This window comes from Hemitrygon akajei, chromosome 7, assembly GCF_048418815.1.
Source record: "Hemitrygon akajei chromosome 7, sHemAka1.3, whole genome shotgun sequence".
NCBI lineage: Eukaryota > Metazoa > Chordata > Chondrichthyes > Myliobatiformes > Dasyatidae > Hemitrygon > Hemitrygon akajei.
The window spans coordinates 84860436-84973629 of record NC_133130.1 but is presented as its reverse complement, the minus strand read 5'-3'; the positions used below and the strand labels follow the sequence as shown (position 1 = coordinate 84973629).

Genomic DNA, 113194 nt, shown 5'->3' with positions numbered 1-113194 from the left:
TAGAGCAAGGGGTTTAGATGGGGTGGAGTTTGTTAGGTGTGTTCAGGAGGGTTTATTGACACAATATGTGGATAAACCTACAAGAGGAGAAGCTATACTTGATCTGGTATTGGGAAATGAACCTGGTCAGTTGTCAGATCTCTCAGTGGGAGAGCATTTTGGAGATAGTGATCACAACTCTATCTCCTTTACCATAGCATTGGAGAGAGATAAGAACAGACAAGTTAGAAAAACATTTAATTGGAGTAAGGGGAATTATGAGGCTATCAGGCAGGAAATTGGAAGCTTAAATTGGAAACCGATGTTCTCAAGGAAAAGTACAGAAGAAATGTGGCAAATGTTCAGGGAATATTTGTGTGAAGTTCTGCATAGGTATATTCAAATGAGACAGGGAAGTTATGGTATGGAGCAGGAACCGTGGTGTAAAAGGCTGTAATAAATCTGGTCAAGAAGAAAAGAAAAGCTTACAAAAGGTTCAGAGAGCTAGGTAATATTAGAGATCTAGAAGATTATAAGGCAAACAGGAAGGAGCTTAAGAAGGAAATTAGAAGAGCCAGAAGGGTCCATGAGAAGGCCTTGGTGGACAGGATCAAGGAAAACCCCAAGGCATTCTACAAGTATGTGAAGAGCAGGATGATAAGACGTGAAAGAATAGGACCTATCAAATGTGACAGTGGGAAAGAGTGTACGGAACCGGAGGAAATAGCAGAGGTACCTAATGAATACTTTTCTTCAGTATTCACTATGGAAAAGGCTCTTGGTGATAATAGTGACGACTTGCAGCAGATTGAAAAGTTTGAGTATGTAGATATTAAGAAAGAGGATGAGCTGGAGCTTTTGGAAAGCATCAAGTTGGATAAGTCACCAGGACCGGATGAGATGTACCCCAGGCTACTGTGGGAGGCAAGGGACTAGATTGCTGAGCCTCTGGCGATGATCTTTGCATCATCAATAGGGATGGGAGAGGTCCCAGAGGATTGGAGGGTTGCGAATGTTGTTCCTTTATTCAAGATTTTGGACAGTCTCAGCCTGAGCACACACCCCTCAGCATCAGCGGCTCCACAGTGGAGAGAGTGGAAAACATCAAGTTCCTTGGGGTGCAGATCTCGGACAATCTCACCTGGTCCAGGAACACCACTGGGATTGTGAAATGAGCCCAGCAGAGATTGCACTTTCTGAGGAAGCTTAAACAAGCATCACTCCCCACTAACATCTTAACTACATTCTACAGAGGCGTGGTTGAGAGTGTGCTGACCTTTTGCATCACAACCTGGTACTCTAGCTGCAGTGCTGCCGACAAAAAAGCCTTGCAGAGGGTGGTTAGGGGAGCAGAGAAGGTTATTGGGGTCTCCCTACCTTCTGTCCAAGACCTCTTTCAGTCGATGCCTCCAGAAGACACGGTACATCATTAAAGACCCCTCACACCCTCTCCATAAACTGTTTGTTCTTCTGCGATCAGGCAAATGTTACAGGAGCATCAAACAAAAACCACAAGGCTACTAAACAGCTTCCTCCCACAGGCAGTCAGACTGCTAAATAGCTGCTCTTTCTGACTCTGCTTTGGACACTTATAACTTGTTTTTAACTGACATGTGGCTGTTGTGTTTTACTATTTATTTTATGTTTATTATTTAGTGTTGTGTTTGTTATGTTATGATTGCACTGCTCCGGGGAAACGCTGTCTCATTCTGCCCTGCAGAGCTGATGTACGGTTAGAATGACAATAAAGTTTTTAATCTTGCAACTTGAATCTTGAAAAGAAAGGGAGTAGAGATAGATGAGGAAATTAAAGACCAGTGAGTCTTAACTCAGTGGTTGGTAAGTTGATGGAGAAGATCCTGAGAGGCAGGATTTATGAACATTTGGAGAGGTATAATGTGATTAGGAATAGTCAACTCGGCTTTGTCAAGGGCAGGTTGTGCCTTATGACCCTGAAACTGTATTTTTTGAGGATGTGACTAAACGTATTGATGAAGCAAGAGCAGTAGATGTAGTGTATATGGATTTCAGCAAGGCATTTGATAAGTTACCCCATGCAAGGTTATTGAGAAAGTAAAGAGGCATGGGGTCCACGGGGACATTGCTTTGTGGATCGAGAACTGGCTTGCCCACAGAAGGCAAAGAGTGGTTGTAGACGGGTCATATTCTGCATGGAGGTCAGTGACCAGTGGTGTGCCTCAGGGATCTGTTCTGAGTCCCTTACTCTTTGTGATTTGTATAAATGACCTGGATGAGGAAGTGGAGGGATGTGTTAGTAAGTTTTCTGATGACACAAAGGTTGGGGGTGTTGTGGATAGTGTGGAGGGCTGTCAGAGGTTACAGCAGGACATTGATAGGATGCAAAACTGGGCAGAGAAGTGGCAGATGGAGTTCAACCCAGATGAGTGTGAAGTGGTTCATTTTGGTAGGTCAAATATGATGGCAGAATATAGTATTAATGGTAAGACTCTTGGCAGTGTGGAGGATCAGAGGGATCTTGGGGTCTGAATCCATAAGACGCTCAAAGCAGCTGCGCAGGTTGACTCAATTGTTAGGAAGGCATACAGTGTATTGGCCTTCATCAATCGTGGAATTGAATTTAAGAGCCGAGAGGTAATGTTGCAGCTATATAGGACCTTGGTCAGACCCCACTTATAGTACTGTGCTCAGTTTTGGTTGCCTCACTACAGGAAGGATGTAGAAGCCATAGAAAGGGTGTAGTGGAGATTTACAAGGATGTTTCCTGGATTGGGGAGCATGTCTTATGAGGATAGGTTGAGTGAACTTGGCCTTTTCTCCTTGGAGCGACGGAAGATGAGAGGTGACCTGATAGATGTATATAAGATGTTGAGAGGCGTTGATTGTGTAGATAGTCAGAGGCTTTTTCCCAGGGCTGAAATGGTTGCCACAAGAGGAGACAGGTTTAAGGTGCTGGGGAGTAGGTACAGAGATGTCAGGGGTAAGTCTTGATGTCAGAGGGTCACTCAGAGAGTGGTAAGTGTGTGGAATGTGCTGCCGGCAAAGGTGGTAGAGGTGGATACAACAGGGTTTTTTAAGAGACTTTTGGATAGATACATGGAGTTTAGAAAAATAGAGGGCTATAGGTAAACCTAGTAATTTCTGAGGTAGGGACATGTTCAGCAGAACCTTGTGGGCTGAAGGGCCTGTATTGTGCTGTAGGTTTTCTATGTTTCTATGTTTTTGAGCATTATAGTTGACAAACTAAACCTATTCAAACTCCTAATGAAATATAGCTTCCGTCTTGCCTTCTTTATAGCTGCATCAATATGTTGTGACCAGGTTAGGTCCTCAGAGATATTGACACCCAGGAATGTGAAATTGCTCATTCTCTCTACTTCTGATACCTCTTTGAGGATTGGTTTGTGTTCCCTCATTCTACCCTTTCGGAATTTGCAATGTTTGATTTCATAGGGAGAACTAACTTCGGGGAAACCTTTCCCATTCCCACTCACATCTTGCTTTGTGCTTAAAAACATATGTTGACTCCTAGTTCAACATATGCCCAAATTAAACAAACAGCTGAGAAACAGGCCTTTCAGCCCATCATTTCCATGTTAACCATCAAAAGCCTGTCAATGACAACCCTACTAAATGGAAAAAATAATGAATCTTCAGAAAAGCACTGTGCTTTCATCTGTTTACGTCCGAAATCCATAAACCTTGCCACCATTCTATAACAGTCTCACCTTACTTCCATAAAATCTGGCTCTTTGACCAAACTTCTGATCGATCTCTTCATAGTTCCTTCTATGACTTGTTCCCAAATTATGCTTGATTACATTTCACTGAGGTGCTTTTGAATATTAGATTGCATGAAGGAGGATGAATAAAATGCGGGTTGTTTATATAATTCCCTCAGGTGTGGGTGGAGAAACTGGTAGCTATAAAAACAACTTACACCTTAATGCAACCTCACAGGCTTCTTGGCTTTTCATATCAATATCTTGAGATTCTCCTTTGAACCAATTCTCTTTTTGGTGGTTCTTCCTGGGTACATAATGAAACGCAAGATTTTCTAATGTCCCTGCTGCTCTTTGTAATTTTGTTGTTAAAATATGAAATGTAAGTCTGTGCATTCCACTTTGGAATTCTAATAATGCCCTTAGAATCAGAATCAGAATCAGGTTAATTAACATTGACATATGTCATGACATGTGATGCTTTGCAGCAGCAATACAGTGCAAAACAAAAAAAATACTGTGTTATAAAATAACTAAATAGTGCAAAAGATGCACAAGAAGTGTTCATGGATTCATGGACCATTCATAATTCTGATGGCAAAGGGAAGAAGTGATGAGATAAATAAATAGCCTAAGACTGTGGCCACTAGAGAGAGCACTGATTTAAGATAATGGCAAAACCAATTAAAGATGGTTTGGGAAACTAAATTAAACTTTACACAAAAGGATAGAGGAATCTTACATTCGCAACCAGAACTCAGCTGTTAAACCATAGAGGCATGGAACAAACAGCTCAGAAAAGGCTCTTTGGCCCACTGTGTTTATATTGACTCTCAAATACCTATCTATAGTACTCTCACTTAATGAATTACTTTAAAAAAATAACGAGTGCTTGGAAAAGGAGAAATATAAGTTACAGTGAGCTGGAGGACATGAAAAGCTTTGAAAACTTGTGACAAAAAAGATGCTTTATGGGATCATAAAACATGTATCTGTGCTGCGACATTTCTTCAACTATTGATGGTTCCAGGACTTTTTTGTTCCTTGCCAAAGTAACTCAGATTAAAATTTAAATCTCTTTCAACTGAAGCCGCTCAGTATGCTTCAGAACGTCTCCACTCTCCATGTGGTTTGCCTTGGTAATCTTGTTAGCTTTACAAATGTCAGGCCCGATAAAATCTTTACTTCACAGTGCTGTTTGTTTTAATATTTGATAAACATAAATGTTTGCTGATGCAAACTTTGCTTAAGGACTCCTGTGAGAACACAGCAATAATACATGGTAATAAAAGTGGGTTTATAAGATACTGAACAAGCTCATACACAAAAATCATTAGCAGTCTTTGAAGACTTGTTTAGTTGATTTGCCATGTAATAAATGAAGTGAGATCTGTTGTTTTATATGATGCAACATTGATAAAAATGGACTAAATGTGTCCCTTAGCTGTGCACATTTTATAATATGAACTCTTATATAAGATTGCATTGTGCTTGATTATTCAGCACTATACAAGGAATTTGCTATTAGTGAGTATTACAGTACCTGATGATACAGATGGTGAAATTAGAATGGGCATGCATGTTCAGAATCCATCCTTCCATATCTGTCAAGAGTTGACCAAAATTATGTTTAACTGGCAAAATTTTCACAACATTTATGTGTTCCCTTCATTTATCTAATATGTAATCAACCTTTTCAGTTGATTGGGATTTTCCTATTAACATTCTGTTCACGACCCCACATCACTTTATGAATCCATTAAGAATAACTGGCATAAATATTTTATTCAGCCACTTAAGCCCTTTCCTATTAATTATACTGATTTTCTTTTATTTCTGTACAACTCTGGAATGCAACTGCATTGGAGTGTCAAACTGCTGAGTTTGAGTTAATGTAGAATGTCATCTGACACATTGACATGTAGAGAGAAGATGTTGCAGGTAACATTGACAAACTCTCTAATTCAGCACAGAAAGAAAACCAATGATGATATTGACCTAAAATGAAACATATACAGTACGTGAAGCAACAATTCACCTTCACTGACACTGATGGTAAGCAAAAGCTAGTTGGCAGGGCCTACAAGGATATTACTCTCTTATTTAAATACAGTTGTTAGTGCGTATGACAGGGAAATACACAATGGAATATGATATGTGTTATGATGCATAGAAATAAAGCAAATCAAAAGAAATTCAGAGTGTTGCAGGTAGAGTGTTTTTGGTTAAGATTTGTACCTGAAATACAGTAGTCAGAATCAGAATCAAGTTTAATATCACTGACATATGTCATGAAATGTGTTGCTTTGTGGCAGCAATTCATTTAAAAAACTATAAGTTACAACACAAATCTATATTTACAAATTGAATTGAATAAGTAGTGCAAAACAGAGTAAAATAGTGAGGTAGCGTTTATGGGTTGAGTCATTGTATGCTCAGAAATATGATGGCAGAGGGGAAGAAGCTGTTCATAAAGTGTTGAGTGTGTGTCTTCAGGCTCCTGTACCTCTTCTCTGAAGCCAGTAATAAGAAGAGAGCATGTCCTGGGTGACGGAGGTCCTTAATGATGGATGCTACCTTTTTGAGGTATCGCCATTTTGAAGATGTCCGTGATGCTAGTGAGGCGTGTGCTCATGATGGAGCTGGCTGAGTTTGCAACCCTCTGCAGCTTTTTCCGATCCTGTGCATTGGCCCCTCCATGCCAGTCAGTCATGCAGCCTGTCAGAACGTAGACATTTGCTGGAGTCTTTGGTGGCATGTTGCATTATTCACAAGTTTGTGAAGATATGAAAGTATACTACGGACTACTGCAGTGATGGTTGCCCTGGCTCCTTTTGATTGAATTGGTTCTACTGAAGCTTTAGTGGCTTTAATTACAAAATCTAAGCACATACGAGGGTGTGGTTAAGAGCCGCAAATGAACAGAAGCGTATTGTAAGTGAAACTGCAGTTATGCTTCTCTGTAGCAGGTCTCCTATTGATGGTCACTGCTGGGTAAATTTCAACTGCATTTCTGCCAATTGTCAAACATACTTCCATGGTTATTGGACTGAAGGAATATGGAGAAAAGAGGTTAGCTCTCCAGCTGTAAACCAGTTTTTTCAGTGAATTAAAATCAAAGATCAAAGTTCAAAATGAATTTATTATCAAATTGTCACCATATTCTACCTGGAGATTTGTTTACTTGCAGAAAATAAAGAAATACAATAGAACTTATGAAAAACTATAAATAACAAATAAGACCATAAGACATAGGAGCAGAATTAGGCCATCTGGCCCATCGAGTCTGCTCCACCATTCAATCATGGCTGATCTTTTTTTCTATCTCCTCCTCAGCACCAGTTCCCAGCCTTCTCCCCGTAACCTTTGATGCCATGTCCAATCAAGAACCTATCAATCTCTGCCTTAAATACATCCAACTACCTGGCCTCCACAGCTGCATGTGGCAACAAATTCCACAAATTCACCACCCTTTGGCTATAGAAATTTATCCACATTTCTGTTTTGAAAGGGTGCCCTTCTATCCTGAGGCTGTGCCCTCTTGTCCTAGCCTCTCTAACCATGGGAAATATCCTTACCACATCTACTCTGTCTAGGCCTTTCAACATTCAAAAGGTTTCAATGAGATACTGACAAAAAACCAATGAGCAAAAGAAGACAAATCATGCAAATAAAAAATATAATACTGAGTTGAGAGTCCTCACTCATAAGTCTATAGGATATGGAGTCATTTCAGTGGAGGTGAGTGAAGTTATCCATACAGGTTCAGGAGCTTGTTGTTTGTAATGTAATAACTGTTTCTAAAGGTGCCTACGAAGAACATTGTAACTGGCCACAATGACTAATCATCCAGTAGCACCGTGATGAAATGCTTTGAGAGGTTAGTGATGAAACATATCAACTGTTGCCTGAAAAATGACTTGGATCTGCTCCAGTTACCTACCAGCCCAATAGGTCCACAGCAGATGCCATTTCATTGGTTCTTCACTCAACCCTGGAACACCTGGACAACAAAGATGCATATATCAGGATGTTCTTTATTGCCTACAGCTTGGCATCACTACCATCATCTCCTCAAAATCAATAAATAAGCTCCAAGACTTTGGTCTCAACTATACAATTGCAACTCCTGTGCAATTGGACCCTCAAATTATTTATTTGGAGACCCCAATCTGTTCGGACTGGCAAACAACATCTCCTCCACAATCTCCATCAGCAAAAGAACACCAGATGACTGTGTGCTTAACCCCTCTATCTGCTTCATACTTATGTCTGTGAGACGAAGCAGAGCTCCAATGCCGTATTTATGTTTGCTGATGACACCACTGTTGTTGACCAAAGCTGGTGATGAATCAACATATAGTACAGAGATTGAAAGTTGGGCTGAGAGTTGCCATAACAACAACCTCTCACCCAATGTCAGCAAGACTAAGAAACTGATTATTGACTTCAAGAAGAGGAAACTGGAGGTCCGTGAAGCAGTCCTCATCAGGGTTTCAGAGGTGGAGAGGATCACCAACTTTAAATTCCTTGGTGTTTTCATTTCAGAGGACCTGTCCTGGGCCCAGCACATAAGTGCAATTATGAAGAAAGCAGGGCAGTGCCTCTACTTCCTTAAAAATTTCTGAAAATTTGGCACGACACCTAAAACTTTGACAAACTTCTATAGATCTATATTGGAGAGTACATTGATTGGTTGCATCATGGCCTGTTATGGAAACACCAATTATTCCCTTGAACAGAAAATCCTGTAAAAAGTAGTGGATATGGCCCAGTCCATCATGGGTAAAGCACTCTCCACTTCTTACCACATCTATATGGAGAACTGTCACAGGAAAGCAGCATCCATCTTCAGGGGCCCCCACCATTCAGGCCACGCTCTCTTCTCACTGCTGCCATCAGGAAGAAGGTACAGGAGCCGCAGGAACCACATGACTAGGTTCAGGAACAGTTAGTTCCCCTCAGCCATCAGGCTCTTGAACCAGTGGGGATAACTTCACTCAACTTCACTTGCCCCTGAACTGTTCCCACAACCTGTGGAGTCACTTTCAGAGACTCTCCATCTCATGTTCTTGATATCAATTGCTTATTTATTTATTTGTTTGTTTGTTTGTTTATTTATTTATTTATTATTTCCTTTTTTTCTTTTGTATTTGCACAGTTTGTTGTCTGTTGCACGTTGGTTGTTTGATCCTCCTTTCATTGATTCTACTGTGTTTCTTGGATTTACTATGAAGAAAATGAATCTCATGGTCATATATGGAGACATATATATATTTGATAATAAATTTACTTTGAACATTGAACTTTGAAACTGGTGGTAAGGGACCCAAGGCTAAGACAATCAGCAGTCAGTTAATGACTTCAATTTCAGAACATCAGTGGTACGATGAACAAAGGGGAAAACAATTTTGAAAAGCCAGTTGCTTTATCCAACTTTACAATAGAAATTTCCAAGCAAGTGTTTAATACTGGGTATGCAATTGCAGGATGAAATGTGAGATGAAGGGGAACATGCAAATGGTGGTGTCCCCATGCACTTACAGCCTGGGTCCTTCTTCGTGGTAGAGGGTGTGGATTTTTTGGAAAACTGGTAAAGAATCCCTGATAAGTGAAAGCAGCACACTGTTGAATAGAGCATACAACAGTCACTCTGGAGTGGTGGTAGAGAATATGGTAGATGAGGTGCTTAACTCACAGAATACTTTGTCCTCCTTGGTTTTGAGCTACATGAATACAAATGAAACTACATGCAATGAGGCAGGTGGAGCATTCATATCATATCCCTGATATACAACTCCTAAATGCCTTTGGAAAGTCGGGGTAGTGGGTGTAAACACAGTAGGAGAACCTCTTTATCCAAAGATAGTTAAGAACATGGGTTCACTAACAGGAAAATTACAGTTGCAGATGTTATGTAAATATATTTTCATAGAACTAGGTTAAGTAAAATGACCTGCTCTTATTGGCTATTCCAGTTTGGTTTTTGATTCATCATGATTTTTAAATTTGTGAATGGCGTTGGTGGGACATAATGTAACAATAATGTAACCTGATGCGGAACATGGAAGAGCTCCTGTTTCTCTTTCCCAATTAGTGCTACTAAAAAGGCAATTACCTCCCCCCAAACCTCTCTTCAGCTTGGAAACCCATCCATTTACAAAGCCAGCAAAGCAAGCTAAAGCAATGTAGGGATTGATTTCAATATTTAAGAGATGTTCAGATAAATGCTTGGATGGGAGGGTATGGAGGGCTTATAGCCCAGTTGCAGGGCAAAGGGACTTGGCAGAATAATCTTTTAGATGGGCCAAAGAGCCTGTTTCTGTGCTTTAGTGCTCTATGACTCTTATGGAGCTAACTAACAGTCTTGTTCAACTTAAGCTACTTTAGCTGGTGAGTATTTCAATAATTTTCAGTTTTTAATTAATGTAGTGGTTGTTTTTCTCATATTCAGATTCCCACCTGTCTCCTCCAAAGAAATTGGCTGCAGAACTCCTCTCCCATATCCCTCGGACTTAAAGGTGGATTTGAGCTTCTTCCCAGCAAGGATATTTTACCTTCCTCATTCCAACATCTACATCCAGCTGCATGTGCTCACCAATGTGACTTCTTCCCAGTTTATCAGCTTGTGGGTAAGACCAAAACCACCTGGAATAACAAATGAATGTCATTCGTAAATTGCAAAGTCAGGAGAACATCTTTTTCCCAACAACAGACACAAAATGCTGGTGGAACACAGCAGGCCAGGCAGCATTTTGTGTGTGTGGTTTGAATTTCCAGCATCTGCAGATTTCCTCATGTTTGATCTTTTTCCCAAAATGTGTTAAAACATGGAGTTCACCAACAGAAAAAAATTAGCCAAGGTGAATAGCATCATTGTAGGATGCTAAATAAATACATAGCAAAGAAAAGAATAGAAGAATATGTTCATAGAATTAGATTAAGTCAAATGGAAACACCTTGTGTGAGCTATAATTACAGGCATAAATTATTGGATCAAATTACTTATTTCAGTGTTGTAATAAGAACATAAGAAATAGAAACAGGAATCGGCTATTCAGTCCCCCAAGAGTGCACCCCCATTCAATAAACCATGGCTAATCTCTATTTCAGTGCTACTTTCCTGAACCTACCTCATATTCTTTGATTTATTTTACTGGGAAAAATTGGAGGAAAGGGGTTAATTATAACTTGCAAAGGCAGAGGTTAATCAGGGAGAACCAGCATGTCTTTGTCAAGAGCAGTTATTGTCAGATGAATTCTTAGAAGAGGTAACGAAGTGAATTGGTGTGGGCAAAGCACAGTGGCGTGGTGGTTAGTGTAGTTCTTCTCAACGTCAGTGATCGTGGATTGGGGTTCAATTCCTGCTGCTGCCTTTAAGGAGTCCTCCCTATGACCACATGGATTCCATCCAAGTGTGCAAGTTTCCTCCCACGTTCCAAAGTTATACAGTAAGGGCAGTAAGTTATACGGTAAGTTGTGGGCATGCTGGAAGCATGGCGATACCTACGGGTTACCCAGCACAACTCACACTCTTTTGATGCAAATGATGAATTTCATTCTATGTTTTGATGTTCATGTGACAAATAAATAAAGCTAAGGCTCACAAACATGAGAAAATCTGCAGATGCCGGAAATCCAAGCAACCACACAAAATGCTGGAGGAACTCAGCAGGCCAGGCAGAACCTATGGAAAAGAGTATGGTTGACATTTCGGGCAGAGACGCTTCAGCAGGACTAAGTCTACATGGGCTTTAGTAAAACCTTTGACAAGGTCTCACTTGGGAGATTGGTTCAAAATGATAGGATCCAGGCAAACTGGATCCCAAGTTGGCTTGACAGCAGGAGATGAAAAGTGCTGGTAGAGGGTTGTTTTTGCAATTGGATGCCTTTTACTAGTGGTATCCAACAATGATTGGTGGTGGAACCATTGTTGTGTGTAATATACATGTATGACATGGATATCAACGTGGGAGACAAGATCTAACTTGGTACAGTGGTAGACACAAAGGTCAATGGAGTTGTTGAGAGTGTGGAAGGCAGTCTTTGGCTGCAGAGAGATATTGATGTTTTAGTGAAATGGATTGAAAACAAGCAGAGTTTCTTCCAGACACATGTGAGATGGTGCAACTTGTGATCATTAAAGAGACAAAGATATACACCATGAATGGTAAAGCCTTAGTGAATATTGAGAAACAAAGGGATCTTGAAGTACATCCATGGATCCTTGAAAGTGGCAATGCAAGTATATGCCATAGTTAGCAAAGCATACTGGACTTCATTAATCGGGACACCGGATAGGGAAGTTATTCTTGATAAAATTTTATAAAACTTCGGTCCCACTTCAGCTGTGTGCAGTTCTATTCCCTGCTCACCAAGGTATAGGAATCAGAATCAGATCAGAAATAGATTTATTATAACTGACTTATTTGTCAATGAAAATTGTGGTTTTGCTGCAACAGTAGAGTGCAACATATATATAATTTTTTTAAAGTATTTGTGTTCATGGGTTCGTGCACCATTCAGAAATCTAATGCGGGGGCGAAAAAGCTAACACTCGTGGAAATTCTTATGAAGCACCGCTGCACAGAATTGGACCAGCTGCCTCACAGAGCCAGAGATCAGAGTTTGATCCTGACCTTCGATGTTGTCTGCATGGGGTTTGTGTGTTCTTCCTGCGACCCTGAGTGGGCTCATTTCCTCTTGCCATATAATTACATGTCCCCACCCCCATATAAGTGGGTGGCCAGAAGAATCGAGGTAAGTCAATCAGCATGTGCAGGAGAATAGGCTACAGGAAAAAGTGGAAGAAGGAGACTGATGGGAGTGTGCTGACACTCAATGAGCCTTCATCTCTGGTAAAAGGAAATGGAAGGAAAATACAAAGCCACCATTTTGTTTTTAAAGACACAGCTTGTTAACAAGCAGCCCTTTGGAAATAAAATCTACCTTCCGTTACTGGTCCAACTGATGTGCTTAAATTTGAACCTCTCCTGCAAGCTCTCCATTGCAGGTAAAAACTTCCAATAGTTCACGATGAAAGCACTCAACTTCCTTCTCGTGGCCACTTGGGATGGATAATAAATGCTTACGTTTCAAAAATAAAATTGAAAATGCTCACTCCTGATTACAATGGGGCTTTGGATGGCACCACAGGGGTGAAAAGAAGTGCTGTAATTGGAAATCTTACAAGCATCTATAAAGTTGTGTGTATTGAAATTACTTTCTCTAAACACTTGGGGTGTTCTGATTTTCTGCTCTCATTGTCCATGAGATTAAATCAGGACCAAATACTGAAAGCTTTGTGTTGTCTAACAGAAGTACAAATATAATCATATTACAGTAAGTGACATGAATCGTTTCATATCATTTATATATCTGGGTCTTATTAAGTTCCATCTGTTTGTAATCAGCACTTTTAACCACACAGTTGTCCTGAAAGTCTTCTGTAACTTGTCTTTATTGATTTGGATAGAATGGTTTGTGAAAGAAACCATTGCTCCCTGAAAGTGTGGCAGACAGCTACATAGCCTGCAGTGAAAGCAATCGAATTCTGTGCTGTGAAGGGAATCTTCTTGGGCATCAATGAAATGAGCCTGATATGAATCTTAATGACACTTACTTTACGTTACAGTGGAGACAACTAAATGTATAATTTAATTTACTGCCACATAAGCCTGATGTTTAAATGATTTATTATATAAATTGAGGAAAAGATTGGCTTTAACTTCATTACATTGTACCCTGATTCTAGGATGACCTGAGATGAGCAGACTAATCTGGCATTGAGAAACAGATTTTGCATTTTCAGGAAATATAGTCTGATTTATTAAATTCACTAATCAAGTCAGGACTGGCTGAAGCCAATTAATAAAATCCCTCTCATTAGACAACTTGAAACATTTTGTTTTTACTTCACTTGGTGCTCAGCATGAACACTGGGTTCAATCAATATGTCAAAAGGGCAAAACCAATGGGAAAACAACAGAGCAAATTAAAAATAATGATCTGGTTACACCTGTAGAGATTAATCAGTGTCTGGGAAAAGGCAAAATGGCCAGTGCTGTATCTCGGACCTTTGCCTTGCCAGGTATGGTCACTCCTGAAACATCTTTTTCTCTTTCCAACAAGAAATGGCCAGCACTTCTCAATCTGTTTCTTTTTTCAGTTTTTAACGGCTTACAAGGGCTGTCTCCTCAAGGTTTTTGTTTCGAAATGTGGAAGTATGTCATTACTCCCATCATTCCTGACATTTTGTGTATTGACATGACACATAAACAGTTCTAATCAGTTTGGGCAGGCGGCATATGTCCTGGTCAATATTCTTATTTATTCTTATAGTGATATCAGTAGTATTCAGTGTCTTATTCTTATTTAGTCTTGCAAGAATGAACCTCTGGTTGGTATTGTTTGTTATTTGTGCAAGCTTGTATGCAAATTAGCCATTGTGTTTCCTATAACCAAAGATTCAAACTATGTATATAGAGTACAACTCTGAGATTCATTCTCCCACAGGCAGCTATGAAACAAAGAAACGCAATGAAACCCATTCAAGAAAACATCAATGGCTAATAGTGACTTTTGTAGAATGATCTGAAAATGTGACAGATGGTATAAATTCAGGCCTTATTCCTTTCCTTATGCATTACTGTTGCATGCCTCCAACTATTTTGGAACATCTTCATACTCCGCCATTTGCATGGATTTGGAGGAAGGCTTTTTCAGTCACAAGGATGAATTCAGCTGGTTGAGTGATATATAAGGTATGTCACTCTCTGTATGATTATACAGTATATTTTAATATGGCAGGCCATAAAGTCTCATCCTGAAGCACATCTGCATTGATGTTACATAAAGAGGGGCCTGTCATAGCCCATTGTCGTTTAGGATGTTAAGGCATAAGAGGAATTGAAGCATTTATAATAATCGTGCCTTTTTTCCATTATGCAAGCTGCCATTGAGGGGACTGGAAGTTAGAGTACTAACCCTCTTGACTGTAGTCTTTCTGTTGTCAAGAGACACCAGAGAAGAATTTAGATTTTTAAAAATAAAGTGCAAACCTGTTTGAAAAAATCTGTACTCCTTAAAACAACAGTGGAAATCTCTCAACAATTCTTTCTATAATAACTAACTCCCCACGACCCTGTCATGGCTATTTCTAAATAACTGCTTTTCCACATTCTCAAATTCATAGAAGATTTCAACACTAGGATAGATTTTTGTAAACTGAAGATTCCACGGTTTTTAGAACAAATGTCATTGATGAATCAGCTAAGGCATAATTGATTGGTGGAAAAGGTCCTTTTCTTCTATTTATATATTGCTATAAGTTATCATAGTTGCAGCAAAACATCATATGCAGTATGAAATTAAAGACCATTTTACCCGTTCAATGCAGCAGTACAATTCTTGTCAATGCACAACTCTTCACCTTCTTCAAATAGGAAAAGATTGTATTTGAATATTGGAATGGGAGTCAACCATTCAGCCCATGGCCTTGAAGATATTGCAACCTCCCAAATTCAAGCCCCTCTTACTTAGAGTTCCTTGATTGAATCCCTTTGATCGGTTTTCTGCCTTTATATTGATACTGTGACAACTCTAACTGAAGTTTTTAAAAAGCTTCTGTGAAGTTGTGATGAAGTTAATTTATTTCCTCTTAAATTCCTGTATATGGACACACCATCCTCACCTGGATGAGTTTGCACTCAGCTACTATTCAGTTGACCATTTCAAATCAACACTTTAACTTTTCAAATAAACTCTTCTCAGGCTTCCATCCAGGTACAGGCATCAATTTTAACAAATTTTTTGATGACAAACTCTGCCATGTTCATCAGGGATGATGCCTCGGCACATCTAGTCCGGTGGTATATAGTTCCCTGTCGTCTGTCCTACCTGACTTGTTAGTCCTCAACCAATTATATTTCTGCTGTCCCACCTTGTTTACAATTGTATTCTAGTTCTTACTTAGAGTGAGACAATCATCTTATTTCAATGGCTTCCTTCACCAGGCAGTCCCAAAAGCCATTTGCACAGCACAGTACTTTTGTGCCAATGAAGTCAATCCTGTGACCATTGTGTATGCAGTGTTCTGCAACCACTGATTTCGCTGGGTAACCCAAATGGATACACCTCCTATGCTCCTTGATGCAGCTTTCCACCATGCACCCTGTCTGGCTAATATATGCTGCTACGCATTCACAGGAAATCCTGTAAATGCCAGCCATCCTGAGTCCCAAGTCATCTTTGACCCATGTAGTGGGGATTTGAGCTTCCTTACAGGTTTGTGGATAATAATAATCTGGTATTTCTTCAGGATCCTAGCAATCCTCCCAGAAACTGTAGAAATATAGGGAAGACATGCGGTAATAACAGGTTCTTCCTTGTTGTTAGGGTTCTTGGTTTTTCCATCTGCCCATTTAAAGGACTAATTAATTTCCTTTGCTTTGTAGCCATTCTGAAGCCACTTTTTACAGTAAATTTTGTTCTGCCCTGCATTTTCTTGATCCACATCTCCTTTAATTTCCTGATTTTGTAAAGGCAGAACACTTCTGTTACTTATTTCTGAAATACATCTTCTTAAACACATTTTAATTACCGCACATTTAAAAGGCCATGTCTTTTTTAATCTTGAAAGGTTCTCTTAGAGTCAAACAGAACAGAAACCAAGTCACTGCTGTCCATCAAGCACCAGATACACTAATCTCATTTCCCACCTACACTGTAGGGACAATTTACAATAGCCATTTAGTCCACCAACATGCACGTATTTGGGATGTGGGAGGAAGCTAGAGCACCTGGAGAAAACCCAGGAAGAATGTGCAAACTCCACACAGATAGCACTAGAGGTCAGCATTGAACTAGGTTACTGAAGCTGTGAGATATCACCTATAGTACTATGACACTTCCTTAAGGATCACCAGTTATTAAATTAATTTTACAAATTAATTCTGAAGCATGGATGTCACTTACGGGGACGACATTTATTCATCACCTTTATGTGTTCCAGGTGATTTTTACCCGTCCATTTAAGAGTCCGTTTGAAGTCACATTACAGAAACATGGCATGGAGAAGATGTCTTCCACAAAAGAATATGCTAGGTTGTTATGACAAATCAGTAGTTTCAAAATCATCATTATAGAAAAGAGCTTCTTCAAAATCCTGGATATACTTTATCACCTGAAGGCAAATTCCCAAGCTGCCGTGGTTGGTTATAATGCCCCGATCTCCGACACATTGAGCATCAGGATATTCCCTGACTCACAATAGGTAATTTAGACATTATTTTGTTGAATACCAGTCAGATCATATGACACTAAATCCTGTGCTAAGAATGTTTTGATCCAGACCTCAAATGCTGGCTGTATAGTGTTTACGGATTTTCCCTGCCACTGTGTGGATTTTCTCTGGGTCCTCCTTTTCCTCCTATTGTCCAAAACATGCAAGTTGATTGGTTAAAACTGATAAAAGTTGAATAAGCCATGTGTTGCGGTATCCAAGGACCTAAGAGGTGATTCATGGAAATGTGAGGAGCATAAAGTCGGTTAGGGTATGCTTTGTGTGAAAATGTGTGCTTGATGGACATCACAAATATTGTGAGCCAAAGGACTTGTTTCTGTGCTTTATCACTGTATTTCTAGGGCCTACGCATTACCACAAGGCATGCACAATGTACCATCAACTTGATGCGTTCAACTCAGAGGCCATTTTGTTTCGCTACACCTGTACACCTGCTCATTAATACAAATATCCAACCAGCCAATCATCTGACAGCAACTCAATGCATAAAGGCAGACATGGTCAAGAGGTTCACTTGTTGCTCAAACGAAACATTAGAATGGGGGAAGAAATAAGACCTAAATGACTTTGACTGTGGAATGATTGTTGGTGCCAGATGGAGTGGTTTGAGTATCTCAGAAACTGCTGATCTCCTGGGATTTTCATGCACAGCAGTCTCTAGCATTTATAGGGAATGGTGCAAAATACAAAGAAAAACATCTACTGAGCAGCAGTTCTGTGGGTGAAAATGACCAGAATTGTTCACGCTGACAGGAAGGCAGTAGTAACTAAAGTAACCATATGATAACAACAATGATGTACTTAGGAGTATCTCTGAATGCACAACATATCAAGTCCTGAAGTGGATCGGCTATAGCAGCAGAAGACAATGAACATACTGTACATTCAGTGGCCACTTTATTAAGTACAAGGGGTACCTAATAAAGTGGTCAGTGAGTGTATTTGTCATACCTATATACATAATTAAGATGAATGCAGAAGAGATAAACTAGGGCGTTGCCAAGAATTTGAGGGTGATAGTTATAAGCAAAATTGTATAACTGGGTTTATTTTCACTGGAACATAGAAGACTAATGAATTGAATTTATTTCTTACATCCTTCACATATGTGAGAAGTAAAAATCTTTACATTACGTCTCCATCTAAATGTGTAATGTGCAGTCATAGTAATTTATAATAAATAGAAGAGTCAATGAAACATAGAAATACACTCAAATCAACGTGAGTTAATCAGTCTGATGGCCTGGCGTAAGAAACTGTCCTGGAGCCTTTTGGCCCTGGCTTTTATGCTGTGGTGCCATTGCCCGGATGGCAGCAGCTGGAATAGATTGTGCTTGGGGTGACTCGGGTCCCCAATGATCCTATGGGCCCTTTTTCACACCTGTCCTTAAATATGTCCTGAATCATGCAAAGTTCACAACTACAGCTATGCTAGGCTGTCAACAACACTCTCTGCAGAATCCTGTGATTAAAGGAGGTGCAGTTCCCATACCAGGCAGTGATGCAGCCAGTCAGGATGCTCTCAGTTGTGCCCCTGGAGAAAGTCCTTAGGATTTGGGGGCCTATATCAAACTTACTCAACCGTCTGAAGTGAAAGAGGTGCTGTTTGTGTCTTTTTCACCACACAACTGGTGTGTACAGATCATGTGAGGTCCTCAATGATGTGGATGCCGAGGAACTTAAAGTTGTTTACCCTCTGAACCCCAGATCCATTGATGTCAATAGGGGTTGACCCGTCTCCATTCCTCCTGTAATCCACAACCAGCTCCTTTGTTTTTGCAACATTGAGGGAGAGGTTGTTTTCTTGACACCACTGTGTCAGAGACACAGCCTTCCCTGTAGGCTACCTTGCTATTATTTGAGATTAGGCCAATCAATGTAGTGTCGGCAAATTTAATTAGCAAATTAGAGCTGTGGGTGGCGACACAGTCATGGATATACAGTACAGGGAGCAAAGGACGGGACTTAGTACACAGCCCTGAGGGGCTCCTGTGTTGAGAGTCAGAGGTTTGGAGGTGAGGGAGGCCAAATAATTGCCTTTATAGGAGTTTATAAGATTATTTGGGCTATAGATCGGATAAATAGTAAGAATCTTTTTCCCGAAGACAGAGAAGGCTACAGTGGAATGAATGGGCACAAGTTGAAGGTCAGGGGGAAGAAATTTTAAGGAAATATGAAGGTAATAAATATTTCGAATGAGCTGCCAGAAATGTGGTGAAGGCTGATACAGTAAAAATATTTAAAAGGTAAATATTGACAAATACTTAGATAGGAAAAGCAGAGACAGATATTGGCCCAATGCAAGCAAATTAAATTAGCATAGAAATGTATCACAGTATCATCAGAATGGGAGAAAATGTAATCTAAGTGACTTTGGCCATGGAATGATTGTTGGTACTTGACTTGAGTATCTTATAAACTGCTAATCTCCTGGGATTTTCACACACAATAGTCTTTAGAGTTTACAGAGAGTGGTGTGAGAAACAAAAAGACATCCAGTGTGTGGCAAATCTTTTGGTGAAAATGCCTTGTTAATGAAAATGGCCAGAGGAGAATGTCCAGACTGGTTCAAGCTGACAGGAAGGCAATAGTAACTTAAATAACCATGCATTACAACAGTGGTATGCTGAAGAACATCTCTGAACTCACAACACATCAGACCTTGAAGAGGATGGGCTACAGCAGCAGAAAACCACACCGGGTTCCACTACTTCTGTACCTAATAAAGTTCCGCTGAGTGTGTTGTATCAAACATCAGATTGCCTTATGAGTCAATTGAAATTTAATAAAAATTCTTCCTTCTGAAATATACCACTTTCTTCACAGATTCATTAATTTTATGGTCCCTTTGGGCATATTTTACAGACAAGATAAAATTAATTTGAATTCTGATCCTGTAATGTTCTAATCCTCAAATGGCTGAGAAGAAAGTGTTTTAAAATCCCAGTTCAAATAAAGTAAACAATGGTACTGGAACAACACACACAAAATACTGGGCGAACTCAGCAGGTCAGGCAGCATCTATGGAAATGAATAAACAATCAATGTTTTGGGCCAAGATCAGGATGGGAAGGAAAGGGGGAAGGGGGCAGCAGGGGAAGATGCTAGGCAGGTGAGGAGAAGATAAGACGTAAGGAGGTTAGAGTGGGGAACTGAAGAAGAGAAAAAGGGGTGTGGCAAATTACAGCAAATTGAAGAACTTGATATTCATACCATCAGGTTGGAGGCTATCCAGATGGAATAGCATACAACCTGAGAGTGTAGTCCAACAGTCCTTGAAGATTTATTTTGTGACTAAGTATAATGACGTTGGCTGCAGCTCTTAATTCAAATGTATTGTACTGGAAAAATCTTCAGTCACTGTTTATAGCTTTACATAATTAACCACAAATGTTTCTTCTAGAGTTGGATCCATTTAAATATTACATGATCTTAATTGTATGTGTGAATTGAAACATAGCTTAAATTAAGGAAACTTTTAGGCTATTCTCATTAAAAATAAATTGGTAGACTAGCTTCTCTTTCATCCTCAGCTCAATTGCATCTGACCAACATAAATAAAATAACATACGAATATAAAAACATAGCGTTAAGCAGATAAAAAAGGCATTTAGTCTTCATCATTAACTTCAACACAGGTCAACAATGTGACAAGTGGAAAGAGGCTAAACTTTCAAGCAATTCTTGTAAAGGAAACTGGAAATTTTAAAAAAATCTAAGAACCCATTATTTTTATTGTAAGGTCTGATATTTAGGGAAAGTCGATTAATTATATTTCAAAAGTTCAAGCTTTGCAGTCAGAGTTGTTTCTCGGCTTGCTATTTTGTGGTAAAGAATATCTTTTGTTGAAGGGGTTTAATTGCCTGAAGAATTATACCACAAAGAGAAATAAATGGGAGAAGATTGGATTAAAATGGCAACAGAAGGTGTAATTTAATTTTCTCAGTATGTTCTGAGGCTGATATCGTCGCCCAATAACTGAAAAACTGCTACACAGAATTGATAAATCGAGAACGCTAAGGTGCGATTGAGCTAAACAAACGAGATAAAGCTTCACTCATCCAGCCCATCTGCATAATAAAAAATATTAAATAATAAATGGAAGTGAACAATTACGCAGAAACATTTTTTCACTGAAGCTTTTATGGAGCTTTGATGACGATAATGCTCGGGTGTGGAGTCTGCCTCCGCCTCCAAAACCAGCACAGTGATACATGCGCTGTACGGTCGCTTTAAATTGGGATCACTGGTCTCGGCTCCATCCGGAGACTGCAGAGAGGGGTTGGAAAGCACCCTCATACAACAAACTCCTCAGCGCGCACGGCTTCGACAAGACTATGCGTTTTTTTCTTCTCCTAACCTTGTTTTTTCTGTCTACCGTGGCAGGTAATGTTTGCTTTTGTTTATTTATTACAATTCGCATTCTTAATCCAGTTTCTCGGTTTCAGCACCTTGGATAGCGAATAGGTCCTGGTTGCTGATCCCGTCAGCCTGGCGAACCTTGCCCAAATCGGATTGGGCAGGCAGTTAGATGACATTTTTTCCCCCATGGTCTTGATGACATAACAAAAGCAACTAGATTTGTGATATCCCCACAGCTGTTTATTGTTAAATCTGTGTTCATGTAAAAGAATACAAACTAAATACAGTGATATTGACAGTGGAAATGAAAGCAATATGTCGGAACGTATTCAGGACAAGTTTTCGTGGGGCTTGTGGTTCTAATGGAAAGTTAATTATGTTTCACTCTCTTCAAGATTTCCCACACCCTCTTAGTATTTCCATAATTTCTTTCCCTCGTTCGTTTTCTCTCTTCTCAGTTTTGAAGGGATTTTGACTTGAAACCTTATTTCTGCTTCTCTTTCTACAGACGCTGTCCAACCTGTTGAGTATTTCCAATATTTTATGTTTTTATTTCTATCATTTCTTCCTTATTTTGCTTAAAAGTACGTATTGACAACCGCTGTCCAGAGTACCTGTCATTTATTGTCAAGATCAATTCCCGGTATCATGAAAGAAGAGTTGCAACCAGTTCCATTGACAGTCTACTGTGTACATTAGGTCATGGAACTAGGCATATTGTAAAGATATCGTCAAGGACTCACGCAGATACCCCAATATTTTTTCTTCAGTAACTTCATTATAAAATGAATAATACGCAAAATGTAAAGCAAACCAATAATGCTCTTTCTAATATTAAATTGAAACCTTTCACTGAAATAGTGCTCCACCAGAGAATGGGGGATGAGTTTTTTCCCCCAGCTTTTCTGTTTTAATTAAGGGTTTGGGTGAGCTGGTACGGAAGAGGAGATTAGACCATCATGGATCAAACATGATCATATCGACTAATGGGACAGACCCGAGGGCCGAGTGGCCCAATCTAGCTCCTGTTTTCTTGCGTTCTATCGACCCCGCCTAGACTGTCATCGTTTTATACACTTCTATCAAACATCCCTCGCCCTTTTCTTGGAGTAAACAGTCCCAACCTCTTCAACCTTCACAATTTCTTCATCCCAGGAAGCATGTATGGTATGTTTCTTCGTCGTCCATAACTTTATAAATTGCAAACAAGGTCAGAATCTCAGCTGCAATGTGGGTGAAAGAAAACTCGATTCTCCAGTCTTCAGTCTGTTTTCCCGTGGGACATCTTTTTGTTCCAGGATCAGTCATTGTGTTTATTTTTTTGTTTTGTTTTTGGCAGTGGTCAGAGCGCTGCCAGCGGAAAGGGCCGTACAGAAAGATGAGCTGGTAAGGTGCATGAATGTGTCTCCAAAACAGTATCTTAATTCTCTCTTTCTGATACTCAGGCAGAGGCGACAAGTGTTTGACCATGTCCGACGTTTCTCGTTTAGGTAACGCGGTGTATAATCGAAGCACTTTCCAGTGCTTTTTCAAAGCAAAACGCTTCTCCAGTGACCTCAGAATGCAAGGAAATCCTAAGAAGTAAGAGTATATTTTTTAAGTCAATACTATCAACCGCCCCGATATTTTGACGGTGATGCAATAGAATCAAAATCTGAATCAGAATTCGGTTTAATATCACCAGCATATGTCGTGATATATGTTGTTTTGCGTCAGCAGTACATTGCAATGCATCATTTAAAAATAAACTATAATTAGAATAAGAAATATGTGTATATGTATGTACATATATAAACTGAATTAAATAAGTAGTACAATAAGAGAGCAAAAGTAATGAAGTTGTGTACATAGGTTCACTGTCTATTCGGGAAATCTGATAGCAGAGGGGAATAAGCTGTTCCTGAAAAGTTGAGTGTGTGTCTTCGGGCTTCTTTACCTCCTTCATGACGGTAACAATGAGAAGTGGGCATGTCCTGGGTGATGGAGGTCTACAATAACGGATGTCACATTTGAGGCATGCTTTTAAAAGTGTCCTCGATGCTGGGGAGGCTTGTGCTCATGATGGATCTGGCAGAGTTTACAACCTTCTGCAGCTTTTCCCGATCCTGTGCAGTGAACCCTCCATACTTGTCCGTGATGCTACCAGTTAGATTGTTCTTCACAGTACACCTGCAGAAACTTGCACGAGTCTTTGGTGACATACGAAACCTCCTCAGACTCCAAATAAAATAGAGCCGCGGATGAGTCTTTATAATTAATTCAATATGATGAACCCGGGATAGCTCGTCAGAACCCACCCTTTCCACTGCTGATCCCTCAATGAGGACTGGTGTGTGTTCTATTGACTTCCCTTTTTTGAAGTCCCCAATCAGTTCCTTGGTCTTACTGACGTTGAGTGTAAGGTTGTTGTTGCGATATCAGTCAACCAGCTGATCTGTCTCGCTCCTGTATACCTTCTGGTCACCAATCTGAAATTCTGCCAACAAGAGTTGTGACATCAGCAAATTTATAGATGCCGTTTGAGCTGTGCCTAACAATAAAGTTGTCGGTGTAGAGAGTAGAGCAGTGGGCTAAACTCACATCCTTGAGGAGCACCAGTGTTGATTGCCAGTGAGGCGGAGATGTTATTTCTGATCCCCACTGACTATTGTCTCCCGATGAGGAAGTCAAGGATCCAGTTGCAGAGAGAGTTACAGGTCCCAGGTTTTTGAGTTTGTTGATTAGTACTGAGGGTACTATTGTGCTGAACCATGAGCTGCAGTCAATGAACAACAGCCTGATGTAGGTTGTCCAGGTGATCCAAGGCTGAGTGGAGAGCCAGTGTGTTTCATTCGCTATAGACCGATTGCGGTGATTGGCAAATTGCAACGGGTCTGGGTAATTGCTTAAGCACGAGTTGATTCTGGCCACAACCAACCTCTCAAAGCATTTCATCAGAGTAAATGTGTGCGCAACTGGGCATAAATTGAAGCAGCTCACATGCTCTTCTTGGGCATCCTTTAGAAGCAGGTGGGAACCTGCAACTGCAGCAGTGAGAGATTGAAGATGTCCTTGAACACTCCTGCCAGTTGGACGGCAAAGTTTGTCAGAGCTTTGTCACGTCTACTATCAGCCCGTGATGCCTTGCGAGGGTTCACCCTCTTGAAAGAGGGTTCTGACATTGGCCTCTGAGACAGAGACCACAGTGTTACAGGATGCTGCAGGGATCTGCACAGGTGTAGCTTTAATCTCCCTTTCAAAAAGTGCATAAAAGGCATTGAGTTCACCTGGGAGTGAAGCATCACTGCCATTCCTGATGTTTGATTTCACCTTGTACAAAATAATGGCCTGCAAACCCTGCTAGAGCAGACGTGCATCATTTCCATCTCCAACTTCAATTGGAATTGTTTTTTGGCTCTAAAATATAGCCTTCCATAGGTTGTACCTTGACTTCTTGAATAATTCTGGATCACCGGTCAGGAATGCCTCAGATTTAGTCCTCAGCAATCTATGAATCTCCTAGTTCATCCATAGCTTTTGGTTTGGATATGTCTGGTATATTCTCAAAGGCACACACTGATCCACATACATCTTGAAGAATTCGATGACAGCTACCAACTCAAAGCAGTTCTTCCCCATTGCTTGGCCATATTTTCTTGGTCCTCACCACTTTTGCAGAGATTTCACAGGCAGTAGAGATACAGCCAGGTGATCAGATTTTCACAAGTGGAGGTGTAGGATGGCACGATAAGCATTCTTGATGGTGGTATAACTGCGGTCAAGTACGCTGGCTGCTCTGGTTTCGTAGGTGATATATTGGTGGTAGATGTTCCGAGAATTCTTCAAGCCGACCTGGTTGAAGTCACCCACCATCACAGGGAAGACCTCAGTGTGTGCTGTTTTGTGTACCTGATGTGGATGTACACTGCTACTAGGATAATGACGGAGAACTCCCTCGGCAGATAAAATACTCACACTTGATCGCTAGAGGTTCCAGGTGGTGTGAGTGGGAGTAAGAGACGTTCGTCATATCTGTCCACCAAGATGAGTTAATCATGCAGCATACTCTCAGTCCACTTCCTTTAAGATACTCACCTGACCTGTCTTTGCGGAGAATAGTGAAGCCATCGGGCTACAGTGCTGCATGCAAAATGACCAGGGTGAGCCATGTTTCTGTGAAGCAAAGCACACTGCCATCCCTATTGTCCCTCGAGTACTGCAATCTTGCCTTAAGCTCTTCAATTTTATTTTCTGGGGACTGTACATTCACCAGCCAGATAGTTGGGAGTGGGGATCAACTCAATACCATGGTAAATTAAAATAATAATCAGATACAATTCACTTCAAATGAGGGACTGAAACAAACAACATCCATTAAAAGTGAATCTCGCTGCCTTTGATTGCTCCTATGTTTTAAGTACATTTTCTTAAACTGTGTACTTGCAATTTATTAAGAGTGCTGATTTGGGAAGGTTGCCGTCTTTTTCCAAGTCTGTTTGGAGAGGGACCAATACGAAGACCTGGTGAGCCGGCATTGAGATGAGCTTCAATAATCATCCCCAAATTTGGCACATTTGCTACACAATTTCTGTCATACCCAATGAAATGTGATGCGAATAGTTTCCAATTTGTGGTTTCAGGTTTCTTTTATGCTTACATACAAGTCTTAGAAATGTAAGTCACCCTTGCATTGAGAGCGAGTTGAGTAAAGTACAATTGAGTTTGCCCCGAGTCACCAAATTCCAAATTCACTTGTAAAGAAGAAATATTGACTTTTCTGTGTCCTTGCTTGACTACTTAATGTGAAGGAAAGCCAGTTGCTTGACTGGGGTTCCCGGGAAGGGCTGTGCTGAAACCCTTGCGGAGGTACAAGCCTTGGACTTCGAGCCCTAGGTCTTTCAAACACTGTTTACTTGCTTTCTTTAAGTGTTCACCAGGGTAGTTTTGTTTTATGGGAATTCTCTCTGCTGCTATATCCTTTTCTTCATGGCTCTCCCACTAGCGTGGGAGATTGGGGCTTTCAGTGGAAGAAGATAGAACACACAGCAGAGGAAAATGCTGTGGTTAATGTATGTTTGCATTAACCACAATTCCAATCTAACTTCTTCATATAGTCCATATTCCTCATTTCCCTGCCTGTTCATGTGCCTGTCTTTATACATTTTAAATGATGATATTGTTCCTATTTCTACCTCCTCCCCTGATCCATATAATAGGAACCTACTACACTCTGTGCAAAACTTATCTTGCATGTCTCCTTTAAACTTACCCACTCTCAACTTAAACTTGTTCCTGGTATTGTAAACTTGATTTGGACATCTCCATCCTGGGGGGGGGGGGGGGTGGGGGGTGGGGGGAGTGGGGATGGTGAAGGAAGACTCTGAGTTTCCACCTATCTATGCCTCTCATAATCTGAAAATACTTCTATCAAATCATTTCTTAGCCTTTGGTATTCCAGAGGGAATAATCCAAGTTTGTCCAGAATCTTCTTAAAGTTAATGGTCTTCAATCTATTCAATATCCCATTGAACTTGTTCTCTACCGAAGAGTGGAGGCTGAGGTATAACATAAAGGAGAAGAGAACTAAGAATAATGTGAGGAAAAAAACATGTTTGTAATTGTGCAAACACGAGGAAATCTGCAGATGCTGGAAATTCAAGCAACACACACAAAATGCTGGTAGAACGCAGCAGGCCAAGCAGCATCTATAGGGAGAAGCGCTGTCGATGTTTCGGGCTGAGACCCTTCATCAGGACTAACTGAAAGGAAAGGTAGTAAGAGATTTGAAAGTAGGAGGGGGAGGGGAAAATACGAAATGATAGGAGAATTGTAATTGTGCAGTTGGAACCAACAACTCTCACTGTGCCCTTCAAGAAGGAACTGGATAAATATATGATGAAGAAAATTTTGCAAAGCTGTAAAGAAAGGGACAATGAATGGAAGTGGAGGTTTGCTCTGGCAGAGAGGTAATACAGACTAAATGGACTGAACCTGAATGGTTTCATTCTGTGTCGTAGTATTTTGCTCAGTTACATATTCCATCATTGTGACTCACCTTATCTCTGATATTTGCTACAACAAACCTTTCTCCTACCTGCTCATCCACAAAATCATCAGTAATGGTGTAGTTCTTTAAGTGTTACACTAACAATGCTGTTTTCTTCTGTTAGTATCCAATTGTCTATAATTATTTATATGCTGATGCCCATTGATCTTTTGCATATATGGGGTCTGATGTGGTTAAATCAAATCTGCAATGGATAATAATTGGTGTCACCACTGTATAACCAGCTTTACATGCGTGGGATCACATGATCAAAATATTGCTGAAATTCTATGCATGTCTGTAACGCACTGATTGTCTTTAGCAGAATCAGAATCAGGCTTATTGTCACTGTCTTAAATAATGTAAAATTTATTGTTTGTTGTATCAGTTGTAGTACTACTAGACTTCGAGAATAATAAGAAGAATAAATGTTCAGTTTGCTTTCTACTAATAATGGTTGTTTAACGTTTTTTTGTTGCATCCTGGTCCAGGTGAGAAGCCTGAAACAACGGAAAAGAAATTTGAGGGAAGAAATAATTATTATGAAGATGACAAACACACTGAGGACTCTGGAAATCCTCACTATGAAGACAAAGGAAACCAGAGGGCTGTTGTGGAGTACCAGAGGACACGTTATGAGGAAGACGAACCAAGTGAAGATGAGAGTGAGGAAAAGCGACATTACAAGCAAGACGATGGGGAAGAAAATACTGAAGTGAATAACAGTGAGGAAGATAGTAGAAGTATAGAAGATTTCTATCCAGTAAAAAACATGTATCATGTCGGAAGCCATGGAGATCATCATTCTACTCAACAACATGAAGAAAGGAGATATGTAGGTAACATAAGTGAACAAGATAATGAAAGAAGATACAGGAAACACAGCGAGGAAGATACTACTCATGAGGGAAAAGGCTCAGAAAAAGCAGACAGTACTGAGAGTATGATCAATTTGTCTCATCATAAGCGACATGACTTTAGAAGTGAAGAAGAGTCTTCTAAGGAGGATAAGCAATTTGGCATTCATGAACATTCAAATGAAAGAAGATTTGGACATATTGACACAGGTGCAAAGGGATCCATTGAAGATCTCAATAATGAAGATAACAGGGATGGTCAATATGAGCACAAGAAATATGACTCTGAGGATTTGGAAGAGAAAAGTAGTGAAGAAGGAGAGAAATTACATAATGATCCCATACACTACCAAGTGGGAAAGAACTATGGTCATTCAGATGAGGATAGGAATGTCCACAATGATAAGGAGGACCTAGATATGTCTGATGAATCTAGTGAAGATCTAGAACACATCAAAAATATTCATAATTATCTTAAGAGAAATAAAAACCAGGTGGAGTTTGAGGATAAAGCAAACAGGCACTTGATGAGTAGCTCAGAGGAATCAAAGGAGGAAAAGCATCTCAACAAAAAGACAAAGAGTGAAGAAAAAAAGTATAGTGAAGAAGAAGAAAAGAGACATCATACTGACTACAAGAGACACCACAGTGGCGAGGAAGAAGAGAAGTATGAGAAGAGATATTATAGTGAGGAAAAACTACACAACAGTGAAGAAAAAATAAATAATCCTAATGATAATAAGCAAGGAGAAGAAAGCACAGAAGAAAGATACCCGAGCAATGGAAAAGATAAAGAGGAAGAAAGAAATACAGTCCAACAGTTTTGGTGGAAGAAAAGGCGTAATTTGGTTGATAGAAATCCAGGTAGTGAAGAGGAGATCAAGCGCAGTGAGCATAGTCACTTCTATCCGGAATACGAAGGACATGATGACAAGAAGCAGAGAACAAATTATGATAAAAGACACAAGGAGGAAGACCAAGGCCAGAATGAGGGAAGTATTGAAGAAAACCACATAAAGCAAAACCTTGACAATGATTTCAAAAACAGAAGGTTGTATGACAGAATGGACATGCTGGCACACTATCTGAAATCTAGGAAGTCATCCATGGAAAACCCAAAACTTTATGATTCTGAGGAGGAGAAGGGAAAGCAACATCATAACGAGGGAAAGAAGAAAATGAACCACAGAGTACTAACTGAAGAAGAGGTAGGCCTAATAATATTTCTAAATGAACAATAATAAAGGTATTACCTCAGTTATATTTCTTAGTTTTAGGAGTACATAACTAATGTTTGAGGAAATAACTGATAGGCTTTATTTTGCAAAATGACCATTTTTCCATTGTTATTCTAAGCCAATCTGATGAACCCTAAAATGATATTTCGTTATATCCACAGGTATGTCATAACCTTATTTATCCATTTAGTGAAATAGATAGAAGTCCCAGAAGGTCAGTGACGGTTAGCAAGAGGAGGGTGTGATTGCGAATAGGGTTGAGGAGGGCCAGAAATGATTGATTGGATTGCTTGGTGCATGTGGCTAGAAAGTAAATCAAGATTGGCATTTTTAAACATGTCTTTTTGGCATCAACTTCCAGTGGACTCTCTGAAGATCACAGGTCAGTCTAAATCTGTGTTGGCTATCACAAATTAAGCTATTATACCTGCTCTGTTTTCAGAAAGGATCTTGGAGCTAGTCTTAAGTTTCACATTTGCATATTTCTTCACCCATGGGTCCTGGATGCTTACTCTTTCTACTTTTTTCGACAGCTTGCCAATGTCGAGAGTAGTTTGCTTCCTCTCCAGTTTTGTATATTCTGATGCACACAATGAAGTCAATGTGGGAAGACTCTGCCACAAGTGGGATAGGAGATGTTTAATGGGACGTGGTTGGGTAGTATGGCCAGTGGTACTCTTTTTCCACTAATGCCATTGGGTTTCCATGTGGCTCCTAATGAAGAAACAGGAGCTTCTTAATGCTTTCTCCATTTCTGAGTGGTCGTAACCAGCCATTCCCAAGAGCCAATGTGGATATCACATCTTTCACAGAAGCTTCAAGAAAATCATTGCATCATTTCCTCTAACCTGCTGTTAAGTCAAGCTGAGTTTATCATCATGTGGACAGGTATGGTGAGGTATGGATAAAATGAAAAACTTCTTCCCAGCAGCATTCGGGTACGTACAGTAAATTCAGTCAGCATACTGGATACAACTTGTAAATAAGTTACGCGTCAATTGTGGAGCTTGGACTGAAATTGAATTGATAATTGAATTGACTTTTTTTCTTACATCCTTCACACACATGAGGAGTAAAGGTCTTCACAGTACATCTCCATCTAAATGTGCAATATGCAATCATGGTAATTTATAATAAATAGACAGTCAATGTAACACAGTAATACACTCAAATCAGCGTGATTTACTCAGTCTGATGGCCCGGTGCAAGAAGCTGTCCCAGAACCTTTTGGTCCTGGCTTTTATGCTGTGGTACCATTTCCCAGATTGTAGCAGCTGGAATAGATTGTGTTTGGGATGCTCTCAATTGTGCCCCTGTAGAAAGTCCTCAGGATTTGGGGGCCCATACCAAACTTCCTCAACCGTCTGAGGTGAAAGAGGTGTTGTTGTGCCTTTTTCACCACATAGCTGGTGTGTACAGACCATGTGAGGTCCTCGGTGATGTGGATGCTGAGGAACTTAAAGCTGTTTACCCTCTCAACCCTAGATCCATTGATGTCAATAGGGGTTAGCCCATCTCCATTCCTCCTGTAATCCACAACCAGCTCCTTTGTTTTTGCAACATTGAGGGAGAGGTTGTTTTCTTGACACCACTGTGTCAGAGATGACTTCTTCCCTGTAGGCCACTTCATTATTGTTTGAGATTAGGCCAATCAATGTAGTGTCATCGACAAATTTAATTAGCAGATTAGAGCTGTGGGTGGCGACACAGTCATGAGCTATACAGGGAGTAAAAGAAGGGACTTAGCACACAGCCCTAACGGGCTCCTGTGTTGAGGGGTGGAGGTGAGGGAGCCCACTCTTACCACCTGCCGGCGATCTGACAGGAAGTCCAGGATCCAGCTGCACAAGGCAGGGTCAAGGCCGAGGTTTCTGAGCTTCTTGTCGAGCCTGGATGGAATTATGGTGTTGAATGCTGAACTGTAGTCCAAGGACAGCATTCTCACATAAACATCCTTCTTCTCCAGATGTGTAAGGAAGGTATGTATATCAGCGGCTATTGCATCATCTGTCGATTGGTTGTACCAGTAGGTGAATTTTAGGGAGTCCAGTGTGGGTGGTGGCAAGCTGCGGATGTAATCCCTGACCAGCCTCTCATAACATTTGCTTATTATTGAGGTGAGTGCAACAGGAGGCCAGTCGTTCAGGCATGTTATCTTGGTCTTTTTTGGTAAAGGGACAATGATGGATAATTTGAAGCAGGAGGGCATTCTACACTGGAAGAGGGAGACTTTAAAAATGTCAGTAAACACACCTGCCAGTTGTGCCGCGCACATCCTGAGTACTTGCCCTGGGATGCCATCCAGTTCCGTAGCCTTGCGGCTGTCCACTTGTTAGAAACATCTGCGTACCTCCGAGATGACCAGGTTGCAGGTTGTAGTGGTGTCTTTCCTCGGAGGCTCAGAGTTAGCGACATCGAATCGAGCGCAAAAGCGATCGATCTCATCTGGGAGAGAGGCCACGATGTTGGCAGCACCACTATGTTTGGCTTTGAAGTCTGCGATGGTATGCAACCCTCGCCACAAGTCACGTGCGCTATTCGTTGTGAATCTTGACTCAATCTTGTCCCTGTATTGTTGTTTCGCAGCCTTGATAGCTTTGCGCAGATCATAGCTGCTTTTCTTGAGCTCCTGCTGATTGCCGGCAGCATAAACTCTGTGTCACATGGTAAGTTATGCTCGCACGGAACTATTGTTCCAGGGGGTCTGGTACTGGTTCAGTAACCGTGGAGCCCAGACTAAAATGTCTTTGAGGAGTCTGGTGTTGGACATGTCCATTAGACAGCTTGCTGAACAGAGCTGGATCATCTGTAGTTGGGAAAATGCTTGAAGCTATCATTAAAGAAGAAATAGCGAGGCATCTGAAAAGAAATGGATCCGTCATGCAGATGCAGCATGGATTCAGCAAAGGCAGGTCCTGTTTGACAAACTTACTGGAGTTCCTTGAGGATATACCAAGCACAGTGGATAAATGGGAACAGATGGACATTATTTACTTGGATTTCCAGAAGGCGTTTGATAAGGTGCCACATAAAAGATTTCTCCATAAGAGAAGGATGCATAGAGTTGGAGGTGATGTATTAGCATGGACAGAGGTTTGGTTAGCCAATAGAAATCAGAGAATTGGTGTTTCTCTGGTTGACAATCAGTGTTGAGTGGTGTTCTGCAGGGGTTGATGCTGGGCCTGCAACTGTTCACCATATACATTAACGACCTGGAAGAGGTGATTGAGTGTAATGTATCTAAGCTTATTGATGACACTAAATTGAGTAGAAAAGCAAATTGTGCAGAGGAAAAGGAGAGTCTGCAGAGAGATATAGATAGGTTAAGTAAGTGGGCAGATGGGGTACAATGTTGGCAAATATGAGGTCATCCACTTTGGAAGGAAAAATGGGAGATCAGATTATTATGTAAATGTTAAAAGATTGCAGCATGCTACTGTGTAGAAGGACTTGGGAATGTTTATGTATGAATTGAAAAAGGTTTTGGTTTGCAGGAGCAGCAGGGCATCAAGAGGCAAATGTTAGCCTTCATTGCTAGAGGGATTGAATTTAAGATTACTGGGTACTGGTGAGGCAGCATCCGGAGTATTGCGTGCATTTCTGGTCTTCTTACTTGAGGAAGGATATATTGGTTTTGGAAGCGGTGCAGAGGAGGTTCACCAGGTTGATTCCAGAGATGAGGGGGTTAGCCTATGAGGAGAAATTGAGTTGCCTGGGACTGTACTCACTGGAATTCAGAAGAATGACAGAAGATCTGATAGAAACATATAAAATTATGAAAGGGATAGATAAGATAGAGGCAGGAAAGTTGTTTCTACTGGTAGATGAGACTAGAACTTGGGGACATAGCCTCAAGATTCAGAGGAGTAATTTTAGGACAAAGCTGAGGAGGAACTGCTTTTCCCAAAGAGTGGTGAATCTGGGGAATTCTCTGCTCAATGAAACAATGGAGGCTATCTCAGTAAATATATTTAAGACGAGGTTGGATAGATTTTTGTATAGTAGGGGAATTAAGGGTTATGGGGAAAAGGCAGGTAGGTGGAGATGAGTCCATGGCCAGATCAGCCATGATCTTATTGAATGGTGGAGCAGGCTCAATGGGCCGGATGGCCTACTCCTGCTCCTATTTCTTATATTCAGTGCTGGGGATATTGACCTGGGAGAGGATGCTCATGTTTATTTGCTTATCCTACTAATTAAGTAGTTAGAATGTGCCGAGACAGCACTGGTAGTATCTCACCAGTACTTTGAAGTATGCAGGTGCGGCTAGTAGAACATAGCAGTGGTGCTGGATTTGAGGTCTTGGTCTTTGAACCCTGTTTTCCTCAGAATGCTGAAGACTGTGTTAGCATATCGGAGCAGTGTTGAATTTCATCTTCTATGTCTAGGTGGAGAGGTGGACATCAAGAAATGGAATGTGATCTTTTTCCTAGGATCAATTGTGGACCTTTATTGTAGGGGGCTCCTGCTGAAACTACTTCTTATGGATATGTTGGATTGTACTTTTCGGTGCAGAAGGAGCACACTTGCTTTGTCATCATATGAGACCATTTGGCATCTAGTTTCTGGCTGTAAGATGCTGGAGCATCTGATAATAACTGCAGTAGCATTATTTAATAGGATGAACCAAGCAAATTATGGTTAGTGGAAAGCCATTGAGTGGAAAAAGTTGGGAATATGGAAGTCAACTTCATCAACATCTAGGAAGTCTGAAAAACAAATTGGCAGTAATTGGCTATCGTCCGTCTATTCCACCATGATGCAAACTGTGAACCACTACAGACCCAACCCAATGCAGAGAGGCATCAAAGAAGTTTGTGGTATTGGAATCTGCTTCAACCCCTTCTTCAACTTTTGTATAAGTTGCTTCACTTTGTTTATAGGATGAATATAAAAACTATTCTGTTTCCTGAACCAAGATCATTAAGTTATAGTATTCAGATGAAGCTCGCTCTAAATCCGCTGAGCTCTAAATCATTGTGGATTTCTTCACAGAGCTGTTTGAGAGGATAAGTCTTATACTAAGCAGCTGGGAGAACAAAGGCTCTTTACAAGTCCTATTCCTTCAGACAATGCCAATCCGATTGTGGTCAACATGGCTCATTTCCCTAAATTTGTGAGCCACCTTTCAGCAAAGGCAGCCTTTGATGTTGGATTTCCAAGACAAAATTCAAAGTTCAAAGCAAATTTTATTATCAAAGTACATATATGTCACCATATACAACCCTGAGATTCATTTTCTTATGGGCATACTCAACAAATCTATAGATTGGTAATTATAACAGGATCACTAAAAGATCAACCAGAGTGCAAAAGACATCAAACTGTGTAAATGCAAATATAAATAAATAAGCAATAAATATCAAGAACATAAGATGAAGAGTGCTTGAAAGTGAATCCATTGGTTGTGGGAACTTTTAATGTGGGACAAGAGACTTTGCATGAAGTTATCCTCTGTTGTTCAAGAGCTAGATGGTTAGGGGGTAGTAACTGTTCCTGAACCTGATGGTGTGAGTCCTGAGGCTCTTGTACCTTGTTCCTGATGGCAGCACCAAGAAGTGGTCTTGGGTCTTGGGTGGTAAGAATCCTATGATGGATCCTGCTTTCCTACAGCAATGTTTCATGTAGATGTGCCCAATGTTTGGGAGGACTTTACCCCTCATGAACTGGGCTGAATCTATTACTTTTCATAGAATTTTCTGTTCAAGGGCATCGGCATTTCCATATCAGGCTGTGATGCAGCCATTCAATATATTCTCCATCACACATCTATAAAAATTTGTTGAGGTTTTGATTCCTTGAAGAAAATGTATCATTTTCATCAATTCAAGAGAAACCATGGCATAGGACTGGTGGAGAAGCAGAAAGGAAATATCCAAGAAGTATCTGAAGACCAACCACAAATAGTGGAGAGAGGGCACAAACCCAGCCATTGACCTCAGCATACTCAGTTTACCCTCTCTGTGGCACAGTTTGCAGATTCTGCAGAGATCTCTTTTGTCACTTTGAAAGTCACAGAACTGGAGTGGAAGCAAACACAGGAATATTACAATTGAGTGGAGATCCATTGTGCCATTCCGTAAGGCTCCAAATTCATCAGCCATTTCTTAATATGCACCTTAGTATATTTATTTAAATATTAGAAAAAATACAAGTATAAGTCAGCATTTGATGAGGATTAGCAGATAAATTCAAATGGGGCAAATATCCTACTTACTGCCTGCTACACTGCTGACATTTGGGGCAGCAATAAAGGTCCTCCATCTCTGCTGGTGTTCACAGCTTCCTTTATTGAGTCAGTAGCTCAGTTTTCACTACTGTCAGTCATACAAGTTCTGGGTACAGACTCAGGAACACTATTGCACTCAGATGTACAACGATTCTCCGTTGCTGTTACTGTAGCAATTTTGTTTTATCAAGTCAGGGTTGTTAACCCTGAGCTGAACCGCCAAACCTGGAGGACCACTCTTTATCCGCCCACTACCCTTTGACCTGTTTGGCATGGGTGACTCTACCAAGAGCCAAAGCATAAAGCCCTGACTCCAGCCAACATAGCGCTCAATAAGATTATTCTCCTAGACTTACAGATAAAAGCTCTCTTGATAGAAACTAGAATGGGATTTTTGTGCAATTGGTGCCAGTTGATTGTTTTGTTGCACAGATATGATTATCCTTTAATTTTAGGAATGGACTAAATTTATTTTCCCATACCCAGATCATTCCAAACAATAATTGAGATATTTGTGGTGCTAGTAAATAAAATGCTTATTAGTTAAGAAATGTAAGGGGTTTTTTTGTTCTTGTTAATCCATGTCAGCATTACTGCCCATTCTAGTCCCTTGATATGGTGATAGTGGTGCTTCACCTTCTTAAACCATTAAAGTCCCAGTGATGCGGGTACATCTATAGTACTCAAGTAGTTAGTAAACTTTTTCATTTGGGAGACTTAGATTCCTGTTCCATGCTGCCATCCTGTGGCCAAGACTTGAAATGATATTGTGAAATTTTAAAAAGCTATTTAATAGAGTATTTGAAAATTTGTTGATGCATCATATGTTAAAATTAATATTGAAAAGATTGAAAATAATTCATAATACAGAGGAAACATGCTGGAGATTTAGTAAGATAGAATTTAGTAAGATTACAAGTAATGCAGTAATTTAAACACATAAAATGAAATATACATTCAGTTCATTTATTTTGTTGCTGATGTTTATAATCATCTCCATTATCTCCATCTGAACAAATATTAATATCTTCACTTCCACTGCCCAACGATTTCTTGAAGGTTTTCTCAGAATTGCAACTAAAAGAAATAGAAGGTTACCTTGCTGAGCTGAAATAGTAAGATATCTGTTTTCAAGTTGTCCTTGATCCACCAGTTACTGCTGAAACTGTGGAACATCGAGGGGAAGATGACAGCAAAATCTGATCTAACCCAGATCAATCGTCCTCAATTTACTCACTCTATGCTGCTAATTTATGATGGGGGAATGGTTAGGTTTTTGTGACTAATATTACAGAGATATTAAGTAATAAAGGAAAATGATATAATTTCAAGAATAACTATATATATATTTTTAAGTATACTAGTAACAAAGTGCTGCCACTAGAAAACTAGCATTAGGCATTTGGTGATTATATGGTGCCTTGCAAAAGTATTCAGTCCCCACAATTATTTTCACATTTTATTGTCTCATAGTCTAAATATAAAATATATTGAAGTAGGGTTGTTTTAGCTTGTCAACAAAACATGGCATATCATGTCAAATCAAAAGAAAAGTTTGAAAACCTGTCAACAATTCACTAAAAATTAAAAACCAAAATTGTGAGGCTGAAAAAGTTTTCACCCTCATTGTAATTACTATGCAAACTTTCCTCAGGTGCCATATTGTATATTTCCTTACAATTCACCCAACTTGTAGAAAATTTGAGGATCACCTTTTTTCAATGAATTAATAACAATAAATCTCACCCCTCTCTGTAAGGTCCAATAGTATGGTAAATTTTCAACAGAGCAAACCAAAATGAAGACAAAAGGACATTCAAATCAAGTCAGGGAAATGATAATGGAGAAGCACAAATCTAGCGAAGGGCATAAGACCTTCTCAAAGGCACTGAACATACCTCCATTGTGAAAAAGCGGAAAAAATATGAAACCAGTGCCACTCTGCTTAGGTCAGCCTACCCTTCTAAACTTAGTCTCCAGAGAAGAATGGCACTTGTAAGAGAGGCTACTGTGACACAGTTACTCTGGCGGAGCTGCAGAAGTCAGCGGCTGCAACTGGAGATGAAGTTCAAGGCTCCATGATCTCTAAGGCCTTTCACAAAAAGGGTATTTATGGAAGAGTGGTAAAGAAGAAGTTCTGGCTAAAAAAAAAGCATATCCTTGCCTGTAAAGACTTTGCAAAGTGTCACTTAGAAGATGTGGAAGAAGGTCTTGTGGTCAATGAGACTGAAGTCAAACTTCTTGGTGTCAACACTAAGCAGTATGTGTGGCGCTATTCTAAACGGGCACTTCAGCCAAGGAAACACCATCCCTACTGTAAAGTGTGGTGGAGGTAGCATCAAGCTATGGAGATTTTTTTTTAGCAGCAGGGATTGTAAATCTGCTCAAGATTGATGGGAAGATGAATGCTACTAAATGCAGAGACATCCTGGATAAATACCTGCTTGCCTCTGCCAGAAAGCTTAAACTAGGGAAGAAGTTTGTCTTTCAGCAGGACAGTGACCCAAAGCACACTACCACAGCAACCATGTAGTAGCTTCAAATGAAAAAAAAACTGATGTACCTGAGTGGCCCAGTCAGAGACCTGACCTTAACCCTCCGGCAAGACCTCGAGATTGCTGTCCACCACTGCTCCCCAACTAACCAGGCACAGCTTGAGTAATTCTGCAAGGAGGAATGGGCAAATCTTGCTCCATCATATTGCACAAAGCGAACAGAGATTTATCCAAAAATACTAGCTGTAAAGCTGCAAGAGAGGGTTTAACCAAGTGTAGATCAAAGGGGGATGAATACTTTTGAACTGATGACATTTCAGTTTTTTATTTTTTTGCTCTTCATGCTTTACAACTTTCCATTTACTATGCTTTACTGTGAAAAAAGGGGCACGTGATTCTCAAATAAAAATTCTCAGTTAAATTGATCAAAATCCCTGGTTGTAATACTCAATTACGTGAACGAAGAGTTGGGGGCTGAATTCTTTTACAAGGCACTGTATTCAACATAACTTCATGTTTTTGAGTTCCTGCAGAATAAATGCTTTAAAACCATCCTTATTTTCCTTATCCAAACTCCAGATTTTTATTAGATTGTTGGCATTTTAGCCACATCCTTTATTGATACATTTATTTTGTTAAATATTATTAAATATACATCCAGTACTGTGCAAAAGTCTTAGGCACATATATATAGCTAGGGTGCCTAAGACTTTTGCACAATACTGTATTCGTCAACGTGGAGCGGAGAGTGAGTTTGTAAATCTGGTGGGAGCAAAGGATGTAGGGAATGGTGAGAATGGAGCTCCATGGGGCAATGTGCGGCAGGTGGCAGAGGAGTGGCAGGGATGGGGTGGGGGTCGTTGTTGTTGCAGACACAGCCAGTCCTGAGACACCAGACAAAGTCATTTGATTCCAAATAATTGATTCATTGATCATTACAGAATGTCTCTCTGGTGCCTCTTGCTCCCTCTCCTCTCCCTTCCCCTTTCCCCAACCATGATTCCCCTCTCCCTGCCCCCTTCCCACTCTCAGTCCACAATACAGACCCATATCAGAGTCAGGTTTATCATCACTCACATACTATACATCATAAAATTTGTGTTTTTTTTTGGCAGCAGTACAATGCAATACATAAAATTACTACAAAATTGTGCAGAAGTCTTAGGCAGCCTTGTTATTATATATATGTGCCTAAGACTTTTGCACAGTAATATATATAATTATATGTGCTCACCTTTACATACTGAGTTTGGTCATCCTATATCTGATTGACCCATTTTCAAACCCCACCTGAAGCATTGTAAAAAGGTCTGGGCATTTCATGCCTGAGAAAACACATTAATGCCTTAGTGAGGTACAGAATCAGAGTGAAGGGGTTTCAATTATATAGAATGAATTGAGAAACTGGATTTCATCTCCTCAAACCAAGAAAAACAATTTGATAGAAGTATCCAAAACTATGATGATTGCTGATGCAAGCAGAAACGTAAATAATAACAGAAACAATGGTGGAGCAGTGGATGTGGTGTATATGGTTTTAGTAAGGCGTATGCTAAGGTTCCCCCATGGCAGGCTCATTCAAAAAGTTAGGAGGCATGGAATCTGGGAAAACCTGGCTGTATGGATTCAGAATTGGCTTGCCCATGAGGATAGTTGTAGATAGAGTGTATTCTGTAGGCATTTATTCTGGAAACTCTGCTCTTTGTGATTTTTTTTTTAAAAAATGATTTGTATGAAGAAGTGCAAAGGCGGGTTATTAAGTTTGCAGATCACATAAAGGTTGGTGGAGTTGTGGAGTGTAAAAAGTCGTTGTAGGTTCCAATAGATTGACATGATGCAGAGGGGGGCTGAGAAGTGTTTGCAGGAGTAAAAGTGTGAAGTGGTTCACTTTGGAAGGTTGAGTTTGGAGACAGAATATAAGGTTAATAGCAGGATTCTTAGCTATGTGGAGGAAGAGAGAGAGCTTGGGGTCCACATCCATAGAACCCTCAAAGTTGCTGCAACTGTTGATAGAATTGTTTAAAATGTGTATGGTGTGTTAGCCTTCATTAGTTGGGGGATTGAGTACAAGAGCTATAAAGTTATGTTGCAGCTCTGTAAAGCCCTAGTTACAGCTCCATAAAGCCCTGGTTAGACCATGCTTGGAATATTGTGTTCAGTCTTGTCTCCTGTTATAGGATGAATATGGAAGTTTTAGAGTGTGCAGAGATTTACCAGGATGCTGCCTGGATTGGAGAGCATATCATTTGAAGATAGGTTGAGCAAGCTGTCTTGGGAGTAAAGGACGATGAGAGGTGACTTGACAGAGGTGTACAAGATAATAAGAAACATATTGTATATCAAGTGGACAGCCAAAGGCCTTTTTTTCAGGAAGGAAGCACTAGTATGAGGTGGCATAATTTCAAGGTTATTGGAGGAAAGTACAGGGGGTATTGTCAGAGGTAAATGTTTTACACAGTGAGTGGTGGGTGCATAGTATGTTCTATCAGAATTGGTGGTAGAAGCAGATACATTAGTGAGATTTAAGGGACTCTTAGATAGGCACATGGATAAAAGAAAAGTCATGTGGCAGGGCAGGGTTAGATTGATTTTAGAGTAGGTTAAAAGGCTGACATAATACCTTGGGCCGAAGGACCTGTACTGTGCTATAATGTTCTCTGTTCTATATATCTGGAATACACTGTCTGACTGGGCAGTGTAAGTACATTCAAGAAGAACTTCAAGAATGAAATGGGTAAGTAACTGAAAGTGTAAAAAACAAGGTGGAATGTGATTCATTAGGTAGCTTATTTTCAGGGAGTTGGCATAGCCACAATGGCCCAAATGGCATCTGTATGAAATGTTGCTTGACAATTCCACAGGTACTGAAATAAGATGGAATGTTTCTCACATTCAGTCAATTAATTAGGACATGAATGAATTCAATATCTGAAATTATAAAAAGCACAGCCTGTACCCATTTGTTATAAAAAAAATAATGTATACTAGCTTTTTAAATCTTTTCTCTTATTGATCTTACACAGGCTTTTGTTCACACAGAGCGTATTGGCAATTGAACACCCTGTCTCAAAAGTACATTTATGAAGTTAGAATGTCGTACTGCCTGTACCACAGTGGGTAAACTTTTTGTTAAGTAAGTCATGAAGAGGCTAATCATACTAATTACTAAATGCTTTCCATTGTCTCCAAAGCAGAAGGAACTTGAAAATCTGGCAGCAATGGACTTGGAATTGGAGAAAATAGCAGAGAAGATGATTGGCCATCAAAGAAATTAATAGAATGTTGCTAGCAGTGTCAATTACTAATCAAGACACCTCATGCTATATTGAATGTTTTTCAAAAAAAACTAAAAAAAATTAATTCCATATAATACGTACAAAAAATCAGCGAAGAGGCTACTTGCAAAGAATTGATCATCTTTTGCTGTCTATTTGTGTCGTATCTTAAACTGTTGGATATATATATTTCTATTGTGTATTCCTATATTTCTAAACATCACACAGATATAAAGGCATGAAAAACCGAGTAACAACATTTTGGTCATGTTGGAATTATTTTCTCATAATAGTCATGAGAAAATTATAACTCAATTTTCATATTCTGATTTCATGTTGTTATTGTACTAGTTCAGCTTGCAATTTGGATGAAATAAAAATCACAGTGTGTTCAGACCAAATCCCTGTGTCCTCTCTACTTTAAACAGCTACATAAGTAAAAATGGAGTATTTATAACTGGTTAACTCAGCATCAAACTTACTTGATCTTCAAAGCCCAAGCAGCATGTGTGAAATGATATACAGCATTTGTGCAGACATAAACAAAAACAGGGAAACAGTAGGATAGATATTTTATTTAATTTATGATCACTTCAAAGGAGAAAATTATAATAGTGCAAAAAATAAAATTCTAGAGAAACACAGCAGGTCAAACAGCACTGTAGAAGAAAAAGGATGGCTGAGATTTTGGGATTGACATTAGAAATATTATGTAAGGCTTCTTACTAGTCCATTAATCTCAGAGAATTGACTACTACTGACCAAAATTGGAAGTGAAAGCTTTTTGCCAATTTCTTTCAAGGTTTCATTTTCTTTACTTGGCGAAGTTATACCACAGTTTTCATGCCCACAGATTATTAGGCCTGCAATTTTCATGCACAAATATTTAAAGCTGCCCCAATCATTACCAAAACTTGCACTAGACTTTCTCTGATCTGGGTGAAAGAATATTTCTTAAAATGTCTCCATTTTTCTTGATGGTATTTCCCTATATTGAATTTTATAAAAAACTTTGTAGGATTTTTAGAGCATAAGAAATAGGAGCAGAAATAGCCCATTAAGTCTGCTCCACCATCATGGCCGATTTATTATCCCTCTCAACCGCATTCTCCTGCTTTTCCCTGTAACCATTGATGCCCTGACTATAACCAGGAACCTATCAACCTTCACTTCAAATATACCCAAAGACTTGGCTTACACACCTGTCCACCACAATGAATTCCATAGATTTACCACCCTCTGCCTGAAGAAATTCTATCTCACCTCTGTTCTAAATGGGCATCCCTCTGTTCTGAGGCTGTGTCCTCTGGTCTACTCATCCACTATAGGAAACATCCTCTCCACATCCACTCTGTCTAAGCCTTTAAATATTTGGTAGGTTTCAATGAGGTACCCCCTTATTCTTGTAAACTTCAGCTAGTATAGGCCCAGAGCCAACAAACACTTCTCATACTTTCATTCCAAGAAGCACTCTCATAAACCTCCTCTGGACCCTCTTCAGTGCCAATGTCTTTTCTAAGATAAGGGGCCCAAAACAGCACACAATATTGTCATACTCTAAGTGCAGTCTGACCAATGCCTTATAAAGCATCAGCATCACATCCTTGCTCCTATCCTCTTGAAATGAATGCTATCTTTACATTTGCCTTTCCTACCATCGACTCAAGTTAACCTTTAGGAAACCCTGCAGAGGTCTCCCAAGTCCCTTTGCACCTCTGATTTTTGAAGTTTATTCCCATTTAGAACTTCTACCAAAGTGCATGACCATAAACTTTCCTACACTGTATTACATCTGCCACTTTGCCCATTCTCTCAATCTGTCCAAGTACTGCACATTTCCTGCTTCCTTGTATCGTCTGCAGACTTGGTCACAAAGCCATCAATTATGTTGTGCAAACCATCGGCATGCAGTATTATGTGAAAAGAAGTGGTCTCAATCCTGACACCTGTGAATCACTACTAGTCTCCAGCAGTCTCTTTGCCTCCTGCTAGTAAATCTTCTATCCATGCTAGTATCTTTCCTGTAATACCATGGGCTCCTATCTTGTTTAGCAGTCTCACATACAGCACATGTCAAAGGCCTTCTAAAAATCCAAGCAAACATCAGCCGACTCGCCTCTGAGAATTCTTTGAGGAAATAACAGGCAGATTTATCAGCCAGGATTTCTCCTCAATGACACAATACTGACTTTGGCCTATTTTACCATGTGCTTCCAAGTTCCTCAAAATCTCATCCTTAATAATGGAATTAACATCTTCTCAACCATTAAAGTCAGGCTATCTGGCCCATAATTTCCTTTCTTCTGCCTTGCTCCCTTCTTAAATAGTATGACTTTTGCATTTTCCAACCCTTCTGAACCTACTAATGCTTCCACAATCTCTTCAATTACCTCTTTCAAAACCATGAAGCGTAGTCGATCAGGCGCAAATGACATACCTACTTTCAGACCTTTCAACATCCCAAGCACCTTCTCCACATCTAAATGGTAACTACACTCACTTCTGCCCTCAACACACTCCAATTTATTTAATACTGTGAAGACTGACGCAAAATACTTAATAGGTTCGTCTGCCATTTCTTTGTCCCCTATTACAACCTTTCCAGCGGTCCAATGTCCACTAATGATTTTCTTTTACTCTTTATATATCTGAAAGACTTTTGGTATCCTCTTTGACATTTTTGGATTGCTTACGTCATCTCCTTTTTTAGTTGCCTTGTTACTTTTTAAAGCTTCCCAATTCTCTAACTTTCCACTAATCTGTGCTATATTATATGCCCTCTCATTTACTTTTATGCTGTCTTTGACTTCCCTTGCCAGCCATGGTGGCCTCATCCTCCCTTTAGAATACATCATCATCTTTGGATGTATCTATCCTGTGCCTTCCAAACTGACCACAGAAACTCCAGCCATTGTTGGTCTGTCATCCCTGCTAGTGTCCCTTACTAATCAACTTTGGCCAGCTCCTCTCTCATGTGCCTCTGTAATTCCCTTTACTCCACTGTAATACTGATACATCTGACTTTAATCTTCTCCCTCTCAAACTGCAGAGTGAATCTGTCATATTATGATCACAATCTCCTAAAGGTTCCTTTACCTTAAGTTCCTTTTGGCAGTCTGTTTGGCTCCTTTCTGAAAGCGGGGACAGATTATAATTATTTAACATTTTAGCAATAAATGGTTCACAATAAAGGCATGCAGAGATCATTTGGCAGTCCCTAGAAAATATGCAAAACTACTTTGCTTTGAATCACTAGTTTAGAACTTTGCCAATTGCAGCAACAACACCCCCAACACAGGCATGGCACAAGGACTGGAAAAGAAAAGCACCATCCTCCTCCAATGTTATGTATATTTGGTACTTGGGTATAGATCTAATCACATAGCTGTTGAAGAGGTAAGATAGGTCTGGACAATCAACACTTAGTTTATGTCCACCCATAGCTTTAGGAAGTACTGCAACATAGTATTTTGATATTCATGACCATGACCAAATTAAAATTCAAAAATTCTGAAAAATGTGTCACACTTTGACCATAAATTCTGTTTTATATACATGTGTGTATCTTTTTAAAACTTTTACATTGCCCTTTGCCCATTTTATAACACTAAACATTTGTTTAATCTTGTAGCAGAGTCTTATTCCACAAATGCACCCTGGGAATTGTGCACTTTTGTGCCACTTAGGCACCCCTCCTCATAACACTAACAAGTTAACATCAGCAATCATAAATGAGTTAACAGCTGTTAAACCATGTTGTTTGTGCATTGTGTGTAAAATGGATACTAAAAATGGATTTCTCTTTCTGACACGCATACTTCCACTGTTACTAGATAAGCAAAACATTATGACAAAAATTACACGACTGTACACAACAATACAAGGAATATGGCAGAAATGGTTTAATCATTTTAAATATTATAAGAATGCACATGCAAACAGAATGTTGGGAGTGAAAACTGTGAAGGCTCACCTAACACTGTGAATAATGATCTTAAGATAGTTAGGATCATCTCGATGAAATGAAAAGTCAAAACCAAAAGGAACATTATCATTTGCATGATAACAAAAAGTAACAATTTAAAAATAGATCAAAACATTCTCAAAGACTTTCAAATGTATATAAATGATTTTCCATAGCAAATTAAATGACAATTTATTGCGATTTAAAATGAGTACTTTTAAATATGAAAGTACTGCTATTACAATTTGGGAACTTGGTTTATAACCCAGAAAGCAACATAATTAAGTCTCCAATGCATGCTAACTTTTATAATACAAGTTGCTTTCTGAACACACATGCAGCTGTTGATTTTAAAGCAGACATTTAAAAGAAAAGGGTTAAAGAGTAAAATAATTTTCAAAGTAACAAGATTTACAAAGAGGAAGCATTATATGAGTATTTTTATCCTTGTATTTTGTCAAAGCAATTGGACATATCAGAAAGACACACAGAATCACTTTTAAAATGCAGCCAAATTTGATTAAATCTGAAGTAATTCCATTTGTTGATTAAGATGATGGGACCATGTGGTTAAATTACTCTTGAAAACATTTATAAAATGTATAAATAAATTCACTAAAAAAATACTGAGTAAAAAAACATTTAGTGCAGTAAATTAGCTTCCACAACTTGATTTACATACATATTAAAAGCCACAGTACTAGAGGTTTGGGTTCAATCATGACCTCAGCATTGACTGTGCAGAGTTAACACATTCTTCGTGTGACTCCATACCCTCCAATTTCATCTCACCTTCCAAAGCTGCACATCAATTGGCTGCTGAAATTGCCCCTGATAATGTAGGTCAGTGGAAGGTGGGTGGAATAAAAAAATGACTAAAATAAACGAGTTGATATCGGCAGCATGGATGATGGGCCAAAGGACCTGTTGCAAGTTATCTCTTTAGAATTCCAGAAATCTAGAATAAATAGGACTTTTATTTTCTATAGTTGGAGGCTCAACAGTACAAGACAAATGGAATAATCAATTAGCATTGTCTGCATAAGAGTTCTACAACCTGCTCTTGAACTAAACTTCAGCGTGTTCTCATTTTCCAAAATACTTTCTTTCCTCTTTTAATCCACACAAAAATAAGGATTTTACAATGATATACATTTATATATTTTACTGCACTGAGTGCACCTTTTGAAATTTCTTTCCAAAAAAGCACACATTCCATTTTACATTTCTTTTTCAAAACCCATGGCTTGAACTTCTCATGATGTTCCAGTATTGAGCAGCTTCAGGATAATTGGTAATGCTTGAAGGGACGATGGACAGCTAACTTATACATCCTTCTACCTTTTGTCTTTTTGCTAGAGGTTCTTCAAACTCCTGTGGCTCAGGAATACTAGCAACAGATTTGCCTCTATCCATAGCAACAGTGATACCAGTCAGAATATAACCACCACTTCCACTCATTGTCAATTTTGGATGAGTTCGGTTAGGCAAAACCTGAAAAATTTGAAAAAATAATTTGTACACTGTTATAATTAGCTAAGATTAGAAAGTCATTCAGTGTATTTTCTATAAAGTGACACATTTCAAATAACTGTTCATAAAAGTAGTAAATGTTTTTACTTAGTCAATTTGTAAATAGGTGTCAATGGCCCAGAACTTACAGTGTTAAGTCAGCCATTCTGAAACACATTTTCATGAGGATCTTCAGGACAAGACTTAGCTCATAATTCCTTCACTGAGAATGTACAGAGAAGTCATTCATGATATAAATGGTATCAGTGGAGTGCCAGTGAGGGTAAGGTGGGAGAAGGTGGAGGATGAAGTCTGGACGCAGTGGGAAGAAAAATGCGATTTGCACATAAAACAGATGAAAAAAGTGACACTGACCAAGTCATACCTCTTTGCCTTAGCTAGGAGTGTAAAAGCTGCTAAAATTTTGGAATGTTCTCAAGATAAATTTCAAAAACATAAAATGGATTAAGAACAGATCAAGCTATTAAAAACGTTTGAAATTAGAAAGATTAGAATTAAAATTTTTAAAATCAATCAAAATATTTAAAGGTCATTTCACTAAGCTTGGTCCCTACATCAACCTAGCATAGGTTATCTGAGATGACTACCCACTAGATTTGAGGAGGTGGAAACTAGAGTGAGAAACAACTGTGTTTGACTGAAGGAAGGACACAGTTAGCTAAAGGGGTTGAGGCAGACAGAATAGGTGGAAAGGGATCAAGCAGAGACAGATGTTTAAGGAGGTAATCCATGACATTAAGCAAAACAAAATTCAGTAGTGAGAAAAGATTCTGTGGTTCCATGGGAAAGTTGAATAACCAGGATTCGTTTTGTTGATTAAGTCAAGGGACAAAACAATTAGCCAAATATTGGCAGTGGAGTCTTATACTGAAATAAATTCAGATTCCAGTATAGGAGGACAAACAAAATAAATCGTGAAGGAAAAGTCGCAAGGAAAACAAGAACAAACAACAATTTAAGTGTTGAAAAAGGAAGACAAAGCTCCAAGGTGACATCAGCACCCTGAAGGAGGTTTTGAAACCATCTAAGGTTAGTTAGCCACTGTAAATTCCCCCTAGTCTGTGGGTGAGTGGAACTCAAGAGCCTCAGGACCCACACCACCAGGTTCAAGAACAGTTACTATCCCTCAACCAACAGGCTCTTGAACAAAAGGGAATAACTATTTACTTATCAATCACTGAAATATTCCTGCAACTGATAATATCACTTTAATGATTCTTATCTGATTATAAGACCATAAGATATAGGAGCAGAAGTACACTATTCAGCCCATCGAGTCTGCTTCGCCATTCAATCATGGGCTGATCCAATTCTTCCAGTCATCCCCACTCCCCTGCCTTCTCTCCATACCCTTTGATGCCCTGGGTAATCAAGAACCTGTGTATCTCTGCCTTAAATGCACCCAATGACTTTATCATGGCAGCAAATTCCACAGATTTACCATCCTCTGACTAATTTCTCTGCATCTCTGTTCTGAATGGACTTCCTTCAATCCTGAAGTTGTGCCCTTTTGTCCTGGACTCGCCTACCATGGGAAATATCTTTCCCATATCCAATCTGTTCAGGGCTTTTAACGTTTGGAATGTTTCTATGAGATCCCCCCGCCCCCCCAATCTCTTGAACTCCAGGGAATACATCCCAAGAAATGCTAGACGTTCCTCATATAGTAACCCTTTGATTCCTGGAATCATTCTTGTGAATCTTCTCTGAACCCTCTCCAATGTCAGTACATCCTTTCTATAAGGAGCCCAAAACTGCACACAATACCCCTAATGTGGTCTCATGAGTGCCTTATAGAGCCTCATGTTCTCATTGTTTATTGCAATTTATTTATACTTGCATTTACAGTTTGTTGTTTTCTGCACTCTAGTTGATCTTTCATTGATCCTGTTATAGTTACTATTCTATAGATTTGCTGAGTATGCCCAAAGGAAAATAAATATCAGGATTGTATATGGTGAATATATGCACTTTGATAATAAAATTTACTTTGAACCCTGAAGAAGATTTAATAAAAATTGAAGATGCCATAAATCCGTTTCTGAAATTCTACTGGGGAGATTGCACATTTAAACTGCATGAATTAAAATTTACCTGATAACCTCTCAGCCATGTTTCAGATAGTCGTAAGTTAATGACTCCACCTCTTTCTCGCAGATCTGCATAGCACGTGAGCAATGGCTAGACAGTGTAAGAAAACAATCAGTGAATTAAGCTATGCTCTTAAATATGCAATCAAACTAATTATGTATCAAATATCTAGTCTTTACCTCTTTGTATTGGCAGTAGATGACAAATGGTCTGGATGGTGCCACAAACTCCAGAAGAGAAAGTAGTAAGGGACTAGGATATAGTCGACTTGCAATAATTAACCTAAAATATCAAAATTTAATAAGCAATAAGAATTTTAATTTAAATGAGGTTAGCTAGTTACTATAATTGTTCTATATGAAAAGCAAAGTGGGCACACAGCATTTCCATAGAGCTGCCATTACCAGTAAACTGCTTTTGAATGATGCCTTTACAAAGTAAAATGTCCCAAGCTAGTTCACAAAGTATAATTGTACCAGCAAAAACTTGGTTAAAAACAGATTTTAATGATAGAAATGAAGTGAAAGCATAGATTTAGGAAAGAGATACCAAAAGACATTACAGTACATTCAAACATGACAAGCTATATCAGAAGCAATTGCTGCAAACAAGCAATTATGCACATCTATAAATAACTTACAAATGGACAGGTATTCATAAAATCTCTGATCTTACCATAGATTTCATGGAAGGGAGTGGTCTGGGGTCAGAGTTTCATTTTCAAATGAATAAAATTTACTTAAAAAGACTGCACATGTTGGAGAAAGCCCTTTAATGGATATCAGCTGGCAGTAATTCATGTCATCTGGGGCATCACACACAGAGATGAGAGGGGAAAAAAGGAGAGTTAAAGGGAAAAGAGCATGCGTAGAGTGTAACACATGTAGGTTTTGTTCTGTGTCCGTTGTATTGGTGGTGGTCACAGGAGATGGGTCTACAAAATAGCAAGAGTTGCTAAAATTTTCAGGAAATTAACTGCTCCAGTGGTGATTCAATGAGATCCTTTCCTTGGCTCATCTCCCTTGACCATGACCATAACTATGATATATTCACCTTAAAAATACAGATCAAATGCACACCAAATCTGTTATGACATTCAACAAGAGAATCTAAGAGTTTTTAAAAAAACAGACCCATCTGCATTTCTCTCCTGAAGCACAGCAGCAGCAGCCTGTAGTTTCTTGAGTCGATCTTCTTGCTTGCTGTTCCTTTCTTCGACCTGCCAAGACATGTTTTGACTTGTGTAAAAAAAGGTTAATATAAATTTGCTCTAAAAAGCCTAAACAAAACCTTCAATCTCATCATACAGGAAGTAAATCAACAATACTGCTATCAACTAATAGCCAGAATCAGATAGGAAAAGCATGGACCTATATGAAAGTAAGGAACTATCAGAAAGGGAAAGATCAAGCTCTTTCCAATCCTCTCCCCACCAAATTTTTGCAGCAGAAAAGGAGGTGGGCTAAAAAAAAAAAGTTGCCAACAGTTGCCCAGGATGTGTTTCAGCTGGGACATTCAAAGAGGGACTATTTAGAACTTTCTGAGTGTAGTTTTAAGTCAATGGTTATATACATAATTGCCAAGAAACATTTCCACTTGGGAATTTCTGTAGGCTGAAATTCAAGCATTACACGTAGTATGAATATAAGAATATATATACTGTAATTTGCAGCATAGATTGAAGAGAGGAAGTCTACACCACAGCAAATATTTCTACCACACCAGTGATTTGCCACAATATCTCTTGTGACTCATATGAAGAGAGAATGGATAAATAATTGACTGAGACACTGCCATTAGACAGCTAAAGTACATACCCCAATTTCTCCACTAGACCGAACTTGCAAAACAGTTAAGAGCAGAGCTAAGTGTTAATTACATTCAAACATAATTTCAGCTATAAAATGCAAACCAAATATCCTCATTGTGACAAAGGAAAATACTGAACATTATTTTATTGGTCTTCATGTTTGCTCAAGTTAGTGGGGATGGGCACCATTTTCTGCTCTCAGCATCAATCAACCAAACTGAATATCTTCAGATAAAAAGTCAATCTGAAGAAGTAGTTATCCCTCGCACACAATATATGTTTTCATTACTGAGCGCCACAAATCAGAAGCATTAGAATTTAGCATTCTCCATTGATGTCCTACTGAAACAAATCTTACATTGGCTTTCCTATCTGTATTTGTGTCTTTATCTTTTGTGCAAAAAGCAACATCCTGGACTTTCCCAGCTTGGTTGTTATCCATCACGGTTTCAGCACAAGGCACCTCATCACCTCGATGTGTGCTCAGTGGGCTCCTATTACCTTCTCCCAACGTAACTTTGGTCTGATTCTGTAATGTTTCATTTTCTGCCAAAGATCTTCCAGAAAGAAGACTGTTCAGTTTGTTTATAGGAAAGTCATAAAGGTGATCATAAAATGATTTTGGAAATCCGAAGTTCTCCATTGCTGCTCTAACGGGCATGCTACCTGGATACATGTGGACAACAGAGCCATAACCTGTAGAGAAAAATTGATAGTTTATGTTAAATAAGAAATTGTATGCTAATTTCAGATACATCCGTCATTTGATCTGGAGCTATCTTGTAGTATTTTTACTGAAATAGGCTAAAAGTTGACAAGAGTTGCTTGCATGCTGGAGTTTATGTAATCTGGAACAGATGACTAAAACATGAATAGAAAAGGTAACACACAAGTGTAAATTGTTAAGAATGGTTGAACAACTATGTGAAAGTTAGAATAGCAAATGTAAACTATTTTTTTCCAGTTTCAGCTTGGGGGGCCGTAAATAATAGGTGGTTCTATGGACTACTGCTTAGGTCTAGGCAAATCAGTATCAGTGATTTGTTTGAAGGTATCACAATTAATAGAGCTAAGTTTACTGATGATACAAAACTGTGTGGTAAATTACGAGGAGGCTACACAGAAGCTTTGAGGGGATACAGAAAGACTAGGTGGCAAAGATGGGTGGGTGGAATATAATGTGCAGAAGTGTCATCCATTTTGGTAGAAAAATAAAGGGGAATTTCTTAAAGTACTGAAAGATTTAAAGATGTGGGTATCGTAGAATCAGACCCTTCAGCCCACCATGACCATGCCAACAGAGTAAAATGAGAGGCACAAAGTTGCCAAAGTTATCTGAATACCAGAATATAGGTCACTAGAACAAGTATTTATTTTAATCCCTTTTACTAACACTTGGTTCATAGCTTTCTATACCATGCCAATTCAAGAGATTGTCTACAGATTTCTTAGAACTGCATTGACCATTCAGTCAAGGAGCACCTACCAGATTTTAATTACCCTCTAAATAAAAAGTTCTTCCTAACATTCCCTTTAAATATCTGACTAATGCAAAAGCAAACTCCTGTAAGACTGACAATCCCGCCATGAAGAAAAGCTTCTTAATTTGGAGATTATCTATGCCCCTCATGAGTTTGCAAACTTCTATTAGGTCTTACTTCAGGCTCTTGCCTTTTTTTACAGCCACTATTGAGCAAGAGGTACAGTAACTTGAAGTCTTATTCTACCAAGTTCAAGAAAAACTACTTCTCTTCAACCATTTGGTTCTAGAACCTATTACTACAACCCTAATCACTAAGCATCGGGTGTTTGATGTTTTCTTTGAACAAGTTCCAAAGTGTTTCTTTGTTTCATGGCTGCCTGCAGGAAGATGAATCTCAGAGTTATATTCTGTATACATACTTTGATAATATAAGTACTTTGAATCTTTGAAACACTATGAGTACTTTGATCACTTTGCATTAAAATGGAATTTTTCTTACAGAATTTATGCAAAATTTATGTTTAATATGTGCTTCTGCTTATATGATTCTGTGTTTGTGTATACATGTACTTGTGCTTATGACAATAAATGCAACTTTGATTTCCAAAGAAAACAAACCTAGCTTATCCATTCAATTCTTAGAACTGAAACATTCTAACCTGTGCAACATCCTGGTGGATCTCCACTACTCTCTCTACAGTGCAATTACCTTCCCCCTTTTAATAACACATTGCAGAATTTCCTCATTCCCCTCCCCAAATCCTTCCACTGCAATTTCCTTCTCCTCTGTATTCAATAAAGATGTCACCTGTTTTTACTTAGAGCTTGAGAAACAATGTGGACAATGACTTTTGGCAGTTTATCTTCCTTTAAATTGCCCTGCAATCTTTCTGGGACAACCTTGATCTTGGTACCAAGGAGAGGCAAAATATAATCTTGGGTTCATGTCTTTAGCTGCAGAAGCACCTGTCATTCCTCTCATCACTTGGACTTTTAATCTGCTTCCCTAGTGCAGCCCAGTTACCCAGTCTGTAATCTTGATTCTAGTTGAGACTACTCAGAGACAAAACAAGCCTATTATTTTCCAACACAGAGCATTGAATATGGAGTGAGATATACTCTAGAAGTCTCCCTAATTACTTGCCTGCCTAGCTCCCTTGCTCTGTGGAGTCAGAATTAGCCAAAAGTTGATGTGATTTGAAACAGTATTAGAATTGTGGGCATATTCGTAGGATAAAGCATTCAATGTTTTAGGGCATAAGAAGAAAAAAATGCAAAGGGATGAAAATACTCTAGAGAGCCATAGATGCCAGCCACTGATTAAATTTAAGGTGGAGATTTACAGACTTTTGGATAATGAGAGAATCAAGGCCATCATAATGAATGCCAAAGCAGGCTTAAGAGCAGTGCAGTTTACCTTTGATTCTATTCATGCGGGTCAGATTGTGAGGCAATGATCTGGAGATTGACTGTTAAACCATTTATAACTGAAAGCAGCATCAATATAGACAATATCAGTACACCCCAAAGAGTTCCATACCTAATGAAGCATGTTTGAAGTGTAATGACTACTATAAACATTGACAACAAGGTGGCTAGTTCATCAACTAAAATCCACCAATGCTATTGTCAACAAATACATCTGTTTTAATGGTGCTGATTAGATTGATGAAAACATGAGTCATATCACTGTGATTCTATTTCAAAACAGTGTCGTGGGATTGCTTACATCAGGGGCTCCCAACCCTTTTTATACCATGGCACCCATCATTAACAGCAGGATCATTGGACCCCAGGTTGAGAACTCCTAGCTTATGTGTACTTGCAAGAGTTGATGATACCTCAATGTAATACTTCATCTGAAAGGTAATAGCTCAGATAATGTAGTGCTCGCTCAAACATGCTCAAACTTGATTTTAGCCAAGAATTCTACGCTCAGCTCTCCAGGGTGCAATATGGACCCATAACTTATTCACTCAGAGATGAAAACACTACTATTTATGCTAAGGGTCATACACGTGATGCAAAGATAGTGCTGTATTTGAGCAGGACACACAGTTTTTGTAGGAATGGCTGATATTTGCTCAAGAGCATTAAATGTGGAGCTGATCGAGTGGTATTAAAACAAATATTTAACAACAAGGTTGCTAAGTTAGTTATATGTAACCTGGGAAGTTCTATTCCTTCCAGACTAGAAGGAGTTGAAGTTGGACAAGAGGAGAGTAACCTGCATGGTTATTCAGGATCAATTAAGCCTGTTTTTTAAAAAATCTTTTTCCTTTAGAAATATGTAATTTTTTTACATAAGCAGGTGCTGATGCTTTTTGCTTAAGTGAGTGGGGGTGAGGGAAGTGGAGGGTTGTTGCTTTGCTGCTGCTTTTGTGGGGGAGAGGGAGGGGGCTACTGGGGTACTCCTGTTTTTGTGGATGTCTGCAAAGAGCAAGAATTGCAGGTTGTATATTGTACACATTCTCTGATATTAAATGGAACTATTTCAAATTTAATAGATTTCATAACAGATTTTGAATATTTTTCAATACTTTAGAATATGAAAAAGGGTTTAGTACTTTAAATGGGCAGCATAAACAATAACCACCAATTTTCAAGGGCAGAGGTTTACGAGCCAATCAGGCTAATGTGACAGGGCCTGAGTGTGGAAGTTCCTACTGTGTTTTAGGCCTCATTGTAAATAAAGAATACTTTGTTCAACAGAGTTCTCAGGGAGTTGGGAGAGGGTTGTTATGGGAGAAGAAGACAATGCAATTTTAAAAGAAATACGTCTGCAACATTAGAAATCCTCACATTAGAAGTCTGCAAATTTAGATTTCTTTTTTACCTCCTAACCTTTCCATTACAGAGCCTAGTACCAGGCCAGCACATGTTTCCACTACAATTACTTTGCAGCCAGCGTGGATATTCCCAAATGCGAGCATCTGTGCCAGGGTGTCATAACGTAAATGGCTGGAAAAGAATGTTTAGTTAATAGTTTTTTTTAAAATGGCATTGTCAGACAATTAATCATAATCATTTTGGAAAGTATTGCACTATTAACTTAGTGGTATTCAAACAAATGGGTTTCTTAAGGTTGTTATAACTGCGAGTGGGGGAGAAATGTGGTGGTAATGGGGACAAGCTCCTGCTACCTATTAAATGCTCCCAATGGTCTGCACCTCAAATAGCCTTTGACAACCACGTCCAGCTCCTGGCCTTCACATGTGGCTTAGCTACTAAGCCCAGTGGAAACATTCCTACTGCCAGGAGAAGGGGCAAAGACAGGTTATTGGTGCCTTAAAACCAGTCACTTCAGGCAGATGGGGCTCATCAGCTGTGGGTGGCAGCTCATCCAGGCGAAGGAAAACTATGATATCAAACTTCCACTGTCTTACAGCTATACCCATTCATAGGGAAGGCTTCGGGACTAAATCCCAAGGGAAAAATCCAGAGCTGAAGTCCCTAATGCAGTCCTATGTCGAGTTCATTGCTGACTGGCAACTCTTGCAAATGCTGCTGGTACCAAACTGTATTGGTCTCTGCTGTTCCTTCGGGTTCATCAGACACATGGAGAAGGGAGCTTGTTACATGGGCAACAGCTTGCTGTCTATATCATGCTGTCCTGGTTGGCATATTTCAGCATCTAGGACGCATCATCCATGGTCGACTCTGATGACGTGGGCCTCATACAACACAAATGACATAAATTTTCCACTCATTAAAGATACAGAAGGAACCAATACAATAATAGATTAAATTTAGTGGAAAAATTGGACTGATTTCTAAGCCAAACAGGTTGCTTTTCTCTTCCTTGTGCCTTTCCCCAAAACAAAAATCACTTTTCACAGGCATAATATTACAAACCTTCAATTCTAAGCTAAAACTAATCTTTCTATGTAAAGTGATTGAAGATAGCACAGCCTGTGTGCACAATAAACCCATTTACAAGCCCTACAATTGAGACAGTAATTTCACTACATGTTAATCAAGAAATCTTCATTCGTCACACCAGAGACTTTGAGAGCAAGCTATCAAACTGCTTTATTTATGGTGAAATAGCAGCTGTTGAAATAATCTAAAACAACAGCAGTGACTGGTCTGGAATATGTTTTAAACATGAATGAGAAAAAAGATCAGCACAATCACTCACCAAATTTTACCTGGTTCACGGGAATGATACATCATTGCCATTATTCTTGCAGTGGGTTTCAAGATAGTTATAAATGCTTCATACCTGTGAACCAAGTACAAAAGTTTACCAGGGTCTGGATTTCACCATCTGGGAGACAATTTAAAATTTTGTTTTACAAAAACAGTTAAGTTAACTATTAATTATTAATTACACAAACTATTTGCTTCCACATATAAAGACAAACAAGTTTGCCATGCAAGTATTCAGAAATTTGCTTACATTTTGTATCAATGCAATGCATTGGTTAACTACATATGCTGTATTCATTGCAGTGTAATGCCAACCACTGAATCAGGATTTTACCAAAGGAAAAACTGACCTCAAAATACAATTCCTACTGTTTATTACAATTAACAAAAAAAGCAATCAAAATACATGAAACTGGTATCACTATCCACCACCCAACCACCCCCTCCACTGATTTATAAATTATACCAAGGAAAGATGAAAATTTGGTGAAAATAAGAATTGTTTCCTAATCCCTCATTCAATGACCTTACTTTTTTTTCTTTTTCTTGATATATTTTTCCTGAGAAAATTCAGTTTTATCTCTAAATGTTGTGCTGTTTTCTATTAATCGTTGAACAATATCCTGCAAAAATAAAAGATTGCTTTGAAGAATAAAGTGTTTTTTGTGAATACTAGTCGTAAACTTAACATTTTGCAATTGCCCGTCCTCAATAGTATAAAATAATTCCTACCTGCCCTTTCAAGCCTTGCCCTTTAAGTGCCTCAATATCGTCTCTGCTGAGCCTCTGAGACTTGCCATCATCAATTATGTTTCGATTATCAATACCAGCTTCGTTGAGTTCTGTAGCAAACAAATGTGTCATGTTCCAAAACAAAAGCACTCAAATTCTTTTTACATTGTGAAGGTGAACAAACATTTTGCTTCACTCATTTGTTTAATCTGACTTTCAAGATACAGGCATTCTAGCTAATTTAATAACAATTGGGAATTCAGAAGACATCTTGGGCTTGATGATGTTTGACTGGGCTGTGCCATGAGTTACACCCATACAAATTCAAAAGAGGCCACATGGCACAATAAAGCATGATCTGTCATTCAATAAGTTCATAGCTGATCAAGCTAATACCTCAATTCTGCATTCTTGCCTACACCCTACCATTGATTGTGGTTTCCACCATTAATTTTTGCTGCCCTGCAGGACTAATTGAGCTTGAGGCTTCACCTGCACTGGTTCATTCTGTGAGAAGTGGTGACTAGGCCAATGCAACAGGACCCTAGACTACCAACCACTTCTGTATGCATCTGGTGATCAGAAACATCCAAATAGAATTTTAAGATTTGTATAATTTAAATATTTAAAAATATTTATGTCATTGTATCTGCAGTAAATTAAATGAGAATGTTGCTATCAATTATATAAATATTTACTCAATTTTTCCATGAATAATTAACATAAAGCCATAGGACCAATAAAATTTGTCTTATTCATTAAAGGAGCACAGACATCTTTGGCAAAATGTTCATATTTATAGCCTATTCCCAATTGCCATTGAACCAAGGAGACAATTAAGCATCAAACACATTGGTTAGTTTGCAGTCACGTATAGGTCAGACCACGAAAGATGGTAGATTTCCTTCTCTGACGGACCTAGTTAGTAAGCTGTCAAGATCAGGGTGTTTGTGCTACCCAAGATTTGGGATGCGATCTTGCAATAACCAGCACCCTATTTGATCTGACACATCATTATAAAACTCTTCCATTGCACATGGTGCCAAGTATAGAACCATTCAAGAAAAAGTTTGTGAACCCTTTGGCACTTGATCCAAGATGGCGGTGCAACACAGCTTGCAGCGGCCACTCCGGAACTGATTATCTGTTATTTGTGAAGTGGGGTGCCGTGTGCAATCATAATCCATTGAAAACGGATGTGGAAGCATGGAGAAACATCGGGAAATTCCAGGAAGACCTTCCTCATTGCTGCTGCTGCTGCTGTGAGGTCCGGGACTCTGCTGGGAAGAACAGGCCCCCAGTCCTCGGGGTCACGTTGCTGATGGCCATTGGCTGGGCCGTCTTAATACGCTCAGCAGAGGATGGTACTCGGAGAAGCTGTGCTGGAGGGGATGGTCGTCGGCTCGGAGTCCTTTCGACGGACTCAGGTCGCTTTCGGTGTGTGCTGCGTCTGCGAGGCTGGTTTTGACGGAGCTTCCATTGTGTGCTGTGTTTGCGAGGCTGAGTCGGGCGGCGCCTTGGAAGTCCATAGTGGGGGTACTCCCTTCTGCCGCCGGCGTGGGATGGCGAGTCTGTCGGGACCCTGAGGACTTGAGGAAACTGTGGTGATTTCTTTTGAACTTACAGTCCTTTAATATCTTGGACTATTTTTACTGTGCCCATGGTCTGTTTTTTTTTAATCAATTATGCTATTGTTTGCACTTTTGTAACTATATGTTGTAATTATGTGGTTTTGTGCAGGTCTTGTAGCTTTAGTTTTTGGTCTTGTTTTTGTCTGGTGGGTTTGGAGCTCCTTTCCGGGGAACGTGCTAGACAGTAGCGCAATATTAATACGCAGCAGCCTCTCCGGACTCTGGATTGGGGATTGCCAAACGTTACGTGGATTTTCTGGTGTAGTCTGTTTTGTCATATGCTTTTGTGATATCATTCTGGGGGAACGTTGTCTCATTTTTTAACTGCATTGCATTCGTGGTTTCTAAATGACAATAAACTGAATCTGAATCTGAAATATCTGGTTTTACTCATAATATGTGGTCTGATTTTCATCTAGGTCACAATAATAGACAAACACATTCTGCCTAAATTAATAACACATGAACAACTGCACTTTACATGTCTATATTGAACACATTGTTTAATCACTCACAGTTCAGGCTGGAAAAAAAATGTGACCCTTGCATTTAATAACTAGTAGAACCTCCTTTAGCAACAAATACCTCCACCAAAACATTTCCTGTAGCTGCTGATCAGACTTGCAGAATGGCAAGGACGACTTTTAGATCATTCCTCCATGCAATATTATTTCAATTCACCAATATTTCTGGAATACCTTACATGAACAACCCTCTTCAGGTCATGCCACAACATCTCATTTTCATTTTTAGAATCATTTTATTGCTACATAATCTTTTACAAATACAAAATGATACAGAACTTCAACAGATTAATATGCATACAATTAATAAAGCTGAAGAAAAAAAGCTGATCGTAATATATAAAAACGGAAAAAGATATTATATATATATATATATATAGGGAAAAGGGGAAAAGAAGAACCCCGTCTAACTAGGAAAAAAGCCCCCACTAACTACAAAAAAAAAGGGAAAAAAAACCATTAGGAATCAACCCTCTGGAGCAATACGTTTGGCCATCATCTAAATATAAAAAAAGAGTCATCAACCGCCATTTCATAATTATAAAAAAAATAAAATTGGAAGGAAACCATATAGCATAATTCAAATTAAATGATAATATTTGGCAAAAGAACCCCATCTTCTCTCAAAATCAAATCGAGAATCAAAAGTTCTACTTCTAATTTTTTCCAAACTGAGACATAACATTAATTGAGAAAGCCATTCAATTAATGTAGGGGAACAAATATCTTTCCATTTTAATAAAATAGCCCTTCTTGCCAGTAGTGTAACAAATGCAATTACATGTTGATCTGAAGATGAAATAGCCTGAATATGATGCAGAACTATTCCAAATAGAACAGTCAATCTATTCGGTTGGAAATTAATTTTCAGAGCTTTAGAAATCATAGAAAATAAAGATTTCCAAAACGATTTTAATGAAGAACATGACCAGAACTTATGTGACAAAGTTGCTACTTCAGTTTTACATCGATCGCAGTAGTTGTCTATACTAGGAAATATTTTAGATAGTCTCTCCTTTGTTAAATAATAACGGTGAACAATTTAAAATTGCATTAAATAATGGTTGGTACATACAGAAGAAGAATTTACGTTTTTCAAAACTCAAAGCCAATCTTCATTAACAAAGGTCATATTAAGTACTCTCTCCAATCTTGTTTAATCTTTAGTGATAGGTTCTCTTTTTGTAACAAAAATTATAAATTCTGCTAATGGAAACTTTCACTAAGGGATTCAATTTCAAAAGGGTATCCAACAAATCAGAATCCTGTTAATATGGATTTTTAGGTAAATATTGTTGTAAAAAATGTCTAACCTGAAAAAAATTGCAAAAAATGTGTATGAGCAAGAGAATATTTGTTAATTAACTCTTCAAAGGTCATCAATCGACCATCACAAAATAAATCTGTAAAAGAATGGATCCCTTTATTTTCACATAGGAGAAAAATGGGGTCAGTTGTTGAAGGTTTAAATGAAAAGTTTCGATATAAAAAACTAGACAACTTAAATTGTTTAAAATTTAAAAAAATTACGAAACTGAACCCAAATCCATAAGGACTGTTTAATAACCAGGTAAAGATTTAAATTTGGAATTTTAGAGAGCTGTAAAGCTAATGGAGCTCCTAAAATTGAAGTTAAATGAAATTGTTTAACAGCTTTCAATTCCAAATCAACCCATAATGGTTGTTGGTTCTTATCGAGCCAATATAACCAAAAACATAACTGTCTGATATTCACAGCCCAATAATAGTCTTAAATTAGGAAGTACAAGTCACCAGCCTTTTTAGATTTTTGTAAATGATACTTATTAATTCTTGGTCTCTTATTGTTCCAAATAAAGGAAGAAATAGGAGAGTCAATTTGATCGAAAATTTTTTTTAGTTAAAAAGATAGGTATATTTTGGAAAATATATAAAAATCTAGGTAAAATCATCATTTTCACAGCATGAATATCACCTATTAAAGAAAGGGTAAGTGGATTCCATCTAGAAAATAGTTGTTTCATGGAGTCCATTAAAGGAACTATATTCGCTTTATAGAGATCTTTATATTTGTTAGTAATTATAATACTGTAGCGATGAAATACACACAGCGCTGAAATAACTACACGCAGTTGGTAAGTCGTTTCAAGACTAGTTTATTCAAACTTTGCAGAGCTGGTATTTCAATCCCTAGTGCCCGCTCTCTCCAGGCGGAAATGACGTCAGAGGTGCATTACCAAAGTCTCTCCCCGCGCGCTAGCTATTTGTGAGCCGGTTCGCCTCTGCAGAAAGTGGGTCGCCGCATAAACCCCCCCCCTCCCCCCAGAACCGGCAATACATCCCCCAATGTCCTCAGTCTGGGTCGGACTCTGTTTGGGAGGTCTGCCTCTGCGCCGCGGTGCCTGAACCGCGACCGGCTGCGCCAAGTCCACATGGGCTGCTTTGAGTCGGTCCACCGTGAAAACCTCCTCTTTCCCCCCAATGTCCAGAACATATGTGGACCCGTTGTTGTTGATCACCCTGAATGACCCCTCGCACGACCGCTGTAGCGGCGCCCGGTGTCCGCCCCTTCGTACAAACACAAACTTACAGTTTTGCAGTTCTTTGGGTACATGGGTCGGGGTCAGTCCGTGCTGTGAAGTTGGTACGGGGGCCAGGTTGCCGAGCCTTTCGCGTAGTCTGTCCAGGACTGCTGCGGGTTCTTCCTCTTGCCCCCTTGGGGCTGGTATGAACTCTCCCGGGACAGTCAGGGGTGCACCGTACACCAACTCGGCCGACGAGGCGTGCAGATCCTCTTCGGGCGCTGTACGAATTCCAAGCAGGACCCAGGGAAGCTCGTCCACCCAGTTAGGTCCTCTCAGGTGGTCAGGTGACGGTGGTAGCGTTCCACCAGTCCGTTCAACTGTGGGTGGTAGGCAGTTGTGTGGTGCAGCTGTGTTCCCAAAAGGCTGGCCACAGCCTGGAGGTGAACTGGGTGCCTCTGTCGGAGGTAATGTGGCCGGTACCCCGAAGTGTGCTACCCAGGTTGCAATCAGTGCTCGGGCGCAGGAATTGGCAGATGTGTCGGTGAGTGGGACCGCCTCTGGCCACCTCGTGAATCGGCCTACTATAGTTAGGAGGTACCGCGCTCCTCGGGACACTGGTAGGGGGCCCATGATATCCATGTGAATGTGGTCGAACCTCCGGTGGGTGGGTTCAAACTGCTGTGGCAGGGCGTTAGTGTGCTGCTGTACCTTGGCTGTTTGGCACTGCATGCACGTTCTGGCCCATTCACTGACCTGCTTGCAAAGTCGGTGCCACGCAAACTTGCTGGAGACCAGCCAGACGGTTGTCCTGATAGATGGGTGCAGCAAACCGTGTATGGAGTCGAAAACCCACCGCCTCTAGGTTGCTGGGACGATGGGGCGAGGTTGGCCGGTAGCCACGTCGCACAGGAGGGTCCTATCACCTGGGCCTACGAGAGAGTCCTGCAGCTGCAAACCCGAGACTGCGGTCCTGTAGCTGGGCATCTCGTCATCTGCCTGTTGCGCCTCTGCCAGTGCTGCATAGTCCACCCCCAGGGACAGGGCCTGGGCAACTGGTCTGGAGAGTGCATCCGCCACGACGTTGTCCTTTCCCGAGATGTGCTGGATGTCCGTCGTGTACTCCGAGATGTAGGACAGATGTCGCTGCTGGCGAGCCGACCAGGGATCGGACACCTTCGTGAACGCGAAGGTCAACGGTTCGTGGTCCGTGAACGCGGCGAATGGCCTGCCTTCTAAGAAGTACCTGAAATGCTGGTTTGCAAGGTATAGCGCCAACAGTTCCCGGTCGAAAGCACTGTATTTGAGCTCGGGTGGTCGCAGGTGTTTGCTGAAAAATGCCAGGGGTTGCCAGCGACCCTCGATGAGTTGTTCCAGCACCCCGACTGCCATGTTAGATGCGTCCACTGTGAGGGCGGTAGGGACGTCCATTCTGGGGTGCACTAGCATTGTGGCATTTGCCAAGGCTTCTTTCGTTTTAATGAAAGCGGCGGCAGACTCCTTGTCCCAGGTAATGTCCTTGCCCTTACCCGACATCAGGGCGAACAGGGGGCGCATGATTCGGGCAGCTGAAGGGAGGAAACGGTGGTAGAAATTTACCATATCCACGAATTCCTGAAGGCCTTTGATTGTGTTGGGTCGGGGGAAATGGCGGACTGCGTCTACCTTAGCGGGCAGAGGGGTTGCCCCGTCTTTAGTAATCCTGTGGCCCAGGAAGTCGATGGTGTCGAGCCCGAACTGGCATTTGACCGGGTTGATTGTCAGGCCGTATTCACTCAGTCGGGCGTAGAGTTGACGGAGGTGGGACAGATGCTCCTGACGACTGCTGCTGGCTAAGAGGATGTCGTCCAAATAGATGAAAGCGAAGTCCAGGTCGTGTCCCACCGTGTCCATTAACCGCTGAAACATCTGTGCGGCATTCTTTAGGCCAAACAGCATGCGGAGGAACTTGAAAAGGTCGAAAGGGGTGATGAGTGCCGTTTTGGGGACGTCGTCCGGATGCATCGGGATTTGATGGTATCCCCGGACGAGGTCCACCTTGGAGAAGATCCATGCGCCGTGCAGGTTTGCTGCAAAATCCTGAATGTGCGGCACCGGGTAGCGGTCCGGTGTGGTAGCCTCGTTCAGCCTGCGGTAGTCGCCGCACGGTCTCCAGCCCCCTGTTGCTTTGGGCACCATGTGCAGGGGGGAGGCCCATGGGCTGTCTGACCGCCGTATGATTCCCAATTCCTCCATCCACTTGAATTCCTCCTTCGCCAGGCGGAGCTTTTCCGGAGGGAGCCTTCGTGCGCGGGCGTGGAGGGGTGGTCCCTGGGTCGGAATGTGGTGCTGTACCCCATGTCTGGGCATGGCCGCCGTGAACTGCGGTGTCAGAATCGATGGGAAGCCCACCAGGAGTCTGGTGAATTCGTTGTCCGGCAGCGTGATGGAGTCCAGGTGTGGGGCCGGCAACTGGGCTTCACCCAGGGAGAACGTCTGGAAAGTCTCAGCATGTACCAGTCTTTTCCCTTGCAAGTCGACCAGCAGGCTGTGAGCTCACAAGAAGTCCGCCCCCAGGAGTGGTTGGGCCTCGGCAGCCAGTGTGAAGAACCAAGTGAACTGGCTGGCGCCGAACTGCAGCTGCACTGTGCGGGTGCCGTAGGTCCATATCGTGCTGCCGTTTGTGGCCCTCAGGGTGGGTCCTGGCTTCCTGTTGCGGGTGTCGTACCCCGTCGGGGGCAAGACGCTGATCTCCGCTCCGGTGTCAACCAAGAAGCGGCGTCCCGACTGTCCCAGATGTACAAGAGGCTGTCCTGGTGGCTAGCTGCCATAGTCATTAGCGGCAGCTGGCCCTGGCCCTGGCAGGGCAGGCGACAACGGCGGGCTTTTGTGCCCCACCGCTGGTGGTAGAAACACCACTGTTCATTGGCCTCCTCACTCCTGTCTCTGTGTTGTGTGCGCCCTCCTGCCGGGCCTGGTCTGGTCCGCTGTTGGGCACGTGACCTGGTAATCTGACCGACGGACGCCACCCTCTCCCTCTTGGCTTTCCACAGCACGTCTGCCCGGGCCGCCACCTTCCGGGGGTCGCTGAAATCTGCGTTGGCCAGCAGCAGATGTATGTCCTCGGGCAGTTGTTCTAGGAACGCTTGCTCGAAAATGAGGCAGGGCTTGTGTCTGTCAGCCAGGAACAGCATCTTGTTCATCAATGCTGACGGCATTCTGTCTCCCAAACCGTCCAGGTGAAGCAGGCGGGCACCCCGCTCACGCCGTGAGAGGCCAAAGGTCCCAATGAGCAGCGACTTGAATGCTTCATATTTGTGTTCTTCTGGGGGCGACTGTATGAAATCCGCAACCTGGGCGGCCGTCTCCTGGTCAAGGGCGCTCGCCACATGGTAGTAACGCGTGGAATCAGTGAATATCTGCCAAATCTGGAACTGGGCTTCTGCTTGGCTAAATCACACGCGTGGTCGCAGCGTCCAGAAAGTTGGCAGTTGTAGCGAAACTGCGTGAACAGATGAAGAGTCGGTCATCTTTGGTCCAAATCCCGTTTGGACCGTTGGGGTCACCAATGTAGCGATGTGCTACACACAGTGCTGAAATAACTACACGCAGTCGGTAAGTCATTTCGAGACTAGTTTATTCAAACTTCGCGGAGTTGGAATTTCAATCCCTAGCACCCGCCCTCTCCAGACGGAAATGATGTCAGAGGTGCATTACCAAAGTCTCTCCCCGCGCGCTGGCTATTTGTGAGCCAGTTAGCCTGCGCAGAAAGTGGGTCGCCACAATACCTAAATATCTAAATGTATTAACAATTCTAAAAGGAATATCATTATATATACTAACAGGGACATTTAAAGGAAACAATTCACTTTTATTCAAGTTAAGTTTATATCCTGAAAATTTAAAAAATCTTTAAGTGTTTCCAAAAGATTAAGAATTGATTCCTCAAGATTTGAAATAGATCAAATAGACCAAAAGATCATCTGCATAAAGAGAAATCTTATGTATGGTTTAATTCATAGAGATACCATGAATATTTTTAGCTTCACCTAGTGTTATAGCTAAAGGCTCCAATACAAGATTAAATAATAAAGGGCTTAATTGACATCCCTGTCTACTGCCACAAGAAAGTGAGAAAGAAGAATACCTGCAGTTATTAGTAATGACCGTGGCAATAGGATTATCATAAATCATTTGAATCCATCTATTGAAATTATTACCAAAACCAAATTTTTCTAATACTTTAAACAAATATGGCCACTCAACTCCATAATACTTGCTATATCTCCATTATTTTTACGAATCTTTGAAATTTGTCTTTTAGCTCTAGCTGCTCTTAATTGAGAAGCTAAAAGCTTATTATTTTTATCTCCAAAAATATAAAATTGAGTTTTGAATTTAAGCTAATATCCTTCAATAGGCTATGTTAGTAATAAATTATACTGTGATTGTAATTCTACTCTTCTTTTAAATGAAACAACATTTGGAGAGATTGCATTGATGTTATCTAATTCTTTAATTTGTTTAGAGATTTTATCTAAATCCATTCTTGTTTGTTTCTTCAGTTTAGCTACATACGAAATAATTTGATCACGTAAATAAGATTTAATGCATCCCAAATTACTAACATAGAGACGTTTCCTATATTATTAATCAATTAAAAAGGAATTAGTAAGTGATGCAGAATGATTAGGGAGTTGATATTTGGATGATGACTTTATCCATTAAAGGATTTAGAAAAATATTAAAATCACCACCCATTAATAACATATATTCATTTAAATCAGGTAATAGAGCAAAAACAGCTTTAAAAAATGAGGGATCATCAACATTTGGTCCATAAATATTAAGCAAAACTATTTTCCTATTACAAATTATTCCTTTAACAATCAAAAATCTACTGTTAATATCAGCTATAATATCCTCCTGATTAAAAGGAATATTGGAAGCAATAAAAATAGAGACACCTCTAGTTTTACTCTGGGAGTTTGCATGAAACTGAGGACCCTTCCAAAATTTTAAAAAAATCGATTTTTATCACATAACCTGATACGTGTCTCTTGGGCAAAGATTTTATCAGGCTGGAACCGGTTAATAACTTTAAATGTTTTCTTATGCTTAATAGGATGATTCCAACTGCGAACATTCCAAGTTAAAAAATTTAACTGTTTAGATATCATCATGGAGCTTTGTATCCAAAAAGAGTAGTTAGACGCATGTCAGGATAGGGTAGTCGAAAATGGCGGAGACAAACAACAATAAAAATAATTGGCGTATGTTCCGGGATTCCATATTGGGGGAAAAAAGGGAAAAAAATCCCACCCAAACTACAAAGCCCAGAAACAAGTCGATATCAAACGACACAAGCCCCAAGAAAAGCATAGATGCAAATGCAAACTCCGCCTAAGTCAAAAAAGAGAAAAAAAAATCTGTCTCCCTCTACCGAACATAAAACTCATTACAGTCAACATATATCTCAACATAATTAACTTGGAAGGAAAGTGTTTTTCTTGTAAAAAAAAAACAACTTTCAATTTGAAAGTAACCTTCATAACATTAGATAAGGGAAGCAAAACACATCCAAAACAATTCTTGAAATATTTGCACCAAAGAAAAACAATCGCCATCTTTAAATTGTCCGGTCCATCTTTAAAACATAAGGAAATCCAAATAATTACTTAAAAGATCTTTACAAAAGCATAGGAAACAAAAAAAAAACAATTAATTCATTTAAATGCTGCAGAAAAAAATTCTAAATGATTCAAACTTATTACAGTCTATCAACAGTTCTCCTGCTATGTCTTCTAAAGTTGAAGCCATCCAAACCAGTCTTTTTCAGAGATAAAAATGCATTTTAAGGAAAAGACTTCTGTAACCATCAAATCTTCCAATCTCATTACTCTTTACACCGCGAGACAATCAAAACTTTATAAATCATTCAAGCTTCAGACTCGTCATCGGATGTATCAAGTAAAGAGTTAATAAAACTCAATGCTTCAGCTGGATCATCAAAAATATGAACGCCAGACTTTTTGACAAATGCCTTAATTTCACTGAGTACTGAAGCAGTGGGAAGAGCTTTTTTTGATATACTAATTTCATAACCGATGCAAATCCAGCATGCTTCTTAACAATTTTGCGTGGAAAATCTTCAAAAAAGTGAATATTGGAATCCTGATACTGAAATTGTCTTTTTTTTTTCCTCGCAAGCTTAATAATATGGTCTTTGTCTCTGAAACAGAGAAAACGCACAACAATGTGTCTGTTTTTAACCTTGATCCAAAAGTTTTAAGGTGCCGATTCTGTGAGCCATTTCGATATCTGAAGGCTGTAAACAAACCTCCGGAAATAAAGACTGAAACATTTTTGCGAAATAATCCAGTGTGTCGGCCGATTCTGATTTCTCTTTTAATCCAACAATTCGAGTATTATTCCAACATGATCGAGCTTTGGGATCAACGATCCGTTGTTGGGCTTTTTCCAAAGAAGAAGAAAGGTCAGCAGCATTTCGACTAACTTCTTTAAGATCAAGGCTCAGAGAGTCAACTTTTCCTTCAAATTTCTCTTTTAATTGAGTTATCTCAATGCCGATATTGCTGATTTGAGATTCTAGTCTCTTTACCCAGAGGGGTTCCTCCGAGAATTCGTCAGCTTTTTTGGGCTTCCCATTGCCCAGGTCCAGATTTCTTTTGGTGCTTCTGAGAGTAGCCATAATTATAACTGTTACTCTACAGATCCGACTGAATAAAGTTGAAATTTCAAAGTCTAAGTCGGAAAAGGGAGAGATTAAAGGCGGACAAGAAGCGACTGTGTCTTACATGGGAGGTGTAAATGGGAGGTGGAGTCCTCAACATCTCAATTGGGTGAAAGGTCTGGACTCTGACTTGGCCATTCCAAAACACGAATTTACTTCTTTTTAATCCATTCTGTTCTTGATTTACTTGTGTTTTGGATCATTCTCTTGTTGTATCATTCAACTTCTATTAAGCTTTAGGTGACAAGACTGCTACCCTGACATCCTCCTGTAAAATGTCTTGATACAATTTTGAATTCATTGTTCCCTCAACAATTGCAAGCTGTCTAGGCCCTGAGGCAGCAAAGCAGTCTCAAACCTCATGCTCCTTTCACCATGCTTCACAGTTGGGATGGGGTTTTGGTGTTGATGTGCAGTGCCCTTTTTCCTCCAAACATAGCAGTGTGCATTTCTGCCAAAAAGTTCAATTTTTGTCTCATCTGTCCACAGAACATTGTCCAAGAAACATTGTGGAACATTCAGGTGGTCTCTTGCAAACTTGAGACGTTTGAGAGCAGTGGCTTCCTCCATGAACATCATACTTGTTCAGTGTTTTTCTTACCCTTTGGTTCTTTTTCACCTCATTCAGCATTACAAGTTGTGCTCTTAGTGTGATCTTTGCAGGTTGCCCACTCCTAAGGAGAGCAGCAACAGTACTGAATTCCCTCCATTTGTAGACAATTTCTTTTACTGTGGACTGATGAACACTCAGGTCTTTAAAAATGCTTTTGCAGCCTTTTCCAGCTTCATGCATCTCTACAATTTTTCGTCTAAGATCCTCTGAAAGTTGTTTTGATCGACGCATGTTGCACATAAAGAGATCTTTCTTGAGAAGAGCAGGCTGTCAGTAACCTGATTTTTTAAAAAAATAGGGCGAGGCACCTCCACAACCCATACCTCCAATCTCATTTCATTGATTGGAACACCTGACTTTGCACAGCTTTTGTAGAAGGCAGTACCCCAGAGGTTCACATACTTTTTTTTTAAACCTAGACTGAGATTGTTTAAAAGGTGTACTAAGTATTGACGAGAAGTACAATTGTTTGTGTGTTACTAGTTTAGGTAGAATGTGTTTGTCTATTATTGTTTCAGATGAAAATCAGACCACATTTTATGAGCAATTAATGCAGAAAACCAGGTAATTGCAAAGGGTTCACAAATTTCTTCTTGCAACTGTAGTTGTGTACTCCATATTTCTATGATTGAACACACAATCTTATGAGCAACATCTTATTGTTGATACTCTTACAAACCCCCAGAAAAAAATTAAGCACATTTTCCCCCTTTCCCCCTCTCCCCAAACAAAACGAACAAATAAATCATATTTAATTTTGTTAGCAAATTCACTCCTCTTCCTTTTAGTTCCATAATTGCAAATCAACAGCACCACTGGCACTAAGCTGCAGAAGGTATAGATCAAGATTCTAAACAAAAGCTTGTCATTACCTTCAATTTCTTCATATTCTGCTTTACGTGGCTGCAATGCCCCACCGGCCGAAACTTCAAAAGTTGTGCCATATTTATGTCCAATTGCGTTGTCCAAGTAAAACCACTGCTTCTCAAAGATGATTTTTCTGGAGAGAAAATATTTGCAGTATATTAGGCTCTGACCTGAAAATTATTTTTTTCATCTCAAGTCTCATCACCAAAATACTTTTGAAACCTCAAGAACACATTTCAGCATATCATGAACATTGGGTTGGATCCAAGTAATTTTAATGCCAGGAGTAGTTGTGTAACTTAAAATATTGAAATCAATAGCACTTATTTTTTAAAAAGAGGTTTAAAAGTAGTATAATACAAAATAATTGAACTACTCGAGCATTCAAAAGCACTTCCATGCTAAGACAACATAAAATGCATTAATAACAAATTAGTTGGACTATTGAGTTGATGGACTCAGCAAAAGGGAAAGCAGCAAAAACAGACTCCAGTCTGCAAAGAATTGGCTACTTTATTGGATAATTTTTCCAGTTGATGGAACTTACAAAATTTAACTAAGAAGATGAAATAAAGCATCAAAAATAATGGGAAATAAATGAGTTTAAAATGTGAGAGAATTTAACCATACAAGTTATAGAAAGCTAAAAATTTCCCCAGTGTTTTAATAGGTGACCAGCAAAATGGAGAGTAATTTGGGACGATTTCCAAAAATCCCAAAATTATGCAAAAATCTCAGCTGATAGGAAAGTAACAAAGAAGATCTTACTGCTTTGAGTAAGGAGGAAGTTGAGTAATAAATCATTTACATGAAAAAAGGTAACACAACATTCAGAATACTCATGGTTCTATGAATGGAAGATTTATTATCTGACTGGCTACACCATGATTGGATGAACAGACTGTTTTTATGAAGATGCAACTGCCAGGAAAAATAGGTGGGAATCAATATAGTACATCTGAATTTTTAAAGACAGCTGATTAGGTAAAAACCTTGTGTCTTCAATCTTATATGCAGTTGGGAGTAATGTATTAACAGACAGAGAAGTCAGAGAGTAATACAACATAGAAACAGGCCCTTCAGCCCAACTCATCCATGCTGAGCAAGATCCTAACTAGTGTTTGTAAACTAGTCCCATTGCCTGCATTTAATTCAGATCCTTGAGGTGTAAATAAACTTTCTTACAGGTAATAAATAGTAAGATACCACAAGTTCAGTACTGGGCTCTTAGCATGTTAATAAGTGAGATTAAAATGAATAAATTATCCAGATTTGCTCAGGATACAAAGCCAAGTGAGAAAGTAACTTGCAAGAGAAGATAAAGATTCTCAAAGAGACAGGGATAGGTTCAGTAGGCAAAAGGGTGTAAATGGAAAATTGACTATTCTCTGTCAAGGAAATAAATATTTTAAGTAGCAGGATAAAGGTGAATAAACAGTTGTTTAGTGTGTTTGTTCATTAAAACAGGAAGTTAACCTACAAGTAGCTGAGCACCACGATCAAGTCACCAGACTGCACACCCTGATGTGTCAATCTATAGATCTATCCTGGGCCCAATATATTGATGCAATTACGAAAAAAGCACGCTATACCTCACTAGGAGCTTGAGGAGATTTGGTATGTCACCAAAGACTCTAGCTAATTTCTACAATTGAACAGTGGAGAATATTCTGACTGGATCCATCACAGCCTGGTTTGGAGGCTCCAATGCACAAGATCTAGGATGAGGAAACTGATCATTCCCGTCCTAGCTACTCTGCAGTGACTTACTGTATCTTTTACAATTGATTTTAAAGATCTCTTACTTGTTTTTAAAACTCAGTGGTCTGGGACTGGAGTACATTACAGAATAATCCTGCAAGAGCTCTCAAGTCTTTTTCCGCCTCTCTTAAATTTAAACTACAAAAGATAATTGGCGGGTCAACTATTCATTCTCAACTATGATCCTAAACAGTGGAATTCAATACCTAAAACTATAAGGGATGTAAAGTCAGTTTACACTTTTAAACGGCAGATCAAAGCCTACTTATTTAACTTTTAACTAACATCTTCTTGTCTTTTATTTTCATGTTTAATTTTTATTTTCATGCTTGCACTTTATACCGTCGTAAAGCACTTCGAACTAAAGGTGTTTTTAAGATCAAAAGAAGCCGCAGAGGGTTGTAAGCTCAGCCAGCTCCATCATAGGCACAAAGACAAATTCTGTGTGAGAGAACAGGATGCACACGCGTATGCGTAGGGTAATCAAAATGCTCGCACCCATTATGTTTAAGTCCATGCAACCGAGCCTGGTTTGTAGTTTTTGGTCCTCCTCACAGTCGTTAAGACCTCACTGTCAAGTCCAGGAAGTGGCTGAGAGTTAAACCGCTGCTTCCTACTGACAGAATTTACGCACAGGCATTTTCCAGAGTATCCTAATTAACTCTAATATCTAACTGCTTAAAAGGCAGAAAATGTCACGAATAGTAGTCTAACAATGAAGCGAACGTTAAAGTCGTTAATATGACAATAAATCAACAATTGAACTAAAAATGTTCTAGCAGAAGTCGAGAACTACACCCCTAAGCCACCACCTACGACCAGGTACTACATACTGGTACAGTACTAAAGCAAAAAATACCTCCTCTTGCACACTTGCACGGCTTTAAAGACCTCATCTCGCTTTAGGACCACATGGTGTCCCTCACAGATTGCGTCCGGACTCGGGGCATCTGCCACGGCTGACGTCGCCATCGTTTCCTCATCGCCTTCCCCCCCACGATCAGGGATATTCAAATTATTTCCATTTTCCAACATTCCTTCCGATTAGAGCAGCGGACGGGGTTGTCGAACCACATAAAACAAAATAAAAACCCAACACAGACAACTCCGCGGGACCCAACACCCCAGCCGGGCTCGCCCCCGATGGCTGGCGCGCAAGCCGGAAGCGGAAGTGATGTGCCGCAGCGCGCGGGGCGGGGCGGGGCCGGGCCGCCGATTTGAACCGCGCTTCTGGTGCCCGGCCGTGGGACTCCCTCTCCCGCTCGGTCTGAGGTGAAGTGCGGAAGGAAAATGTCAGCCGGGTGGAGAGGCGGCAGAGGGGCTGGTAGAGAAACGTGGAGGGGGAGGCCGTGGCGAGGAAGAGGAAATTGGGACAGATCCAGGCGAGGTGATGGAAGTAAGTCCGATGAAAGTCTAAACATGAATGGCAGGAGCTGCACATCTGAAAACAAAATATATTAAAGGCAGAAAATGCTGGAAACATGCATCAAATTGTGCAGCATGTATGGAGAGAGAAATATAGTGAACGGCTATTCCCAATTAGCCTGTGGGATGCCACCTTTCATCAGTTGTCCTCTGCCCCACTAAGACACCTTGTGCCCACTCAACCTTGTTGCATTTCATTCCATCGTTGGATATTTGATCGTACCAGTGAACAGAATTGTAGAATTAAGGAATTCAAAGAATTCATATCAATTCATTGTAAGGCTATCCAATCAATGCCACCTCATTGCTATTTCTTAATGACTTTGCAAAGTATTTCACTTTATATATATATTTTAACTGAAGATGAAGTCCGCATGCATTTTGTTACAGTACTTTTTATAGTTAGCCATTTGTTTTGAACTTTCCCTAAGCATCAATTCATCAAAACCTTTTCAGTCCTGGTTATTAGCACACCACTTTTTTGCACTGTTTTGACTTTCTGAATTGAATTGACTTTATTACTCACATCCTTCACATACCTGAGTAAAAATATTTACGTTAAGTCTCTGTCTTAATGTGCAATTTATAATAACTTGTAATGAATAGACTGTACAACAGGACAGTCAATATAGCACAGAAATACAATATTATCAGCATGAATTAATCAGTCTGATGGGCTGGTGGAAAAAGCTGTCCCAGAGCTTGTTAGGCTGTGGTACTGTTTCCCGGATGGTAGCAGCTAGAACAGTTTGTAGTTGGGGTGACTCGGGTCTCCACCTGTCTCTGTAAATGTCCTGAATAGTGGAGAGTTGACATCTATCGATGCGCTGGGCTGTCCACACCACTCTGCAGAATCCTGCGTTTAAGGGAAGTACGGTTCCCATACCAGGCAGTGATGCAGCCAGGCAGGATGCTCTCAATTGTGCACCTGTAGAGAGTTCTTAGGATTTGGGGGCCCATACCAAACTTCCTCAACCATCTGAGGTGAAAGAGGGGCTGTTGTGCTTTTTTCACCACACAGCTGGTATGTACTGACCACGTGAGGTCCTCGGTGATGTGTATGCCATGGAACTTAAAGCTGTCACCCTCTCAACCCCAGATCCATTAATGTCAATAGGGGTTAGCCTGTCTCCGTTCCTCCTGTAGTCCACAACCAGCTGTCAGGGTGATGACTTCTGCGGTATTTACAATATAAGATTCTAATCTTTCTGCATTATTTTACCTTCCCTATAACTGCTTGCAAAATTAGCCCTCCCAGTTTCCTTTTGTGTCTTGTACAGTACATCAACCTTGAATCACTTTGATTTCATTTGCTGCTATTCAATACTAACACTGCTATTTCTTGTTTACTTGTTCTCAAAGGATCCATTTTTAAATTTTTCTTTTGTCATTTTTCTGCTCTAGTATTCACTTCCCCTACTCCCATGAAGTGAGGAAAAATCTTTGTTAATTGTAATGTAGGTTATTATCATTGAGTAATGATAACTTATATTATGAGTAATCTAATTTTTAGTTTTATTTCTATTGTCGGCACAAATGTATGCCAGGACCTTATTAACTTTGTGACTGAAATGCACAGAAAACACTGGGTACATACATTCCAGTTAATGTTTTACGTTGATATTTCATCAAACTAATAGAAGTTGGAGAATGAAAAGCTTTCAAGGTTGCTACAAAAAGTTGGAAGATGGTCATTTGGAAAGGTCTGTAATTGAATAAAGGATGGGGGTAGTTACATGACAATCATGGATTTTATATCAATTTATGATGGCCATAGAACATTTCATAGTTAATATTGCTAATTAGAACAATAACTAATGGTCTAATCAAGAACTTGATGGTGGAGCATGGCAACAGGGTGATGATAACATAAATGAGGAAAAAATAGCCGTTTCTTCATATTCTCTTCACTTATCTGGAAATATGGTAGGGGGAAACTGCTTAAATTGATTATCATGTAAAGAAAATTAACTTAAATTAAAATGAAATGTATAAACTTTTCTTTCAGGATTAATGATTTTTGACAATTAGCTCATAACCTCATTTGCACAGAAATACTAAGAGAAGCAGGTACAGTAAGAATTAGAGTGTATCAAAACATTAAATGCAAGTGTAATTCCCACATAGCAAAGGGTAGTGAACTTTAAAACCTACACACAAAAAGCTGGAGGTAAATCAGGTAGCTGAGGGCAAAACACAGTCGATGTTTCGGGCCAAAACCTTTCATTAGGGCTCTGATCTCAGCCTGAAACATCAGTTGTCTGTTCTGTAGATTCTGTCTGACTTGCTGAGTTCCTGTAACATTTTGCCTGTTTTGCTCAAAGTTTCCAGCATCTGCAGAATCTCTTGTGTTAGTTAATTTTCAGTTTTACTTTATTGCCAAGTGAAAACAGAGTCAAGTTACATTGGAGGATCTGTATCAAACTTGGCAGGAAGTGTCTTGCAAAATCCTAGTCTTGCATTTGAAAACTAGTTGATTTATTAAGATTTTTTTGGGGAGGGAGAACAAGTGCTCTCATTAAAACTTAAATAGTGCCTTGAAGACCATAAAGGAGCTCAATAATTGAATTGAATTCACTTTATTTCTTATATCCTTCGCATACATGAGGAGTAAAAATCTTTACATTATGTCTCCGTCTAAATGTGCAATCATAGTAATTTATAATAAATAGAACAGTCAATGTAACTTAGAAATACACTCAAATCAGCGTGAGTTAATCAATCTGATGGTCTGGTGGAAGAAGCTGACGCGGAGCCTGTTGGTCCTGGCTTTTATGCTGCAATACCTTTGCCCTGATGGTAGCAGCTGGAACAGTTTGCGGTTGGGGTGGCTCGGGTCCCCAATGATCCCTCGGGACCATTTTTCACACCTGTCATTGTAAATGTCCTGAATCATGGGAAGTTCACAACTACAGATGAGCTGGGCTGTCTGCACCACTGTCTGCAGAATCCTGCGATTAAGGGAGGTACAGTTCCCATACCAGGCAGTGATGCAGCCAGTCAGGATTATCTCAATTATGCCCCTGTAGAAAGTTGTTTTAAGTTCACTTTTCTTTCTTTGCAAAACCACCATAAGACATAGGAACAGAATTAGGCCATTTGACCCATCAAGTCTTCTCTGCCATTCAATCATAGCTGATCCTCTTTCTCCCCTCCTCAGCCTCACTCCCCAGCCTTCTCCCTGTAACCTTTGATGCTGTGTCCAATCAAGAACCTACGTATCAAGCTCTGCCTTAAATGCACCCAACGACCTGGCCTCCATAGCTGTCTGGAGTAATAAATTCAACAAATTCACCACCATCTGGCTAAAGAAATTTCTATGCATCTCTGTTTTAAATGGACACCGGTCTATCCTGAGGTTGTGCCCTCTCATCCTAGACTCCTCCACCATGGGAAACATCCTTTCCACATCTAATCTGTCTAGGCCTTTCAACATTTGAAAGGTTTCAATGAGATCCCCGCCTCATCGTTCTAAATTCCAGCGAGTACAACCCAGAGTTATCAAACGGTCCTTGTATGATAACCCTTTCATTCAGGGAATCATCCTTGTGAACCTCCTCTGAACCCCCTCCAATGCCAGCACATCTCTTCTTAGATGAGCAGCCCAACTACATGTAATATTTGCACTGAATTGAAAGGATTTGTTTTAAGGAAAAAATATCAATGAGTGTCTTTATATAACAAAAGCTACAGTTATTGAAGCAACAAGGCCTACAAAAACAGACATTCTATATCTAGATTCAATAACTAATGGTCTATCTAAGTTTCACAACCCCATCTTGAAAATAAAAAGAAACTGTGTTTCATAAGAACAACAGGTTTCCCCCTATAGTTCATTCGCAATCTAATTTAGAAGACTCTATCCAGGGGCAAATTTGTACCATTGAGCCTTTTCCACCAAGACTTAAAGATATTCAAGTTGTGCATATTTCAGAGTACGCAAAGGAACAAAATATATCATGTTCAGGTGAATTAGACACTTTTTCCCAGAAGAAAAAAAGTGTTTAATCCCATCTGAATCTGATTTAATTAACTTGCTGTGTTTGGAAGCCATTTATTTACATTTGCTAGCAAATTTCATATACTGTTTATGTTCCAAGACCTTGACCTGAATATCTCTTTGTGCAATTGGATTCTCAATTTATTAACTTGCAGACGCCAGTCAGTTCGGATTGGCAACAGCATTTCCTCCGCAATTTCCGTCAGCGCAGGTGCACCTCAAGGCTGTGTGCTTAGCCTCTGCTCTACTCGCTTTAGACTGACTGTGTGGCTAAGCTCAGGTGCCATATTCAGGATTGCAGACTACACCACTGCTGTAGGCTGAATCAAAGGTGGTAGCCAATCAGCATATAGGAGGGAAATTGAAAATCTGGCTGAGTGATGCCAGAACAACCTCTTACTCACTGTCAGCAGGACCGAGGAGCTGATTATTGACATCAAGGGAAGGAAACCAGAGGTCCATGAGCCAGTCATCATCAGAGGTGAAGAAGGTCAGCAACATTAAATTCCTCAGTGCTATTATTTCAGAGAACCTGTAAGTGCAATTACAAAGAAAGCACAGCAGCACCTCCTCTTAGGAGTTTCCAGGAAAGCAGCATCCATCATTAGGGACCCCACCACCCAGAACATGCCTTTTCTCACTGTTGCCATCAAACAAACCATACAGGAGCCTCAGGGCTCAAGGCTGATTTATACTTGTGCGTACGGGCTACGCCGCAGCCTACACCGTAGCCCTGATTTTCACTTCTGTGTCGCTCTACGCCGTAGCGAGCATGCGTTGATGTGCGCCAAAACGCTAGTTGGAGGTGGGGTTTCTATGCCACTGTGTTGAGTTTCTTCGTGAGAGACATGGATGAGGAAATACATTTCAAACATTTTCACATGTTGGCAGGTAGATTTGACGATTTGGTTCATCTATTTCGCATTGGTGTACAGACGTCGTGAAGAAGAAGCAACCGGAAATGCGTAGTAGGAAATGCAGTGCTACCAAGTGGACTAATCACAGTTGTTGCGGTCTGCGTCGCCGCGACGCGTGAGTTACTTTTCTGGGGAGGTGCACGTTACCCTATAGCGTAGGGTACGTGGTACCTATGGCGTAGATGCGACATACAAGTATAAATCAGCCTTCACTCCACCAAGTTTGGAAACTCATCCATCTGGCTCTTGAGCCAAAGTGGATAACCTTATTTAACTTCACGTGCCCCATCATTGAAATGTTCCCACAATCAATGGACTCATATTCAAGGACTCTTCATCTCATGTTCTCTTATCATGACTCTTCATCTCATTTATTTCTTATTTATTTATGATTATCATTTCTTTCGTTTTGTATTTGCACACTTTGTTGTCTTCTGCATTCTGGTTGAATGCCTAAGTTGAGTGGTCTTTCATTGATTCTGTTATGGTTATTATGCTAATTGAGAACGGCCACAAGAAAATAAATCTCAGGGTTGGTTATGGTGACATATAAGTACTTTAAACTTTGAATGGTAACCAAAACTGAAACCATGTTTAGCCATGTAAGCTGATTTTGTGTTTCTAACACTTGTTTGCATAAAGCTAAATATTTTGCAGCATATTTATCCATTATTATCTATGAATAATCCAATTATAGTCATTTGTTCCAAGATTCACAGATTAATTAGTTGAAAATGTTAAAAATTGTTTTTAATGTTGCAAACAATTCTGATGAATGAAAATCCTCATTTATTTTAGGTATTCAACAGCCAAAGCTTCATCCCCGTCTAATTCAAGGAACTTTGAATGAATTTATACCCTATAAGGGTTGGAAGCTTTACTTTTCAGAAGGTAAAACTTTCAAAAGAAATTATGTTGAACATAATTGCAATTGTCTGTATGAAAGCTTTAGCATTTTCCTTTAATTTTTAACAAATATAGAGAATATTTGTGTATCTGTCATCAGTCACAAGTTTGTGTGACGGCCCCTTGAGTTAGCTTTGCCATTCAATGAGATAGGCTATTCTGGTTGAGTGCCTCAGCCCTTTTCAGTCAATGCCATTCAACAAAATTATGGCTATTCTGTTTGTAACTTCAGCTGCACATTTCCACCTACTTGTGATAATTTTTGGAAATTTCAATGCTTATATCCACTCTTACAATTAGTGATAAAGGACCTGTGAAGAACTTGAACTGACAAATGATGGTAAAATTGGTGTTGCAAATACCAGATTATGATTTCCTTCAATAGAAAAAAGCAGGAACCACATACCTGATTTTCGACAAACAGTCCACCAATGTTTTGGGCCTAGACGATTTTGATAACTTATTTTAACTAAATATTTAACTAGGTAGTTACATCAATATTATGGGTGTTTTTATGGATGTAAAAACTGGTGGTAGACAAGCTAAGCACATAAGAAACTAGTAGACATAGGAACAGAATCATGTCATTCGACTGATCAGGTCTGCTCTTCTATTCCAACATGGCTGATTTATTGTCCCCATCTCATCCCTATTCTACTGCCTTCTCCCCATAACTTTTGACATCCATCCCAAGAACCAATCAACCGCTTTAAACATACCCAGTGAATTGGCCTCCACAGCCATCTGTGGCAGTGAATTCCATCTGGCTGAAGAAGTTCCTCCTCATCTCTATTCTAAAGGGACGGCCTTTTATTCTGTGGCTGTGCCCTCTGGTACTAGACTCCCCCACTGTAGGAAATATCCTCTCCACATCCACTCTACCCAGGCTTTTCACTATTCAGTAGATTTCAAAGAGATAAACTGGTTGCCACTTTCAAGTTAGCATTTCCTTTTAGCAAAAGAGCTCTGCTCAACTGATAAACTGCAAATCTTTTATTAAAGTAATATAATTGTAAGTGCCTAATTAAAACAAATGGGAGCAAGAATTCAAGAAGAAAATAAACTTTGTACAGAACATTGTGAAATATAAGGAACCTGGGTATCCCTTTCAATGTTTGAAGTTGATTGACGAATTTATTCATTTTATTGCGAACCTTTATTTGAGATTCCCAGAAAGGCTAATATATTTAAATTGTTGCATTCATAAAGCAAATGATATAATTTGATTTTCAACTTTCTTTTAAAGCTTATTCTGCAAGCTCCCCCTTTGTACAAAAGATTAAAGCTTTTGAAAAGTTCTTCACAAATCATATTGATTTGTATGATAAGGTAAGAATACTTTTATGTACTTTTGAGCCTCAGTGTTTATTTTTGTGGCTAGGCCTTTCATAGTAAGTACTTGACTTACAAAATAGGTAATAAAGAGGTACTAGTTTAGTGTTTTTAAAGCATCAGTGTTTATTAGAAACTTTCTTGAGTTTATTTTAAAGGTAAGATAATGTAGATTAGCTGTATTTGACAAATACATTGAAACATATAGTGAAATGCATCAATTGCATTAATGACCAACACAATCCAAGGATATACTGGGGTAGCCCACAAGTGCTGCCATTCTTCAGGCATCAATATGGCATGCCCGCAATTTAGTAATCCCTAACCCTAACCTGTATGTCAGTTTTTTTTAAATGTGAGAGGAAACTGGAACACCTGGATGAAACCCAGGCAGTTACAGGGAGAACTTACAGACTCCTTACAGATAACAGTGGGAATTGAACCCAGATCAGTGATCACTGGCAGTGTAAAGCATTGCACTACACTCGTGAATTTATATATTTGATTGCATTGGAAACATGTATAACAGAGTCTTATGATATTTGTGTTTTTTTTAACATCAGAAGTACACATTCACTCTTTGAGAGAATTCTTAGTCAAGCTTTCCAAAATGCTGCAATAGTCAATGCAAATTATGATATGCAGTACTCATATACTGCATTACAGTGTTATTAAAATGGAAGTAAATTTACTTCACTGTTCAATAATAGTGCAATTAGCAATAGGGGAAGTAAAAAATGAAATTAATTTGAAAATATAAAATATTTCTCTTCAAAGGATGAAATAGAAAGAAAAGGAAGCATCCTGGTTGACTTTAAGGAGCTTGTGAATGATAAGGATCTAAGTGTTCTCATGCCTGATTTGCCCACTGAATTGAGGGATATGCCAGAAAAATTGTTAGATTGCCTGGGTTTGGCAGTTCATCAGGTAAAGTATCTTGTAACTCTTTGCATAGTCACTTAGTTAATTGTCCGTGCTGAGCCACAAATGATATACATTATTTTACAAGAACAAATGGATACTTTTTTTTTGGTTAGTTCTTTTAAAACTAAAGGTAAAAGGGCATTCTCTGTTTTACAAAAATTCTACTGTTGTGAAAATCCTAGTCTTAAATCTCAATGTATCTTTTAAAAGTAAACTACTCTATAAACTACTCTATAGTGGGATGGGAACCAGAGTGCCAGAACATATAGTGGAGAAGTTGTGGAGAAAGACTTCAGACAAAGTCATGAATCAGAAGATTGAGCATGGTGCAACTAATATTCTAAACTGTATGTATTTCAATGCAAGAAGTATTGTAGGAAAGGCAGATGAGTTCAGGGCATGGATTAACACATGGAATTAATATTTTGTAGTCACTAGTGAGATTTTGTTGCAGAAGGGGCAAGACGAGCAGTCAATATTCCGGGGTTCTGTTGATTTAGATCGACAGAGCGGGAGGGATGGGGGGGGGGGTGGTTGCTGGTCAGGGAAAATGTTATGGCAGTGCTCAGTCAGGACAGATTGAAGTGAGGCTTTATGTGTAGAACTAAGGAATATGAAAGGTATGACCACATTAATTAGATTATATTATAGTCCACCCAACAGTCCTAGGGATTTAGAAAAAGAATATTATCGCAGACTGTTGCAAGAAACAAAAGGTTGTTAACCACCCACAGGGACTCAGATACTGTAAAAGAACTAGATGGGACAGAGTTTGTCAAATGTGAAAAGGCGTCTAGTGATTTCCCGGTGTATTTAAAACTTTTGTCGGGCTTTCAGCCAGATGCAGGTATCAATTTTAACCGACGATTCGATGACGAACTCTGAAGGTGGTAGAGTTTGTCATTGAAACATTGATTAAAATCAACATCAGTAGGACTCTGAGCAGTGTGGTAGAACAAAGGGATCTGGGAATGCAGGACCATATTTGTTGAAAGTGATGTCACAGGTAGATAGGGTTGTAAAGAAAGCTTTTGGCTCATTGGCCTTCATAAACTAAAGTAGTGAGTACAGGAAATCGGATGTTATGTTGAAGTTGTATAAGATGTCGATGTGGCCTAATTTGGAGTATTATGTACAGTTTTGGTTACCTACCTACAGGGAAGATGTAAATAAGGTGGAAAGGGTATAGAGAAAATTTACAAGGATATTGCTGGCTCAGCAGACCTGAGTTATAAGGGAAGATTAAATAGTTTAGGACTTTATTCCTTAGAATGTAGAAAATTGATCAGAGATTTGATGGAGATACACAAAATTATGAGGGTCTAGATCGGGCAAATGCAAGCAAGCTTTTTCCACTAAGTTTGGAAGGGATTACAACTAGACGCCATTGGTTAAGGGTGAAAGGTGAAAACTTTAAGAAGAACATGAGGTGAGATTTCTTCACTCAGAGAATTGTGAGAGTGTTGAATGAGCTGCCAGCGCAAGTGGTACATGCAAGCTCAATCTCAATGTTCAAGAGAGGTTTGAATAGATACATGGATGGCAGGGGTATTGGATGCTATAGTACGGGTGCAGGTCGATGAGACTAGGCAGTTTAAATGGTTTGGTACGGACTGGAAGTACCAAATGCCCTGTTTCTGTGCTCTGCTTTTCTGTGACTCTTAACTTTATATACTATATTAATTCAGGTAATAACTAGAGATCTGGAAAAGCAGGCAGCTCAGTTGGAGCAAGGGTTACCAAGTGAAGAGACTGCAATTGTAAATGTTCCATTCATTCATGTACGGTATGTTGAAACAACAAGAATTTTGAAATGAAAATATTTTCTTGAAAGATTGTATTTTTGATGACTAGTGAAAAGGTTTTGGTAATACCATGTCTGGTGCAAATGCCAGATTTATTGATCAAACTTTCAAGGGTTTTTGTTTGAACATCATTAATAAAAGCAATTTGCCAAACACTTGCCATTATTAACACTAGAACATTTCAGATAAGGAAGCTATCCATGCCTCAGCTATGTTAACCCAAATAATATTTTTCACAATTTCAAGTTCACTGATGCCATTGTACATAGCAATATGACATAAAATTTGAAGTTTGAATATAACTATTCTATTCTTGTGATTATATATGATTTGTTTTAAGTATTAAGCTGTTCACCTAATGTATATTTTATGCTACAATATATACATCTGAATGTTCTGAAAGGGAAGCTAAGAATTACTTTGTTTATTTGTGATGTCTGGTCACCATATCGCTTTCCTACCAGTGTGATATTATAAGTTCAAATTTTGCATTTGTAATTTTTCCAGAAAATCTGCATAAAAATGTAGAAAACTAAAATATGTGAAAATATATCTAAAAGATTTTATTTTAATTAAGAAAATATATATATATAACTAATGCAATGTTTGTTCGTTCTTAGGGTCTATAACTATGAGCCTTCGACATTGTTAAAAAATTTGCGAGCTAATTGCTATGGAAAGTATGTTTCTTTGCGTGGAACTGTTGTTCGTGTCAGCAACGTCAAACCTTTTTGTACTAGAATGGCTTTTTTGTGCAATACATGTGGCGATATTCAAAGTCTACCTCTTCCTGATGGAAAATACACACTCCCAACAAAGGTATTTGGATTACGATTTTGCAGAGAAAAAGAACTGATAAATTGGTGATTAAACGTCTAACCTGATTTAAAAAATCTTATTTAGTGTTTGGCACCTGATTGTCGCAGTCGATCATTTACACCGAATAGAAGTTCTTCATTAACAGTTACGGTAGACTGGCAATCTATCAAGTAAGTGAACTAATGTGTTTTAGCTTTTCTGTTTGAAGTTGCTATACATAAAAACATAGAAAACCTACAGCACAATACAGGCCCTTTGGCCCACAATGCTGTGTCGAACATGTACTTACTTTAGAAATTACCTAGGGTTACCCATAGCCCTCTATTTTTCTAAGTTCCATGTACCTATCCAGGAGTCTCTTAAAAGATCCTATTGTATCCGCCTCCACCACCATTGCCAGCAGCCCATTCCACGCACTCACCACTCTCTGCATAAAAATTGTACCCCTGACATCTCCTCTGTACCTACTTCCAAGCACCTTAAACTGTTTCCTCTTGTGTTAGCCATTTCAGCCATGGGAAAAAGCCTCTGATTATCCACACGATCAATGCCTCTCATCATCTTATACACCTCTATCAGGTCACCTCTCATCCTCCGTCGCTCCAAGGAGAAAAGGGTCAAGTTCACTCAACCTATTCTCATAAGGCATGCTCCCCAATCCAGGCAACATCCTTGTAAATCTCCTCTGCACCCTTTCTATGGTTTCCACATCCTTCCTGTAGTGAGGCGACCAGAACTGAGCGCAGTACTCCAAGTGGGATCTGACCAGGGTCCTATATAGCTGCAACGTTACCTCTCGGCTCTTAAACTCAATCCCATAGTTGCTGAAGGCCAATGCACCATATGCTTTCTTAACCACAGAGTCAACCTGTGCAGTAGCTTTGAGTGTCCTATGGACTCAGACCCCAAGATCCCTCTGATCCTCCATACTGCCAAGAGTCTTACCATTGATACTATATTCTGCCATCATATTTGACCTACCAAAATGAACTATCTCACACTTATCTGTGTTGAACTCCATCTGCCACTTCTCAGCCCAGTTTTGCATGCTATCGACATTCCGCTGTAACCTCTGACAGCCCTCCACACTATCCACTACACCCCCAACCTTTGTGTTGTCACATGAATAAGTATTCAATCAGGGATGGCTTGTGATTCAATTTATCCCTTCAATGGGAACAAATTAGAAAAAAAATCAAAATTATTTTAGCTTGATTCTCTTTATTGTTAAGGTTGAAAAGAAAAATTGAAATTGAGAATATTGAAGGACATCTAAAGCCCTAGTTTAATTTGTTCTCTACATTAAATGAGAAACATTTCATCATATATCAATGTTAGAGATAACTATATTAGCACAGTGAGTGGGTGAGGATGGAGAGCCAGTAGAATTGCTTTCTTTTAATCTGTGATGGGGAAGGTATGATTTAGCCAAAGTGAGGAAGGGAGGAGGTAGTTTTCCATTGATAGTAAATTATTGGGGCCTACATAGTGCTTCAGTGAGCGCATGTGTCTGAAAATTTTCACAGAACAACTTTGTCCTTAATGTCATTCTATCCAGAAAAAATAACTAATTTTTTGTTCATTCTTTCCTGAATCTGGGTAGCTCACTTATTTTTGCCTGAGCCTGTTACATTTATATTATGCTGAAATAATCAGCAGTATTTTCACTGTTTCCTTCTTAATGTATATGTTAATGGCAGTGGTGCTTTCTATGTCAAAGAGCTCCAGTTTGTAATCGAAATGTGGTAGAATTTTCCAAGGAGAAAATTTTAAAGTGGAAGCACTAATTTACTTCTAGCATACACATGGGGACAAATATTTCACCCCCGGAAAACCCATTTAAAATTTAGCTAAAGTATTGTATTTTATTGTTACACAGACTCCAAGAACTTGCATCAGATGATAAGCGAGAGGCTGGGAGAATTCCTCGAACTATAGAGTGTGAACTTGTTCAGGACTTGGTAGACAGTTGTGTTCCAGGTGATATGGTAACTGTCACAGGAATTGTCAAAGTGTCAAATAGTAGTGAAGGTATTACTGATGTTCAAGTAAATTGTATATCTTTTTCTTGCTACCAAATTCAGTTATATTTTGAGGTTGCTTATTGCAAAAAAATCCATCCATTGGTAATGCTTTATGCATAAACTCCTGTCCAAAATTGCTAGAGGAATGGTAAAAGCTCGCACCCTATTATAGACAAAACAAATTAGAAAAGTAATATTGACCGTTTATTAGTACCAATAATTTTCAAAAAAAAAACAGTTGGCAGATTTGTTTACTGGAACTTGTAGGGCGATAGAATATCTTATTTTTTTTGAAACCTCATACCATGTCGTCCTGTCACTCCTGTTGATATTCACTTGTTCTCAACCATCATACTGTCCAGATGAAGAGACTCAGTCCAAAATCTTTCCCTCCACAGATGCTGCTTCACCAGTTGAGTTCCTCCAGCAGTTTGTTTTTTGCTCCAGTTTTCAGTACCTGCATTCTCTTATGTTTCCATTTTAATATTGATGGTAGGACTGGGGACTGAATAGGATAACATTCAACATCGATGACCTGAGGGTGGGGTTGCTTCATTATCTTTGTAGTTCTAAAACTGGGCCTATCCAGCCCCAGGCTCAAGTCTCACTATTTACTAAATGACCCTCACCACTGTGGCAGGTTTAAAACCTGAAAGTTTTGTTGGCAGTCCACAATATCTGCCATTTTTCTCATTCTCTGAGAAGCTGGCCTCTCATCTTGATTGCTGTGAGCAATTCTCTGTGTTTGTGCCATTGCTGGAGTCAGTGTTTTTTACCCCTCTCAACATATTATGCACTAAAGTTATTTAACACTACTAACTAACTTATTTTGCTACATTTCCTTTGAAACTTTCATAGCAATCAGAAATGATGTAAGATTGTCTGAAAGAATTTAATATTTTCAATCTGAAGTGCCGTTCTTTAAAGACCGATTGTGTTGAATTTTGCAACTGATTCTATTGTACAAGATTCAAATGATCTAGGTTAGTGATGTGTACTAGAATGATAGTTTAGTTAGAAACTAATACTCTACACCACACTCCAAATGCTAATCTAGAATGTCAAAGCAACGAAAGAATGGTCCAAACTAAGTGCTCCTGAGTCTTTACTATCAGAAAGCTGATTTGAATGGAGGGTGCTTCAAAGCAGTAAGTCATCTTGTTAATTTTGCAGCGCAGCCTAAATCACTGAGATATTTTTCAGCTTAAAAGAATGGTGCATTGGGTGCTAGATATTTGCATGCTGAGTTCATTATGCTGAAGATTTCATTTTTGGCTGCATGTGGATATAATAAAGGAAATTGTGCCCTTAGTGGCAGTTTCTGAATCAACAAATTATTGGAGCTAAAGTAATACTTGGGGTTTCGCACATTTATATTCCAGAAAAGCTGCTTGAAGTTGGTAGAATTCCTTGCCAGATGCATACAATTAATCACATCAATGTGAGAGACTGTTCCTAGCCTGTGCAATTTTTACTCCGTTCATTCTTTTGGTTAACTGTGACTAGGTTCAAGGAAAATATACTCGTCCTCTTTATTTAACTATGCATTCATTATTCTGTTCGATGTCTCTTCAGGAAAATCTAAAAACAAAGATGACAAATGCATGTTCCTCTTGTATATTGAGGCCAACTCTATAAGTAATAGCAAAGGACGGAGGAACATGGTTTCTGAAGAAGTTTCTGGTGATTCATCTTCCATGGAGTTTACACTTAAAGATCTTTATGCAATTCAAGAGATTCAAGCTGAAGAAAATCTTCTCAAGTTATTTGTTAAGTATGTTGATTCTTATATCTTTTAATTGCCTTTCAGAATGATTGTACAATTTTAAAGATATACATTTATATTTTGTTTTACAGTTCATTATGTCCTGCCATATATGGTCATGAGGTGAGTGTGTCAGTATAGTTTTTAAAAAGTTTAAAAAAGTAAAAATCTTTATCCCCTGTTCAAACATATTTAATTCAGCATTTTTTAATACAACATAAACTCTAGATAAATAATTATTTCACTATTTGTAGCTTGTCAAAGCGGGATTGGTATTAGCACTCTTTGGAGGCTGCCAAAAATATGTGGATGATAAAAATCGTATTCCTGTTCGAGGTGATCCTCATGTGCTGATAGTTGGTGATCCTGGACTTGGAAAAAGCCAACTCTTACAGGCAAGTATTAAAGTACAGGTATTTCCTTTAGAAGCAAAATTTGACCATTATCAAACTTGCATAAATAATTTCCTTAAAACAAAATACCTTCAACATTTTTTATTCTTGAGTTATGGACCAAGGCACAGTAGCTGGAGAGTCAGCTGTTATCTGATACTTGGTTCCTTATCATTATCAAATATCTTTAGAGGCTGAATGTATCTTTAAGATAAGGATGTCTAACTGATTTTTCTCCAACTGATATCTTACAACTAAGAATTTCAGCTGGAATGGATGTCATCGAATGAGAGCAGGAACACGATAGGGCCTTTTATTTTTGCTGAATGTGTTTCTCGCTCTTTAATCCCACCACTGAATTCTACTTTGCTGTGTCTGCTAATACTATTGCACTGTGGAAAAACTTAAGTTTTCATGCTGTTCAATGTAGTTTGTTTTCATTGGACCATTGGATAAAGTTCAGTATACTAATGAGACATGCTGATTCCAAAGCAGATTATAATGGGCAAAGTAAGCACTGTTGGGGAAAAAAGATTCCTGGGTTTTTATTTGTCTCTGCATTATCAACCTCACTTATGAAACAAAGCACATTTAAGCAATTTAATACCCATTATGATTTGTGTCACAAGAAATTCTGATGAACGGTCCTGCCTCTACGCATCAACTGTTCATTTCCCTCCATAGATCTGCAAGACCTGCTGAATTCCTCCAGCATTTTTTATGTATTGCATATGAATTGTGCCCTTTATTATGGATAAAATATTGATGGAGTAACTTTATATATGTTGATTCCTCATGCAGTAGTATTTCAGAATAATTTAATGGTTTTTTTTCATTGGTGAAATACACAGATGTGCCTGGTAAATGGCTGAAAATAGATTATAGTTATGCTATAATTTGAATGCCATTCTTGTAGGTTATATCATTAAAATCAAGGACCTGTTGTAAATGTTAAAATATAAACCTGTATTTATATACCTTAAATTTATTTTGTTCTGTTTAGTCAGATGTTCCCTGTAGGATAGTTGAGCGTTTTATTTAGTTGAGAATACTTATTGGAAATAGTGTACTGTGGAATATTAAAAGCTTAATAAATACTAAGATTTAATACTTATGGGCATATTTGCTCTTTTGATTCTATTGACTATTGATTGCATAACTTGGTGTTAATTTAGCACTTTACTTGAATACCTACTCTAATTTTATTTGTAGGCAGTATGCAATATTGCCCCCCGGGGAGTATATGTCTGTGGCAACACCACCACCACTTCAGGCCTTACTGTCACTTTGTCTCGGGACAGTGGATCAGGAGATTTTGCATTAGAAGCAGGGGCTCTTGTACTTGGCGATCAAGGTAATTCACAAATTAGATATTGATAATATTGTAAAACTTGGGTATTACAATACAACTGCAAGTTCATTGAATGTATTTCTGATCACAGTACATGGTTGAGTGTTTAAGAATTGTAAAATTAATTTAGTCTAATTCACCAGTCTGTGAGGTGCTGTCTGTTAATAATTGCCAGTTAAAAGGAACAGGAAACTAGGTGCAATGTGCTAAGCACAGTAGACTGTATTTTGGAAACAAATTGAATTCTTGGTAGTATTTCAAACACAAGAAAATCTGCAGACGCTGGAAATCCAAGCAACACACAAAAAATGCTGGAGGAACTCAGCAGGCCAGGCGACATCTATGGAAAAGAGTAAACAGCTGTAGCTTTGGGCCGAGACTCTTCATCAGGACTGGAAAAAGATGAGAAGTCAGAGCAAGAATGAGGTGGGAGGGAAGGAAGAATTTGAAGATGGTATGTGATAAGTGAAACTGAGGGGGAGTGAGGGGTGAAGGGCAGACATGCAAACTGCACACAGCACCAGAGATCATATTAAACCTAGATGCTTAGAGGTGTGAGACAGCAGCTCCACCTGCTGAGTCACTGCACTACTTTTCTAGTGTCATTTTTCTCTGTGATTTTCTCCTAGACTTCACTGTTTCTCCAATGCCAATGCCCTCAGGTTTTTACTGCGAACTTCCTGACACCCAACCTCTTTTCCTTTCCTATGGACTGTCGCTTGACCCCAACAGCTCTGCAATCCTTTTCTCCCTCTGCTAGCTTCACTTTTTGCTGAGACAGCAGTCCTAGAGAGAAACTTTTGTGTCAACTTCCCGATTTAGAGGAATCTCTATTGTACATGATGTCATCACAAATAAAGGGCTATTCCAACTGATTGCCCTTGTGTTACATTAACATGCTGCTTAGGGTTCACTACAATTTCAATGCCAGTACTCAAAAACAAAAATGCTATTAACATGTGCAACAAATGTGGCTGGAAGTTAACATATTAAATTTCTGATGCATAATTGCACACAGTAATGCAGAAAAATGTCACACAGAGTAGGCAAAAGAAAAAAAAAATCACAATTCTTTCTGAAGACCTCATCCAGTGGAACCCCTTCCTCGGCTCTTTGGTGAATACCATACTGCTCAACTTGTTCATCTGCTCAATATGCCAGCCTCCTGAAGGTGGCAGGTTGAAAATCTGGCTGAGAAGCCACAACAACAGCCTCTCATTCAGTGTCAGCAAGGCCAAGGGGTTAATTATTGACTGTGGGATGAGAAAACTGAAGTTCCATGAGTCAGTCCTCATTGAGGGATCAGAGGTGGAGAAGGTCAGAAACTTTTAATTCCTCAGTGTTAACACTAAAGAGGATCTGTCCTGGGTTCCATATGTAAGTGTCATTACAAAGAAGGCATTGCAGTACCTGTACTTTCTCAGAAGTTTGTGAAGATTCGGTATGTCATCTGAAACTTCTATAGATGTGTGTTGGAGAGTATACTGACTGGTTACTTCACGGCTGAGTATGGAAACACTGATGGCCTTGAACAGAAAAGCCAACAAAAGGTAGTGGATAAGGCCCAGTCTATCACAGGTAAAGTCCTCCCCATCATTGAGCACATCTACTTTACTTTATTGTCACCAAACAATTGATACTAGAGCGTACAATCATCACAGCAATATTTGATTCTGCGCTTCCTGCTCCCTGGAGTACAAATCGAAGTAAATATAATAAAAATTTAAATTATAAATCATAATTAAATAATAGAAAAGGGAAAGTAAGGTAGTGCAAGTCAGGTCCGGATACTTGGAGCGCTGTCGCAAGAAAGCAGCATCCATCATCAAAGACCCCACCATCCAGACCATGCACTTCTCGATGCTGCCTTTAGAAAGGAGGCACAGGAGCCTCAAGGCCCTCACTGCCAAGTTGAGAAACAGTTATCACTCATCAACCATCAGGCTTTTGAACCAGAGGGGAGAACTTCAGTTAATTTCCCTTACTCCATCACTGAACTGTTCCCACATAGACTCTTTTTCAAGGACTGTTCATCTCATGTTATTCAAATTCATTGCTTATTTATTTATTATTACAGGTTGAGTATCCCTTATCCAAAATTCCAAATTCAAAAATGATTTGAGTGCTGACATGGCTTCACAAATGGAAAATTTCACAAGGTGCTGGGAAGGTTCCCATGTGATGCACAAATCTCTACACCAAATATGTAATGAACAGAAATTAATAAAAAATAGAAAAATACTGCATAAAGTAAAAAATGAAATCGATATGCATTGAAAGAATTAATTCGTCAGCATCAGACTAAACATATGCCGCGTAATGGTATGCTGATCATGAAACAAGCAAACTGAAAATTGAAGGCAATTGTGAGTATTCAGCAGGCTGGTTGCAGAAATTAAGAAAAGGCAAGGCATTAAATTTAAAATATTTAATTTTTTTTAAGATAAAGCATCTACTGATGACAAAGCAGCTGAGAAATTCTTTGATATGTTTATGAAGAGCATTACTGATGAAAATCTAACTTCAGATCAAGTACGCAATACTGACTGTTTTTATACTTTACATAAAACCTAAAAAAAGTAAATACAAATGCAGTGTACTGTAACTTGTTAATCAAAACACAGCATCATAAGTAGAGACTGAAAGCCTGCCGTTGTTTGTTGTTGAACAGCTGATTCAGGTATTCTCCCAATGCTGCTGTGCTGCTTTTGTTACCCTGCGGATAATATATTTTATTATATTAATAATATGAAATAATTTTTACTGTTAAGTACATATGTGTGATGAACAAGTGTAAGACAGTGTCTGCTACCAGTAACACATAAAGTCAGAGTCAGAAATTATGCCAACCCTAAGTTATATATTTCATTATATATTCCAAAATCCAACAATCTCCAAACACCGAATCACTTCTGGTGCCAAGCATAAGGGCTACTCAACTTGCATTATTGTTTTTTCTATTTTTGTATTTGCACATTGGTGTTTGTCTTTGTGATTCTATTGTGTTTCTTTGTATTTACTGTGAATGCTTGCAAGAAAATGAATCTCAGGGTTCTGTATGGTGACGTATGTAGTTCGATAATAAATTTACACTTTTATCTTTGAGATGAGCTTGGTGAAGAAGCTGAGAAAAGTGTATGGGATACTTTTATTTTGGGGCAGAGAATACAAACTAAAGAAATCATATTTGCAAGTACCGGTAACTATTTGTCCCGCTGTGCACAGCCACTGCCTTTTACTCTGAGGATGAACGCTGACCTCAAGTTCTGCTTGTGTGGTGTTTGACAATTCCCCTGTGACTGCATGGGTTTATTCTGGTTGCACGATTTTCCACCTTCATCCCAAAGTTGCATTGTCAGTACGTTAATTGGCAACTGTAAATTCCCACCACTGTGTAAGTGATTGGTATTGTGTATTGGAAGTGGGGAGAATAAAAAAGAAATCATATAGAATGATTATGAAAGGGAACATGAGCTTGGTCGGCTGAAGGACTGTTTCTGTGCTTGTTGACTTTAATTTGGTGAAAAGTTCTGTGTTTCAGCAAGACGTTGGAAAGATTACAGAATTAATTTGTTTGGGATGAAGTTTATTTATAAGTAAAGATCGAAGGAATGATGAGATTATTTTCCTAAAGGCAGGAGAGGTTGAGGAGAAAACAGCCATTCAAATTTGAGGATCCATTTCTGGTTTTGCTATTTCATCATTATTGGATATTTCTGAACCTTTCATCTTCCTGATAAAGGTGGCAAAATAAAGGGAAAATTAAGAAACTATTCCATGAATTAAGATCCGTAAAATAGAACTTCCACCCTCTCCCCCTTCCCTTCCCTCACCTTCATAGCTTTCCCATAGCCTCTTTTGTATTCCTTAGCCTCTTCCCTGTATTGCATGGTTCAACGCCATCTCCTTTTGGATTCTTTCTTCAGCTCTTTACCTCTTCCCATCCATCACCTCAGTTTTTCACATCATACATTTCATCTACTCACCCACCTTCCCACTCAATTGATCTCATCTATCACCAGCCAGCTGGTATTCCTCCCCCTTCCCTTTTCTTATTCTGGCTTCTACACCCCCCCCCCCCCCAACTTTCTTTCTAGTCCTGATGAAGGATCTCACCCCAAAACATCGACTGTTTATTCCCATCCGTAGTTGCTTCTGCCTGCAATGTTGATTTCCTCCAGCATTATCTACATGTTGCTCAAGATTTCTAGCACTTCCAGAATTTTTTGTGTCTGTGTTATTGTAGAGTTATCAGTTTGCCAGAAGCTACCAGTATTATTCAATAATTTTGGTATGCAGGTCATTAAAATTTCTTCGGTTAGGTTATTTTACTAAATTTTCTCTGTCACATTTCAGGGATTTGCTGTATTGATGAATTTGATAAAATGGGAAACCAACATCAGGCCTTACTGGAAGCCATGGAGCAACAAAGTATTAGTCTAGCCAAAGCTGGAATTGTTTGCAGTTTACCAGCCAGAACTTCAATCCTTGCAGCTGCAAATCCAGTAGGAGGTCACTACAGTAAAGCTAAAACAGTATCTGAGAATTTGAAGTAAGTTCTGCTTATGTGTCAGGCAGCCCTTCCATCATTCCATAATATATAATATTGTATGTGTAATTTATATCATTTTGTCTTGTATAATAGTTCTATTTCTCCTTACAAATTTCTTATAACTTTTCCTTAAGCCTTATTAATTAGCCAGAAGGAACTAAATTTAGGGTCTTAAAGTTTCAGATAGTAAAATTTAGTTGCATTTTTGAGGAAAAATTGCTTCCTGAGGATAACTATATGATTTTTTTTTGTGTAGAGTAATATTAAGCATGGCGGTTAGTATGAATCGTATATTGCATTTTTGGTAAGAAATTATACACAAATAACAATGGTGTTTCATATCTACAGTACATTTTTATATTTAATATTGTAGAATGGGAAGTGCCCTTCTTTCAAGGTTTGATTTGGTATTTATTCTGCTTGATACTCCGAATGAAGATCACGACAACCTTATTTCGGAGCACGTGATGGCCTTGCATGCTGGGAAGAATGCGGTCTTCAGCGGTGCCACAGTATCACGTCAAAGCACACAAGATTTAAATGGTTCATTTCTTGAAAATGCATCAGATAGACCTTTATCTGACAGATTAAAGGTAAGGACACATCCAGAAATAATGAAACTATTAATATTTATTGATATCTAATTATATAATAATCATGATTAAGACAGCAACTAACCAGCATTGGAATTAAAGTATTAAATTCTTAACAGCCAATAACCCAAAACTGAAATTGTTTTATGATTGTCATACAGATGAGGTTAAACTGCTATGGAATTGCTAAAATTTCAAAATTTAGAATCAAAAAAATCTCTGGGATAATGTACATTATATTGGGTGAGGAGTATCCTTTCACTGTTGGTGTCTGGATATAAATTTTATCAATTTTAGAGTGTGGAGGCACAACAAAATCTTTTCATAATTAGTACATTTGTACCTTTCACCAGGTGTGTGTATAAGATATATAAGATTAACAGTTGAGCTTCATGATGTATTTTGAAGACTGATGTTTAGGTTGATAACAGAGACAGAATAAAGGATGATTTTTCTGAACTTACACGTAATTCATAGTTTTTAATGTCTGCTGTAGCTATGTGCCAAGAAGGCAGTACTGTTCCACGAGACCTGGACAATTGTCATGTAGTAAGAAATGGGAAATAATGTGGATTTAGAAATTAAGGATCCAGGTAATTGAGTACTGGCCCATAAAACTAAAATCTCATATTAATCTATTTTGTGACTTTTATGATTGTCTAAGCTCCACTGAAGTAGCTTTCTGTATTTGAAACAAGTATCTTTTTGGATAATTTAATACACGTGTCTATAAATTAATTTCCTGTCAGCAATAAATGTGCAATAGCGTAGCATCAGTGCATTTTACTGTGCCAACAGAATTGAATTTCAGAAACTGAATGATCCTCTGAATCTACTTAGGCATATACACTCAGTGGCCACTTCTAGGTGCATGTCTACACCTGCTCATTAATGCAACTATCTAATCAGCCAGTCATGTGACAGCAACATAATGTATAAAAGAATGCAGATATATTCAAGAGGTTCAGTTGTTGTGCATACCCAAACATCAGAATAGGGAAGAAATATGATCTAAGTGACTTTGTCCATGGAATGATTGTTAGTGCCAGATGGGGTGGTTTGAGTACCTCAAAAACTGCTGGTCTGCTGGGACTTTACACAACAGTCCTTAGAGTTTACAGAGAAAAATGCGAAAAACAAAGAAAAAACATCCAGTGAGTTGCAGTTCTATGGGTGAAAATGTCTTGTTAATGAGAGAATTCAGAGGAGAATGGCCAGACTGGTTTAAGCTGACAGGAAGGCAACAGTAACAGTTAACCACGTGGTGTGCAGAGGAGCATCTCTGAAAACACAACACATCAAATCTTGAAGTGGATGGGCTAAGAACACAAACTTAGTGGCTACTTTATTAGGTACATCCTGTTGACTGGAGATGTCATTTTCCATAATTGATTGTAAACATCTAATGTCTATGACCTTCACAGTATAACATTCCGTTTGTGTTTGAAAGGTTTCCTCTGGAGAAAATTTTGATCCTGTACCTCATCAGTTACTAAGAAAATATGTAGGATATGCTCGTCATTATGTTTGTCCAAAGTTATCAGCTGAAGCAGCTCAAGTACTGCAAGAGTTTTACCTAGAGTTGAGAAGACAAAATCAAGGCCCAGATAGTACTCCAATTACCACAAGACAGCTGGAGTCTCTTATAAGGCTCACAGAGGTAAATATGCATGTCTTTTCAAAAGCTAAAACATTCTTTGGTGCCTGGAAGGATGAGTTTAGTGGGAAGTTTTCAATAGGCCAACAGATTTTTTTTCCCTTAAGAGTGCCCAAAACTACAAATTCTCTTGTGTATGTGTTGTACATGACTTGCATTCTTACCAGTAGACAAAACCACCCACTCTGCTTTTAGACTAAGGCCTGTGAAGAAGAGGCGTGATCAGGGTAAGTGGGACCCTCAAAATTGTAGAGGGTGGGTGTCATATTTAGTTATGTGGCATAATGGATCAAGGAGTTGGGTTGGGCGGTCATTAATGAAGAATCACTATGAATGTTATATTTTTAATTTTAAGAGTAAACCCAACCAAAAGCTATTTTTCAGCACCAGATTCTCTGACAGATCCTCTTTTTACTTATGCCAAAGCATGCCTCTCGTTTTCTGGGCAGAGTTGTTTCTGCAGATGTAGCCCATGTATACATGTGCAAATGAAATTCACATAGGTTTCCTACTTCTGTAAGAAGTTAAGATATAGGAGCGGAATTAAGCTATTTGGCCCATCAAGTAGGCTCTACCATTCCATAATGGCTGATTTGTTATCCTTCTCAACCCCATTATCTGGCCTTTTCCTCGTAACCTTTGAATCCCTTACTAACCAAGAACCTGTCAACTTCTGCTTTAAATATGCCCAATGACTTGTCCTTCAAAGCAGTCTGTAGCAATAAAATTGATAGATTCACAACCCTCTGGTTAAAGAAATCCTCCTCATCCCTTCTAAAAGGATGTCTTTCTATTCTGCAGCTGTGTTCACTGCTGTTAGACTCCTCTGTAAAGAAAACACCCTCTGCACGTCCACTCTAGACTTTTCAATATTCAGTAGGTTTCAATGAGATCCACCCTTCATTCTTCTAAACTCCAGCGAGTACAGGCCCGGAACTAACAAATGCACTTCCCAGGAACATTCTCGTGAAATTTCTCTGGGCCCTCACCAATGTGAGCTCATCTTTTCTTAGATAAGGGGCCCAAAACTGCTCATAATATTCCAAATGCAGTCTGTCCAATGCCATATAAAGCCTCAGCATTACATCCTTGTTCTTGTATTCTAATCCTCTCAAAATACATGCTAACATTGCATTTGCTTTCTTTATCACCGACTTAACCTGCAAGTTAACCTTTAGGGAATCCTGCATGAGGACTTCCAAGTCCCTTTACAACTCTGATTTCTGAGTTTGCTTCCTATTTAGAAAATAATATATACCTTTATTCCTTCAACCAAAGTGCATGACTATACACTTCCCTACACTGTTTTCCATCTGCCACCTCTTTGTCTATTCCCCTAATCTTAGTCCTTCTGCAGACTCCATGCTTCCTCGACAATACCTGCTCTTCCACTTATCTTTTATCGTTCAGAATCTTGGTCATAAATCCATCAATTCTGTCATCCAAATCATTGTCATGTAACGTAAAAGAAGCTGTCCCAATCCAACACCTGTGGAAAACCACTTGTCACTTGCATCCAACCGGAAAAGGCCTTCTTTATTCCCACTCTGCTTCCCATAGTCAGCTACTAATGGATGCCAACATCAGTCAGGCTTATTGGCTTATAATTTCCTGGGTTTTTCCCCTCCCTCCTTAAAGAGTGGATAGCTTTTCAGGTATCAAATGCACAAAAGACTTGAGAGGAAAATTGTGGGCTTTGCAATTCGTGGAGTAAGTTCTTAATTTTAATTAAGTGCATGTAATGTTCTTGGCGCATCTGGTGATGCTTATTTTACATTTGACATAAAGAAATGAAGTTTATAATTATGTCAGAGTTTTCTATTTTCCTTGTTTTACATTTTGATTTTGAAACAGGTCATGATTTTGAGCCTTATTCAAAGTGTAAAGTTGTGACTTGTATGAGTAAATTCTGCCTTTTGGATTAGAGGTTTTTCTCAAGACGTCATAGCTGATAAGAGCAACAGATACAGTATGGTGTGAGGAAGGAGGATTCAGATTTTGGATACAGATCCCCATGTTTGGGTGGGGTCTGGGTCAACAGCTGGGGTCAAAATGGGAAATTAGATGGTCAGGTAATTATGTACTTACTGGTCCAGAAACAATGCTGTAAAGTCACTTCACTCATGGACTCACGCCTCCTTCCCTGGTTTCAGCTGCCAGAGTTGAAGCCTGGAATTCTCAGTCATCCAGTTTTTTAAAAATATTTAAAATAAAGATATTATACTTACTTCTAAATGACCAATATGCAGATTAATTTCCTTTTACAAGTTTTATGCATTCGTATCTCAGAGATGAATATGAGATTATTTGGTGCTATTTAAGATTCACCAGCCTCTGGAGCTACAAGTTGTTAAATCCTAGTCCTCCCAAATTTTAATTTCTAGCATTGTGTCTCATAGCATTCCTTTACATTGCTAAAGTTTCCTAACAACTGCTTCTGAATTTGAAAAAAATTATGTTTATTTCAGCACTATCATGAAGGTATAAATTACTGAACTTTTCTCCTGGACTTAATTGTATGTTTTCAAGTTTATTGTTGTATGCAGAAGCATGGTGAAGTACAGATACAAGATCCACTATTTTGGAAAAAAGCTTACAAACCTGCTGCTCCAGGCTGGAGCACAGGGTTTTCAAATGTTGGGCACGGCGTTTTAAATCTTCAGAAGCCGAGTCGATGCAAGATAAATGTTCGGCATGTTCGTCCACTCTAGCGTTGATCCGATCCAATTTGACATCCAGCTGGTTGAAAGAAGTTCTAATTTCCTTTAAAATATCTTGTCGATGCTGTTCCAAAGCAGCGAAAATGTCAGCTGGCAAAGTTGAAGAAATTTCTTTTTTCCCGGTTTTAGTACTTTTGTTAGACATTGTAAGATAGATGTGTTCGCAGGCAAGTAAGAGAAACCTAATAAAATACCTAACTAAGGTTTAAGAATGGAGACATATAGTGCAAAGGTAGGGAAAATGACGGAGCAAAAGTTCGGAACAGCTAAACAGTCGCCATCTTGCCGGAAGTCCCGAAGTACAGATACAATGTAAAACCTACAGCAGTATTGCAGGCATATATGGAGATTCAAAGTACACAGAAAGCAGAAATTGGTCATGAATTATGGACAACTATGAATAGTGAAGAAAAATACCTTGCAAAACAATTAGAAACAAGAGATGGTCCATTGTATTCTGTTGCTGAGGTAGTATTAGGGTTGTGCAGGTCAGTTCAAGAAAGTGATTAATGTAGGAAAGTAGATGTTCCTAAACCTAAGATGTAGTGGCAAAACTGGCAGTCTAGAGTGCAGGTTAGGAGGGTAAATCTAATGGGCAAGGTCCCATTGAGGCACCTTCCAGTACACCATTATTAACAATGTTTTCAACTGTATTGATGCAGTTTTCTGGCTCATTGTTCTTAAATCTCAGTCTGGACCTCATCTTCCATGGTCTCATTGAAAGTGTTTTGCTGGTTACTTTAACCTTAATCCTTAATATTCTTTTTGTGAAGTGCCTTGTGATTATATTAGTGATATCCTCTCCTGAAATATTTGGAACAGGCTGAGTTTTCCGTCATCTTAAGCACAGCTGTACCACTTTCTATGGTACATTATTGTTTAGTTCAGTTTGATATGTATAGATATTAGGAAATAAATCTTGGTTTATATTTTTGTTTCAAAGGCAAGAGCAAGATTAGAACTTCGAGAAACTGCATCAAAATGTGATGCAGAGGATGTTGTGGATATCATGAAACACAGGTAATCTTTCAAATAAGAATATAAGAAATAGGAGCAGGAGTCGGCCATCTGGCCCATCAAGCCGGCTCCGCCATTCAATAAGTTCATGGCTGATTTGACCATGGACTCATCTCCATCTACCTGCCTTTTCCCCATAACCCTTAATTCCCCTACTATGCAAAAATCTATTCAATCTTGTGTTAAATATATTTACTGAGGTATTCTCAATAAACTCGAAAATATCCTGTAAATATTCTTTTACAGGATGAGAAGTAGAAGTTAAAGAGCAAAATATACAAGGCTACATTATGAAACTTATGTTATGAAGATAGGCTAATTCAGTTTTTCCTCATAATTGTATTTAATGTTGGCAGTGAATAGTTATAAGGAAAAGTTTTTTAAAAAAACTTTATATTCTGGAAATGTGAAATAGAAACAGAAGATCCTGAAAGTGCCCAGTAAGTCAGGTGGGATCAGTTGTGAGAGAAACAGGACGAACATTTCAATTCCATGACTGATTTGATGAATCTAGAAGATTCTTCTTGGAATTAGTACTGTTTAGTTGAATGCTATTAGGTGACTTATTTCAAAGATTTTATAAAAATTTAAGATTGCAAGAAAGCATCGGAGAAGGAAAACAGAAAGTTATCATGCTTTAGAACTGACAAAGGTTTACCTAATTCTGGGATTTGACACAGTATGAATTGGCCTGATTTTTACTATGTTAGTAGTTTGGAGAGTGGCTAGAAGCTTCTGAAAAATTTGTATAACCCGATTTAAGAGTGTAATAGGATTAACTGAGTAATAAATATAAATTGATAGTTTGTTGGAGTACTTTGAATGGTGGCACAGATTATTAAGAAATTGGAATTTCCTAACCAGATAAGACAGTAAATTAAGAAATGTATAAAAGTCAGCAATAGTATTCTAGATTCAATACTAAACAAATTTAAAAGTCCTGTGGTTAACAAAAGATCAAGTGCCTTGTTTCCCATTGCAGCCAATTAAATTTACTTCATCTTTTTTGGCAGTCATACCTTATCAATAAAGTTATGCACTAAAATTCTTAAATGACAACTTCGATTAATTCACTTCTGCCATGTTGATTTTTGTTTGGGCAGATCCACATTGCATGTTTTATAATATATTTTATCACATTAATGTATTTCTTTTGTTGCAGTAAATCATTTTCATTGTTTTCACAGCTTATTAGATACTTTCTCTGATGAGTTTGGAAGATTAGATTTTCAGCGCTCACAACATGGATCTGGTATGAGCAAACGATCCCAGGCAAAACGATTTGTGGCTGCTTTGAACAGAATAGCAGAACGGACTTGTAGAACTATTTTTGAATTTAACCAACTCAAAGAAATAGCAAGAGAAATACAAATACAGGTAATTTAAAACTATAATGCTTGGTATGTGAATTTAGATACCCTAACCTTATGTACATAAATGATATTTGTTGTTTTTTTTATTTCTTGTGTCCTTAAGTTATTTTCCGTTCTTGTCTTCCCTATCCTTTTACATTCCATACCCGCCTCATCTTGATTCAACATTTCACTTTCTGACTGCCCTCTCAGCCCACCTTTGGTGGAACTTGGAAGTTATTTTGGTTCTTCTTAGAAACTGTTGCCTCAAATCATTTTTCTCCTCAAACCTCTTGCAAGCCTGTCTTTTTCATCTAACCTTGGCGAATTCTTCTGACTCTCAATATCCTCTTTTTTTTATTCTGATGTTTCCTTATTGTCTTTCTCTGCAAAATACCTTGGGATAACCTTGTATGTTTAAGGTGCTTTGCTAATCTTGCGGTGTTAGTAACCACAGATCAAGATTAAAGTCCAATATATTGTCTTAAATTATGCAGGTATCTGACTTTGAAGGATTTGTCCACTCTTTGAATGACCAGGGCTACTTGTTAAAAAAGGGTGCAAGGCTTTATCAACTCCAAACTATGTAATTGCAGGCTAATCAGTATTCTTCCTTGCTGACTAAGGATTTTCCAACAGTAAGTACCTTTGTTGAATTGTTTTAACCTTGTCAAAGCAAAACAAAGGCAAAAGAAGCTGAAATTATATTAATTCCATCAGGAATTCATAAACACAGGGGATTCTGCAGATGCTGCAAATCCAGAGTAATGTACACAAAATGTTGGAGGAACTCAGCAGGTCAGGCAGCATCTATGGAGAGGTACAAATTCCTTCACGAGTCCTGATGAAGGGTCTCAGCCCAGACTGTTGACTCTTTTCATCTCCATAGATGCTGCCTGACCTGCTGAGTCCCTCCAGAAGTTTGTGTGTTCTACTTCCATGAAGTATGTCTTTTAAGTTAGAAATCATGTACATGTTGCATGGGAGAGAGAAGAATTAGAAATCTACAAATAATCAACATAATATCACAAAGGGAAGTTTGTGTTTGCAAACAGTCTTTTGTAAAAGGCGTGATAGAGAACAGTTAGAAATAGGCCATATGCAGACATTTACTTGTCATTTTTAAATTGTATTATTTTGTCTTCGTGTTTGCAATTATAAATACTTATTTAAATGCATAATGGAAATTTCTGATTTAAATATGTCAGATTATCCTGTCATTTTGTGGCATTAACCTATTTAGAAATATAAATCTAAGAATTTCTACCATGAACATCTTGACCAAAGTATATACCATAAACTATTACTTTGAAATCAGTTGTGGACAGAAACGAAGTGTGTGGATTAGTGTAATGCCTGTTTGATGTTGCGTGTCTCAAATTCAGAAAAACAAACTTTCATGTCAGCTAACTTTATTTCTTCAATTGAGTTTTATTTCTGCTTGTCCACAAGTAGGAGTCCACTGTGGAAATGTGGATTGTACATGATTTGAGGCATTTGGAAAAGTTTTCAGCATATGTGAAAGGGGAAAAAAAATCAGAAAATACTTTTCCTGTTTTAAAAACATTGCAAGTGTCACTGAATTATGACATTTTGTCACTTTGCATATTTATTGAATGGAAATGCATATCTAATTACTGCAGAAATGTTACTTTAATAATTAGTAGTATGAGTTATTTATTTAAACAGCTTTTAGTTGATTCAAATATACCGTGACTGTATCATTTTTACAAATGTACTGGATAAACCTTCTCTGAGTATTATAGAACTGTATCTTGAGAGAGTAATAAATATTAAAATTATATTTTATTTAAGTTTAGAAATATACTTAATGTCCACACCCTTACATTGTTTGGAGTAATAAATTTATTTAGACTTCCATGTTTTTATTTACTTGAAAACATGATCTGAATTTTCAGCGGAACACAAAAATTAATTCAGAAGTGGAATTCAGATACTTCATGTTTAAAAGTTCAAAGTAAGTTTATTAACCAAGTAGATACATGTCACAATATACAACCCTGAGATTCATTTTCTTGCAGAATGTACTCTGTAAATCCAATAATCACAATAGAATAAATGAAAGAGCACACCCAACAGGATGGACAGCCAGTGTGCAAAAAATAACAAACTCTGCAAATACAAAGGAAAAAGGAAAACAAATAAATAGCGAGAGCATGAGATAACGAGTCCATAGTTCATTGGAACGGTTCTGTGATTGGGAAGTAAAGTTATCACCTCTGGTTCAAGAGCCCTATGAATGAGAGGTATTAACTGTTCCTGAAGCTGGTGATGTGAATTGGGAATGCTGCTGTACCTTCCTGATGGCAGCAGCAAGAAGAGATCATGAACTGGGTGGTGGAGAGGGCTTTACCCATGATGAACTTGGCCGTATCCACTACTTTTTGCAGGATTTTACGTTCAAAGGCATTGGAGTTTCCATACCACGCTGTGATGCAGCCAGTCAATATGATCTGCACTTCACAACTATAGATGTGAAGATATAATCTGGAAAAGCAAAAGGATTTTTTTCCATTTCTGGTACATACACTCTACTTTGCTCTGTTATTACAATAATTTACAATTCATAATGTATAAAATATTTAATTCAATGATGTTAATATTTAGAGTTGGTAACTTTGAGACCCTTAAAATTAAAGCTGCTCTTATTCATTTTGAACTTACAAATGGTCTGTAATCATTTCATTAAGTTTGGGGATGATTTGACCTACATGATTATTTACATTTATTCTGTTTACTTACATTTATTAGAGAATAAAAATGCTGTTCTGTCTCCATAACTAGAGAAAAACAGCATTGATCGGTGTATTCATGATCTAGGCCTGGAAAATTTTTGTTATTTTATTTGGATTTCACACAACTTTCTGTCTCACACCGACAGTGTTTTTGAAAGTTACAAAAGGACATGGTATTGCTGAGCTTCCCTAGCATCAGGTAAGGTAATGCTACCATACAGTAGTATTAGGACAAGGGCTGTTATGAGAACAACTGCTTCTTCTGGGTTGTTAAGTATATTTCACAATCGTACACAATCACATTTCCTTTTCCAGTTTCTGATGTGGATGGTGTTGACAACGTGGAGTGATGATTTGTTTGCAGATTTTAGAACTGGCTTATTTATACTGTTTTTATTGAAATTATTGATTCACTATGTTGAATTCCAAAGAAACAACTGACATGAAGTGCAAAAGAACTGCTAGTTCATTTAAAGCAGAATAGCTTAATGAAACAGTAGAAACTGCTACACCGAAAGCTCACAAGGTTGGGAATGGGTAGCTATGAAAAATATTGATGTATATTACAGAAATTGGGGTTGCTTGTGTGTGATGAACTACATATACCTGTCTGGACATGCCCCCTGCTGACTGCTCCTGTGGCTCCTCCCACAGACCCCGGTATAAAGGCGATTGAGGCCTGAGCCCGGCCTCATTCTCCAGGATGTAGTATGGTGGTCAACTACTGCTTGTTCTTTCTTCCAGTCAATAAAAGCCGATATCTCGCCTTTACATCTCAGAGAGAGTTATTGATGGTGCATCACTGTGTGAATTGTTGCGATGCAAAAGTTGCTGGAGAAATTGCAAATGGGAAGAAGTAGATTGATATATGTAAACTTGACTTTTTAAAGCATCATTTCACAAGCAAATTACATATGGATAGTGTGTCTAAACTCTGGTGAAAAATCCCTCATGACCTGCTACAAGCCTACTACATATGCTTTGTAAGAGGGCAAATGAATGAGAGCAAAAACGACCAAAGCTAGCCATTAAAATGAACACCTCTAAGTATAAAATTCAGAGCACACATGTTGTCGTCACTGGACAAAAAAATTGCACAGCACAAGATTTTTGCACACACCTGTCATTACAAGTTAGAGGGAACATTGGCCATGAGTGTCATGGTGAGCACTGGCAGTGACTGAATCCTGGTGCTGAGGAACAGTAGATTCTGTCACAGTGAGTGCTGGGAAAGACTGAACCCGGGTATGGAGCAACACCAGACTCCCACATCGAGACAAAAACAAGAGGTGATTATATAGAATCAAGCATGACCAAGCAACATCATGAAGCAAATCATTCTCAACACAAGGACTCCACAAATAATGCTAAATGTGAGTCCATAATCATAGAAAGCAGAAAACCTGTGCCAGTAACAATTAACTGGACAAGATTAAACAGAAAGCACATGGACTTTAATGACTGTCATTAAGACAACAACTGGTAAAAATAGGTGCTCAAGACACCAAGAAAGCCAAAGCTCTATGGCACACCATAGAGCCCACAGGGTTCATGATAATGAAATGACTGAACTCCCTGCCACCACCTCATCACTTATGAAGAGCTAGAAGCATTATACTGCTTGCTTTTAAACATGTCGTAAATGCACTTTACGTTAAATGCCACTCTGGATTTAATTGTAATATTACCTTGTGAGTTTTATATATTCAATGTATACTCAGTGCCTATAAAAATATTCACCCCTCCCGCTTGTTTTAGAACATTGAATCACAATGAATTTACTTTGGCTTTTTTGACACTGATCAACAGAAAAAAACTCATGTCAAAGTGAAAAAGATCTCTACAAAGTGATCTAAATTAATTACAACGAGGAACATTATTTCGTTTAGTGGTATGCATTGAATGACAATAATGGCAATAAACGAACTCGAGAATATTCTGTAGCTGGTCTTAGACATTCTGCACTCTAGCACTTGGGAGGCAACACACCATATTGTCATCTTTTTTGCAGCAGCAGCAGAATCTCCCATCTATCCTCTTAACTATTAAGTCTCCCATCATTATTGCTCTAACTGATTTTACATAAGAACATAAGAGATAGGAGCAGGAGTAGGCCAATCGGCCCCTCAAGCCTGCTCCGCCATTCAACAAGATCATGGCTGATCCAATCTTAACTCTAGTTTTCACCGAATCCCACAAGGCAACAGTGCCAACCAACAGGGCACCATGCCGCCCATTTTATTTTATTATTCATCCCGCCCAAACCCATGTGATCACCCGGGGAAAAAAAACCGAGTTGCCAATTGAGGAGAAAAAATCTGGAAAATTCCTCTCCGACCCATCCAGGCTATCGAAAACTGGTCCAGGAGATCACATGGCTGATCTAAATCTAGCCTCATGTCCACTTACCTGCTCGCTCACCGTATCCCCTAATGCCATTTTTATCCAGGAAAGTGTCTATCTCTTACTTTTATGTCTATCTCCTTTACTCTTACTTACTGAGAATTAGAGCCAGCCATTGTGCCACTGACTAGCTGCCACTGCTGCTGTGCCCTAATAGGTCATTCCTCCCACAACAGCGCCCCCCCCCCCCCCCCCAGCAGTATCCAAAGGGGTTGCTGAGGGTAATGGCCATGTGAAACTTGGTACTGTCACTTACTCCTACCCTCTTCCCGGTGGTCACCCATCTGAAGCCTGCACTGTGGGTGTGACCACCTCAAGTAAAAGTTTCATCATTGAGGTTTCCAGCCTCCCAGATGGTCTTAAGTACCTCCAGCTCTAGCTCCATTTTCTTGACCTACTCAGCCAGAAGCTGATGTTGGGTGCACTTCCAGCAGATGTAGTCATCAGGAAGACTGTTAGGTACCCTGGAATCCCACATCTTCCAGGAGGAGCATTCCACTGTTTTAACTACCATCCTCTTTACATTGAATTAAGGTCTAAGGATAGTTATATAAAACTATTACTACATATAACGAAAAATCCTACCTGTTCTTACCTGCTAATCTTGTGTGCCGCCTCTTCTCACCAAAGCATCTGGGGCCAAAGCCACAGTTCTCCACTCTCACACTGCCCACTCCCACCATGGCCACTCTGCTCAAGCCTCACTTCATTTTATTGACTCAAATAAATCTCACTCTCCTGAGATTTGCTTTTAGTTGGGTCCCACTCTACTCAGATCCTGCTCTCTTCTCATTCACCAAGTAGTAAGTCTGATCAACACCTCCACCCACCACCATTACTTTATCATTTCTTTCTTCTCAGTCACCTTATGTGCCTGATGTTATTTTATGAATATATAATCAATCTATATTCATAAGCTATTTAATATATTTATTGTGCTTTTTACTGTTTTGTATTTTTTGTGTTGCATCAGATCCGGAGTAACAATTACTCCATTCTCCTTTGTACTTGTATATTGGAAATGACATTAAACAATCTTGAAATGTTTGGTTAGGCTGTGTGACAAAGACCAAACAGAAAGCCCAGGGGTAGGCTTTGTTACATTGAAAAAGAATTGGTCAATTAATAACATTACTAGATCAAAAATAATTTCATCACATAAAGAATATTTTGATTTTAACATTAATTTTTGATTAAAACTCAGATTTTAAACCACTCATGCCCAGAACAAATGAAGTTGCTAAACACTCCAAAGTTAAGTAGTGTAGTGCACAATTAAATGAAATTAGAGCAGCGTGTCAACTCACTTCCTATTAAAAAATGTTAATCCTTATTTAATTTGTGTAAGTATTCTATATGTCTTTGGCACATGGATAATATAATCTGTACAAATACTAATTTCACATTCAGTTATAAAACCAATATGGACAGCTGAATTGTGACTTTTGTCCTGGTTAATGAAATGTGGTAAATCTCTGTTCAGCATTTGTCTTATTAACCTAATGACATACTGGAAAATATCACTAACGAAACAGGAACTGTCTTGGAGATAGGTCTATCAAAGGCAGGGAAGTGAGCTGGAAGGAGAATCCAGTTTGGACAATCAATTCCCAAAATTACCTTAATAACAGGTGGCATATTTCAGTGGGTGTAGGGTGAGGTATTCAGAAAGAGAGGAAACCTCAAAACCCTCATAACAATTATTATGAAGTGTTGAGCATTAATAATATGCAATATAAGGCACAGCTTAGGAAGTTGTCAAGGCAGTCTAAACAAAATGCAAACATTAACCCAATTTGATGGATCTTCATTTCTTGATGAACCAAGTTTTCTGGTGAGTGTAGCCTCTGTTAACATACAATCCCTTAGACAATGACAGTTCAGTGCTGATAGATTTGATAAAACTACAGCCTTGGTTTAAACACACTGCATGGCTTATCAACTCTAATCAATATACTACTGTCCATCAGGTTTCAAGAACAGAGTCAGGTCACCTTTGTAAGGCTCTTTGAGCTCATACCAATGTGCGTCATTTCAGGACTATTTTGGTCTATATCCAAGATAAAGATGTTTGTTCAACTTGTCACCACTGGATTACTTTGGTGAGCATCAGGAACCAAACATGAACGTAAAATATTTCTATTTTCTTATCAGACTGACAAGGATCTCAGGATAATTTTAGAATTAACTTTCACATTAAAGAACACAAGGAGTCTTTCATCTTTGTTCTGTGAACAAATACAGTAACTATTCCCAGAATGTCAGGCTATAATTTCCTTCCCCACATGAAAAATGTGGACTACAGGAAAACAACAACAAAGTTCAAGGTAAATTTATTATTAAAGTACATATCTGTCAATATATATATATAACCCTGAGATTCATTTTCTTGTGAGCATACTCAATAGTAGGCAGCCGTTGATCCCAGGGGATCATGTATTTGCGTCTCTGGTGGACTGTGCCCTCTCCAGGGTGCAAGCCTAGGCGGGAAGATTTGAAGAACCGGCTGTTGCCCATGCAGCAGGGTCCCCCTCTCCATGACACTGATGCAATCCAAGGGAAGGGCATGCACTGATACAGCTTGGCGCCAGTGTCACAGACGTTGCCAGAGTGAAATTGTAAACAACATCAAACTGCTTAGGGACCCCAGCTCCAGATTTCTTCCTCAGGGTTTACTCCCGAAGCCTTTCCTATGGGTGGGTTTTGCCGCAAGGCAGCAGAGGTTTAAAATCAGCGTTTTCCTTCTCCCAGGTGAGCTGCCATCCAAGGCTGATGAGCCCCAGCTCCCTGAAAAAACTGGTTTTGAGGCACTAGTGGTCTGTCTTTGCCCCTTCTCTTGTCAGTAGAAACAGTTCCGTCACGCCTAGTAGCCCAACCACACATGAAGGCCAAGAGTTGGACTTGGTGTCAGAGGCTGTTAGAGTCACATGCCATTTGGAGCACTTTATAGATAGTGGGAGCTTACCCCCATACCCCTGGCCATGCCAAACTTAGTGTGCTCAATAAATCTATAGAATAATAACCATTATGAATCAATGGAAGATTGCTCAACTTGGGCATTCAACCAGTGTGCAAAAGACAACAAACTGCAAATACAAAAAGAAGGAAATAATAATAATAGATAAATAAAAATAAATATTGAGAACATGAGATGAAGAGACCTTGAAAGTGTGTCTATCGGTTGTGGTAACATATCAATGATGAGGCAAGTGAAGTTATCTGCTCTGGTTCAAGAAACTGATGGTTGAGAGGTAATAACTTCCTGAAACTGGTGGTGCGAGTCCTGACACTCCTGTATCTTTCTGATGGTAGCAGTGAGAAGAGAGCATGTCCTGGGTAGTGGGGATCCCTGATGATGGATGCTGCTTTCCTGTGACAATGCTCCGTGCATATGATCTCAACGGTACACAGATGAGTACTTGAATACAATGCAGTCCACTGACTTGAAGCAATCCCATAGCTGCTCCTCTGCCGCCTGTGACCACCTCTTAATTCTCCAAGTCTCTTTATTTTCGGAGGTCTGCAAATGCACCTATATGCACACATCAGTTTCACATAATTATACTTAATTTCTCACAGTAGCTTTCAATGCTGTGTCAGTTCAGATTCCATAGCATGTTAATGTTTGACACTAATTCAAATGGTTGAGGAGTGGCTAAGAGATTGGTGAGATTTCACTCTAATCTCTGCTAAGGAACAGTGCCCAAAGCTATGATGACTTCATTCACTACACATGATCAACCACCTGGAATGCAAGGGAGGAGGAAATCATTTTTCCAAGACTCTTGCATTAATCGTATTGGGCTACTGTTGTAAAGGATTCTTAGAAACAGGATTTATGAGTATTTGAAGAAGCATAATATGATTAGGCATAGTCAACATGGGTTTGTGAGGGGCAGGCTGTGCTTCATGAGTCTGATTGAGTTCTTTGAGGCAGTGACAATCCACGTTGATGAAGGTAGAGCAGTGAATGTGGTATATATAAGAGCATGTTAGACTCATTTAGACAGTCAAGAGATCCACAAAAACTGGGCTGCATGAATTCAGAACTGGCTTGCCCAACAGAAGGCGGAGGGTGGTAATAGATGCATCATATTCTGCCTGGAGAGGTGTTCTGCAGGGATCCGTTCTGAGACTACTGTTTTTTTGTGACTTTTAACAAATGACTTGGTTCCTTAAGGTTGTTATAGTCAGGGGTGGTAATGGGGACAAGCTTCCACTACCTATTAAATGCTCCCAATGGTGTGCACCTCAAATAGCCTCTGACAACCAAGTCCAGCTCCTGGCCTTCATGCATGGCTTAGCTACTAAGTCTGGTGGAACTGTTTCTACTGACAGGAGAAGGGGCAAAGGTGAGTTACTGGTGCCTTAAAACTAGTCGCTTCAGGCAGATGGGGCTCATCAGCCATGGTTGGCAGCTCATCTAGAAGGAAAACTCTGATCTCAAACCTTCACTGCCTTGTGGTTACACCGACTCGTTGGGAAAGCTTCTGGAGTTAAACTCGGAGAGAAAAATCCAGAGCTGGAGTCTCTAAGGCAGTCCTACATTGAATTCAATGCTGATTGGCAACTCTTTCGACACTGCTGGTACCAAACTGTATCAGTCTCTGCTGTTCCTTTGGGTTCATCAGTTGCATGGAGAGGTGGAGCTTGCTACATGGGCAACAGCTTGCTCTCCATTTTGTACTGCCCAGGCTATGCAATATCCATGATCAACTCTGACCGATGGAGGCTTCAAAATAAATGACTTGGTTGAGAAAATGGAAGGGTGGGTTAGCTTGCAAGTTTGGAGATGACACAAGGGTAGGTGGGGTTGTGAATAGCATAGAAGGTTGTAGAATTATGGAGGCCTACAGCTTAGAAACAGGTCCTTCAGACCATCTAGTCCATGCCAAACTATTATGCCTAGTCTGACCAAGGTGCATCTGGACCCCAGCACTCCATTCCCCTCCTAACTATGTACTTATTCAAATTTCTATTGAATGTCGAAATCAAACCCACATTCACCACTTCTGCCAGCAGCTGATTGCACACTCTCACTGCCCTCTGAGTGAAGACATTTCCCCTTTTCCCTTAACCCGTGACTTCTGGTTGTGGTCTCATGCAAAAAACCTGCTTGCATTTACCTTTGACTTTTCGCAGCCAGCAGGTCACCCTGAACAAGTGAAATCTTTTCCATTGGTGCAGATTGTCCCTTGCAACTTGCACTCCACCTCTGCAGAGTCAACCATTGCAGTTGCTCCTGTCTTGAAGGTGCTTGGCTCCACTTTCTTGGAATTTTCCCCTGTAGAAATTTCCAGCTCTTGCTTGGAGCTATCAGCCTGGGAGCCAAGAAGAGCCTGAGTCTCGCAGGAGGATGTGATTGGATAGTCCACCTCTGTTGCTGTCTCTGGTGTCTTGAAGGTACCTGCCTCCTCTTTCTCTGAACTTTTCCCTGTGGCAATCTCCAGCTCTTGCTTGGAGCTGTCAGTTCACATGCCAGGCAGAGCCTGCATCTGGCAGGAGGACACAGCTGGATGGTCCAACTGCTTCACATTTTGAACGGCCTCTCTCAGCGCCTCACAGACGACACTGCTCGCCATAGTGTCAGCCCATGGAAGTATTCCCTCTGCGGTTGTCCCGGATGTTTGTATCAGCTGGGCGAACTCCAAAATGTCAAAGTGCCCAGAAGGTAGAGGAGCTTCAAATATTGTCAGATGTGTATCTACTTTTTGTATTGAGTTTACTTCTGCTTTCAGCCCCTGCACATATTTCCTCTCCTTATCTACCTTCTTGAACATCTTCTTTCTGCCGCATATCAGTTTCTGGAGAGGCACATATGATTGTTCAGTAGCAGCCTCCGTGTCTGCAGGCTGAGGTTTGGGTTCATCCCTGTGCTCTCTCAGCTCAGATATTGACCTGCACCTGGGTGACATAAATTGCCTGAAGGATTCCCAATTTGAAATGATCACATTGGGAATCTTGCCTTCCTCTTTCCCAGGGCTCCTGACATTATTCAATGAGCTTTCCTTTCACCCCATATCAGGGCCTAGAGAGGTGCTAGCCTTCATGTCCACATGATTTTGCAGCTATTTCCTTCTGAAATTTGGATGTTTTTGTTTGTTTGGTCTGAATCAGATGGTTTCCTCACTCCTTTCTTTGAGGATCCCACACATATTAATGGTAAACAGGCTATTGAGATGTTTGCCTTCTTTGGGTCCTTGGCACACACTGGGTAAGAGGTTCTTTTGAACTATAAGAATTCTGAGAGCATCTTCCCAACACTTGTTTTTAACTGAATAATTCTCATTAAAGTTGAGTAATAGAATTCAATAATTTAGCATATCAGATGTTTACCAACAAATTTGAAGTTCTATTTCTTCTATCTCCAGAGAATTTGAAGATGACACTTGGCATCTCAATCTTCTTGAACTTCTGAAATCTAGTTACTTTTTGGAACAGATTGCTGGAAGGAGAGAAGGATAAAGTTGGATATTGGCATCCGGCTAAGTGACAGAGACATGAAAGATCCCTGTGTCTGAGTCATAGAGCACTACAGCACAGAGGTCCTTTGGCCCATCTAGTCTGTGCTGAACTGTTATTTTGCCTAGACCCATGAAGCACCATCAATAACTCTCAGAGACGT

The 113194-nt window shown here is 39.3% G+C and overlaps 3 protein-coding genes across 7 annotated transcripts; 2 read left to right on the top strand and 1 right to left on the bottom strand.

Moving 5' to 3' along the window:
- Window positions 1–21182: 21182 nt before the first annotated feature.
- chgb (chromogranin B) lies at window positions 21183–41865 on the top strand. Of its 3 annotated transcripts, none has more exons than XM_073051339.1 (5): window positions 21183–21369; window positions 22685–22731; window positions 22836–22926; window positions 27862–29435; window positions 41384–41865. In XM_073051339.1, the coding sequence occupies exons 1-5, from the start codon at window positions 21198–21200 to the stop codon at window positions 41462–41464; spliced, it is 1965 nt and encodes a 654-aa protein (XP_072907440.1). In that variant the 5' UTR covers window positions 21183–21197; the 3' UTR covers window positions 41465–41865. The 3 variants fall into 3 exon arrangements, with proteins under 3 accessions (XP_072907440.1, XP_072907439.1, XP_072907441.1); XM_073051338.1 differs by having other exon boundaries at window positions 41381–41865; XM_073051340.1 differs by lacking the exons at window positions 22685–22731; window positions 22836–22926 and having other exon boundaries at window positions 41381–41865.
- A 3479-nt stretch (window positions 41866–45344) lies between these two features.
- trmt6 (tRNA methyltransferase 6 non-catalytic subunit) lies at window positions 45345–73022 on the bottom strand. The gene is made up of 11 exons (XM_073051342.1): window positions 72719–73022; window positions 70104–70231; window positions 57230–57339; window positions 57029–57120; window positions 56487–56570; window positions 55182–55306; window positions 51221–51558; window positions 50186–50271; window positions 49232–49334; window positions 49056–49142; window positions 45345–46922 (listed from the first exon to the last, which is right to left on the bottom strand). The coding sequence occupies exons 1-11, from the start codon at window positions 72892–72894 to the stop codon at window positions 46749–46751; spliced, it is 1503 nt and encodes a 500-aa protein (XP_072907443.1). The 5' UTR covers window positions 72895–73022; the 3' UTR covers window positions 45345–46748.
- Window positions 73023–73047: 25 nt separating this feature from the next.
- Window positions 73048–104098, top strand: mcm8 (minichromosome maintenance 8 homologous recombination repair factor). 3 transcript variants are annotated; one of them, XM_073051337.1, is made up of 19 exons: window positions 73048–73255; window positions 79000–79092; window positions 80354–80436; window positions 81217–81366; window positions 83052–83149; window positions 83789–83987; window positions 84072–84157; window positions 85867–86018; window positions 87587–87785; window positions 87869–87899; window positions 88031–88175; window positions 89385–89522; window positions 93876–94071; window positions 94445–94664; window positions 96115–96324; window positions 99985–100061; window positions 101246–101435; window positions 101908–102048; window positions 103822–104098. In XM_073051337.1, the coding sequence occupies exons 1-18, from the start codon at window positions 73150–73152 to the stop codon at window positions 101998–102000; spliced, it is 2466 nt and encodes an 821-aa protein (XP_072907438.1). In that variant the 5' UTR covers window positions 73048–73149; the 3' UTR covers window positions 102001–102048; window positions 103822–104098. The 3 variants fall into 3 exon arrangements, with proteins under 3 accessions (XP_072907438.1, XP_072907437.1, XP_072907436.1); XM_073051336.1 differs by having other exon boundaries at window positions 103453–104098; XM_073051335.1 differs by having other exon boundaries at window positions 101908–104098.
- Window positions 104099–113194: the final 9096 nt, after the last annotated feature.

Coding starts and splice junctions, on each gene's coding strand:
- chgb (XM_073051338.1), top strand. CDS start 21,198: ATGCGCTGTACGGTCGCTTTAAATTGGGATCACTGGTCTCGGCTCCAT. Junction 22,927..27,861: donor ATGCAAGGAAATCCTAAGAA/GTAAGAGTATAT, acceptor ATCCTGGTCCAG/GTGAGAAGCCTGAAACAACG. Junction 29,436..41,380: donor GAGTACTAACTGAAGAAGAG/GTAGGCCTAATA, acceptor TTGTCTCCAAAG/CAGAAGGAACTTGAAAATCT.
- trmt6 (XM_073051342.1), bottom strand. CDS start 72,894: ATGTTGGAAAATGGAAATAATTTGAATATCCCTGATCGTGGGGGGGAA. Junction 51,559..55,181: donor TGTAATGGAAAGGTTAGGAG/GTAAAAAAGAAA, acceptor TTTTCTCTACAG/GTTATGGCTCTGTTGTCCAC. Junction 49,143..49,231: donor TCTACTGCCAATACAAAGAG/GTAAAGACTAGA, acceptor TACACTGTCTAG/CCATTGCTCACGTGCTATGC.
- mcm8 (XM_073051337.1), top strand. CDS start 73,150: ATGTCAGCCGGGTGGAGAGGCGGCAGAGGGGCTGGTAGAGAAACGTGG. Junction 81,367..83,051: donor TGGGTTTGGCAGTTCATCAG/GTAAAGTATCTT, acceptor ATATTAATTCAG/GTAATAACTAGAGATCTGGA. Junction 87,786..87,868: donor CTTCTCAAGTTATTTGTTAA/GTATGTTGATTC, acceptor TTTGTTTTACAG/TTCATTATGTCCTGCCATAT.